We start from the raw sequence: 104,117 nt of genomic DNA on the forward strand, positions 1-104,117 counted from the left end.
TATTGGACTGCTCTATTTAGACTGAATCCTTTGGCATAAAAAAGCCAAATGGTGCATTAATATGACTCTTCTGTGTTATGCAACAAAAAGCAAAATTGATTATCTCAGGTTATTCAAAATTGTATTAAAAATGCTATGTATATGAAAAATACTTGAATACCTTTCTACAATGAACATGTATAGGGAAATCTGTTTAAACTCTGTAAAATGGTTGAAATTCTTAAAAAAAAAAAAAAAAATGTTTGTTATGATGCTTAAAGAAATAAAAAAACAGATTAAAATATTTTGAAAACGTTTTGTCCAGAAAATATTTGTCAGCGTAGTGTTACCAACATGCAAGAAACCATAAGGAGTGACTTCAAAAAAAAAAAAAAAAAAATCATAAAACACAGAAACATTAAGGATTCTTTAGGAAACCTTAGATTCATGAAAATGTTTGAAAACCCTTTGTAGGAAATTGTATAATTAAACAAGCTATAATTAAAGCTAAAATCTATATAAGCAATAATTATATCCAATAATTATTCATGCTCGATGCCATTTCTAATGACAGATTATCCATACTGTAAAAAAAAGTAATTATGACAGATAAAATATCGATGCTGTGTTTCAATATCAATGCAGTGTTGCATGCTAAATTTACCCAATTTCGGATTGTTTGCAAACCGCAGACACACGACCCTCGTGTCGCCTTGAACTTGAACTTGTTCGCTCAGATCCGTAAAAGCAGACGTTTGTGCTGCTGTGCATGTGATCATGCCGAGATGAACTCAAGTAACCCAGTCTTTTCAGACGCTTTTTTTTCTGCGGCGTTAGGAAATCAGCCCATCACTGGCTGCGTCTACAGCCCAGCCTCTTCTCTCATTGGACTGCTCCTCAGAGCCAAACTGTCAGCCCATGTGGCGTGGCCATCGAGGATGTAAGACATTTAAATGAAACTGACACAGGGACTCGGAAGGGCGAGAGTAATTTCTAGGGCTTGGCCAAAGGGGGGGATCACGAAACTCTCCACTCTGTACCGGGAGCCGACAAAGGTTAAGAGGAATATAGAAGTCGACTCTATCCCAAAGGATCACCGCGTTAAACTGTACCCACATCCGGGTAAGAGAGCATATATTATTAATCGTGTCAGTTCTGGATCTGTAGTTTATCCAGATGCAGACTGGCGTAGTAATGGTAGAGTTTTAGACATGCAACGTCGCGATTTTCTGTAACACGCAGGAAAAAAAAAATATATTATTAACGAAATGAATCGTTTTTGTGAGTCGGGTATTTTCAGTGAATCAGCCACAGCTGAATCACAGACTCTTTGAACTGAGAGTCAAAAGCATTTAGAGTGAATCGAGGATTTTACTGATGAGGCAAAATATATTTAAATAGCCGGGCAGCAGAAAAAATACACAGCGTATAGCATTTTATTAAAACAAGCAAAACGTTTTTTAATCCAAGATATGTAAATTAATTTTGTTTGTTATGTTAGTGCATGGCATAAAGATGTTGGGACTATGTGATGACGTGATTACGTCATGACGTAAAAGAATCACATAATCGCGGTTTTGGACCTGTTCAAAAGAATCGATTCACGTAAATGAGTCGAACTGCCCATCACTAATTTCAACCGAGGGATACTGCACACTTGTGAGTAAACGTAACCAACACACTCTTGACCAAACGTGAGTAAACGTTTAGCTGGAAGCTGCAAATTCAGCACAGGATGATTCTCGTGCTATTTCTGTGTGATTAACGTTACTAGGTTTCATCTTTGCCTAAGAGAAATAGAATTATACCTTGAATCTTTCTTTCCGTAAACATAAAAAAAAGAGAATAGATATTATTAAACCTAACAAGAATGTAATATGTTGAGACGTGGGAAAGTATCAGGGCGAAGTATCAGAGAGTCAATGCGGAATTTGCCACTCAGTGAAACCTCCTTGAGTTTTGGTATGTAACTATATCACTGAGAGCAGTCAGACTGGAGATGCTTAAAGGGCTGTTTTTATCAGGCTAACCGTGGTCTAGTTTCTATAACAGGACTCTGTTTACATCAACCTTGGCTTGTCAGGATTAAACATGCAGCCTAATCATCTATTTTTTTTCTTCCCTTATGTTCAGTTGACTGTATTGTTCATATATGGGGTCATGTCTTTCCTAGTTAGTAAAGCCCAATAGGCAGAAATGATCTTCATCTGTCTATCAAATAATTTTTTGCGAATGCACTGTATTTATTTTTGTCTAAGGCAAGAGTGTAGCTGATGTTTTAAGGACTGTCCGACTGTAATAGTGTCATCAGCTAATGACAGCAGCACTGCACCACGGGAGCTTGTCGCGCGGCGAGCGCTCAGCTGCATCACTGCTTTAGATCTGGGTCAGGTAGATTACAGTCGATTCGGAAATCCGTTTATTTTCTCAGTCTGCTTCCGCCAAGCGTAATGTTTTTGTATTTGTAGTTAAATGTTAAGCAATCATAAAATAATTCACTTGTAGCCTGGTTTACACTAAAGTCTAACGTTACATAGCTGCTTAGTGGTGCTAGTAGTTCTGTCTACTCTGTGTTGCGTTCGGTTCATTGACTGCTTTTTGACATGTCTGTATTGTACTGTTGCATTAAATAGTACTTTTAGATGATTCACACGCATGCACGTTCACAGACAATCTGGTGCATATGAGCACCTTCCCGTCGGCAAAGACTCCTTCCGGTCGTCATTATGGCAACATGAGCCCTAATTCCTCCTCTCAGACTTACCTGTCCACTTCTGCTAATTCTGTTTATGCAATTGAAAAGTATTGATTTTCTCTAATTATAACTAAATATAAAACAACAATTGATTTTCATATAAGTTTCATATTGAATCTATTCTCAATGGCTGGTCACCCTGTCAGGTTATTTTAAAGAGCTTTAACATTACTTACTACTGTTTAATCATAAAATATTTAAATACATAGTAGACATTACAACATACATACATGCATACATACATACATGCATACATACATTATATTTATGTGATGGCTCTGTCTACAATACGGCCTGAAATGAAATTAATATTCTCTGAAAATCCTGCTCTTGCTGTCCTTTGCACATTAAGGCATAAAATTTGATGAGTGAATCATATCTTTTCCCTTATAAAACAAGAACCAGAATTTCTTACAAATTTCTCCAGTGTCGAAACAAATGATAAAAAGATGTAAAGTGTTAGTAAAGGCTTCTCCTCTGCTTTTCTTTTATTTGGACAATTGTAATTAAGTTTCTAGATTTATGATGCATAATTTCTGCAAAATGATCTGTCCTACTTTTATAGCTACTGGTCACTAATATCATTTACAGCTCAGTCATGCTGTGAAAGGTTGTTATTTATGACCAGCTGAATAGCTATTATGTGAATGTAAATCATGTTTACTGTTTTACATGCTTCTCAGATTTTTCACATATTTACAAAAAAATGCATTGCGACTGCTGAACTGAATATCTGCATAATAATATTTTCATCTGTAAATGATTCTGTACAAATTAATTTGTACTTATAAAAGTTATTTTTTCTGACTTGTTGAGGTTCATTTTTGGTTGTTGTGCATTTTTTGTAAAGATGGTGAAATATAACAGATGGCATTGCTACATTTGCATGCTGTACAGTCAGATGAGCTGATTTCTCTCTCGGCATATTTAATGAAGTTTCTGTGGTCCACCAAATTAAAATGAACCCTCCTTTGTGTTTCGAGGAAAGTGGAACAGAGGGACACTTTGTACTTGTCTCCTCTTCTTGATTGCATTGAATGAACAGGAATCCCATCCATGCTGTCGCTTTGAGTGCTCTGACCCTGAAACGGGGAACAAAAGTGTCCGGCTTTCCAGGCCACGCCCCCAGAGCACATTCTCCCACCTATCCCCAGTTCTGCACCAACTCGGTGACCCCAACTCACAGACCGCTGATTTAAAATGAATGACACGCTCGCATTCACACAGTTCTTGATAATGCTAATGTAGATCAAGCTGAAACAATCCCTCCATTTTTACATGGTTTTCTATTCACTGACTGACCGCTTCTTTCTTTTATTTTTTCCCCTTAGAATCAAAGAAAATCTAACCAGACATGGAGGATATTGTTATAGCCGGAATTTCAGGTCGCCTTCCTGAGTCTAACAATTTGGAAGAATTTTGGCAGAACCTTTTCAATGGAGTTGATATGGTCACAGAAGATGACAGGCGGTGGAAACCAGGTTTGCTAATATTTGAATGTCTTTATCATTTTAAACTTCAAACTCATTTTTTTATCATAATGCTTTCAACTGCTGGTCTCTTTCCCTACCTGACTGCTGTTCTGTGCTTTTCCTTGTCCGTCTGGCTTTGGGTCTTCTGAAGGGCCGGTCTCTCTTTTCTTTGTTGGCTCTAATACTCTCATTCATGTGCTAAAACACAAGCAGGCTTAGGGCGATGAGTAGAGAGCGCATTTGATTCCTTTTTTTCCCCTTTTTTTAAATTCTAGGTCTGTATGGCCTTCCCGGGAGAAATGGAAAACTAAAAGAAATCGACAGATTTGATGCAGCCTTCTTTGGTGTGCATCCCAAACAGGCACACACCATGGACCCACAGCTGAGGCTTATGCTAGAGATATCGTACGAGGCCATCGTCGATGGAGGTTAGTATCAGCTGCTCTCTTAGATAATATTAATATAAGGTGTTTTGTGGTAGCTAATGCCCTTGAAATATGTATAGCCTGAATGCAATATACGTCACTTTGGATAAAAGCATCTGCCAAATTAATAAATATAAATGATATTTTCAGGCGTGTGCTGCTATATGCTACTATACATTTCATGCCACAGTTTATTTTATTTTATTTTAAATATTTATTTTATATTTTTTGAGACAGTAAGTTTTTTTTATTTATTATTATTAATTTTATTCAGCAAGGATTCATTGAGTTGACAATAAATACATTTCTAATGTTACAAAATATTTATAACATGCTGTAATTTGGAGCTTTCTATCCATCAACGAATCCTGAAAAATGTGGCAAGGTTTCTACAAAAATTTCAGCTGTTTAACATTAATAATAAAAATATTTTTTTCTTGTGGTAATTTTGTTCTTTAAAAGAATGGATTTTTTTATGATGTATCTTTTGTTGAGGACCAAATGTGCATGAGCATATAATTAGAAATGAGAAAGTTATTTTAAATTCTAAATATTTCACAAGCCTGTGTTTTTGATCAATAAATGCAGCCTTGGTGAGCATACAAAACTTCTTTCAAAAAAATTATTATTAGTGTATATGGTCTATATAAGTATTTAAATTATTTATATAAACATTTCTAAGTGACCAAAGTGGTGCCAAATCTCTATGTAGAGCAATTATAGTGTATTTTTGAACTTAGTTGTAATGTATTGTATGTGTAATGTATTATTTTTCAGTGTTCACTGACTGTGAATATAAAACATGTTGATTTTTCCTGTTAGGCATTAACCCAGTGTCCATGCGTGGCAGCAAAACTGGCGTCTACATTGGAGTAAGTGGCTCAGAGGCAGGCGAGGCCTTCAGTAAAGACCCAGAGGAGCTGCTGGGATACAGCATGACAGGATGCCAGCGGGCCATGTTTGCCAACCGCTTGTCTTACTTCTTTGATTTCAATGGTATGCAAACATTACAAGTTTAATTACCGACTCAATGCTCTGAGACTGAGACAAACAGTTGAGATGGATTACTTGAATCACTTTATGCAAGAATTCTTAATGTGATCAGCCATTAACTGTGGTGTTTGATGTACAACCAACATTCAGGTCCCAGTACAGCCATTGACACAGCGTGCTCCTCTAGTCTGCTGGCTCTGGAAAACGCCTTCAATGCTATTCGCAACGGCCAATGTGATGCAGCACTTGTGGGCGGAGTCAACCTGCTGCTCAAGCCCAACACCTCAGTGCAGTTCATGAAACTGGGCATGCTCAGTCCTGAAGGAACATGCAAGTCATTTGATGCCTCAGGTGAGATTGCGTATGTCACTGTAACGTCTAAAGCTTTCTCAGGAATCTGGTTCTATAAGCATCAATTTTTGCATAACAATTATAAGAATATAGTCTTCTAAGTGTTTATACTGAATAATGCATGACAAAAATAGTATTTAAAGTATCATGCTTTATGCAACAATAAATGTTTTCAGCAGAAGTATGCTAATTGCAAAGTTAATTTAGCAATTTTCTGTCCACTTATGATATTAGAGATAAAAACAGTTAGTTAGCGTGTTTTTTAATCCAGTTTCCTTTAAATATGTCTCTACTCTTGTAGTCAAACAAAATAAGTCATCTATTAAAAATGTCAGCTGATCATTTTTCTGTTCAATTTGTCAAAATGGAAATCAATAGTCAAGTTGATTCAGTGTTATTTTAGTATTATTGCCTTACTATTATGAGACTAATATTTTGAATTAGTTTTTACTTTTCTATTTTAGTTTTAGTGGTTTTGTTGTATTTTGGTTTTTTGTTTTTTTTTTTTTTTTTAGTTACTATTATGATTTTGTATTATTTTAGTACTTCAAGTTAAATTGAATTAAATTAATTGATGTACCTGAAAAAAATTAAATATATTATTATTTATTTATTTATTTATTTTAATGGCTTTAGTTTCAGTTAACTCTAATAACCCTGAGTTTCACATTGCATTTTTGAATATAATTCCTGATGATACATGTTTTGCTAAATATTACACATTTTGGCAAAAGTAGCATTCCATAAAATTGTAAAAATGAGTATACTGCCGGAAGTAAACATAAAAAGATTTGTGAGTATATTTCTAATTTTCAATTTTTTTTGTTTAACCCTCTAGGAAATGGCTATTGTCGCTCAGAGGCTGCTGTTGCAGTACTCTTGACAAAGAAGTCAATGGTTATGAGTGTTGGCAATAACACAGACGGCTACAAAGAGCAAGGTAAACTCATCCTTTCTTCCCACAGACGTCAAATCTGCCTCAAATCCTCCAGCATGAGTGAAATCAGCTCAGTTAATACCTTCTTACTTGCTCTGGAAGACTGGCATTACTATAAAAGCTGGCACTACATGTGTCGTAGATGTCGTAGCCTTTCTCCCAGTGCCTCCAGCCACACTTTACTCGCCAGTGCTTTCACACATGACACTTGGCTGAGTGTGAGGGCTCAGGGTATTTGAAATCTCTGGCATACGGCTGTCATCAGACCCCTTTAGTTCCTGTTGTGCATCATGTGCTGCTACATTGAGGACAGAAGAATCCATGCTGTAGCTCACGTGTGCGTTCCAGAAAAGCATATGTCCTTTCTGCTACGTGCAAATCTGCTCATGTTTTGGAATGTGGTATGTCTTCTCTTTGCTCAGGGGTGACATTCCCATCAGGTGAGATGCAGCGGCGCCTGGTCAGTTCCCTTTACCAGGATGCCAACATATCACCTGAGCAGGTGGAGTACATTGAGGCCCACTCGGACAGGTGGAGTACATTGAGGCCCACGGCACTGGTACTAAGGTCCTGTGCCTGTTTCATGCACACCATTTTACATACCTTAAGTAAATAGAAAAGATTTGCTTATTTTGAAAATAAGAATGTCAAATTAAACATTAATAAGTGATTTGATTTGAGATTTGGTTTGGGAATAAGTTTGGTAATGTTTCTATCCATGTTTATAGCATTGTTTACACCATTTTCCAATTAAGGTCTGTATCCGAAATAAAAAAAAGCAAGTAAATAGATGTTATACATAGTGAAAAATGTCAAATTAAAAGCAGGTGTTGTTAAATACGTATATATGTCCCTAAATGTTAAAAGGTGTATGTATATATGTGTGTATATATGTGTGGTATGTATAATATATGTATGTATATGAAGATATGTGTATATATAATATATATTATATGTATATATGTGTAATATATGTCTATATATATATATATATATATATATATATGTATATATATATGTATATAATGTATATATATCTATATATATATATATATATATATATATATATATATATTATATATTATATATATATATCTAATACAATATATATATATATATATATATATATATATATATAATATATAGTTTATATATATATATATAGATATATATATATATATATACATACACATACACACATATACATACACACTTTTTTTTTAGGACTAAGATAACTCTATGCATAATATCCTTGTGTATGTAAATACAGTTATTGAACAATAGAAATTTTAGCTTGTGGTTATGTTTATATTGAAAATAACTCTGCTTTTACAGGTTGGGGATCCTCAGGAAGTGAATGGCATTGTGAGTGTATTCTGTCAGTCACAGAGGGATCCTCTTCTGATTGGCTCAACCAAATCTAACATGGGACACCCAGAGCCTGCATCTGGTTTGGCGGCTCTTGCCAAGGTATGTAAACTCTTTTTGTACAAGTCTTCCTGCTTTAATTAGCTTTAGCTTAATCAGCTGTTTCTTTAAAAATCTGGAAGCTGAATCCCTCTCCTTAAATGTGAAGTAAATCAACTAACTTGTGTTCTATGTGATCAGGTGGTTTTGTCTCTGGAACATGGCGTCTGGGCTCCCAACATCCATTTCCATGATCCAAACCCTGACATTCCTGCTCTGACGGACGGCCGGGTGCATGTGGTGTCGGAGCCCATACCTGTCCGCGGTGGCATCGTTGGCATCAACTCATTTGGCTTCGGAGGCTCAAATGTCCATGTTATCCTGCGTCCACATGGTTCAAAATCACTGGCTCAGGCTGCACAACCTTCAGTCCCCAGACTCCTGCAGGCCTCCGGTCGCACAGAGGAGGCGGTCACTACCCTTCTCAACAATGCCCAGCAGCATAAAGATAACCCAAGCTACCTGTCTCTTCTGAATGATGTGTCTGGAGTTCCAACGACAGCCATGCCGTACAGGGGCTATGCACTGATTGGAGCACAGGGAGAGCTTACAGAAGTTCAACAAGCCCAGCCCACACCCAGACCCCTCTGGTACATTTGCTCAGGTGAGGGGGCATTTATTTTTTATGCTGAACTTTTAAATTGGTGAAAAGTTATTTCCTTCAACATTTTATGTTAAAGGAGCTTGATGTTCTACAGAATACATACTGTAACTTACAGAAACGTCCTGTCCCATCCAAAAAGAGCTTTTATTGGAACCAAGTTGCAAAAGCAATTTTCTGATGTTGTCATTGTGAGTTAAAAACAAGAAAGCTGGTACAATTAGATACCATGAATCCTAAACATAAAAAGAACTAACAATAAAAGTAAAATTTTGCTTATTTTACATGCAGAGAGGACATTTCTTAAAGGCACAGCAGCCAAAAATTAACAGTTTAAAGGGATACTCCACCCCAAAATGAAAATTTTGTCATTAATCACAAACCCCCATGTCGTTCCAAACCCATAAAAGCTCTGTTCGTCTTTGAAGAGTGAATTGAGATTTTTTGTATTTTGGATGGGGGGCTTGTGGCTTTTGACTTTGACTTTGAATTAAATTTAAATTTCAATGTCAAGGTAAGTATGAAGTGTGTTGTCAGAATACTCCATCTGGCATCAGTGGTTCAACCCTAACGCGCTGCACAGATGTGCTGTTTTCGTTCAAATCAAAGCATAAATACATGTAGAAAACGTAACCTTGTGTCGTGGATTTTCAGGTGGAGTAACCTTTTAAAGTAATGGGAAATTTAAATAAAATAAATCTCAACTAATTACAATTTTTATAATAATAAAAAATATTAAATAGTGTATGTATACAGTGTTGCTTGAAAGTTTGTGAACCCTTTAGAATTTTCTATATTTCTGCATAAATATGAGCCAAAACACAAGTCCTAAAAGTAAACAGAGAACCCAATCAAACAAATGAGACGAGAATGTTTTATTTGTCATTTAGTGAGAAAAATCTCTAATGTATCTAATGTTACATACTATATAATCATAATCATCAAGGCTGCATTTATTTGATCAAAAATACTGTAAAAAATAATATTGTGAAATATTATAATTTACAGTAACCAGTTTCTATTGCAATACATTTTAACTGAAGAATTTTCAGTAGTCTCCAGTGACACATGATCCTTCAGAAATCATTCTAAAATACTTCGTATTATTAAGTGGGTTTTTTTTTAATATTTTTGTGGAAATAAATAATACAGTAAAATGTGTGATTATATAACCCTTTTAAGGTTGTGATTCAGAGCGAGTCAGTCACCATAATGGAAAGTCTCTCTACACATAATCACATTGGCTGGATTTCTTATTTCTGTGTCCTGTCTTTGTTTGTATCTGTCTCCTGACAGGTATGGGCACACAGTGGGCTGGAATGGGCCGTAGCCTGATGCAGCTGCCTGAGTTCCGGGAGTCGATCCAGCGTTCGGACGTGGCTCTGAAGGACATTGGGTTGTGTGTGTCTCGCTTGCTCATGGATGCTGATGAGAGCACTTTTGAAGACACTGTCCACGCGTTTGTTGGTCTTGCAGCCATCCAGGTCAGTCTCCCCCAGCTCTAGAGATACCAAGTAAAGTGCCAGTGTGACTGGAACAGGATTGACATCAGCAGAATTTCTCAAAGAAAAATGACCCCTGACAACTTTGGAACTGATATAGGCCTGCCAAATGTTGCAATACAGTGGCACAATCAGTCATGATTTCAACAGTCGCTCCATCTGCAAGACTGTCTCATAAAGAGATCCATTATTTACGCAACCCGCACTTTCAAACCTGTATGGCTTTCTTTCTGCTTAAACAAACTGCTCTTTCCTGTAGAACTGGCACACTTGCATATTCAAACTTTTCACGTCACACTCAGTTATGAGACAAAAGAACTGATATTTTATGATATCATTTATGCCAAACCTAGTAGACTTGCTAGATGTAGTCTTACAATTTTCAGCCCTGACTTTCTTTCACCTACCTGAATGCATTCCTGTCAAATTTCCAGGTTGCCCAGATTGACATGTTGCAGAAGATGGGTCTTCAGCCTGATGGGATTGTGGGCCACTCTGTAGGAGAGCTAGCGTGTGGTTACGCCGATGGCTCCCTGAGCCATAGCGAGGCCATTCTGGCCGCTTACTGGAGAGGACGCTGTATTAAAGAGGCCAACCTGCCCCCGGGGGGCATGGCTGCAGTGGGTTAGTGTGGCAGCAGATGCCTTCACGGGCTTTGCTTCATTAATCGGATGCAAAGCGCAAAGCGTCCCTCCATGGGGGATTTGCCTAGTCTTTTGTTCAGCAATGTATGCTATAAATTTTTTTTAGCAAGCTTACCAATGGTTCCTTTTACCAACCCTCCCATCATCTCCCCCCTCAGGCCTAACGTGGGAAGAATGCAAAGCTCAGTGTCCACAGGGTGTCGTTCCTGCTTGTCACAATGCTGAGGATACAGTGACCATCTCAGGCCCTCAGGTATATACCCTCTAAGAAATAACATCTCCCTAATTTCAGGGAGGGAGGGTGGAAGAATATATATTTTTATGTGTGTGTGTGTGTGTGTATATGTATATGTATATGTGTATATATATGTATATTTATCAAAGGCTACGTTTATTTTATAGATTGTTTTATAAAATACAGTATTAATAACAATATTGTAAAAAAAAAATTTCAAATATTATTACGTGTAAAATAACTGTTCAATTTGAATGTATTATAAAATTTAATTTAGTCCTATGAAAGCAAAGTAGAATTTTCAGTAACCTTTACTCCAGTCTATCCAGCCTTATTTTAAATATATATAAAAAAATGTTTTTAAATACCAAACTAACATTAATTCTATACATGTATAAAATATTCTTAGGGTTTAAGGTTTTGAGAAATTATTGAATTTAAATATATAGAATGAAAGTGTGTATACTAGTACCCAACAGCAAGTGTTTTGTTATGCAGGACTCTGTCAGCAAGTTTGTTGCCCAGCTGAAAGAGAGCGGTGTGTTTGCCAAAGAAGTGCGCAGTGCCGGTGTGGCTTTCCACTCCTATTATATGGCCTCTATTGCTCCAGCCCTTCTGTCTGCACTGCAGAATGTGAGTTGGTGAGGCACTGCAGTTTCACAGTGTCCTCTGCTGGACATTACCATCTTAAAACCTCAGCAGAGATAGACACTGACTTCCTGTGTGTGCTCTTCTAGGTAATAAAAAGCCCAAGGCTTCGTTCAGCACGCTGGATCAGCACGTCCATCCCGCAGAAAGACTGGGAGAGCCCACTGGCGCTCTACTCATCTGCAGAGTACCATGTCAATAACTTGGTCAGCCCTGTGCTCTTTCAGGAGGGACTGAACTTTGTGCCGGATAATGCTGTGGTAGTAGAAATTGCCCCACATGCTTTGCTGCAGGTAAAAGGGAATTAACCTTAATACACGTCTTGAAGATTCAAATGTAGATCTGTTTCTATTATTTACATACTCTTGATAAATCTTCAGGCCATCCTGAAGCGGAGCCTAAAACCCACCTGCTCCATCCTCCCCCTGATGAAAAGAGGGCATGCCAACAATCTGGAGTTCTTCCTCTCTCATGTGGGCAAAATCTACATGAATGGGTTAGTTTTTGTACTCTCAATTTCCTAGCTGTTTTGACCTCAAATTGTCAGTATTTCCGATGTTTGATGATTGATGCGCTCTGTCTTGCATCTGCAGAATTAATGTGGACAGTAATAAATTGTACCCAAGTGTTGAATACCCTGTTCCGACCGGGACCCCACTCATCTCCCCTCACATTCAGTGGGATCACTCCCAGGTCTGGGATGTGCCCAAGGTGGAGGACTTCCCTGCTGGCTCAGGGGGATCCACCTCAGCCACTGTGTACAATATCGGTGGGTGGTTGTGAAGTTGAAATTTGTGTTTCTCTCATCTTTGCTGTCATGTCATGCTTTTTTTCGATTTTTTTGTGCAGACATGAACCCAGAGTCTCCTGATTACTACATGATTGGACATTGCATTGATGGTCGGGTGCTGTACCCAGCCACAGGATACCTGGTTCTGGCCTGGAGGACTCTGATGAGATCTCTGGGTGCAGTCATGGAGCACACACCTGTTATATTTGAAGACGTCACGATCCACAGAGCCACCATCCTACCCAAGACAGGTGAAAGATTTGTTTTCTTTGTAAGTTTCTGGTAGTCAATGATGACAGATTTCTATATGTCTACTATTGCACTCTTATATGGCTTATTCCTTATTCTGCGGTGGAAAAAATTTTAATTATTCCCAAAAATACACTACTGTTTAAAAGTTTGGGGTCGGTAAGATTTTTTTTAAAAGAAATTAAGTAACTACATTTAGAATGTTACAAAAGATATATCATGGTTTCCACAAAAATATTAAGCAGGATAACTGTTTTCAACATTGATAATAATAAGGTCACCAAATCAATATATCAGAATGATTTCTGAAGGACCATTTGACCCTAAAGACTGGAGCAACTGTTAAAATTTAGCTTTGCCATCACAGGTTTAAATTATATTTTAAAATGTATTAAAATGGAAAGCAGTTATTTTAAAATTATAATACTGTTTCACAATTATGCTGTTTTTCTTTATTTTGTACAAATATATGCAACCCTAGTCAGCATAACTTTTTACAAAAAATCTTACTGATCCCAAATTTTTAAACTGTAGTGTACTTTTATATTGTGGACTAAATCTGAGACTAAATAGAACAGATTAGTTGTTAGCTAGTCCTTGTGACTTAGTGTTAACCAGATTGTTTTTGCATCTCAGGGTCTGTCCAGCTGGAGGTGCGACTCATGCCTGCCACTAACCGTTTCGAGGTGTCAGAGAATGGAAATCTGGCCGTCAGTGGTGAGTTGCCAGTCAGCATGAGACACCATTTACAACATACATCATGACGTTTTCGAGTAAAACAAAATATTTGTAAATTGACAAATAAAGTATTTAAGACTCATGATCACACTGGTATCCTTGTGGTCTCAGGTAAGGTGAGTGTCTTGGAGGATGCTGGACTTGATGCTTTCCATGCTGAGTTGAATAAGCCAATGGCTGTAGACAAGGAAGATCCTAAACTGCTTTTGAAAGCCGGGGACATCTACAAAGAGCTGCGTCTGCGTGGATATGACTATGGAAAGACCTTCCAGGGAATCCTGGAGTCTAACAATGCTGGTAATTCCCCTTAAATGCATCTTAAACTGTCAGTGCCTTTAGCCTTGTGGGCAGCGCGCTGACATACAGTGCTGTTGCAATATGGGCGTCCCGAGTTCGAATCCCAACTCGAGGACCTTTCCCGATCCCAATCCTGATTTTCCCCAAACACGATTTGGCCATTTCTGAGCTCTTTGTATTCTGGTTCTTCCAGGTGATTATGGAAAGCTTCACTGGACGGGTAACTGGGTGACATTTTTAGACACCATGCTGCAGATGATCGTAGTGGGGCTGTCTGGTCGCAGCTTGAGACTGCCTACTCGCATCCGCTCTGTGTGTGTAGACCCCAGACTTCATGAGGAGAGGGTAAACGAGTATGCAGATGACCAGAAAGGTATTAGACACGCCATCAACCTGAAGTCTGATGTAACCCTTCCTAAGTTGAAACATATCTGACCAAAATTTCTTGTCCTCAGCTGTGGATGTTCATGTTAACCGCTGCCTGGACAACATAACAGCTGGAGGAGTTCAGATCTGTGGGCTTCATGCTACCGTGGCACCCCGTCGCCAACAGCAGCAGACTCCACCCACTTTAGAGGAGTTTGCCTTTGTTCCCTATGTGGACTCAGATTGCCTGAGAACCAATGAGAAACTTGGAGACCAACTGAGACATTGCAAAGGCATGTTGTGATTTCCATTTCATTGATAAATGCAGCATGGCATTTTGCGTTAACGTGAAAGAAGTCTATTTTGCACACCAAGGCTGATCAAAAATACAGTAAAATTGTGAAATATTATTACAATTCAGAAGAACTGTTTCCTATTTTAATATATAGTGAAATGCGATTTATTCCTGTGATAGCAAGGCTGAATTTTCAGCAGTCTTCAGCCTTCAGAAATCATTATAATGTGCTGATATGGTGTTCAAGAAACATTTATTATTATTATCAGTGTTGTAAACAGTTATTGATACTTTTTTTTTTTTCAAGATTTTTTGATAAATAGAAAGTTCAAATGAACAGCAGAATTTTTAGTTTCATAACATTTATAAATGTCTTTCGCTTTTGATCAATTTAATGTTTTATGTCCATCGTTTTTGTAAAATTAGATGGAGCTAAAATGATTTCATTTTTGTCCCCAGTTTTAATTTTCTGGGGTATTTTCCTTTATTTCAGTGGCACTGTACTTACATTTTCTATGTTGTATTTGCAGGTCTAATACAGCATCTGCAGAGGAAGCTGGCCAATCAGGGAGTGAAGATCTCCATCCCTGGGCTAGAAAGTGCAACAGAGAGCCAGCTGATTGAAGCAGAGGCAGAGAAAGGCCTGTTGCGGTTGCTCTCTGTGCTGTGCAGACTGGAACTGAATGGAAACCTGCGCTCTGAGCTGGAACAGATGGTGGAGAAGGAGAGAGATTGTCTGCTGCAGGACCCCCTGCTCAACGGCCTGCTGGACTCCCAGGCGTTACGTCACTGCTTGGACACAGCCCTTGAGAACAGCACTCCTGGAAAACTCAAAGTTGTGGAGGTGTGGTGTTTATTATTTAGGATGAAAATAGACAGGGGTGGATGACACGGTTGAAGTTCTCAACATGTGTTCTTCTCCTTCAGGCTCTAGCCGCCGACGGTCATGTGTTTTCTCGGGCTGTTGGTCTCCTCAATATCCAGCCAATGATGCGTCTTGACTACACGGCGTCAGATGTCTCCATTGACCAGCTTTCTGCTCACCAGAGCTCCCTGGAAGAGCAGGGCATTTCAACTGCTCAGTGGGACCCTCTTCAGGGCCCAGCAACGGGCGGCCTGGATGGGGCTGACCTGGTTGTGTGTAACTGTGCATCAGGGCACACGGCCAACCCTGCACTTCTGATAGAGAACCTGACTTCAGCTGTCAGGGAAGGCGGTTTTGTTTTGCTTCACACCCTACTGAGAGGTGACACACTGGGAGAGACGGTAGCCTTCCTCACATCTCAAAACAACCAGGAGGGTTTGTTGACACAGGTGTGTGCTTAAAAACTTAAACGTGCTTAATTGAAACATAAATTACATAAATGAAACTTTGATTTTATATGTAATGAAAATTAAATATACATTAAACATAAATGAAAGTGAATAACAAAGTTGTATTTAAGTAACAACGTTAAATAACTTGGCATTGTTTTGTCTGTTCTTTTATTTTGTTTTGTCTGTCTCATTGCAATGTTCTCAGCTTCTAAACAAAATTGTTTTTTTTTTTTCAGACTGAATGGGAGGAGCTCTTCCAAAAGGCCTCTTTAAATGTGGTTATGCTGAGAAAGTCCTTCTACGGCTCGGCTCTCTTCCTCTGCCACAAACACCAACAGTCCTCTCCGGATCAACCTATCCTTATTTTTGTGGACCCTACTGACTATAAATGGGTGGAAACTCTAAAGGTGATTATTAAAATCAGCATAAAATGAAAATTCACAATATCTGTTTAGAAAATACGTGTTATAGATCTTACTGTGAATTATTCATCCATGTATATGATCCTTTTTTTAATGGAAAGAAGTGACCTTGTAATGTTTCATCAAAAATGTCATAACTGTCTTCTGGTGAAAACTTCAGCCTTCTCTCTGGTGGCATATGCAACACTTAGCCAATCATTTAGTCCTCTTACTGCAAGTTTGCATTTATTTTGAGTACAATGCACACATCTCAAAATCCAATCAGGAATTGATAGATAAATGAATCCTAATGCATGCCTCTAACCCTTTCTTTCCCTTTTTTCCTCATTAGAGCACTTTAGCTGAGTCATCTGATATCCCAGTCTGGCTCATTGCCACTAAGGGTCATAATGGAGTGGTGGGAATGGTGAACTGCCTCAGACAAGAGCCTGGAGGCAACCGTATACGGTCCGTCCAGTTCCTGTGCAATTAGTGTTCCACATATGCTACTGTACTTTTATGTTATTATATTTTTGATGTTACAATTATGCAATTGTTAGGTATTGAATGTTTTGTAGTATAGATGTATATGTGGTATTCATGTACATGGTCTTTGTTTCTCCTCTCCAATAGGTGTGCATTTGTTTCTAATCTAAGTAAGGATGCTGATGTCCCCTCACTTGTTCCTACCCAAAAAGAGATGAAGGCATTACTAAAGAAGGATCTGGTCATGAACGTGTACCGCGATGGACAGTGGGGTGTTTTTAGACACCAGTTGTTAACACAAGGTAAAAAAGGAAGTCATATTAGACTTTCAGTGACATGCTGACTGTCCTGTTTTTGATTGGAAAAAGTCTTTTGAGCATGTTGTGATCGTCTTCTGTTCTGTGCATTCATGTTTAGATCTTAGCGAGGAGTTGACAGAGCAGGCCTACGTCAATGTCCTGACTCGCGGTGATCTTTCATCGCTGAGATGGATCGCTTCCCCGCTGCGTCATTTTATCCCATCCAATCCCAACGTGCAGCTCTGCCGTGTTTACTTCTCCTCCCTCAACTTCAGAGACATCATGCTGGCCACTGGCAAACTGCCTCCAGATGCCATCCCTGGTTTGTACCCCATCCTGTTTTAGTGAAATCTCGCACGCTAGCTTACCCTATAAAAAGACTTAGGAAAGAGACTCTTCTCGTTTTGTCCATGCAGGAGACATAGCGCTGCAGCAATGCATGCTGGGAATGGAGTTTTCAGGACGAGACCCCAGTGGGCGACGTGTAATGGGTTTGCTGCCAGCGAAAGGTCTAGCCACCTGTGTGGACGCAGACAAGCACTTCCTTTGGGATGTTCCATCTAGCTGGTGAGAACCTCAGCACCTCTGAATCTGAATGAGACGTCTTCCTCCAAAACTCTCTGCTAAGCGGAGCTGTGTTTATGTACAGGACGCTGGAGCAGGCCGCCTCTGTTCCAGTGGTGTACGCCACCGCATATTATTCCCTAGTGGTGCGAGGGCGTCTTAGGCCTGGAGAAAGTGTGCTGATCCATTCAGGCTCTGGAGGGGTGGGACAGGCCGCTATTGCTATTGCACTTAGTATGCGCTGCAGAGTCTTCACAACTGTCGGTAAATGACACTTGCTTCCTTAAGAATTTAAAAAGATGTGTTTTGTAATTAATGAACACTAGTGAACTTAAGCTCTTTGATAGTAAATAACTCCAAATACAGCTACACAAAAAGATGGAAATGTGTAAAATTAAAACTAAATTTGGTATATCACTAATTGAAAATAGTCTACAATATAGTCAATGAATAACTACAACATAAAGAATGTAAAATTCAACAAAGGGCAATTATACGCATTTAAATTTCATGTTTTAATTAATTTATTTAATCTTTTGTTTTATTGCATGTGATACTTAATTGTCATTTTCGTTGACTACATTAGATGCTATTGTAGTCAGAGTGAAATTGGCTATAATCAATGAATATGGCGCAGTATCGTAAATGATTGTGTACATTTAGTGGAAGTTTTCATCAAAAGATAAAAGCTATGACTAAAACACCTGCTAAAAAAATTAACACTGCTGACATGCATCTCATTTTGATTCACAGGTTCTGGAGAGAAGAAGGCATACCTGCAGGAAAGATTCCCACAGCTTACAGCAGAATCTTTCGCTAATTCTAGGGACGCCTCATTTGAACAGCATGTGATGCTCCAGACTCAAGGCAAAGGTGAATAGACTGCATTACAATGACTCTGAATACACAGCAGCATTGCATCTAAACTGCTGTGGATTGAGGTATTAAACCACCATGTGTATGTGTTTTTTCAGGAGTTGATTTGGTACTAAACTCCCTCGCTGAAGAGAAGCTGCAAGCCAGCTTGCGTTGTTTGGCCAGACATGGGCGTTTCCTGGAGATCGGCAAATATGACCTTTCTAACAACACACCACTAGGTACACATCCAATCAATCAGAAATCATCTTAGATCTATCATTCTCTTACTTTTAAGCTTCCATGCATTAAATGTAATTATCCGATTGCTCTTGATTCAGGTATGGCTCTGTTCCTAAAGAACGTGGCCTTCCACGGCATACTGCTAGATGCTTTGTTTGAGGAGGGGAACAGGGAATGGGAGGAGGTATCTGAGCTTCTGAAGAAGGGAATCGCTAGTGGTGTCGTTCAGCCGTTACGTACCACTGTCTTTGAGAGAAACCAGGTGGAGGATGCTTTCCGCTACATGGCTCAGGGCAAACACATCGGCAAAGTCCTGCTGCAGGTAAAGGCGGGGGTTAATTTTAATAAGCCTGCATAAAAAATGAAATTTTGGATGGTAGATTTCTCATCCTTTACTGTGCTAATTGCTTCACCTCTCAGGTACGTTCAGAGGAGACGAGCAGCACTGTTCCTGCAGCCTCTCCTCTTTATATTCCCGCTATCTGCCGTACCTTCTTCCCTGCCTCTCTCTCTTACATCATCACGGGAGGTCTGGGTGGTTTCGGCTTGGAGTTGGCCCAATGGCTCACTGAGAGAGGTGCTCGTAAACTGGTGCTGACATCACGTTCTGGCATCCGCAATGGTAAATATGCACTAGGATGTGATCAGTTTTCATGTCAGTGTTGTTGTTAACTAAAAAAAAAAAAATTAAATTTAACTGAAGTTATATGTAAATCTTATGTAATATTTATATTTGATTTATTTATATTTGATTTGATTTATTTAGTTTCCTAGGCAATAATATGTATAAATTAAAGCTAAAACAGAAATATTAAAACATAAAAAAGCAAAATCACAAATTACTAAAACAAAAATTACTGAAATTCTTTTTCATTAGTTGAAATGAAACTGAAATAAAACATAAGAATTAGAAAAACTTTAACGTTTTGAAAATTTAAAACAATGCCTTTGCAAATAACTGAAATAAAATAAGTTTGTTGATGTACTACAATTACTAAAAACTGAAATAAGTATATAATAAATAAAACTGAAATGAATAAAAATTAAAACTAAGTAGAAAAATAAAAATAATAAAATTGACAAAAGCACTAAAGTACTAAAAATATTAAAATTATTTTCATTAAATATAAAATCAAATACAGCTAAAATAAAAAAATAAATGATTTTGATTAAATTAAATAAAAAATATTAATAAATACTGTAATAGTATAGAAATAATACTAAAGTAACACTGATGTTGGTCAGGGCAACACACTTAAACGTTTGTTGTCTTGACAGGTTATCAAGCCAAGCGTGTTCGGGAGTGGCAGGCCATGGGCATTCAGGTCCTCGTGTCCACTAGTGATGTCAGCTCAATGGCAGGGACGGAGCGTCTCATCAATGAGGCCTGCCGCTTGGGTCCAGTTGGTGGCATCTTCCACCTTGCCATGGTAATATTCAGTTGTTGCTTTCGGTTCACTTTTTTGTATTCAAATTAAGGACAAATACATAACTGATATTTCTGTCTATCAACTAGGTCCTTAAAGATGGCATGCTGGAGAATCTGACCCCACAGCACTTCACTGACGTCAACAAACCCAAATACGGTGGAACCATCAATCTAGACAGGTAGGCATTGGTTTGACTGAATCTTACCTTTCTTCAGCTGTTCACTTGTGGCTTATTACGAATTTTAAAAAATTATACCTTTTCCACAGCGTGACTAGGCAGAAGTGCCCAGAGCTTCAGCACTTTGTGGTGTTCTCCTCGGTTAGCTGCGGCCGAGGTAACGCTGGCCAGAGCAACTACGGCTTCGCCAACTCCACCATGGAGCGAGTGTGCGAGCAGCGCCGACACGACAACCTGCCGGGCCTGGCCATACAGTGGGGCGCCATTGGAGATGTGGGTGTCGTTCTGGAAACCATGGGTGGCAATGACGCTGTAATTGGTGGCACGTTGCCGCAGCGCATGTCTTCCTGTTTGGAAGTACTGGATAGGTTCCTGTGCCAGCAGCGGCCTGTAATGTCCAGCTTTGTGTTGGCGGAGAAAGTGGTGGTCGCTAAAGGAGAAGGAAGTGGACAGAGGGACCTGGTGGAGGCTGTGGCTCATATTCTGGGTAAAAGCTCAGACCTCAAATGTTTAAAGTCTGATAAGCTGCACTTTTTTTATGCTTTTTAAAGTTACAGTGTCACCCCTTTCTCTCAGGTGTGCGTGACGTGAGCAGTCTGAATGCTGACGCCTCATTGGCTGATCTGGGTCTGGATTCCCTGATGGGTGTTGAGGTTAGGCAGACACTGGAGAGAGACTATGACATTGTAATGGCAATGAGGGAAATCCGACAGCTAACTATTAATAAGCTACGGGAGCTTTCCAACCAATCAGGAGGAAAAGAGGGTGAGTGTGTGATTCGTGTCAATATTGATAGCCTGATGTTGTTGTTTTTTTTTTTACGGAACTTATTTTGTTATCCACAGTATCTTGAATAAGATATTGGGAAGTTGCTAAAAGATTTAATTAATGGATAAATTCAGGAGATGTAATTTCATGTTTTGTAAGATACATTGAATTATTTAGAGAATAATGCATCAATATATAACTTTTTCTCATTCTGTTTCTCTCAGAGTCCCAAGCTGCTCCTGCAAAGCGATCTGGTGCTCAAGCTCTGCTGGAGTCAGATCTGAGCCTGATGCTGGTGAACCCAGACGGCCCCACGGTGGCCCCACTGAATGAGGTCCAGAGTGCCGAAAGGCCCTTATTCCTCATTCACCCCATTGAGGGCTCCATTGCTGCCTTCCGCACTCTCACCAGCAAGCTTAGTGTGCCGTGCTATGGCCTGCAGTGCACCAAAGGTACAAACAAGATCAAGGATCACTTTTCACTGTTACACTTGAAAGGCAGTTTATATATATATATATATATATATATATATATTATATATATATATATATATATATATTACATACATACATACATACATACATATTTAGTTCAATTTCAGTCCTGTTATTTATTTTTCTGTTTTATGTGTTTTGTCCATCTGTAGCTGCTCCTCTAGACAGTATCCAGAATCTCGCTGCTTACTACATGGAGTGCGTGAGGCAGGTGCAGCCAGAGGGGCCGTATCGCATCGCTGGCTACTCGTTCGGTGCTTGTGTGGCCTTTGAGATGTGCTCACAGCTGCAGGCAGCCAAATGCCCTGTGGAATACCTCTTCCTGTTTGACGGCTCACATTCTTACGTGGCAGCTTATACACAGGTGCAGTAAAAGAGCTCAGAAAACACAAAAACAGAAAAATGTGCTATGTTACGTCACATGGTCATCATTCTGTTTTTACTCTCACAGAGTTATAGAGCCAAACTGACCCCTGGCAAAGAGTCCGAGGCAGAGACTGAAGCTCTGTGTGCTTTTATCCAACAGTTCACTGGCATTGAGTACAACAAGGTACATGAACAATGGTTACTTTGTAATTCATTCTTGAAAAGATTTTTGATCCTTTATTCTTTACATTTTTTTTAAATAGTCTTTTCCAACTAGACACTACTTAACTCATTACAGTTCAGTCAGTTAATACTGTGTCTGTATCATTAATCTTTCACACAGCTGTTGGAGACATTGTTACCTCTGTCAGACCTGGAGGCTCGTGTGAACAAGGCTGTTGATCTGATCACATCCAGCCATAAGAATGTCAACCGAGATATGCTCCATTTTGCTGCTTCTACATTTTACCACAAACTGAAGGCCGCCGACCGCTATGTTCCAACTTCCAAGTATCACGGCAATGTCACGCTGCTGAGAGCCAAGGCCAGCAGCGAGTACAGCGACGGTTTAGGATCTGACTACAAACTGCACGAGGTAAAGATATGGACCACAAATATGATACTGTAGTCTTAAGTGTCCCGTGATTTGGTGCTGAGGTTTTATTATTATTATTATCACAGTAGAATTTTATATATATATATATATTGGTGCTTATATTTATATATATATATATATAATATAATATAAAAGATTTTACATATTTCATACATTCAAAATCAAATAAGGTTTGGGGTTTGGGGACATTTTGCGCTGTGATCATTTTTGAGATCTAGCTCTAAACATGGTCTGTGTACGGCAAGCATAATTGCATAGGAAGTGCTTCTGAATCTGGGAAGTAGATCATGCTGAGAGAAAAACTTGTTACTATAATGCATCCCTGCAGCGTTAGTAATTGGATTCTGTTATGTCTGCAGGTGTGTGATGGGAAGGTGTCAGTTCATGTGATCGAGGGAGACCACCGGACCTTCCTAGAGGGCGAGGGTGTGGAGTCCATCTCAGGCATCATCCACAGCTCACTGGCTGAACCCAGAGTCAGCACCAGAGAGGGCTGAACCTTCCCGGCAAACAGCTTTTATGTCTTTTTTCACCCTTACTCTGTTGCTTTCACCTGATAAACCAAAACTGTGTCCCGGCGTATTAAAGCATGCATGCCTGTGATCCGTTCATACCTCTCACTTCTCATTCTCTACAAATCTCAATTGCTTATCACCCTTTACTTCTTTATTCCACGCTGGGAACAAAAACGCATGTCTGTTTATTTGCTTTATCAGTTAAGATTCAATCAGCTGATCATTGTCTTCTATAAATCATTATATGTTACTGTAAAAACTAAAATGTCACTGGTTTCTATCATGAGAGCATAGTGCCATTTACCCTAAGTAGTGCCTAGCTGTAGTGACCACTGACACTGTCTAACCTGCGTAAGTCTGCTAAAGGTTTTGTGAAAACTGCATTCATGTTCATTCATCCAACCTAATGATGCGGACTGCAAGTCAAGGCTTCACTGTAATCAAATCCACACATTAGCTCTTGGGATTCTAGTTACTGAGATTGTTGTTTACCAATTATGAGCGGTTACTGATGCCTTAGCAATACTAGTTAAAATCGCTTGTGTTTACTGTAGCATTGTTGTTCTTTTCTGAATGATATACGCTGGTTCTCTTGTTGTTGCTGAACATCTAAACTTATGCTGAAATAACTGTGCAATTTGATTTTTATTTAAAAGGGAAGATATGTATGAAAAAGAACATTCCTGGATGAGAGGAACCATTAAGAGAGCCATTTAATTGACTTTTTAATGTTTACATTGCAGTTAGAAGTAAAATATTTGTAACTTTAAAAATATAATGCACAAGCTTATATTACACAAAATGCAAATATGACACTGATGTGAAATGCTCGGCAATCCAGAGTGAATCATCTCGGCTCATACTCTAATGATGCTTCGCTGCTTAACTGTTGACCAATAACTTGAGTATTAATATTGTATTGATGTTTCTAATCCTCTTTTTGAGGATAGTACCACCATTCCTTATTCCGGGTGTCTCTCAGATGTATATGTTCTCCCAAAATGCTCTAATTAATTGACTGCTTTAATACTTCAGACGTTAGTTGTAGTAAATTCTTGTGGCCAGGTCCACATTAAACACAAGCTCAGTTCATAGTGCAAATCACATCATATTTTAGTCGAAATCTTGTCGGAATAAAGTGTTGGCTATGTGGCAGTGACGTGATTACTCTCTTTTTGTCACAACAGATGAAAGTCTTCTATTTGAAAGCAAATCACTAAATATTTCTGAGACTAATTGTTTTTTAGTCAGTGACGAATTGTGATTTCTTTCAATGTTTAGAGCAAAGCTGGAAAAGCTAGAGTTCATTTTTCTATTATTGAAATATTTGTTTCTTTTGGTGTAATTTTTCCAGTATTTATTGTACTAGTCCAAATAAAAAGCTATTACTAACATACACCTCCAGAGTCTACTGGTTTGTTTTTCTCCAACCATATTAGATGTTCAGGTTCTACAAATTTAATGATTATAATAACAAGATAAGCTAAAAAGTATGATAATCCAGTTTGAACCAATGTTATCAAATACTTTTATTTTAAACAAAAGTGAAAAGTGTAACAAAGTATACTCCTTAATTAATACAAAGTGGCCATATCAATAAAAAAAAAAAAATCCCCTTTGAAGACAATTGATTTTTAAGCAGCTGCTATGTTTAATATAATTTTTCTTGCTTAAGAGTCTCATAAAGTAAAAAAGAATCCAAAATAATATTTACATATTTACAAAAAAAAAATTAAAATCACAAACCTCCTAAGGGTTTACCATTCAAGCAGTCTATAAAGGCACAGTGTGATCTAAATGGGCATGCATCAGAGCACATGACCACCTGATCTCCGACCAAAGAAAGGGATTCACAAACTGTCAAATTATTTACACACGTAGCAAAGTACACAGAGAAATCTTGCAAGAGTACTGAATGTCATCTGGTAATGCCTCTTTAAAGATGCAAGTGAATATGCAATGCAACAATAAGAGATAATGCTTTGAGATTGTCATCAGGATGTTTGTAAGACTGGAATGTTTGGTTGTTTCATATAAAGACCATTTTCCATCTATCCCTGAGATTTTTTAATGTTCATCTTCATCTTTTGAATCACTGCTATCGCCCAATCCCAGATCTTCAATGTCGTCATCATCAGGATACTCTTCTTCCACCAAACGTCGCTGTAACTCTTCAAGACCCAAGAAGCGCTTCAGAAGTGCAGCAAGTGCCTCAACATCACTGAATATAAGAAAAATGGTAATAATATGCTTAACTGTCAAGAAAATAATGTCACATTGCAAAAAAATAATGGCGTAAAAATACTTTGGTGTGATTCATTTATTAGATTGCTTTTACTGTTTTATCTCTTGTAAAGCATCTTTGAGTACCCTGAAAAGAGCTTATTTTATTATAAAAAAATGATTTTTTTAAATATACAAATATATTTGTTATATTGCTATTTATCGTTACAATTTTAATATATTTTAAATGGTTATTTATTCAGCAGCCAATCCTCCAGTCTTCATTTTAAATAATTTTAATATACTGATTTAGTGTTAAATTTTTAATAATGGTTCTTCTTATTATAATTATTATTATGAATGTTGAGAAATGTCTTTGCTGCTTAATATTTATGTGGACTTCTTTTCTTAATTGAATTATTGTTTATTAATTTTTAATTATTTGCGTGAGCCCAGCGTGGCACTTTGTGTAAGAGGGTGAGAGAAACCTGTCGCTAGACGCAGCACCAACAGGTAACCCTTCCCCAAATACCTCACCCTCTCCTCCTGAACGCTCACGTCCCGCAGGTGTCGCAGATCTAACACCACTGAGCCAGAGAAAACAACACGTCATACAGTGCAAAATAAACAGCAACATATAACACAAAACTCACCTCTCTCGTGTCCTCTTTTCCACATAGTCAATATCATGGTATAGAGACTAAACGTCTTTAATTCTACCTCGTTCTTAGATTTATCAAATACCGCCTCCTAAAGACAAAACAAGACAGATTGTTAGGACAGCTGAGCACATCCAGTACAGATGTGGCGTGTGTGTAAATGTCTCCCACCTCCCATTCCTCCATATTCTGTAGAGCCACAAAAAAGCAGCCTGTCACATAGAACATCTTCCATAATATGCTGTCTACAACAAAAGACAAAAGACAAAGTGAGCGACACAGATCACAAAAATACTTCCTTTTACTGTTTTATTCACTTCCAGGGTTATTAGACATTCAGGAAACATTTCTCACCAGCGCTGTAATAGGCTGCCGCTAGTCCAACTGAAGCAATTCCTGTGAAAAGAGGAAGTAGGAACACATTAAAAGATATTTTATGTTGCACGTGGTACACACTTCTACACACTTCACCAAATTCTCTCTTTACAAATGATCTCATACCAACAAGGAGGGACCAGGATCTGATCCCAGGAGACCTCTTCAGATGCAGAAGATCAGATGTGTGTTTCTCTACGACCATATACCCCATCTGTAAATACATTTCAGATGTTTTGGAACACATAAAATATCTAGCTGGAGGTTTCCAGTAATGTGTGTAGCATCACTGTACTCATCATAACATGCCAGAATACTGGCAGCAGCTTTGAACAAAGGAAAGCTTACCTTTAATACTGCTCACCTTTAAGGTGTTTTATGAACAGAATACTGTATATAATCATATTAAACCTGAGCAGCTTCGTATACTCTTGAAATAGGACAAGGACAACACCCTCATTAATGTGATCACAGATGCCCTGCCATAAACTGACAGCATGTGAAAGCATACTTACCTTAATAAGTCGCGTTCCTCTTTTAAACAATTAAATATAATTCTTTTCAAAATATATCAAATCTAAAAGTTGGAAATTTGCAATAGAAAACTGGAGCAAAACAGATTAAGGAAACAAAATGTGTAGATCGTGCAACACGCATGAACCCGCCTTCGAATGACGTTGACTTCCGCTCAGCGGTTTCCGGTCCTGATTGGGCAGGCGGCCTCCTTTCTGCACGATTGCGAAGTTCAAAAAAAGCTTGAGCCGTGGCTCGCGAATAATCTGACATATCTGCATGAATATAGTAAGCTCGTGATTATTTGAAGACTGCACTAACAGTTATGTAGATTTGAAATGTCTATAAATCCAAAGCGTTTTAGTAAATGATGCAATGCCCGTGTTAAAATGTCATATGATATGGCATAACTAAAATATCTCAAAATATTCTTACATACGACTAAAATGAGTCTTTACAGTAAAGCAAGCGTTGTTGCTGATTCACGCATGCGTGTCCATCCAGGCAAGGAGTCATTCTCGCGAATCGGTTCTTTCAAACAGTTCGGTTCTATGAACCGAATGAACAATTCAGAGGTACCTTTACGTCATTCCGGTGTGGCATATTACATACTGTAAGCACATTTTTTATTATACTGTGTTAACTGTGGATTGGAGATTATTATTGTAAATGTATTATGTCCCAGTTCATTTCGTTGCAGTCATGATTCGAGTCCAGTCGAACGTCAACGTCCGTAATCCGCCTAATCATGAATCATGTCTGAAAGAGTTGGTTCAGTGAGTTGGTGACTCGAGAACGAATCAACGAAATCATGAAAAAGATTCGACTCAAAAGGACGGCTCGTTCACGAATCGGACAGCGTTTAAGGACAATGGAGTCGGATGCACCGGAGTCAAACCGAGCCGAGAGCTTTCTACCGCGAATGTGTCCCATTCGGATTAGTCAGAGTTATGAAACGGAGGCCTGGATGAACATCAGTGTTATATGACCGCAGTGCGCTGTTTTCTGATGACCAGCTCGCGCGCTTTCAAGTGTCATTAGGAGAAGTTCCCTGCTGTAAAGACTGCTGCTTCGTCTCCTGGGCTTCCCCCTGAACAATAAGGGCTTCATGTGATTTTTATGTGAGTTGAGTGGCCTGTTTTTTGTTTGGGTTTAGTTTACGCTTTATTTTAGCACTCAGACACTCGGTAACGTTAGGTAATGGGACAGGTGGTTAAGTAACGTTAAATATCACGGTTATCTAAGAACATCGAAGTCGGAGCTTTTGAGGATATTATTACCCTGTCACGTTGAGAAAATGAATGTAATCCAACCACTTAACCTGTGATTATGTACAAAAGCATGAGAGATCCTCAAAACAGTAATCAGGTGAAACTGAATAGAGTATATCATTATCACATTTCCCTTAAATTTGAGCTTCGGTGAATGTTTGAGGTTAATAACTGGTTTTTAGTAACTGTATTTTAATTTTAAAACCCGCTCTTTAGGTTAAATATTTGTTTTTGGTGTCATATAACATTCAGAATACTCCATAAATACAGAAAGCTGCAGAGAGACGGTTTATTATCTTTTCACAGGGCACTGAACATTTCAGGAGCTCCTCATACAATGTCTGAAGTCAGTATTGGACGGAAAAAAGAAAAGTGTGAGAATTGCACTAAACAGGTAATAAATAAGTTTGATACTGATGTATGTCTTACCTAAATGCAATAGTATACGTGCGAGTTTTGGTTTCTGTCTGAATCAGAGGCTGTTCTCCTTATTTATCTAGTCACTAATCACTGTTTATTTCCAATTCTTAGTGCAACAAGAAACAGAGTGAGGAAGGTATAAACTCTCTGCAGGAGAAAGGTGTTGCCACTGGAGAGGTATTCATGATATGTGTCAGACACACTCATTGAGTTGCACTCATCTGATAAACTGTGGTTTGCATCTGTTGTCTTGCATGTGTTTGGTCTGGGGGAGGATGAATGAACAAATTTGTTTTGATAATCTGATCCATGCTTTTCCTCAGGTGAAAGAGTCTACCTCAGTTCAGCAGGTGTTGTTGAGCGCGTGTCTGTCCTGTGACGGCTGCGTATCAGAGGATGAAGGCCAGAGAATCTCTCAGCAAAATCTGGAAGAGATCAACCGTGTGCTTGCCCTCAATAAGGTAGTGTAGTGTAAGCCTGAAAAATGCCAGACTTTGGAAAGACGGACTGTGTGGATGTATCTCACGTTGTTGTTTTTGTGTGTTTTGCAGAAATGTGACACTTCGAAGCACAAAATTCTTGTGGTGTCTGTGTGTCCCCAGTCGCTGCCATTTTTTGCTATTAAATTTCAGCTGGATGTTCCAGCAGCTGCAAAGAAACTCTGTGGCTTCCTAAAGAGTGTGGGTATGTCTGGACGCCACATTTGCTTTGAAGTCACTGTCACTTTGCCAACATCCTTAATCAAATACTATAGGAAAAATTTGCCATGTGCAATCTGACCAAGCTAAAAACTGTCCTAAATATTTGTACACATCAGTGTTATTCCAGTATCTTTTATATATTACTATAGTTTTTATTATTATTTTGTATTGGGTTTCATTTTAATATTTTACTGTTTACATTTAAGTTTAGTAATTTTATGTGATTTTTTTTTTTTTTTTGTCGTTCAATTTATTTTTTTAATTTCATTTTCATTTCAGTTGTAGTTTATTTATTTACAGCTAGTAATTTTAGTATTTAAAGCTTATTTCAGTTAATCGCCAAGGGAAAAAAGTTTTATTTTTAGTTTCAGTTTTTCCATCTAATGTTTACATTTTTTATTAATTTTAGATATATTTCAATTAACAAATGTTTTTAATAGTTTAAGTTAACAACAGTTACCCTGGTAAATGGTATGTGAGTTCTTTCATGCTGTTTTAAAGCCTCTTTCATCTCTCTGCAGGGGTTCTTTATGTCTTTGACACTACAGTAGCTGCAAGTTTTAGCATTTTGGAAAGCCAGAGAGAGTTTGTTCAGCGTTACCGTCGTAAACATCATGATTCTAATGCCATGCCGATGTTCACATCCTCGTGTCCAGGTAAGACCATCCTGATAACCACCTAAGCTCATTTACATCTCTTAACACACACTGTAAGGTCCCATTCCACCAGAAGGCACTTATACTTCTATAAAGGGATCAAAGTTGCAATGTGAAAGTAAGTCCATACAGAATCTCTCTGCAGATTTTCACCGCATTGCATTTTTATAAAATCTATATTAGGTAATGTAATTATGCTTTCAGCTTTGAATGCAAGCACAGATTGGATCTTCATTTCATTGTAAAACTCGTAAAAAATTATAGGTGACGTGGTTGCCAACTGACGTCGTCTTGCAACACAAATAAGCACCTTTGTGTGAACCTCAAGCCTTTATGTGTTTTTCAAACATTTTGTCTCTAAATGTAGATAAGAGCCAAATGTGGTGCAGTGTGTAAATGTGGGTTGTGTGTGAATGGGTGGGACTGTGCTAGATAGCCATAGCATTCTGCAGCTGTGAGATAGATGAATGTAAGTTGCCTTACACACCCTTCCTGCCCTTTTAACAACTTACTTCCTCACTTTCAGTGGCCATTAATTCATTTTCATCATGGATGATAATTATTTCCTCACTAAGCTGATGTGTTTATCCAATGTGACTTACAGTATGTTTGGTTCAGTGAGTTCTCCTGAAACAACCCAGGGCTATGTGTCTTGCTTAAATGCAACATTATGTTATATAAAAGTTTTTTTTATTCACTTTTATTCCGCTTGGATGCAATGAATTGATTAGTAGTAGTAGTAGCATAAATGGGGACAAGATACAGCAAAGTCCCTTTAAGACAAGTCATGTCACTCGGCGGCAGTCTTTGAAATGCCTCTCGGGCATCCAAGTGCAACTCCTATCTCTTTGAATGGGGAAACATCAAATTCTACAAAACGGTTTACTAGGCTAGCGATTAAATTTCATATATGAAATAACCAAAGAAATCTGATAACAACTGTGTCATAAATGTTGTTTATTTTGCTCAAATAGCGTTATAAAAAGCTTATTATTCAGGCTAGATCAGCCAGTGCGCATGCGCCGTCCAGAGCGCACGTCTCGGAACACTGACTGTTTCTATAGCAACCGGGACGCTTCTAACGGCAGCTGCAGCTGACTTTACCGATCAGCAATTGGCTCCTTCATTCAGAAGGCGGGCCTTCCTGCGATTGAGCATTTTTCCCCATTCAAAACTATACGAGTGACCTGTCTTGGGTATTCTATAGTCTTTGGAGACAGTAATATTGTCATGATTTAATTAGTGCATAGTTATGAGTTATTGTCAGTGCTTGCATTTTGGTCAAATATAAATAGATCTCACACTATGTTTCACCTTCTCATAGCTCTGAATGCTGGTCACTTATTTTTCTCAAAAATAGTAAAATAAAAAATTACATGTAAAAAAAAATATGTACTACAAATAGTATTTTTGGTATGAGAATATCAATTCAGTGTTGTCGGATAAAAAGATTACTATTGTCACAAGTTGCTGTATGTAGTAAACATACGAAGATTAAATGTGTTTTTGTGCAGGATGGATTCGTTATGCAGAGCGTGTTCTTGGTAGCCTGGTCACACCACACATCTGCACCGCCAGATCGCCTCAACAGATCATGGGCTCCTTGGTCAAAGACTTCTTTGCCAGACAACAGGTGAGAGCTTTCTAGGGCTTACTGTTCCATTTCTTATTAGTAGTGACAGAATGAGGCACTGAATCTGTGTTGTCTTTGCAGAAGCTGACCCCAGATCAGATTTTCCATGTGGTGGTGGCTCCCTGCTTTGATAAGAAGCTTGAAGCTGTAAGAGAGGAATTCTACAAAAGCATCCTAGAGATCAGAGATGTTGACTGTGTGCTTACGTCAGGTACGACTGCGAGGAGATACTTCTGTTACCTTTTCAGATCAATTATTAACTAGCAACAGGTTTAGACCAAATTAGATTCATGTCTCCTAATATTATACTTCCCTTGTCTGTCTTTCCTTCTTGGAAATGGTCCACAGGGTCTATTGTATGTTAATGTGTAGAAACAGACTGCACAGGTTTCATGAAGGGTGTTTTTGTGATCTTTGTACTCCTGAAATGACACTAAACGGCTGGTTTTGTTTAGGAGAGATTCTCCACTTAATGGAACAAAGCAAAGTTACTGTAGAGGAAGTGGACTCTGCTCCTTTGGATCATGTGTAAGTTAAATTAACACCATTAACATTGGAATTAGAATAAACAATTCCATAGGTCTTTGCATTTATCCTATTAAAGAAAAGGCAATCTGAGTCTTGCTGAACTGTTATACTGTTGAAAATAAGAGGCAAACAGTCCTGAAATGTGTGTGTTTGTTTTAGATTTGGTGAGACCACTGACCCAGGTATGACCAGACATGAAGGTCGTGGATCCGAAGGCTTCCTGGAGCACATTTTCAAACATGCAGCCAAAGAGCTGTTTGGCCTAGACGTCCAAGAGATTGTGTACAAGACACTCAGGTGAGAAACAGACCAGTCAGTGTTTGATGAGTGTAAATGGATCATCTGTATGGGTTATCTGTATTATGTACAAGTTATGAATATATAGTCAATGCTAAATAATAATCAAAATATTATCCTTCATTGATTTTCTAAACCCCTATCTTGTTTCTGCTAGGAATCGAGACTTCCAGGAGGTGGCGCTAGAGCGTGATGGAGAGACTCTGCTGCAGTTTGCTGCAGTTTATGGTTTCCGGAACATTCAGACTTTAGTGCACAGAATGAGGAAAGGCAAAGTGCCCTACCAGCTAGTAGAAGTGCTTTCCTGCCCTGGAGGTGTGCAATACTTTTTTGAACAGGAAGATTTTTCATGTTTTTCTAAAAGAAGTCTCTTCTGCTCGCCAAGCCTGCATTTATTTGATCCAAAGTACAGCAAGAACAGTAAAATGTTGAAATATTTTGCTATTTAAAATAACTGTTTTTTTTTTTTTATTTGAATATATTTTTAAATGTATTTTTTCCTGTGACTTTAAAGCTGAATTTTTAGCATCATTATTCCAGTCATATGATCATTAGGAAATAATTCTAATATTCTGATTTGCTGCTCAAAAAACATTTATTATTACTATTTTGAAAACAGCTGAAAATATCAGGTTTCTTTGAAGTTCAGAAGAACAGCATTTATCTGAAATAGAAATCTTTTGTAACATTATAAATGTCTTTATCATCACTTTTGATCAATTTAAGGCATCCTTGCTAAATAAAAGTGTTAATTTCTATCATTTCTATTCATAAAAGTATCCTAAAAATAATTACTCAGCTGTTTTAAATATTGACAATGATAATATTATGTATTATTAATAATAAATGTTTCTTGAACAGCAAATCAGAATATTAGAATTATATCTGAAGGATCATGTGACACTGAAGACTGGAGTAATAATGCTAAACATTCAGCTTTGATAATAGGAAAAAATTACATTTTAAAATATATTCAAATAGAAAGCAGTTATTTTAAATGCAAATATTATATATATATATATATATATATATATATTAATTACAGTTTAAAATAACTTCACCATTTGAATATATTTTCTAATGTAATTTGCTGTAATTTATCACATATAAATAATTTATCATACTTTAATGTAAATGTTTTTTCTTGTTTTGCACTACTATTTTAGTGGCTAAATATATATATATTTTTTTTTTTTATGAGCAAAAAATAGCTCAAAACCCATTAGATATGAATACATTTGTGATATTAAATGTAAAATGATATTATAACAAGTTAACGATAAATTTGTAAATTTATAAATGTTTCTTTGACTCTAAAGAAAATGTTTGTAATTCATGAATTATGTAAATTATTGTAAATGTATTGAAATGATACTGTGAATGTTGCCATGAATATAGCCATTGTTGTTGATATGGTGATAAAACATGAATAAATACATTTCTTCTTTGACAGTAAAAGTACACTTCCTTTCCTCATCTCTCCTTCTCTTTGACCTTCAGGCTGTTTAAGTGGGCGAGGACAAGCTGAGGGAGAGGGAGGTCGTCCTGACCGAACGCTGGTCCAGCAAATGGAAGAGCACTATAGCAGCTTGCCTGTCCGTCTGCCTGACACCAACCCAGAGGTCCAGCGCCTCTACCAGGACTGGCTGGACGGCCACGACTCGCCACATGCGCAGCAATGCCTCCACACTCAGTACAAGATCAGCACGCAGCCGCCCTCTCAGATACTAAATTCTGATATTCAGTGGTGATTGGCAGTCATTGATGCGTTCCCACATACCAGGAACCAAGTTTGGCATTAAAAGCACTAATCAGGACTGACTGTTTGATGCCATCTTGGGATCACACGGACTGCAATGTGTCTGCAGTAAAAGAAAAGTTGAACAGAGAACCAAACAGGCCTCCTGTTCTATGCAGTGAATCGGATTCTGCTTTACTAATGAGAAAATGTGCATTCGTTAACTAGTTTTCTGGAACATTCACTCACATTACACCTAAATGATGTCATGCATGGTTGGGCAACCATCCATCACATAAAAAGTGTTATTAAAAGGGCAATAACACAAGGCAAAAAACTCTGGCTATTATTGACATTAATTATTGGACCCTGTTAATATGCACTAAAAGAAATATTAATGGCATTGTGTATGACTATCACTAAGATTCAACTTTAGAAAGTGTAAAACTAATACATACTGGCACAGTGAATTAAAGAATGGGAGTGTCTATTTGCACTAAGTGCAAATAGCCCACCTTTTTGGCTGAGGCTATTTACACAAGCTCCACCCACAAACATGTTATAAGGATAGTCAACACCATAAATTTTTCTCCTTTTTCAAATCTCATTTCACATCGGAAAGACATTTATTTTCAATAAAAATGAAAGAAATAATTGAGAAGTTGAAAATAAAGTATCGGGTAGGTCAGTGGTTTTCAAACCGGTCCTGCAAGCACCCCTAGCACCTCACATTTTGTATGTCTCCCTATATCTGACACACCCATTTCAGGTCTTGCGGTTTCTACTAATGAGCTGATGAGTTGAATCAGGTGTGATAGATAAGGGAGACATCGAAAATGTGCAGTGCTGGGGGTGCTTGCAGGACTGGTTTGAAAACCACTGGGGGTAGGTGTAGTCCCTTTATTGTCCCAATAAGGTGGCATCCATTTAATAATTTGAATAAAAATTATTATTTACTCTCAATACGTTATTACTGCATACTGTTTTATAATGTACTATAATACTGAGGTGCAGATAATTGCCACTATTTGCAATAAGTAGTATACATAGCAGAAAATACTGCTATTTTAACAAAGTAAATAGAATCTATAGTGTAAATAGCATATCACTAAAAATCCTGCTATTTGCACTTAGTGTAAACAGCATCCATCACTATTTGCACTTGGTGTAAATAGCCTCTATCGCTAAGAAAATATGCTATTTTCACTTGATGTAAATAGCATCTATTGCTATTTACACTTAGTACAAATAGCTGCTGCCTTAAAGAATACCACAACCATCAGTTAAAGCTTCCTTTTTTTTTTTCTTCTTTTCTTTTCTTGTTTTTTTTTTTTTAAGTCCATGGAGTCATTTTAACAAACCTGACAGTGATTATGTATTTTTGCTTAGATGCATTAAGAAATTGATTGTTAGAACCATGCTCACACATACTCTACAACCTTAGATTTCTGCAAAATTTGAGTGTGTTTGTACATATCCTGTGATTCCCACTTATTTAATTTAATATATTTTGATTAATTTGATTACACTTTCACTTACCAAAAGAGTAGTATTACAGCACAGAAAATACATCAAATGTGTCCACACATTCCATCTGGGTCTGTTTAGAACCAATTGTGTGTTTGTAAATGTCTTATATTGACATGAACACCAATTTTCTCTGTATCAAGTGGTCAGAGTATTGGTTTTTGTTTTTTGTTGCAGTTTTCTAATGAGACACTAGATGGCAGAATACACCACTACATATGGATTGATAGCTAGCAGTTGGGGCCTCAAATCCCTCACAGTGTGCCCACTGCCAAGTATATATCATTTCAATAACAATAACCTGTTTGTGAGCTGTTATAACTGTGTGAGCTTGTGTTGCAACTGGCTGCTCTGTCACATGTTTCTGTGTCATAAAATTCATCACACTTGCCACCTTATGTGCTGTAGCACCACCATTAATTGCGATAAAAGATGCGGTCTGAGTGGTAAGCTAATTTTGTTATTGATATATTTATATGAGGACTAGTATGATGCTAATGTAGATTTCGTTTGATAAAATACATAAACATTTCTTTTTTTATGAAAGAACGAAAATATAGTATCCCAGAGTAATAAACAAGTAGAAGAAAAAGAGCAGCAACACCAGACGTAAAAGAAGACTGAACCTGAAACTATTAAGAGTAAAAAAAATAATATTAAAAATAAGTAGATAATAATATCAGATTCAATAATATGAATCAGTGAATTCAGACACGTGAGAAGCCAAACACAGTCTCTTGCTGTTCACACAAGAATTTAAAAAGCAAATGATCACACAGTGCTACAGAGATGTTTGACATTTGGGATTAAACAGTAACAATATTTAGGGTGTGATTCTCATAAATCTGCTCAGGTATGTCGACAGGCAGATAATTTCTGCAAGTGTATCAGCAAATCTTTATCTTTTTTATTGCATGGATGAAAGCAAAAGGCTGCCACAGTAACGAGATTTGATTATAGTGTGAGGAGAAATTACTTTAAGTTAAAGCTTTTAGTGTTGGTATAGATATTTCTCATCAATTCAAAAATGGGATTATAATGATGTTGCTTAATGATATGAATGACTGTTAGTCTACACATAAAAGAGGTGTATTAAGAAATTACATGGCAAAATATTACAATTTTTTAATCGTGGAATGCGTAAGTATGCCATGGAATTCCAACTATGTCCTGATGCAATCCTGAATTGATCACAGAACTATTATGGATATTATAGAGAAACAGTTTCCCTATTTAATGTACAAACAGTGTAAAATTCAGGCTAAATAAATGGCCTAGCATAAAAAATGTTAAAAGGTTTAACTGGTTTTAAAAGATAAAACTAAATTACAATTATAAAAATTAAAAGGTACTTCACTTACCTATCTATATTATATGTAAAAAATAATTTTTGCATGAAATAAAAGAAATACTTTTTTTTATCTTATTTTTGTTTGTATTACAAGCCCCCTTTTTAATTGAGTCATTCACATTCAACATTACATTAGCCATGGGGTGAAGACATGAAACGAAAGATACAAAATTACAATTTAAATGCTAAAAAATAAAACTAATTTAAATAAAAACATGGAAATGTTTAATACACTTAACATCTTTCTTGTTTATCAGATTATAAATAGATTTTAGGTATTGTTTAATTTTCTGAAATAATGGTTTATAATCACCGTCCTTACATTTATGTATAATAAACTTTGCCAACAAAAGTAACAAATTAATTAAATAATATTCCTTATGGAATGACATGTCGCAAGTGAAAAATAAAATAAAATATTTTCAAAATGAAGTTGAAAGCTGGACATAATAAGGAATCTAACAAATGAACAGAAATCCAATCAAAAACTGTTTGAATAAGGACAACTCCAAAACAAATGAAAAAAAAAAAAAGTTTCTGTAGACCACAAAATGCACAAAGCATGTCAATATCACAGTTAAATTTGTTTACAAGGAAATAGTTATTCTGGGGTAATATTTATAAATGAGTTTGAAAGAAAGTTCTTCTAATTTTTTATTATATTTATAAATAATTTTTATAAAAAATTAATATATAATAATATAATATTTCCAAATTTTATGCCATAGGTCTATCAAACATCAACACAGCTATTCTAGAAAGCTATAATAGGATGTCTAGAGACAACACAACATCCCTTTTAAAAAGAGTCCGAACCTGTCGATTATTGTGTTTTACAGAGAAAGAAGAATCAACAGGATCCAAAGACTGCAACCCATAGCCCATATGAAACTGCCAGAGAACTCGCGTGACGTTCTTTTGATTGACAAGTGAAAGTTCCAATCAGTGACAGTAACAGACGGAGGCGGGTCCGTGAGGCGCTGACTGTCTACAGTTCAAAGAAAACTACGATTTGACTTACGGTGTTGCAACACAGTGAAGACGCTGAGTGGGCGGCGCGGACTTTTCTCTTCACATAACTACTTTTCGTTGTTGCCTCCAACTTTCAGTTTAACCGGACTGCTGCTTTTGTGTAAGTCTTAAAGTTTCAAAATGTCCAGCGACTTCAGGGCAAAGCTGTGCGTCTTAGAAAAAGGGGACAACGGCTATGGTTTTCATCTCCACGGCGAAAAGAACAAGCCAGGTCAGTTCATCCGGCATGTGGAAGACGACTCTCCTGCCGCCGAGGCGGGTCTGAAGGCCGGGGACAAACTGGCGTTCGTGAACGGGGAGAATGTGGAGGACGAGAAGCATCAACAGGTGGTGTCCCGCATACGAGGCATCACGGGCAAACTAGAGCTCATCGTGGTGGACGCAGAGACCGCAAATCTGATGCAGAAGCACAACTTGAAGTGCAAGAAAGAGTATGTGACTGATGGGATACCGATACCGAGCAGTGCTGAATCGGACCATGAAGAGGAGATGAAGAACGGGACACCAAGGGAGTCCACCCCCGTCCCGGAGACAAATGGGGACATACGCATGGACAGACTGAGCGTGAGCTCCAAGGTGAGTTCAACAGCTTTTATGAGCAAATTTCAATCACTTAAAAAGTTATTTTGGATTTTAAGCTGCAAACAAATTGAGTCTTCTCCACGTGCGTTAAGTTTTAAACAGGTGTCGTCGGTACAGTATACTTCACAATATTCATAGTACATGTGTAGTCCTGTATGTAGGTTAATGTCAAATAAAGATGTTCGAGATCATTAAAAATTACATATCTCTTTTATAAACCTAGTTTAAAATACGTTTTATAAATTATTTGTAGCCTATGTATGCATTCATGTATGTTTCATACATTTTTGAAAACAAAATGTTTGTAGGCCTGAATCTTTTCCACATATATTCCGATTTAGTTATACTCAAAATGTCAAGTGGTGTAACCATTTAACTGAAACACTTTAATTGGGCTTTATATACACTTTTAATCATTAATCATTAATCATTTTCAAGAGTTTCGTCCTTTTTATTAGACTTTTTTATCTCTGGCTGGAAAGTTTGACTTTAAGCCCCACAAAATCTATCAAAGTGACTTCTAATTCAAAAATTAAAAACATGCTCATTATAGAAGAGGTGTATTCAAGTCATGTTTGTATGAATTGCATTTTCTAGTGTACATTTTGAACACCTTAATAGATACTGACAAAAAAATCATTGAATATTATACTAATATTATAGCCTACTAATATTATATTACCAGCAGAGCATAAGAGGAAATGCTGTACACAGAAAAGCTCATTTTTACATTTTCCTGTTTCATTTGCACATTGATTGATGACCAGGCCTCTTGTTGTGGATATGTGCCCATAACAACACAGTGTTTGGTGGGGAAATGAACAGGTGTGGCCCTTCTGAAATGTTTGAGGACATTTACATGTTTCAAATCAGATAATCTTTGCGTTACGTCACAGGTATCACTGGTTTTACATTGCTTCCGGTCTGACCTGTCAGACATAAGGACAGTCATGTTTTCTGCCTTTTCGGGGACGATGCCTGTCATCAGATGCATTAACCAAATTCCAGTCTTGATTACTTCATAAATAATACTAATACTATGCATAGTAAATGACCAATACAGTTTTACTTATTAGACGGTATTGTTAATTGCAAGTAGATGCTATCTGATAATAGGTTTCTGATAAAAGCTCTGTCTATAAGGAAGAAGTGGACAAATTCTCCTCATAGATCAATTACACATCATATCGAGTGTCATAACTGCGCTCTTTGATCATTTGCCACTGTTCAAGTTTTAAGATTACATAACCATGTAGAGTGTATAGGTCATTTGCATGGCTTTCAAGTGATACAACATTTTTATGTAACGCAGTACAAGGTCTGCAAGTGATTTGCACCAATTGTGTAATAAGAATCTAAAAAGCTCTGTCTTCAATCCTGTGATGTTAATCTGAAGGCCTTTCAGTGGGCAGCATTCTCTTTCATGGGACAAATATTTGATCCTGTGATTAACGGGATACTACACCCAAAAGTTACGATTCTGTCACCATTTACTCAAAATTTTGTATTCTGTCACCATTTACTCACCCTTATGTCATTCTTCTTTCTTCTGTTGAATTTATGTATGTTTATATGTAAAATTTGTATTCTTGAAAGTAATGACAGATTCCTTTAAGAGGATGTCCTATTATCCACATTCATTTCATTTTCATTCAGTCAAAGTCATTGGATTCAACATCAAAGTCATTCTATTTTCAACATTTCAATAGAGCTCTATTAGTTTGATGGTAAATAAACTGACCAGTTGTACCAAATATAGGCTACTTAATGGTTTTCTTGAGTTGTAATTATTCGAGTTGAGGACAAAAGCCAGCAGACTAAGCTGACCCCAATAAAGTTTCAATCCCTTGCCTTGGAGATCCTTGAGCATTGAAGGGGGTTTATTGTGGAAAGTTACTCTTTGTTTGGGTGCAGAAGCCTGATTAGAGAGAAAGAAGCCCACAGAGTAGGATTGAGATCTTTTATCCTATGTAAAAGATTCTGATGTGCCATCAGGCTCAGAGAAGTTACAGAAGATCAAACCTAATAAATCAAACAACTCTATTACATGAATGGTTGATCATATAATATGGATTATTTAGAGACATTTGGGACTGAAACATACACCCCGAATAGTGTAGTGTCAGAAAATCTAGTTACAAGTTACTATAGAAGGCAAATCAGTTTCTGAAAGTGCCAGCACAGCAAAAACAAATGTCAAGTGTGCAGTTTTGATGCTAGTTATTCTTTTACATAATGACATACAGGCCAGTGTTTATCAGTCCTTTTTCTGATTATGTGGCATGAGCTAGAAATAACTTTAATCATCATAACCTTTGCGGACAAGAGAAGGCCTCTGCTCAATAACAGTTATTTAGAGTCCCTGGAACAATATGGATTGTAATCACATTTCTTTCCAGCATTTATCAAAGTGTTTTTGAAGCCCTCAGTCAACCATGAATGGCCCCTCTGTTGTGTCGTTTTCCTCTCACCCTCCTGCGTCCCATCCTTCCTCTCTGTGATCATTCAGAATTGAAATGCCACTGGAGGAACATCCTTGGATCGGCTGTCAGTTAAACCCAGACTAAGCTTTGTTCTTGATGGCAGTGCCCTGCGGGATGCTGTTTACTTACTGAGATGAGTTTTCAGAGAGGATTGCACTCAGACAGCTTGCTCACATTGTGTTTGGCAGTAAATGATGGAAAAAGTGGCAGAACAGATGATTTATAAAAAATTGATCAATGTCTGAGTCTGGAATATTTTCTGACTTTGCAAACATCTGAATCATTCTCGGATAGCGGTTCTTTGGCATAATTCTTCAGGAATGCAGGTGTGTTGGGAGGAAAGAAAGGGTTTGTTCAATGTTTGTGTCTTTGGTATTTTCCTCAATATTTTGGTTTGGTTATGTTTTTTTTATTTGGAACAATGCTTGTTATGAGTTTGTTTTTAACTACTTTTTTTTATTGTCATTGGGTTTTTTTGATGTATAGGTAATTTGATTGTGTGATTTATTTGTTTTATTTATTATTTAGATTAGCCTCATTTTAAGTGGACGATGAAAAGATGGAAGTGGCCTACTTCCAAACTTCACCAATGTTAAAAATGCCATTGTTTTAAAGGTAAAGACTGGTGAAAGTGGTCGTAATCATTGTAGAGTCCTTGCTATATCATATGTATTTTAACCTTGATATTCTCCCAGCTAATTTTCTCACTTTTTTTCAATTTAGAGTTAGGGATTTTGAAGATGTATTCAAATTATTATTGAAAATTGTGATTCTAAATGTGTAATTTTCTATTTGTGCTATGGATATGAATGTTTCCTCAAATTGTACAGTTTATTGAGGAGAGGTTTCTTGTTCATTTTAAGGTATTTTTGACTGGTGGTCGATGAAATAGACAGAAAATCACACAAATGTTTACTTTTACCATAAACATAAATCACTGAGGGAACATATGCTGGAATATCATGGGATTTTATTTTATTTTTTTAACTTTGGCTGGTTAGCAACCACTTAGCAATTACCTAGAGCACCATCACAACACCCTAGCAGTGGCCTAGCGACACACCAAAAACCTACTGAATAGCTTAGCAACCGCATAGAATTACCTTGGAAACCACTTCTAACACGCTAGTATCATTGAAAGACACTTTTTATGCGCAAAGCACAAGTTTACATTTTATTCTGTAAAAGAATGTTTTAATCTTTGACAACAATACATTTTAGCAGACACAATACAACATCTTAGGCATGTGTTTGGCAGCCACACGTTCTCTAGATGTTCACCACTAAAAATTTCAAAAGTAAACTCTCAAGCTGAATGTGTAACTCTGCGAGAGAGGGAGGGATGTTCGCACATTTGAATTAACCACTTCCTTGGTTACAAGATCGCAGTTTTTCCGGCTGTGGTCTGTTGCATTTTGAAATGACACGAGCAGTTGTATCAATCCTATCAGCGCTCACCTCACTGCTCTTGTTACCTGGCTGTGTATTTTGCTGTTGGTTGGCAGTTTTCAAATCTCTATAGGTTAATTATTGGCTGTTGAGTTTTGCAAGTGCACATCTTGGATCCAAAGCCTCAGGCCTGTAAATATATTTATGGTTCCTTTGCCAGCTCTGCTCATCTTAACACTCATGCAATCAATGTTGCATCATACTATTAAAAAATGCTTCTTTATTGCGTAAGCTTGCACCAAAATGCCAGTATACCACATGATTTAGGTTTTAAAAAAAGCTTGTTTACTTGGACAACCCAGGTTATGTTTAAGGATAATTATTGTTTTCAATCATCAGTTCATGTTTCACCAACCCTACCCCAGTCCTTTAAGAGTTGAGCAAACCAAGGACAAGATTATGAGTTACTAAAGTGAGCTATAAAGTCATTAACCTTTGTATCATCGATCTGTAGTATCTTTTTAGGGCTGGTGGAGGATTCACTGAGGCCTGCTGTGAGCTGGAGGTGGGTTAGGTTAGGGCCTTTCCACACTCGGCTCATGACAAACAGGTTTACTTAATGGTATGCAACAGTTCCCAAAAATAAAAATTCCATCATTCCTTTTACTCACCCTCAAGTCGTTCCAAACCTGTATGACTTTCTTTCTTCAGTGGAACACAAAAGAAAACTGTCTCAATGCTTTTTTTCTTTAAAGTCACATGAAGTCTAGTCTGTTTTGAACCTTGCTGACCTTGTATTGTTGTAAGTTGGTGATACTTTTATGGAACGTTGCACATTTTTTTTGAAGTTGGAAGCTTCAGTTCACATTTGTAAATGGCTGAAAAAGATGAAGCAGTGCAATATTTGAAAGTTTCTCCTTTTGTGAACTTGCTTAAAATCAAGAACTCTTCTCCATTTAGCTCTCACAGTACATGGGAAGTCAATGATAGATAAGTCTAAAAGTTACTGCGACATTTTCATTTTTCCCTGTAATCATTGATTGATCTCTTTGCCAATACTCTGAAGGCCACAGGTGCCACGGGTTCATGTCGTGTCACGCAGACTCTCAGGAGGACTGATAGTAAATGAAGGTCTTTGTAAGATACTGTAGTTAAAATGAGTCTACCCCACATCTACTGTGGACAGGAGAAAATTATTCCCTCTGCTGACTTTAGCTTCCTATATTAAATAACCCAAAGGCAAAAGGAGGCCCAGAGGGAGACTATCTAGTAAAGAGTACATTTCATCAAGGAACTCTACACTTCCGAAAAGGAACTGTGTGAGTTTCATGCATAATGACAAGAGATCATAGGCTTTCATCACGTACTGTATTATGGCATGCCATAGTTTCATGCTAGTTTATTGTTAGAAACTAGTTCCGTTGTAAGCTTGAATGCTTCATGACATATAAATAATAAGGCTTATTACCTCTCATCTCATTTCAGTTTGTAAAAGCCCTTGCTACGTGTACTGCGTTTAAGCTAACTGAGACTTGTTATAGCACTTGTATATCATTGCTCTTTTGTTGATTTTGATTGCTTCCATTGTCCTCATTTGTAAGTCACTTTGGATAGAAGCGTCTGCTAAATGACTAAATGTAAATGTAAATGTAAAACTGGTCACAAAGCAGATCCTCTCAAATGAAACCCCTGCTCTTATGAGTAATCAGACACAGATCTATATTAAGCCCATATCAAGTGTCTCTTGCCAAATGCCAAATTTTTTTTTTCCCTAATCTAAACTTTATCAAATAAGAACATACATGATTAACAAGCTATTTAATAAAAACATTCCCGTGACACCTTTAAAAATATTTTACATATGAAGGCAAATTAAGAGCATTGCATTGTGATAATGTTTTTTATACATTAAGGTAGTACAACAAGTATTACAATTATGCATTTTTTTATGTTTTGAGAATATGTTTTTAATTATATAATGAGAATTATTATTGTCATAAAAAAATAATGTCACAATGCCAAAGAATTTGTAATTCTAAAAACATTCCATATGCAAATATAATTTCTTTTTACTTTTCTTGGGATTTTGGGATGAAATATGACCCAGACGTGTTCTCGACAGAGTTTGTGACATTCACCTCAATATATCTTAGATCATATATATAATATGTCTCATTTGAGTGTCCTTCTCTTCACGTGGATTTGATAAGATTTCTTTCATAAAATCCCACTGCAGTGTTCCAGGGATCTTATCAAAGCGGATGATGTCATCTTTGCATTGTGAATGTGTGGGCCCCTGCCAAACCCTTCTCAGAGATAGCAGTCCACACCCAAGCCCTTTCCCACACTCCCACAATTCTCCCCTTACTCTCACCCGACACGGCCAAACACTGATATGCCAGAGACATCAGCTCTCCTCATCCGCTGCATTCTTTTGCTTTTGCTTTTCATTGGGTGGCAATGCAGCATGATTTCCATATCACGCTATATCATCTCATCTGCTTAGTTCATACTTTCCAACACAAATTTGCTCACGAAAAGAGCGGCCTTGGGCGGAAGAGTTAGCAGAGGTTACATGGAATTGGTAATGAAGAAACAAGAAGAACCAATACAGTGATAACAGTCTATGGCTTTATCAGGCAGCTTTGTATATCTTATCACAGCAGGGGTGTATCATTTAGTACATGCTGAGTGATCTTCGGTGTCTACTTGTGAGCATAGTATCAGAGGCATTTAAAAACATTGTGGCTGTCACACGTGTTTTACGAAAGACCCACCCAGAGAGCAGATAACATGTTCATGACTGTATGTCCAGTCCTCTCAGGACATTGTGAACCTTCTGTCAAACATAGTCAGAGGTGGCTACAGCACTTTGGCAGGAAAGTTACAGTTTTGCTGGGTGAAATAAGACCTGATGTTAGTCTCTTGCCAGTTTGGTCAGTACTAATAGCCAAGAGCTTGTTTGCTAACCCATCCAGCACAAAAATACCTCAAATTGTTGTGAAGAAAGTTGAAAAGAAAGACGTTTCTGTAGTTTAAAGTGAGCAGCGCGTCACGCCGCACCACAAGCACTCAGGGTTGTTTATAGTGCTATATGCTCTGATTTTATCAAACACGCTTCATTCAAGCCCATTCCGTTCTGTAACTTCTCTCCCCCGCTAAAGACAAAAACCTCTACAAGAGCTACACATGCTGTGGTTATTTTAACAACAGCACCAGAAACACAGTGAGCAGCAAAATAGATTAATACAGTTATTTGTATCTGTCATACATATATGACTATGACTGTTCAAATAAACCATTTAATTATTTGTAGATTTGTAGGCAAGGAAATGCAAAAAGACAGACACACCGTGATTTTTTGCTCCTTAAGAATTGTTTTATAATTTAATAAATTGCAACGTTTCAACCACAAGCGGTCTTCATCAGGTCAAAACATTGAAATTAATTAAATTATTAAAAAATTATTTGCGAGAAAAAATCAAGGTGTGTCCATCTTTTTGCATTTCTTTGCATCCACAAATAATTCTCCCAATGATAACATTGTTTATTATTAAATGCACATTACAATGCTGAATGTAGATGAAAAAAACATCTTGTCACAAACCTGGTTTGTCTGAACAGTCAGACTCATATATGTATCACAGATAAACATAATCATCTATTTTGCTATTTTTAGATTTTTATAATTTTAATAAATTGCAGCGTTTCGACCACAAGCGGTCTTCATCAGGTCAAAACATTGCAATTCATTAAATTATAAAAAAATTATTTGGGAGCAAAAATAACAGTGTGCCGGTCTTTTTGCATTTCATCTAATCACCTGCTTAAGTGAATTTTGGATGAATTTACTTTTTTCAGTTATCATATTTCTTATTTTTGATGGGAAGTAAGTTTTTTTTTGAGGCATGTTTTATTCAAAGTGTATTATTATTAAATTGTTACAGTGTCTGTATGTCTGTCTGGGGTTAAGTGCTTTGATCAAGGCCACAATTGGTAATAGCTCATGGCTCTGATTACCAGGCCTTGCTTTAACCACTTTGCCACACACCGTCCACAAACTATCCCCAAACAGTGCTCTTCAGCTTTGTGTCCAGCAGGAGGGATTAAACTCTTAGCGTAACATATGGCCTCTGCTGGATAAGCCTATGCTAATCAGAGCTCAGATAGGTCTTGTCTTTGCATAGTCACCTGTTAGAAGAGTTCTTCCTTTCATTAGTGGCTACAGTCAGGCACGTTTTCTTTGGGGGACAGCAATGAGGATATCTTTGCCCTTGTCAGCTGTATCTGTGACCTGTGGTTAGCCCCGAGCTAGTGATTTCTAAAGAGTGGGTATTGTTAATCGTGTCGAGCACATTCAGTGACCCTAGTCCTAACCCCTTCACTCCGCAATACTATCCGGTTTCCCAGAAGAGCAGGCCTCCTGGGAAGTATGTAGCCTGTACACTGCAGCTTTGTACTGCTGTCTTGGTATTGCCAGTGTTGGCCTATCATGACCACCTTTGGACAAACTTCACCTGTGTGGTAAATTGTTTTGCAGTTGGTCTGTACTCTGTATCAGAGATCAAGGAACTTGTACATTCATTCAAAAAATTTAATTTGGAAAAATATTTAACGAATTTCATAGGGCCCTACATAAGCCAAAACATTGGCCTGCATCAACTATAACTATGTTACACTGGACTGTAAACCACACAAAAACTATATTATTTTAATATTATTTTATAATAAACTTGAACAAACTTTCTTCTGTATTTGTTTTCATACTTTGCCAGTTCATGTATGTTTTTTGACTCATCCACAGATCAATATGTGCATGTGAACAGCAGGTAGATGTTTGGTTTCTTATCTGTTTGTATAATTTCAGCCATATATTATAGACTGGTTTGCTAAAGAGGGAAGTACACAGATGACAGGTCAGTTTTGTTACTTCTACTTTTCAGTGCTTCGTCTCGGGATGTTGACGTACTGAGTCCTCTTTGAAATGGTATAAAGGTTATTTCTCACATTGCTTTGTAGATTTTGTATATTTCTGTAGTTTTATTTAGAAAGTTTTGCTCAGATTATTGTGGAAGGTTTCAGGAAGCAGGTGACTTGTTCAGCTATTGTTTATCGATTGGGGTGGGTGGCTTTGCTTTTTAGAAGTTCTTTCTTTTGTACATTATGTTGAATACATTTTGTAAAAAAAAAATAATAATAAGTTTGTGTGGTGTGTGGTAAAGGTTTGATTAATTTTAACTATGTAAAAAATGTAATTTTTCTTTTTTTTTGAAAATGTGCTAGAAGTGAAGGGAATTAGGATTGTTGCTTTGTACACAATTCTTAGCTGTAGTTTACATTTGAAAGGTATGTATCTTATCATGATTGACAAAAAAATTGATACGTATTTGATATCTTGAAATGTTCTCATTTATGCGTTCTGCTTTGTCTGTTTAGGATATATCAGTGTATACGCTGTTTTTGTAATTTCCTTAATTTATTGTCTCTTTATAGGAATCAAAGAACGAGCTGCGTCCACGTCTCTGTCACATGAAGAAGGGTGCCACCGGTTATGGCTTTAACCTGCACACAGAGAAGACTAAACCTGGCCAGTACATCAGGGCGGTGGATGAGGACTCCCCAGCAGAGAAATCTGGACTTCGGCCCCAAGATAAAATAGTGGAGGTATAATACACCATATATAATCAGTAATTTAAACAACTGTGTGTGTACTTCAGGAAAGGATGGTAATAAACTTTTGTCTTCAGATGTTCAGATAGTGCCTCTCTCTCTACATGTTTGTATGTATTAATATACATATCACTGTAACACAATATATATAAATATATATAATATATTTTTTTTTTTCAGTGAATTCCACATAAATACTATGTAACATATTTTGATTAATTTCTGAAATGTTGTGTACAGTTTCTGTAATTGTAATAGTATGTATTGGGTTATACATTGTATTATGTATATAGTGACATTATATCAGCCAGCAGCCATCCTTCTTTCTAGATATTGCCATTGGCATCATTCATTAAAAACACTGTTAGTTATAATCTCAATTAAAATTCTTCCACCTTATAATGTAGTTCATTACCTTAACCATAGGCTGTTTATGACTGATGTCAGAACGAGTAAAGATCAAATTTTAGAGCCTGAGTGATATTTTGCATGTTATACTTGCACAGAGTGTTAACTGTAAATGCCTCAGCAGATTGGACGGTGTTTCCAGAGTGTTAATCTCATTATTATCTATCAGTGAAGGAGTGGCCAGTGTAATTACTGTCTCTCTGGGAGTGCTGGGATTACTGAACGCCTGAGGAGAGCTCAGTCACATATCTTTATCAAATCACTGATATAAAGCCAGGCTCAATCCACTTACTATAGAGGTTTTAAGATGGTTCAAAGAAGGCCCCGTTTATGTTATTTCTATGTATAAAAAAATATATATTCAGCATTGTCCTATTTTAAACGGTGTTAATGAGGTCAATGAAATGAAGAAAGTGAGGTTAGACAAATAAATATAAATAAAAGACCAAATTCAGCATTGTCCTATTTTAAACGATGTTAATAAGGTCAATGAAACTAGTGTGAACTGAATTCCTTCCTGAAAAATTCAGCTAATGGCAACAGTGTGTTGTGTACAGAACAGATAGCAGATTAATAAGGTCAATGAAATGAAGAAAGTGAGGTTAGACAAATAAATATAACTGTTTTCCAGTCAAGTGTTATGTTGATATAGATATTATGTCAGTCATCGTCATTTTGGGAGTACCTTTAGGGGAATCACTCTTAGATTTAAATAAGGTTGTCAGTGTGTGTGTGTTTGACTTTAGTAAGTATGTAAATGTTCTGAGGGTAATGGTGAAATGGTTTTGGCTGACTTGTAACTCAATCTGTGGTCATGTGTTTTTCACAGTTTTAAATTTCATTCACAATTTTATTAATTGAAGTAATCATGCTGTTTCACTGGTTGTGTGACTGGTTGACATAGTTGTTCACCCTGAGCACAAATCCGGTCCTCTTCAGCCTGACTAAGAACATTTTTTTTATTTTAAAGCCTTGTCTCAGAATGCCACCGAACCCTTTTCTTTGAACACTGACTTCATTCAGCCGCCGTGTTTTCACACACTCAGGATCCCCGTTCTTAGTTTCACTCCCATTTCCCGCGTTTCATCTCAGATTCCAGAGTGCTGAGACATTTAAATGTCAGGCATCATGTGGAGTCACGTGGCTTTACCTGAACATGACGATAAAAACATGCTATGCCTGTTCACAAACCCAAGTGTGTTTCACACTCACTGAATGATGAATTCTCCTTTTTGCTTCCCTGTTCTGTGAGCATGGCCTCTTGTTGTGTGTGTGTGTGTGTATGTCTAATAGGGCTGTGTTTAAAAGACACATAAGGGGACTGTTGTTTGTCCGCTGTGTTTTAATTGCCTGCAGAACGGGAGAGTGGGATCGGCATTCCTAAGAGCCCACTCCTGCCCTGAATCTCCCACGCAGATTCCTTAGCCTCTGGCATTATGGGATAGACCAACAGAACCTCAGTCTTTTCCCAGGTGCCTCCTCTCTGTGAACCAGAGAAGTCATGGGATTAGACTTTCTATTGACCCATAAGTACTTCAAATGAATAGAGCGTCAGAGAAAGGAGATTTGCTTTGCTTGCTGGTATATATTATGTATAGACAAAAACTCGGTTACACATTTGTACTGCCAAAATATAAGTTTAGCTGCATTGGTATGAATAGTGCCAAATAAGTAATAATGAAGTAAAGAAAGAATAGTGAAAATAATAAATAAAATAGTAATAACTACAAGTAAAATTAGAGTTTATATTTTTATAGTTTTTAAATGTAGTTTATGGTTTAATTTAAAATTGTATTTAAATGTATTTTAATTATATTTTTACATTTAAATTGTTATATTTAAGTTCAATTTAAATGATGTTACACTGAAATTACATTACTTTAAAACAATAAATTAAATAAAAAATTAAGAATTAAAAATACAAATTAATTATTGTATGTTATTCTCCTTTGTTCAATTTGTTGTAATTTAATTTTAAATGATATAATTATATTTTTACATTTACATTGAATTATATTTAAATTATGGTACATTAAAATTAAGTTACCTTAAAGCAATAAATAAAATTTAGTAAAAAATTACTAATCAACAAATAAAAAAAAAAAGATTAAAAAAAATTAATTTTTTTTTTTTTTTTTTTAGATTTTAATGTAATTGTAATTTTTACAGTTAAATTAAATTGCATTGAAATTAAATTACTGTAATGCAATGAATTAAATTGACTAAGAAATGTCCCCCGAAGATCACTGCAGAACCACATGCTTTGAATGATCCAGGGAAACTACTGTTCATTTAAATATCCAGATATATCACAATGAATGGAAACTTTCTGCATTCCCACAACATTTCCTTATCACAATTTAACTCTCTATCTTTGCTTCCAAATGTGTGAATTCATGTCTGTTGTTTCTGCAGGTGAATGGCGTTCCTGTGCACACAATGCATCATTCAGAGGTGGTGGCAGCCATCAAAGCAGGAGGAGATGAGACCAGAATGCTGGTGGTGGATCCTGAGACAGACGCCTACTTCAGAAGCTGTGATGTCCTTCCAACTGAGAATCATCTCACAGGTACAAGCGTAACAAATTAAACAGATATAGCGTGTTTTTTCATGTGCAAAGTGGGTTTCTGTTCATCTCACCCTTGACCGTAAGTGTGGTTTTGCTGATGAAGAACAACTTTGTTCACTTTGTCAAACATTTCACTTTGTCAAACATTTCACATCATGTTACGCACACACTCTCACATAGTAACAGACTGCTGGTTAAACATCAACTCGAGGCCTGCGGTGGCACTGTCTGTACATGAGAGAATTAGCCAAAGTCAACAGCGCACTGCCAGCATGTTGTCTTGGTGATCAGGACCATGGAAACAGCATGAGAAATGGGGGAAGTCAGTCACCCCCACTCTTAATGTGCCAGACAGGCAAAAGACTCATGTTGGCGGCCCAGCCACCCCACTATGACACAAAGAAGCATTACATAATATATGTATTACTTCACTGGAGGCTTTTTCAAGGTAATAGAGCAACAGATGAAATAGTAAAAAGTAAAAAATGTTGATTTCTGAGAAAATGATTGCCAAAACTACATTGTTGGACTTTTTCCATTTCTCACTGAATGGATGTTGACAGCTGCAGCCACACACATCTTTTATTCATTATTTCAACCACAACAGCCATGTTTTCCAATTCACATTCAATTCTGTAAAGGCTTTTTGCCTGTTTCCTGTTTTTTCTTGGAAGGAACTCACTGTTTAGCCATTGTAATGTGACTCAAAACCCTTTGGCAATGGCATTTTGGTTAATAATAGTGATGGACTGTAATCATGAATCTTATAACAATTTTTTCCCAAGTTGCATTTAAACTAACTGAGACCAATATATCTGATCATAAAAATCGAATGAATTGATCTTTGTCTGTCACTGTGTTCTCAGGTCCTCTCCCAGAGCCCGTTTCCAGCCGTGATGAAGAAGATCAGGTGAGGAACATCTATGTTGCTCATTGTTCAAAAGACTAAATGTACTCAGACCGCTTATCTTCATATGTGTTGAGCAAATTAGTACTGATTCCAAATTACATGACAAAAATTGTAGTTAGTAACAATCCATTACATTACACATTTAAGGTAATGTAATCAGACTACTTTTAGCCTCTCTCATTTATCACATTGATTTAAATAGAATAATCTTGTACCACATTGATTAAAAAATACAAATAGTAAGAAAATATATTTCATTAATTGTTATGAACATCATGAAGTGCATTAAACATTATATTATGTCAAGGTTTCCCAAACTTGAGTTTATGAAGGAAGTGCAGGGGATTTAATGAAAAACTAACAATACATTAAATCATAAAAATGTTACATTAAAATCAATCAAACATTTTATTTGTCTACCTGGATGTCATGTAACCGTAACCAATATTAAAATATTTATTTACAATTTCAGGGGTACTTCAAGTAAATACATTAGGAGAAAAAGAGGACCAAAAAACAAAAATGTTTGTGATTTTAATGTGTTTGAAAGACTAAAGCCTTCCAAAGACATAGAAATACATACTGAGTGATAATTCAGATAAAAAATGAATGTGCTCAGTTGATGCAGGGATGTATACTTCTTAAAGGTATAATTAGAGGTGGGCGATATGGCAAAAATATCATATCACAATTTTTTTTAGAAATATCACGATTAACGATTTTATCACGATTCTTTGTCATGTTGGTTTTGCTATTTTGCAAGTTTTCTGAGCATTATAGCCAAAGTAATTTCCCTATTATAAAGGCAAACCTTTCAAGTTAACAAAATATAAAAAAAAGTATGGTGGATATTTAAGCCAAAGTGGGCAAAGATAAAAATCTTTGTCATTATTTTATCTTTGTTATTCAAAAAATGGGTACAAATACACATTACAAATATACAGAATATACAAATGAAACAAATAATGTTTTCTTTTAAGGTACAATAGGTGTATTTAAAAGGAGCATTCAAGAAATTGAATTAACAAATATAAAAATAAAACATTACATACTGTATATATTGATTCCTATTAAAGTAACTGTATTAAAGTTTTTCAGTCAAAAGTAGTGAGTGATATTTCTCTTTGTGTTTTGGTGTTTAAAAATTCTGCTATCTTTCTGTCAATTCGGTCAGTGTTTTATTTTTATACCATCATTTACACACTCAAAAGTTGTTTTAAACCTGGATGAGTTTCTTTCTTCTGCTGAACATAAATGCTATTTTGAAGAATGTGGAAAACCAAACCATTGCTGGTCCACAGTGACTTCCATAGTATTTTTTTTTCTAAATTCAATGTGGACCAGCAACTGTTTGGTTAGGCCTACCCATATTCTTCAAAATATCTCCTTTTGTGTTCAGCACAAGAAAGAAATTAATACAGGTTTGACAACATGTAAGTGAGTAAATAATGACAGAAAATACATTTTTGGGTGAACTATCCCTTTAGTGACAAGCGGCAGTTTAATACTGTCCCTTTAAGACCTGCGTGCATCTTGTGTGGATTCTAATATAGATTTTTATATCAAGTTTTTTATTTTCTTTTTAGTTTTATTTTAGATGTGTATATATTTAGTTTTTGTGTGTTTCTTGTGTGTTTTGACAGTATTAGTGCAAAAAATAACTTAGTTCAGAACTCACGCACTGTTTGACAGGCTTTAGTGCACGCACTTTGGGTCTACACGCTTATATAAAGCGCTCGTAAGAACAGTATGCGAATGAAACATTTAACCAGAAACTTAATAGACTTTAAAGCACATGCAAATAATTAACCTTTGTGACTGCGAATAGGTGGAGTGTAATGTGATTTTGTGACTACGAATAAGGGCAGTATCCCGTGAGAGTAACTCTACAGCTAATGTACTTTTTTTTGTGAGGGTTGGGGCAGTATTGCGTCTGATAGAATGTGTGCTGTAGTACGATTCTACAATATTTCTTCAGAAGCAGATCGTGGAGACATTTTTATCGTCCACGATCAAAAATCATCATATCGAACACCCCAGGTATACTCTCCCCTAAAATCAAAAAGATTTTGTCATTAATCACTTACCCCCTTGTCGTTCCAAACCTGTAAAAGCTTTGTTCGTCTTCGGAACACAATTTAAGATATTTTGGATAAAAACCAGGAGGCTTGTGACTGTCCCATAGACTTTCAAATAAATAACAGTGTCAAGATCCAGAAAAGTATGGAAGACATCTTCAGAATAGTCCATCTGCCATCAGTGGTTCAACTGTAACGTTACGAAGTGACGACAATACTTTTTGTATGCAAATAAATCAAAAATAATGACTTTATTCAACAATTTATCTCCTTTGTGTCTCTTCACATCACTGTAGCGGCGTTTTGGAGAATCTGAGCAGTATGCAGGAAGCTTGCGCTCTTCTGTGTCAGCCGCGCTGCACTGATGCACTGTTTTCTTTCAAATGAAAGCGTAAATAAACGTAAAAAACGTATCCTTGTGGCACAGCAGACACAGAAGAGCTTACGCTGCTTGCATACAGCTCAGATTTGCCAAAATGGCCAAACGGTAATGTGGAGAGACACAGAGGAGACAAATTGTTGAATAAAGTCATTATTTTTGTTTTATTCGTGTACAAAAAGTATTGTCGTCGTTTTATAATGTTGCGGTTGAACCACTGATGGCAGATGAACTGTTCTGATGATGTCTTTCATAGTTTTCTGGACCTTGACAGTTTTATTTACTTGGCAGTATATGGGACAGTCACAAGCCTCCCGGTTTTCTTCCAAAATATGTTAAATTGTGTTCCGAAGATGAACTAAGCTTTTACGGGTTTGGAACAACATGGGGGTAAGAGAATAATGAAAAAGTTTTCATTCTGGGGTGGAGTATCCCTTTAAACCTGAAATACAATAAAATTATGGTATTTGATTATGGAATCCATAGACAGGTAACTGTAGTATTTTAAAATGTAATTTAAGCTAATTACTAATTTTTGGAATCTGATTATGTAATCCAGATTAATCCAGATAAGATCTTACATTTCTCAAAAAGTGGGCATGTGATGTGCTATGTTTAGTTGCACATGCTAAATTTACAGAATCACATTTGATAGGCTGATAAAGTGTAGTCTGAGCGTCAGTGATGGGATTAAACAGGCAGCATTAGGACGAAGGTAAATCCGTGGAGTCTGATAACCAGACTTCAGGCCACTTTTAATGCAGCCTCCTGGTTCCTCTCCAGCAGCTCTTCTCTGTCAGTTTTTCCACTGCTAAATTAGACTAGCTGTGAGAGAATGATAACCTGGTGCAGATAATCGCCAACTTAATGGAAGCTCTCTGCATGTCCAGGTATCTGCTAGTAGATAAAACATCTTGAGGGTGTGCAGAGGAGTTTTTGCTCTTTTTCTTCACACAACACAAACATCTGTGACTTTATCAAACTCTAAAACTGGTATTGCCAGCATTTCTCAGATACTCTTTCACCCTCAGATGTTTGAATGGCTGTGATAAAGGACTCCTGGCTCTTGCTGTAGACAGCACAGAGAGTTAAGTCCTGTAAATCTTTCATTACTTCAGAGATTTGTGGATCATGTGGTTAACATCAGTTGTTTTGAAATGGCAGCTGTAAACCATAAGGGGATGTCAGTCAATTGTATTTCTATTTTCCATCATTTCAAATGAAGTTTAAATTGTAATAACTTTTCACAATATTAGTGGTGAGTATAAGAGCCTTAAATTAAAATATCATTCTAACTGAACATCTCACACTGTAATGGGATACACTTAGCCTCAAATAATGCTCTGAAGTGCAATTAGAGATCGTGTGGATTTAGCTTTGGTATTTATCAGACCTGGGACAGTCTTGTGTGTGTACATCCTGTCACATGCACTTGGCCAAGACATCAGATGTGTCTGTTGGGACAGGCCCATAGTCAGACTGTGACCTCAAAAAGCTCAAGGTCCATCTAGGGGTTTGTTTTTTGTACTGCACTTAAAGGGAAAGTTCACTCAGTTTTGTCAACATTTATTCACCCTCATGTCGTTCCAAACAAACTTTCTTCTGTGGGAGACAAAGAAGATATTTTGAAGAAGGATGCAGGTTTTCATTGGCTTGCATTGTACGGAGCATTCTTCAAAATATGTAATTTTGTGTTCAACAGAAGAAAGAAATGCAGAAATGTTTCCTTTTATGTTTTTAATTGTTTTAATATCAATGTCAATGCTTTTTTGGTAGGTGAATGGAAAAGCAACCCAGGAAGAAAAGCCTAAAGTAGCTATGAGTTTGTCGACCTCCAGCACCTCCTCCAACACCTCCTCTTCTGCAGCTCCGGCCAGCACCTCAGCACCAGAGGTTTGTGTCTGTGCACACAGTCTTGAGTAATCGAAATGAATGTAGAATGTTCGTTTTAATCATGAAACATTTGCAGGAGAAACCAAAGGTGAAGGCCTCGAGTGATGACGCAGGACTATCTCTGAACATATCGCTGCAGCAGGCCAAGGAACGCGCTCACCAGAAACGCTCCAACAAGAAAGCCCCACAGATGGACTGGAGCAAAAGAAACGAGCTCTTCAGCAACCTCTGAGCCTCCTTTGTGCCTCCTCTCTTCCTCTCACCCACTTCTTTTCATCTGTTTTTCTTTACTTCCTTTACAATTGTCTGTCTCATCATGCCTCTCTGCTACTTTGTTCTCTCTTTCGGTACACTTGCACACGATTAGAAACCCTTTCACTTGTATATTTTAAACCAGTGTTATTTTGTCTCTATGATTTCTGAATCTGTTGACTGATCAACTTTTGACTTGATTTACCTCTATTTCACTGATATAAGATGAAATATATGATTTAACATTACTGTATAATATACAGCCTAGAATATATATATATGTTTTTTAAAGAAGAAAGCTTAAATGATATCTGAAACATACCTGTATATTCTCTTACTTTGCTTACATTAATATTGATGCAGTATTGATGGGCCTTTGAGAGTGCTGTATAGTGTCTGATGAGTTTCTTCAGGACTAGTCTTAACTGTAGAGTTTTGAAGTAACTTTTAGAGCGGCAGCAGTCCTTTGATTTTTCTTTCTTCTTTTGGTATGTGTGGTTATGATCAGTTCATAACATTAAGTGTAGAAACTTTCTGCAGCCTTTTAATTTTGTAAATGTGAGCTGTTTATGGTTTGGGACCCATTAACCACTGAAATGATAGCGTTTGACTGAGTTGATACTGTTGGCTGATAAACCTTCTCATTAAAGGTTTTATTTAAAGTGCTTGTTTAGTGGATGTACTGTGCTTTTTATACAGCACATGGTAATAGCAGGAGTGAGTACTGGATGTTTAAGCATGTGTTTACTTGTAAATCTTCACAGTATTTTTCTTTTTTTTTCATAGTAAATGCTCACTTCACTCCATAAGTCTTATTTTTGGTAAATTTTTAATTAAAGTAATGAAATGTACCTGCTTTAAATAGCTGTTAAAGAACCATTTCTTTGTTCTACACCAAAACTTAAAACATTTTGAAAAATGGCCAGTCTATTATGACTATATTTATACATATTGCATGATATTTAGATGCCAGAAGAGCATTGTAATACCTTGCAGTTAAAAACGGTACTATACCTCGACAGCATTTTAATGAGTTGCATCTTTTCAAAGCATTTGGCATATTTGATCTGTACATTAGGTCTTAAAGTGACAGCAGCTTCAGCCTAATAAACCTGCTGCTCTCAATATCGCTCATGATAATCAAACAACAGAAAATGAGAAAATCACTCATTGCTCTTTACTGAATAACTTTAGTATCTTTAGTAAAATCATTGCATATTTAATTCATACAAAGGAGACTATGCTGTGTTTTATTTTATTTTTACGTTTGGTTAATTTCTGTAGTAGTTCATACATGAATGCTACTGTTAAAATAGTCTGTACCTGGAAAAAAAAATAAAGCACAGTTTATTTAATTTCTATTTTGTATTTTTCCTGTTGTTTGTAATTTGCATTTTTGTCCTTATTTTTTAAATTTTTTCAAAATGCTTAGTTTTTTAAACTATGGCTTAATTTCTCAAAACTCTACCCCGGGGTGCCCAATCCTGCTCCTGGCGATCAACTGTCCTGCAAAGTTCAGTTCCAACCCTAATCACACACACCTGAAGCAACCCAATCCTGTATTATGTTTCCCTTTAAAATTAAAGGCAGGTGTGTTTGATTAGAGTTGGAGCTGAACTTTGCAGGACAGTTGATAGCCAGGAGCAGGACTGGGCACCCCTGCTCTACACGCAAAACATGCAAACATCACACACATCTTGCAAACTCAAACACTTCTTTAACTCCTCTAAAAATGGTATTTTTTGCATAGTAACTATGCACACAAAAAAAATAAGCCACATACACAACAAACCACACACAGATGTGAAAAACCTAAAACACTACTCTTGTGTCTTTTGTTTGTTCAGAGTGTAGTGGAGTACAGGAGTTTGTCACAGCACTCACACATACTGTAAACTGCATATGCACATACACTGTACATACAGTATGTATGACATGAATTTTACAGTTATGCAACTGAAATGAATCAATACTGACTTGAGCTGTAGAATGACTTGTTAGAGCAGCTTAACAGCAGAATGTGAATTTGATTCTATTGTGAAGCTGCTGTGAAAATCTATATTGTATATATTTTATATTTCTGAAGTTGGTGTTTATTTGTATATTGTATTGTTTTTTTTTTTTTGAATTTTATTGTATGCATGTTCAGTATGTGTAAGATAGATAGATATCTAGGTATGTAGGTCATCAGTACATGAGCTCGGCATTAAAATAGCAGTTTCCCAAATTAAACACAGAGCTGTTAGTTTCGCATGATGTGTGTCATGTAGAGAACTGTGTTTAGAGTTTTGCAAAGTTTGTTTTACAATATCAAACAGATTGAAAGCATGTAATGTGCTTGTAGTTCTGCAGACTTGGGCTAAAGATTAGGTATATAAGCGAATGGTTCCACTAAGTGGGCCTCAAGTATCCCTTTGCGTTTAAGTAATTAAAAAAAATTGTAATAATAATAAAAATAATAAAAAAAATGTACCAAGAAGTGACAACAACTTCAGCAGATAAATGTTTAGTATCCTTTTTAATTCAGTGTAAAAATTTCTTTTTTTTCTTTTTTTTTTTAATTCAACAGATACATTTTCACAGCCATGCGGAAACAGTTTGAAATGCTTGTAAACAAATTAACATAAAATTCAACCAACAAAAGCTTCCCCCCACAGCTGAACTATATACATATAAGCTATCAAACCCCATATCACAACACACATCATCATCATCATCAGAAATAAAGCAAAGACCAGATACAGACTCTATCAAAAAAAAGTTACAAACCCACCACCCTCACCTCTATGTACTATGAGGGTCAATGTTAGTTCTTTATTTTTTTATTTTTTTCATCGTTATAAACAAATGATTTCGGCTACTTGTATCCAAAATACAGATCTGAAGTTATAATCACCAGCTCTCCAACTTATAATTACAGACTTAATTCTTTTAATAGACCTAACGAATGATTTATCAAATATATATATATATATATATATAGCACCATGATGTGATTACTGAGGACAGAGGGAACGTCACAAAAACCCGTGTTAGTATTGAGACCAGAACAACACTGGCCCTCATAAGATTCTCACATTGCTGCATGCACTGATAATCACTCTACTGGACAACATCTTTTTCTTTATATTTTGTATTCTGCTTCTCTATGTTTGACTCAAATAGCTTTACTTGTGTAGAGAAAAAACATAACCGAGGATAAGGCATCAATTCTGCTGACGATAGAGTTTACTCAAAAAGGTGAAGTTGTGCGTTAGGGCTTAAATTCATTTGAGGGTAGCAGCTAAATTTGCCTCAACAGTCATATTTGAATCGCAAATGATTGAGATTTTGGTCTTGTTATTATAATAATGATACAAAAAAAAAATTAGCTGACAAGCATGGATCGTAACCAGTGTGTACCTAAATCCTGATGCTATGGATGGGGTTTATGAGGAAAATCAATGGCACGGAAAATAATGCAAAGTTTGCATAAAGAATAAGCAATGAAGGAATAAGTATGAAATTGACAATATTGATGTGGTTGCTGATGTAAAATGTAGCCATGAAGTCCCAGTTTGACGTTTACAAATTAAATACACGACAGTGCCTTACATTTGGAAAACTGCACATGCTTACAACACAACAGCTACTGAAGAAACCCAAAAATGACTACAAAAATAAACCAATTTAATACAAACATCTGCTAAAACCCAACAATAGAGAGAGAGAAAAAAGAAAAAAAAAACAACACCTGTTAAAAAAAAAAAATACATTGGATCTTTATACAACAAACCATAATTTAACATGGACCTAACTACAACATGTGGGTGACCATTTACAAAATGTACTCAGCATTTGATGAATGCAAGCAAAGATGAACCAGAGGAAAACAACGACATGGTCACATTTGTCAGGATATTGAAAATATTGGAAACAGAGAAGAATCGGATGATCTTAGAAGCCATAGCCGCAAACTTTCAAATAAAGCAGAAGTCGATGAGATACGTTTCCTGAGAGTTCACCAACAACCTTACTGGTATTGAATAGAGCTTATAGTTATACTAAGATAAACCACTATGCAAATGTTATATTGGTTGATTCTATAGGATGTTATAAAGGTTATTTACACTCAGAACAATCTATAAGAGGGAAAGCTCAAGTCTAGCTCTTAGAAAATTGTCACAGTTTTGTCAATATATTGTAAGAATATTTTGTTTTTAGTCTATAGAATGTTTCTAATCTATATATTTATGAGCTGTTTTCAGAGTAAGACATCATAAAACAACAGACATTATTATTGCATAACTTTCTTTTCCATTTCAAGAACTCTGTTGATAACAGGCTATGATACAAATATAAATGATGTGTAGACTTTTAAAGTGAAATAAGCCATGTGTCCAAGTGTGGATAGTTGCCATTTGCATAAAATATAATGAATATACCCTTTCAAATGGAGCATGAAAACTACCTATTGCAACCTTAGCGAGGCCGAGGAACCACGTGAATCCTCAACCTGCGCATTTCAAAAATCACCCTTTGTTTTAGAGGTAGTAAAAATGGTTTTCTTCTGGAATGAATGCTGTGAGTTCAGAAAAATGCATGGGATGTGATGCGATCTCTCGCAGATGCACGAACAAAGAGGCTGGTAAACAAACAAGCTGGCGCTGTATTGTTCAGAGACTCGCGATACTACTAGAAAGTCTACCTCTGCTGTGCCGTCAACATCAAGGATGACAGGAAGGTAGTGTTCAGGTAGCAGTGATTGCTTACGGTTTAATCGACGGCTCATAAAATACTCTGACCGCCCGTATAAAAATGGCTCTTTAGAACAAATTAAAACCATAAACATTGGCGTCAAATAACTTTTTTTTTTATATCACAATATTCACTTTGACTTGAGCACATCCCACTTCTATAATTATGTTTGTTAATCACATAATACAATAAAGCTGCAAGTTTTTACTATCGTTTTACAGGCCAAAACATTTTTTTATCCCTGTAGTGCAAATGGTGAGTGTTTTCCCTTAGTCTACTCTTCATACCAGTAAGGTTTGATTTCAATACCATCATCCCTCATTTCACTACTATATTTATACGTTTAAATATTTATATATGTGTGTGTTTAATATGAATGTCATACATATATGAATATACTGTCTCGATATAGATTTTTACTACTCTTACCAAATGCACACCCATCCAGAACAAATGAAACAGCGCGAGAAACACACAAGGTACTGAAATCTTACCCCCCAAAACTTTTTTTTTTCTTCTCACCAAAAGGGGATATAAAGACTGAAAAAAAGTGAAGAAAACTTCAAGTACAATGAACACTGAGGAGAAAAAGTCCATTGGAGGAAAATTCAGCACAAAAAAAAAAAAAGAAAGAAAAAAAACAGTATCCCTATTCAATCAAAATCCCCTCGTATACACACCCTTCTCTCTCAGATCAAAGACTGAGAAGTCCTTTCTTCAAGCGTTTCAAACCTGAAAAGGGGAAGGAAAAAAAACAAAAAAAGAGAGAGAGACCTGGTGTGAGGGGAAGCCACTGTGTCTTCTTCCAGGCCTCGTGTGCATCGCTCCGAGTGGGATTTTTCCAGTGCTGTTGGCAGTGAGGTGAGGCTCTGTGATGGCTGATGCTGCTCAGGGCTCCTGTCTGATGTAGTAACTGCCTGAGCCGTTGCTCTCCTGGTCTGAAATTCCCTGCGAGAAGGTGAACTCGTCCATCTCAGGAGTCTCTTCTTTCAACTGCAGTGAGGCCTCTGGAAAACAAAAGTGAGACACAAGAACACCAATCCATAAAATGAAACACACTGGTAAAAGAGGACAACTAAATGCAACAATAAATGGAAAAAAAAAAAATTTCACAACTCAGATATAAAGAAGCGTGCATGGAAAGGAGAAGTATCACTACACTTAAAAATAAAAATGTACTCAAAAAAAGACTTGAAATAACCAACAGAAACCAACCTTTTCCATTTTTACGTTTTCAAAATTAGGTGCCCAAAAGCTGAAGCGTGTTGTAGCATTCACATAATGAAACCGACCAGGCAACGATACGCAAGGTTTAAGTATTTTAGCAGACTCATAAACTTACCTGTAATATTTAAAAATAAAAAATAAAAATGTTGTCATTTACACACCCTCATGTCATCCTGTATGGCTTCAAAAGACTTGAAATATAGAAAATGGTCAAAGCAACCTACAGCTGAAGGATGGATAGCTATATAATAATTTATTGAAGGTTTCTTTTTCTACAAAGTCCCATATTGAATTATTTTTATTTTTAATTAGAACTTTTAGTTTTGGACTGAATACATCAAACAGAAACCCATACGATTAGACTTTAAATGAATGATAAATGATCTGAAATGGAGCATATATCTGGTAACAATTCCATAACCATTGTGCTTGTTGGTGTTTCTTGTTCATGTTTTTCTTGTATAACAAATATAACAGTTTAATCATGACCTCACTGAATCATGACAACATACATACATAAGTGTGTGTATGACCTATTCCTTTTAAATTCCAAAAACGATGAATTCGCACCACCCTAGAGTGAATGAAAAGGTCAGGTGTGGATGAAACTGACCATGAAGACAATTCTTCAAACATAAAACTACCCTTCTTTATCATGCAGCTGTTGTTAATGGTGTATGTGGCACAAATTACTCAGACACCTGATGACGTGCAACTCTTCACGCCGGCCGACCTGAAAAGTTCTACAGGAATGAGGTCTGTGGCGCCCTCTCCCTGAGTGATGGAGAATTGAGTTACCTGAGTTGAGAGAGCGAGCATGCTCTACACCTGAGGTGGGAGGTCGCCCGGACCCAGAGAAGTGGGACAGGTAATGGGGCGGAGTCTGCTCTTCATCGCCCGAGAAGCTCCTCCTCCTCAGAGGCCCACCCAAACCGATCGGCCTCCTCCCAACTGGAATCTTCCTCTCTAAACACCAAGCCAGACTGAGGTTACCGAAGTTACTGAGGTTACCCAGGCTACCGAGCTCCACTCCACAACACTGCGGGCCTTCCTCCGGCTGAGCCCAAATTTCAACTCAGATCTGAACCTTAATTTGATTTCTACATGACAGAAGGGTGATTGTGTTCAGAAACTGAAGCCCTGAGAAAAGACAATGTGGAACCCAACATGATGACTGCAAATCCCTACCAAACATTTGCTCAGATTCTGTCACCCTGAGGGAGCGTGCCACTCTTTCTCACCCTTAAGGTAAGAATAAGGATGATGGCTACAGTTGTCTGTGATTATCCGTGACCCTGCAGAATCGTGACAACTGCCGACTATCAAGCAGAACCAGACCAGACCCAAAGCTGAGGAAAACCCAGAAGAAACGGCTCCTGGACCAGTTGTGCACCCACAAATCTGTGTTCGGTGAGAGGAGAGAGAAGATGACAGATAGAAAAGACTGCACTCACTTTTCTTTTGTCCTTTATACTGTGCAGTCTTCTTTTTCTGTTTCGAGACATTTGGCGGTGCTTCTCTTGTGGCTGAGAATGAAAGGGACAAGCTGTTATTCCATAGAATAGTTCATAAATAGAATAGCTGAAAATTCTGTCATCAAAAATATCTTAACTTGTGTTCCGAAGATGAACAAAGGTCTTACGGGTTTGGAACAACATGAGCGCGAGTAATTAAATGACAGAATGTTCATTTTTGGGTGAACTATCCCTTTAAAACATACAAACACATTACAACTTAAAAAAAAAAAAAAAAAAAAAAAGAACAGCAGGATTTTTATTTGTTCTGAACTAAAAAATAATACATAAAAAAAAAAAAAGTTAACAGATGTTATCTTGTTATTATTCCAAATATTATACTAATCAATATTAAATAATACGCTATAGATATAATCAAAGTTATTAGCCTATTCTTATTTATACTTTGCATAGTACATAAGTCATGGGATTCATGCTATCCTTTACGTGAACTGTTAAAGGACACTTGATTGATTGGATCTGACAAAAAGAAAGGTTTGGTAATGCAGTAATTATAACATTTCACATAACTCCACAACTCAAAAAAAAATAAAAATTATATATATAAAAACAAAAGGACTAATAAGAACTTAAATGTTTAGAAGACTATGAAGACTTAATGGGAGAATAAAGAGTGTTGCTAAGAAACTGTTTGAACCTTCTAGAATCAGAAACTTCTGGGCTGTTCACTCACTCTGCGTGGCAGGCGGCTGCAGCTGATAGCCAGTCAGTTGGCACCAGCCTACAGGGTAGAGATCTGGAGACTCACAGTCCACCCACTGATCGTACTCATCCTCCCAGCCGTCAAAATGAATGCGCAGGAGTCTGTGGACGATCCTGGTTACTGTGGCGACACACACCAGACGCGGCTCCATCAGGTCCACTGCCTCCAGCTTCATCCCTATACGGAAGCCGTGATTCGGTACTTCCTGAGAGTATGAGAGAACATGAGTTAATGCATGCATCCCAATGTGTAATTTAAGACAAAAGAACATGCATATAATATGACAAATAAAAAAAAATCCTCACAATCTATGCACGAAAACTTACTTTGTTAAAGAGCTTCACAGGGGCTGCAATTGAACTCATTTCTCTGAGGTAGTCAAACCATTTGAAAGGGAGTTTGGTGTACCCTGTGGAGCAGTTTCAGATTTATTAGCAAAAATGGCCAAATTTCATACAGTGATGCAGTCAGTACGTGAGGTAGGTGAGAGGAGAGTGATTGGGGGTGTGTGTTGGATGTTGTTGATTTCACAGAACCCGACTGGGAAGATGGAGGGAGAGGTTGAATGGTAGCAGAACCAGTCTGACCCATCAGCAGCCTCAGAACCATCAATCCCGATCATTAGGTACCCATCTGCCAACACCTGAGAGAGATAATCAATTGTAAGTTTTTTGTCCAACTCAATGTTTGAGTCCAACAGAGAAAAATGTCAAAATGGCATTTTACCTTTCTTACAGTAGCAACACATATAGCAGAGAGATTTAGAGGGTCTATTGCCTCTAACTTCATTCCATCTTTAAACCATTCCCCACTCTGATCCACATCCTTAATCTATGGGTTCAAAAGATGACACATGAATGTAACCGTAAACACTCAGTTTAATTTAAAAAAGCAATTACAAACATACCTTAAGAAACAACTGTGAGGGAGCATCCATCTGACCCTCCATTTTCTTTGTCACCTCTGCAGAGGGCAACATTAGACACGTTTAGCTTCATCAAATGTTTTTCTTGCTGAATCAATTTTGAAAAGGTCTATCAAAAACCATTCAGACTCCCACACTAACCAGATCTTTTGAAACGGTGTCCAATGCTACGTGACCAGCCAATGGAGTGGATGAGTGGGCTGTACATGTGACACCAGAAGTCATCAGTGCCGTCCTGGCTCTCCTCATACACCAGGCGCAAACGTCCACCAATCACCTGTTCCACCAGGGCCACGCGAGTTCGACACAGGTGGGTCTTATCCACAACTTCCACACGCATCAGTTTCTTAAATGGGTACTGCATGTTCTCCTGAACCTTCAGTTAAACATTTAAACAAATCGTTTTTACTCACAGATGGAGACACTACCATTCAAAGGCTGGGGTTCCTAACATTTTTAATTTTTTTGATAGAAGCTTCTTATGCTGCATTTAATTGATCAAAATTGCACTAAAAACAGTAATATTGTGGAATATTGTTTCATTTTAAAACTATATTTTAAAAAAAAATTAGACACTTTTTGTAGAAGATTGTTTTGTAGAAACTGATACTTTTTTAAAAAGTTAATAAAAAAATAAACAGCATTTATTTGAAATAAACACATTTTGTAACATTGCGTTTACTATAAATTTTGATCAATTTAATGCATCCCTGCAGAATCAAAGTATTAATTTCTTTTGGGAAAAAAAAAAAAACTGTAATTGAATATTAATTCTATAATTCATTATGCCTTTACATACAAATAAAAGTTATTCTGCGTGCTACTGTCAAAAAGTCACACAACAGGAAAAAAAACGGAAAAAAAATAAAGATGTAAAGAAAAAAACAAGAATATTTACACAAATATATTTATTTATTGCACTTTATCTCAGTGACAGACAATAATGTGCAAGTAAACGTGGTTATCGATGTCTGCTTCCTGTGTTACAATAAATCAGTCTGACACCTGTACGCATTGTGATCTTCATATCAGGAAGATCTTGCTGCACTGGTTTTTTCAGTCTCTCTCTACTGAAGAACAGATTCATGATCACTGCTGGGATAGAGTATCTTACCTTTGTGGCGAAATCTGGTGGAAGTGTTTTGGCTCCAGTGAGTCGTTTCACGAGAAACGCTTTCCAGTTAGAATACTTATGGTGGATGGCTATGAAAACAAATTATATACATAAATAAATATATTTTAAAAATTATAATTACTTCTATTCAGCAATGGCAACTTCACACTACCTTAACTGCAAAGAAACCAGCTTATTACATAGTTTAGAATGGCTTAATGTTTTACATACATTTCGGAGGCACCAGTGGCTTTCCACTAGAAGCACACCATCCAACAGGGTGAACCTCGGGGATACACAGATTACACCAGAAGTCTTTGCTTGAGTCATTATCAAAACCCTCATAGCGCAGGAGACCTTTAAATCCTAAGAAATTATGAAAATAAATAATGTATCACACCTTTTCCAGTTATTATACCTGAAAGATTGTTAACAGAAAAAACCTTGGCAGTCATTAAACTACAACATTACCTGCCAGTTTGACAATCCCTGCTACCCAGTAAACTTTTGTGGAGAGGTTTGTGTCAGAATTGAGGACCTCCACCCTCACTCCCTCTGCTATGTCACCCCAGCACATACCCATGGGCACCTGAAGAGTGATCAGTTTAAAAACAGTCAAAATATTAAACAAAAAACAATGTTCTGCCAATCTCTGCATGTACTCACATGTTTGAAACAGCTGACTGGTGCCCCAACAAGATTATTGCTACAAATGTACTGGCCCCAGTCAAAGCCTTCAACAGGAACCACTACATGAGCAAAAGAACAAATGATGCTGTGGTTAAGTGATGCGACCGCTACAACCGATTATTAATCAATTAGGAATACAATAACATAATGACACTTTAAACCTGGATCTTTACCTGATTTTGATTTAGCTTGGTTCTGTTGATTTGCTTGATACTGTGCATAAGCTGCCAACTTTGCCATTAACGGCTGTTTCTGTAAGACTTTTGCCTTTTTCGTAGGTGGTTTACCCTTGATGGTACACAAGAAGAATACATTTAATGAACAACAATACAGGTAGTGTTGTGATTAGGAGTGCATCTTAAGTCCATGAGTAGTTACCTGAAGTCTTGCCAGTATACTGGCCTTTTTAGAATTGGAGGAATAGCTTCTAGAGCAGGATACACTGCAGAATCTCTTTGTTTTAGAGTAGAAAGCATCTCGTACACCAACCATACCACACATCTCACAGGTTGCTGCATCAAGAAGGAGGGAAAAAAAACAAAAAATTCACACTATTAAACTAATGAAACCGACGGAAACCAGCCTGTTCTGTAGGGCTACATTAATTGTCTGAAACAGTGACGTTTAATTAGCATTTTTCCAATTGCATGTTTTGGTTGTGTGAACCTTTAAAATCAAACAGTCTCAGCTTTCAAATACTTGTGATTTCATCACAAAATCTAAACAATAATTGTGGTTTTAACTCTTCGAGATCATGTAACACATCACTATATGGAACGTATTTATCCTAGATGAAATGCAAACCTTAGCCTAATTCTTTTTTGTTAGGTAGGTTTTGTTTTGTTTTCTTAGGTTGTCAATTTTCCATAATTTTAGAAATCAGAAATTATATTGTAGCCATGAGCGATTTCCATAAACAGAAAGTTGACCTGAAAATATAATACTTTCTATTTATTTCCAGAGTTAAATGAAAAACAAAACCAATTTGGTGTAATCAAAACTTTTGGACCCCACTATGTATGCAAATTACTAACCCATGCCTGCTTTTCCATCAGGATAGGTGTACACCTGGCCGTTGTTTTTGATGATTGGCAGGCTGGCGGGGATGCTGGGGACTTCATCCTCACTGTCCTCTGAGCTGGAGCTGCTACTGCTGTCTTCACTGCAGCTGTCATACCCGTCAAACATCCCGAACGAATCTCTCCTCTTCCGCTCTGAGCGGGGAGTGTGCTCAGCCTACACGACGAGGCGAGGAGTGAAAAGTGTGGAGAAAAAAAAGAGAGTAGAAAAAAACGACAAATTAATGGAAGAGCAAAGACAGACAAGGATTAAAGCTCACTTATATACCACTAATACTTCAATAAATGATTACCTTTGACATAATACAGCCTGATTAATATTATAGTCAGTGATAACCATAATCTTTATATTAGTTCATCAACGCTTTAATGAGCTGGGAATTAGGAAGCAGATCACGTCACATGAATAAAATTAAAGGTTCTCATGGGTCACAAAAAGCAAATATCATGTAAAAAGGGTCAATATCATCAGCACCCAATATCCCCACAGCACATTTCAAGACAGGAGACAGTCAAAGCAAAAGAATCTCATTTAATATTTCCATATGGCATCTGGTGTATTTTCCAATTCTTCATATTTATATTTTTCACAGTTTAAGCACTAGACTGGTGCAACAGACACGGATTTGTCCAAACCACTGTGACCTGATTACAGAATGAATTTCAGACTCTTTTCCTCATCTGAACGCATGCCATTTCCATTACCACCTGCTAAAATAGCATTTTTCTAAAAATCTAAAAATTTTATATCCCCCTAACCCACCAAAAAAAGTTATTTTTAGGTCATATCACAACACAAACATACATATTTGTTGTGCCTCACACCTAGTGAGCTTTCTACATAGACAGAACGTTTCATGAAAACGTGCTTAACGCGTTTATGATCCCCAGAAATACTGTCTACTGACTATGTTTTGAGACACAACCATAAACACAAACATTTACACATGGGCCTGCGGGTATATTTCACCTACACAAAACACACACATGATCAATTGTATTTGCACCATTTAGTGAGACAGCTCGTTTGAATAAGCTATTACATACCATAGAGCGTATTACGAGTGATTTGAATGAGGTAAATTTTGTAGTTTGTGTGACGAGCAGGATCTGTTTCTGACAACCAAAACAAAGAGGACGGCTAACACGGCTAGCCGCTAACTGCGCTAACGTAAATCAAGGAAGCGGGATCAAATAAACTCTTTCTTACCATATCCCTTGGGTTTTCCATTAGCCCTTCATGCAAGTCGGTACCTTATGTACGTTGTGGTATGGTCCAAGAGCCCCCCTGGGGGAAGGGCCGGGCTTGAAATTATTTTACTCTAAAGGAAAAAAATAACTCCAGTTGATTATCAACAATTGTCATGGCTCAAGTGCGCGTGCGCGTGGACCTAGAATGATTGACATGGATATTAGCCAATCACGGTTCACCTGGTCTGCACCTTAACACCATATAAGGTAAAAGGAAATGTTTCAGTGAGAGTGGATAATTACAGATCAAATAAATACCGACTTTGTGGTGCCATAGCAGATTTATTGACTATAACTATTAAATATAATATGTCGACGGTCATATTATATGACAGGATGAAATGATGGATGGGGTGATAAATGTCTGGATGTGTGGCCAGCTTAGCAAATGAGGACAGTCTTGTAAAGTTCAGTGAGGTGTGCTGTTGTAGTCCTATTATAAAAATGTAAATAATAATATATAAAATAAATAAATATATAAATTATAAACCTTATATCATTTTATACCTTTCCAAACCTGTTGTGTTTATCAAAAATACATTTTCACTGTCCTTTTAGTTAGCCTACGTTTGAGTCATGTTGTGGCAAACACACTGTGGCAGAAACATGTTTTTAAATTTTATAAAGTTTTTAGTAGGCTAAATTTAATTCTGACATTTATATAATAATTATTGCTAGAAAATTGTAAAATCAAACAAATAGATTTAAATTGGATTTGAATTCAGACCTTGAGGAGGTTGATGATTAACATTTTCTTAAGGTTAGGCATATCCTTTCTATAATCATTTATTGAAAAGGGATAAATTGGATTTGAATTGGGTTTTTGTTGAGACCTTGAGGAGATAATCATTTATTGAAAAGGGAAAAAAGCGTGTTATCGTATTTTTTATTTTTTTTTACAATAGATCTACAAACAACATTACAGTAATCATATTTTTTTGTTATCCTTACTACATCACGTAACATTAACATACTTTTATTTTACTCAAAAGCAGCATAAACTATTTGAACTTGTCATACACAAAGAACAATCAGTAATTTTGCATATTAAGTTGACTGCTTTATTTATGGATTAAGCATTACATTTTCATTTAATTTTTTGCTGTTTCTCACAGTTGCATTGTTTAGTCTATGCTTTCTAAAAATATAATGGAAGAGATATTATCTATTTCCATTTCCATGTTTTCTGCCATTGCGGTTAGCTCCTGGTTATTTCAATTACATGCACATAACATTTTGCATATTTTAACAACTTTTGAATTATTCTATCATTATTTGTAAAAAAAAAAAAAAAAAAAAAAAAAAAAAAAAAAAAAACGTGCATTCATTACATCCACTTTATCGCAGAACAATGATCCAAAAACCATCATAGGACTGTCTTCACTCAGCTCGTTAAAAAAAACAACAACATTAAAATGGGGTATAATAATATTCTTTATTTGATTGTATACACATATATACTGCAGCATTCAATGTAATAAAACTCAATTCACAACATAAATATTTTTGACAGAAAATGAGAAACAGTTCAAACAGTACAAAAAAAAGTAACCCATCAACATAAACTGAACCATCTTATCACTGACAAACACAAAACAAAGAAGCTTTGGTGCTACACTGCAACAATAATGAGGTTCCTAACTAACTCAATCATGAGTTCCCTGAGCTCTGCTCTTCAACTGTCTTTCATCTGTTCTTCAGATGATCAATGAAATGCAAAGAATGACTGACGTAACCTATTATACGTAAATGAGATGAACACAATGAGAACACAAGCGTAAACATCAAAAAAAATGAACCATCAAATGTCTTCATATGTCCCAAAAAGTTTAGACAAGATATAAACTTCTGAAACCATTCCTTATATGAGAGAACGTATGCAGTAAATAAAGGCGGTCTGAGCAGGTGGCATAGTCAAGTAAGGCTCTTTCTCAGAGACAGGAGGCATGTGCAGAATGCTAAATGAGGATAACGACTGGTCTCTGGGGAGGAGAGGACAACACAGGGAGAGTGACATCATTAAATCAATCATCTGGTCTTAAATGGGACATTATATACAGGAGCATCCAAACAATATATGAGATTAGATTTATGTTTGCTTACCAATATCAAGGCATACATGTCTTTGGTTTTTTGTCAGTTGAATTCCTCATCAATAGTGTCATCCACACTTCCAGAAATTGAGGCAACTTCTGAAAAATGACAAGAAAAAAAAAATAAAATGGCAAAAGGTATATCAAAAAGTACAGAAAACTACATTTAAATGTGCTGCTTACTTTTCTTTTCTTTTTTGCATTTTATGACCTTAAACAGACTAAAAACTAGTTTAAATGTGGTGATTATTAAAGAAATGCTGCTGATAAAAATAATTGTTTGCTAAAATTAATACTACTAAAAATCATTTTCATTAATTGAAAAGCTAAAATAAAAATAAATATTAGATAAAATATAAAAATGAGAAATTTGAAACGAATTAAACTGGAAAATATAACAATTAAAGCTAATTTAAAATACATAATATATTTTATATACACACACTGCAAACACTACCACCAATACATTTTATTTGTATACCATCTTTCATAAAGAAAAATGACATTTTAAATTAATTTGAATTTAAAATAAGTACAAGTAATAAGAAGCAAAAAGCAAAATCAAAGATAAGAGGAAATTAAGAGGGAAAAAACTAAAAGCAATAAAATAACAGCGTTTTTTTTTTTTTTTTTTTTTTTAGATGTGTCTGTTGTGAATGTGTGAAGCTTGTCTAATAGTTAAAAGGTTCCAGAATTTTGGGGAATAATTATATAAATAATTTTCATCACCTTAAATGAGCACCAGTAATAAAATGTAAGCATCTCTCCTTAAAGCTCAAACCCACGTGTAAAGTATAAAGTTGCAGCAAGGTGTATTAAAGCCCTTTAGTGAAAACCAGTCACATCCCACAGTGATCCAATGTGCTCCAATGTGTTAAGTTACAGTATATATGCTACACCTCTTGTTGAACTGTCTTCACCACAGTTGCCTTTTTCCGTTTTGAAATCCATGTTCTTTAGTTCCTTAAGATCTTTTCCTCCTTCTTCAGTTGCACTTCCTGCTTCATTATGCAGCATTTCTTCACTCAAACTTGACTTCTGGCATTTCACATCACTTTTTAGTGGGTGTGGTTCATCTAAATCTCCCACTGTAAAGGACTCATGTTTATACTCTTCTGAAGTCTTACTGAAGTTGCTTTCACAGCTGCTACTGTCACTCAGGGTGATGACCTCTGGATTTGCGTGAGGATGAGTCTGATTAGCTGGTCTGAGTGGCATTCCAGCATCTGACGAATCTGAACTCAGCTCAATCACAGAGGCTGAGGAAGCAGTGGTCTCATCACAAGATTCTGTCACATAAGATGAAGATGCAGTGGACGACTGAGGCATGGTGGTGCTGAGAGACAATTCAGAGGAGTCCCTAGAGGAAGTGAGGTAATAGCACACTTGTCTGATGCCGCCACTGCTGTTGCTGCTCTCAGTATTTTCACTGAAAGATGAGCCCGTATGTTCTGATGCAGATGATGCCATCTTATTCTTCCTGCTGTAACAGTGAGTCCCAAGAAAAACGTCATCATTAAGAGTGAAGGAATCCAGTGTTGATGTCACAGCTTCCACACAGGATGGAGATGGAAACGAAGATGAGATTTCCTGCACTGATGGCTCGTGTAATGGTGATGCAGTGGTTAAGTTATTCAGTTGGATAGGTGGGTCTAGCGCGGAGGAAGACGACTCAAGTATTTGGCTGACCAGATCACTCAGGTTCTGAGATGGAGTGGAGTGGATTAAGGAAGAGGAAGACATGAGTCCAAAACACAGGCTCTGGTCCACGTCGGCTCGCTCCATCTCCAAAGAGCTTGTGAGAGATGAAGACCATTCCAGCTGCTTGCATACCCATGGATATTCTGAACCTCCGAATACATCACCCCGAGGACTGGTTAAACTCTGCTGAACTGAAATACTACTTTTCAAACATTTGGGGTTGGTAAGATTTTTTTTTTTAATGTTTAAAAAAAACTTCCTAAAAGTTAATGAAAAAAAAATATTACAATTCAAATAATTGTTTTCTATTTTATTATATTATGAAATGTCATTTATTTTTTTATAGCACAATTGAATTTTCAGCGCCCATTACTCCATTCTAATATGCTGATTATGGTGAAAATAGTTTCTTTTTTTTTCAAGATTCTATGATGAAAAGTTCCAAAAAAGCATTTATTTGAAAAACAAATCTTTTGTAACAATATAAATGGGTTTTTTTCTTTTATTGTCATTTTAAATCAATTTAATGTAGCCTTGCTAAATAAAATTTAATGTAAAAAAAATATATATATATTTTATTGTCATTTTTATATTATATATATATATATATATATATATATATATATATATATATATATATATATATATATATATATATATATATATATATATATATATATATATCTCTCTCTCTCGTAGCCTTGCTAAATAAAATTTAATGTAAAAAAAAAATAGAAAAAAAATTTATATTATATATATATATGTATTTAAAGGCAATTTAAAAAAAATATATAAATTGCATGAACAATGAAGCTGCCCATGTAAGTTTAAGTGTCTCAATTAATTTCTTCATTTCAGAAAACGTACCTGACAAACTGATGCAGGACATACTGAGCTCTGATGTTGCTCCGGTCATGTCGTCCTGCAAAAATGTAAACAATGATTCTCTTAGTGCTGCTTCCACCTGCAATACACTGTAAACACAATCCATATATATATGTATCTTACCAGCATCTTCTGCAGTGATCTGTTCTCATCCCAGTCTCCCCCCGGCCCAATCCCTTCATCCTCACAGCTCACAGCATGACCGAGACGAATCAACTCTTTACCGAGATCCAGAGCCTGAGACAGACCACAGAGGATTAAAACAAAGTTTCACAATTTCAGAAAGAAATGTAAGTGATGTCTATCAATGCCAACCTAATATAAGATTATAAATAATACCAAAACACGGTATCAGAAGAGGTAACCTATGATTTGTGCATTCCTGTACCTCAAACAGTACAACATGGCACTAGAAACACAAGGTCATGGGTTTGACACCCCAGGAATTAACTGATAAAATGTTCACCTAAATACAAAGATTAAAATGTAATATATTATAATATAAAATACTCTAGTTTGAAGTGCCCGCCAACATCAGAATTTATACCACAGCTGTGATGTTGACCTCTAACCTTTCCCTGGCTGTTGTCATAGAGTTTAACGCTGGGCCAGGAAGAGATCTCAGAATGAGAATAACTGTACAATTTGGCCAGTAAAGGTTTCCATTCAGCACAGTACGTCATGTGCTCAAAGTCATCCAGGGCTGCCTCAGTCCAAACCTCTCCTGAAACAAAGTACGAAAAGATAACTTTTTTTACTTTATTCTGTGGATAACACTTAAACTTCACTGATAAACACCTGAAGATCACTCTTTACCTGCAGGACGAACCCCTGCTAAGCTGCACTCAATGGCTTGAAAGGGCAGGCTCAGGAAGTCACTTCTAAACACCACAAAATAATACACCATCAGAAAGAGTACTGTATACACACCACTCCCAAAATGCATCTGCGTTTATTCATAGAAGGAAAAACACAATAATCAAGAGCCTAATAAGCATATACATAGCTGATTCTGCGTTCTCCATCTCTTATTTACCTCATGCTTCGTAAATGTTCCCGTGGAAGCTCTCCGTTGTCCCCAAAGTCCACGTAATACAAATCCACCAGGCCAGAGCCCAGAATTCCCAAGACTCGAGCACGATTCCACGTGCCATGGTCCCTGTATGGAGCAGCCACTATATCTCCAACAATAATGGTCTCCACTCTGTGCTCCTGTGATAGGAGAAGATAGAATTCACTCATTTATCAGGGTCATGGATCCTACGTCAAGTGGGGTCAAGCAAACTTACTTGTGAGGTATCACCGTTGTAGAAACGGCTCATTTCGGCCGTCAGTTTATCCAGCTGTAGAGATCGGACCCCCAGAATCTGGATCCAAAAGTGCTGAGGATTCTCAGACGCAGACACATACACCTCCAGATGCTCATCAGGCTGGAAGCTCAGGTCTGGACTAGGAACTGGTAAGAAAAGACTAATTATTAGTTATTTGGTCTTCTATAGGGGTCTAAATATGATTCCTCAGTGGGGCTGAACAATTTAGGGGGTAAAAAAATTATAACTGCAATTTTTCAAATAAAAATTCTGAAGATTCTGCAGCAAAAAAAAAAAAAATACATACATACATACATACATACATACATACACACAAAAATATACATATACACACACTCCAGGTTTGTAGGGGCTGCACAATTTGCCCCCCCCAAAAATCATAGTGATTATATCTCAATATGGGTTTTATTATTAAATAAAAATATTAACAAATTACTACTATTTAGTTATATTTGTAATATCAATATAGTAATATACCCATAATTATAAACTAATATAGTAATAATAATCATACTAATTTAGTACTGTTTAATTATACATTGGCATTCAAATAATAATACAACAACAGTACAACTGTAATTATACATTGGCATTCAAATAATACAACTACAGTTTAACTGTTATTTTGTTAGAAAAAAAATAATAAAAAAAATGTAATATTGCAGTTTGTTAGAGAAAAAAAAAACGTTTTTTAAGAAAAGGTAAATGTATTACATTTTTAACAGAAAAAGGTAAAAACGCAACATTAAATTCTAATAATAGCTACAATAGTATCTGAATGATGAAAATGTCATTTTTGGCAATTCCTTTAATTCACTGGCCTTGTGAAGGTGGGATTGACGAATCTTACTTTCAAATTTGGAGATCTCCAAAGGCGATTCTGGAGAGAGAATCTCCTCCTCCTCTGATTTAAGAGAGTTTTCAGCAGTATCACTGTTGTCGGTGAAGCCGTTGACCGTCACAGGCCCCTCTTGTTTAAGCTCAGTCACTGAGGAAGGTAAATCTTTTCCATTAAGCTTTAATAATTCATTCTCCAGTCCTTGAGCCTTGTTTAACTGCTCGGTTTCTGGCAGTTTCCTTTTCTGACGCAGGGCAGAAGCCTGACTTATTCGCTTTCGTACAGTTTCATTCTCTATGACCTTCTCCATGATCATTTCCTGTTGAGCCTTGTTTAACTGCTCGGTTTCAAACACTGGGTCTGACTCACTGTATGTGTGCATAAAACCTGTGTGTGAATGCAGAAACGTTTTCTAAACCACACGTACGCTAAAATCTCACCTTTGCACTTTGAATCTCCTTGCGTGTGCCTGTAATTGTGATCTTGCCCTTCTCCTCCAAGCTGCGTCCACGATCTTTGGAGCAGTTCACCCTGGCCCCAGAGACTCTGTTTATGAACTTCAAAGTCTCACCACCACGACCTGAAGCAAGCAACATTTCAAACATTTTACACAAGATTATATGCTGACAGAATGAAGCGAAGCACAAATGCTCTAAAAATACAACAATAGGCACTTTTACTTAGAGTTAATTGTACGCCAACCTATAATTCGTCCAAAAGCCGTCTGAGGGACGTCTACGACATCGGTGAGGACCTCACAGTCGGTGGCCAGTTTCTCCAGAGCACACTGCGCCACAAGAATCTGCTCCGGTGAGCCCTGAATCAGAAAATTCACCAGGCTCTGCTCTTCAGTGTTCGGCAGCACATTTATCTGGGCACCAGATTTCTGATTCACCTACACAAACGTGAGAGTTACAAATTGTATACCTTTTTCGTCAAATATTTTTTTTGTTTCTCTAGAATTTGTTTTAAACATCATAACTGTTAAATAATGTTTTGTAATCAAATTTTATAGAGATTAGTACACTCAAAAAGAAAATATCCTAACATACTTACAACTATACCTTCAATGCTTGTCCAATACTTTGTTGATTCACAGTCTTGGAAATCACTTAAAATTAGCCAATTCAATTTAAAATATTGACATTTAACATATAATTATAAAATTACATAAACATAAAATCCTTAATACTCATATTAGTAGACACTTATCTAAAGCAACAAATGAGGAACATACTCATAGTAATACACATATATACACCATGTTCAAAAGTTTGGTGTCAATACGATTTTTTTTAAAAGAAATGATTACTTTTATTCAGCAAGAATGCATTAAATTGATCAAAAGTGACAGTGAGACTATTTTAAATAAATGCTTTTCTTTTAAACTTTCTATTCATCAAAGAATCCTGAAAAAGGTTTCCAAATAAATCAAATAACCACACCAAATCAGAATGATTACTAGCTGCTGAGAAATAGCTTTATCATCACAATAATAAATTATATTTTTAAATATATTAAAAAGAAAGCTATTTTAAACAAATAATTTCCCAATATTACAATTGATTAAATAAACGCAGCATTGGTGAGCCTAAGAGATTCTTGCAAAAATATTTTTTTAAAATCCTACAGGCCCCAAACTTTTCAACGGTACATTGCATATACTGTATAGTTCTAGTATCATGCAAAAAGACGGAACAAACACTCACTAGGTCTAGAAAGGTGCTCTGATATCTTGCAATAGATCGGTACACGTCAAGGGGAACAGATATTCTGGACTCCTCTTTGCTTTGGCATTGCACTACAGAATCAAATAATGGAATTAAGAATATCAACACTATACTATAACTTTTATACTTACAAAACAATTTCATTTTGGCCATCCGTGAGTGGAAAATGTATGTCTGCACATGGCAATTGTTCAGAGCGTTAAAAAAAAGCTTGCTAGAGTTCACAACTTACCACTGCTGCTTTGAATGTGACGGTAAACAAGGTATCCCACCGTGGCCCCCACAGAAAGGCCGGCAGCCAAAGCTACTTTCTTCCCAGAGCTCAGGCTCTTCCACGGCCCATCTTTCACCCCGGCCATCACTTGGGTCGGACCAACCGGTAAACTCCACCTAGAGACGCAGAACGAGCTGTAAGGTCCATGAACAGAGCAACACCCGAACTTTAGTCTGCACCATGTACGATTTTACATGGGCTTTCTTATTAGCGCCATGCAACACGAATGAATGGTTGATGACAACGGCAAAGATGGGTCTTCTGGTTGTCTTTCAATCCCAGAACAAAATCTGCAGATCTTTAATCAAAAGTTACTATTGGAGCACTCACTTATTAGTTCTAGCTAACCTTATTTTTGTTACCCAGTTGGCTAAATAAGGAGAATAAAGATCACATGTAACAAACACGACTCTATTACTGGATTTAGGACATTACAGGCTGTGGAAACCTTTCTGAAACACATTAGCTCTTTCAAACATCACAATTAACAACACAGTCTTTGTTTTATTAAACGAGATTTTAAAGTTCAAGCACACAGCAAAGCAGAGGACTGGACAAAGCTGCAATAACGACATGTTTTGTCTTCTAATCTCCCTGACCCAATGAAACCTCTAATCCAATTATTTGCATTTGCATGAGGTATTTCTGCAAAAACTGCATCAGCTGAAGGATAAAGCAGAGCTTCAGCGCAGCATTGATGCATAAAGCGGTGGGCGTCCATCTTGCAGACACACACAGGAGCAACACCATGCAGAATGATTCTCACTGTGAAAACAGGGCAGTGGGGCTGTAGCTCAGAAACACACGGGGTTTAGGGACGTCCACGTCCATCTTGGACCTCAAACCTCCTGTGCTACCTCTCTTCAGCAGGAGGAACAGGCAAAAGAGTGAAATATAAATTAAATACAAACACTAGCTGAAGGCACCATCCCGATTCCTTTTAGCATGTCAGGAGCTCCTCAACTGGGGGAACTAATAAATAACCATAACAAGCACATGCACCATGTAATACACTGCTTCTTTTTATTTTTAAAATATAAAAAAGACAAAAACAACAAATGCATATTGAAGGTCATTTCACATTTCATTTAAAGCCAAATCAATGTTTAATTGTAATATTGCAGTTTGAGAAGCCCTCACAATAAGCCATATTTTTTTACATTTAGAGATTAATAAATGATATGCAACCATTGTTGTTATTGTTAACTAAACCAAAAACAGTGAAAAAACGATTTCAGTAACTAAAATAACACAGAAATAAAAGAAAACTATACTTATTAGAAGAAAAACATACATTTTGAAAAGTTTAGTTGACAACTAACCGAGTGACTAAAATCTAAAGACGACAAAAATATGGAAACATTGACTGAAACCTTAAATGCTACCTGAAAATATAAAATAAAAGGTCATTTAAAATATTAATGAATGCTATATTATTTAAACAATACTAAAATAACACCGCATCCAATCTAAACTGATGTATTTCTGAGGTATTATTTTGCATTTGAAAAGATGCACATCTGCTGCACATGTGGCAGAACAACCAAAAGTGTTGGTCACTAGTCAGGGCCATAGGCCAAACCAGACTTTATTTGAATGTAGTTCTACTTCACTTTACTGCATTCTCTCTGCAAACCTCACTAAGGTTTAGCATGTGCAAATATAAACAAGACGGCATTCACGTGCATCAGTAACATCTACCTTTGCTGGGTTTTCTTTTGCTCATTGAAGCTGTAGTTTGTAACACTGCACCATTATCAGATACATGAACATTAAGATCATGCACGTGAATATGCGTGTGCAATTGTTAATGCAGCGTCTGTTAGCGCGTGATGGATGTCAATTCACAAAGGGTGCGGTGCATTTCTCGCCTTCTCAAACAATCAGTCCCGCGTTTTAAAGCCCTAAATGTTTTAAAAGCCTACGTCTGACATAGGTTTGTTTGGCTGGGTCATGCCTTTTCAACATATAACTTACAGCAGGTCGTTTGGGTTTTCAAATGGCATCTTCCTCGGACCCCTAATGCACAAACACCAGAACCAGATAAAGCACTAAAACAGATATTCCGATATATTTACCTCTAAAACGGTATAAAATGTGAAGAAACCCACGTAGCGAGTCCTTCAAATGATCTTATAACACCCGTCAGCGTGCTGCTGCTGATCCACCGCCGCTGCCGTGCTTCATTCTAGAGTACGCGCAGTTAACCTTTCAACTGTGATTGGCCAACATCCCGCTTGTCAACCACTAGATCCAATCACAACCTCTTTAGGTGCAGACAACGCCCCACTATTGGACGATTATAGCAACACACAGTGGGCGTAATCATTTCTTACAACCTTGATGGCATAATCAAGTCTTGATTTAAGTCAAACCAGGGAATGTGATTTTTAATGTTTATAAAATGGAATAAGTAAATAATAAATTAAATAAACCTTAAAATTGTTGTTAAAGTGTTTGAAAAGCTGAATATTAAAACTCCTGTAATTTTTTTTAGTCAATATTTTATCACTAACGACTTTGAGTTATTACAGTAACAGACTGTGAAATATAAAATATCTGAACTACATTAAAGCACATTAGTTTTGCCCATATCTCTGAAAGAAGTATTATTTTGGATTAACATGGACTCATATTTTGGCCAGAAGGATCAATGTAGTGTTAAAATGCCTTATTAGTGGATTTATTTATTACAAACATGCAGCTTTTCACTTCACAAGACGTTTACTTAAATCGTGTGAATGTATGAATGAATTAATCTTTTTTTTTTTTTTTTTTTGCTATTTAAACTCCTATTCTAATGGCACCCATTCACTCCAGATGATCCATTGGTGAGCAAATGATGTAATGCTAAATTTCTTCTTCAAATCTGATCCAATGAAGCGACAAATTCATTTACATCTTTGATGGCCCAAGAGTACATTTTTGTCAAATGATCATTTTTGTGTAAACTATTCCTTCAAATATTGCAGTATGTAGAACTGCAGACTACAATATCATAAGCGACTTTCATAATGAAAGAGCAAACCTTTTTTAAATGAACATATTTATTAACATAACATTGGTCACAAATAATCTCTGGGGAAGGGGAGAAATCAATGTTAAAGACATCTTAAAAAATACAAACTGTACAACATTTATAAACCTTATGAACATTCATAAATAGCAAATATATTGGGTCAATCAGTGTAGGTTGTAGCCCAGGCATGTATTTTGCAGAGGTTCTGAACAGCTCCATAAAAGGGCCTGATTCACACTCCTGGCTTAAAGATTGTCTGACTGATGGAAAAAGATCAGCAACATTATAATCCATGCATGACTGAGTCAACATATTCAATGTTCAGCAGATGAGTAAATCAAGAAAACCTTGCATTCTTATGGTCTTTATCATGCATACATCAGGAAATAAGGGAAGAGAGAAGATTTCAAAAATAATTACCAAAAATTTACTGTATATAAAAAAAAAAATGCTGCTCCCAAAACATTTTTCCTGTTACTACCATTTGTACATAACAGAAGATCAGTGTTCATTAAAACAAATTCCCCGTTATACTGATATACTATTTTACAATTTTCTTAATTGTACATTTTTTATACCACTGATTTAGCACCAATTAAAAATTAACTACTTCTTAATTTCTCCGCTAAGTCTGTATTTGGGCTGCTTAGTAACACAGCCATGATCTTGAACGAAACCATCAAACCACAACAACAGTTATGTTACGGGGCAGTATAACCTCTAAACACATCATAAGACCCGCCTTCCTGTTGAATGAGCAGGGAAAATAGAAGAAAACACGTAACATGCATTGCAAAAATGTACACTTATGAACATTCAGTGCCTATAACAATCTCTAGATGCATTATGGAAAAGGCTGTTAGGTTGCAATCATTTGCTGTTTAGATGTACAGACGTGTAAATCATTTCAAAATAAATATCAACATTAGATTAGAAATTACAGTATGTATTTGTGGTTTAAACTTGAGCATAACAGTGAGACAGGAACAAAAAGGCAGGAAATCAATAAATTAAGACATCTTGCAGTAGTTCATTACATAGAAAAATGGGATAGATAGTGGATTATTGGAAAGAACGGTTCTTTAGAAAATACTAACTGGGTTCTTGAGTATAGGTTCTATTTTTAAAAATCTACCACTTTATACAGGTCTAGCAGCAATTTAAAGGGACAGTTCACCTAAAAATGAAAAATCAAACTGATTTATTCACCCTCATATCATTCTAAACCTGAATGAACTTCACTATATGGATACAAACAATTAACACACTCTACTAAATATCTCCTTTTATGTTCTGCAGATGAAATAAAGTCTAACAGGTTTGGAACAACATGAGGGTGTGTTGATGACAATTGCCATTTTTGGGTGGACTATCCCTTTAAATTTTCCTTTTATGAAGTCTAGGTTAAGTCAGAGGTTTCAGGTTACATTTTAGTGATTTGCACTATTATTGGAAAAAAAGGAATGCTGGTAATTTGGAGATTAGCTGGTCACTATCAGAAAATAAATTTAAATGTATTTTTTAAATAAGCACATCTGGTGACACTGTAATTGAGCCCCTTATACTCCATAGCTGCAGCCCAACTAGATACATTATAATAATAATAAAACCTATTAAAATCATGACGTTGCCTAAATTATATTAGCAATCAGCTAGAGGTAGAACAGAATAAAAGTTCAATATCCCTCTTTATCAGTAAACACTGAATTCTCTGGATGGGGGTGAAAAAAATAATTACTAATAATTACAAAATAAAAAAATAATAATAATTTAAATAAGCCCACCCCATCCAGAATTAGATAGAATTATTTACGATGTTCTCTAATGAATATCTTGTAAAATGTGCGTTGAGAAACCAGGCAAGTGTTGTCTTGCATGCAAATGTATGCAAAAAAACAAAAAACAAAAAAAGAAATCAGTGCATTCTGGCTTACAATCACATATGTTAAAAAAAAAAAAAAAAAAAACTATAGACAGAATGAGAACAAGTTAGAACATTCTCCCTTCAGCTGGAAAGCTATTGCTTTGCCTGGTTAAAAAGTCTTTGTTTTGACTGAACTTTAAAGTAAAAATAGAGTTTAAAAGAAGACTAAAAAAGATTCCAGCTACTCATGCATTTCATCTGATATTGATTTGTAAGAGAAAATGAAATGTAAAGCCTGACTGATTCTAGGCAAGCTAGTAAATGAGTTTGCACAGTCTCCCACTGACTGCATCTGATTTTGGAAGCTTAGCTTCTCAGCTAAGTTGCTCTAGCTGATAAGTTCTTGTAAATGAGTTAACTTGATCACAAAAGAAAACAGAATGAAATATTTCCCCTCTGAATATGAGGTAAGTTGTGGTGATGACATTCACATTATAACCTGTTAAAACAGGCTTCAACAAGCTCGTATGATGTGCTAAATGAACTGCACGTGTGACAAAATACGAACACAGAGAACCTACAGCTAAAGCTCATCTCATGAGCGGTCAACTGTCTCGTGTTTGAAACAAAGGAAATCAATAAAATCCCCATTTCACAATATCTAATAAAAAAAAAAAAAAAAGCTAAAAAAGTAAGAAGAAAAATCATGCTAATTTAGCCCTCTGTTGTAAATTTTGGTATATATTGTCTATATCGTGCATTACAGTTTCAGGTTTTGAAAGGGATAAAGGAATGGCCTCATTGAAAAACAATCCCTCCATTAAATGACCCTGTCCAAACCAAAGCAGCATGCAGGTGAACATCCCTCAAATAACACAGATGAAACCTTTACTTTGAGTAAAGCCTAAATCAAAAGATAGTTTAGGATCTCACTGATTAAAAACGCAGCCCTCAGTGGCATTCGTGGGAGAAATAGAGTTCCGCCCATTGGAGGTGTTGCAGAAAGCACTCTGCTGGGGAAAAAATCCAAAGTCTTCATCTTCTCCACCACTGAAATGAACATGACACTTAAGTGTCTGGTACAAACACAGGTCAGAAGGGAGAGTTCATCCCAAGCTTAGTCTCAAACTGAAGCTTCTGCCTCTTCTGGTAGCGCACTCGTACCCTGAAATCAGAGCCATATTTTCATAAACCGTTGGTTATATGATTAATGGTTTATATACTGTAGGCTAGATTTAGCCTCATTTAAAATGGAAAGGAATCACATAGGAAATGAAATAGTACATTCTGTCAAAATAGTGAAATAGTGAATATTATAATTTCAAATAACTAAAAAATAACTTTTCTATTTTAATATTTATTTTATAGTTATTTATTCCTGTGCTGACAAAGCTGAATTTTCAGCAGCCATTAACTCATGATCGTTAGATGAATTTTTAGGTCTAATATGCTGATTTGCTGCTCAAGAAACATTTCTTATTATCAATGTTAAAATCAGTTCTAACTGCTTAATATTTTTGTGGAAACAGTGATAATTTTTTTTTTTAGGATTTTTTGAAGAATGATGAAAGTTTAAAACATAATTGTCTTTACTGTCACTTTTAATTAATGTAATGCGTCTTCCTTACTGAATAAAAGTACTATTGTTATTAATATTTTAATCTAACTAAACTCAAACCTTTAAACAACAGTTTACATCGTGGCCTATTCCTTACATAAAGCTATCATACAGCTTCAGATGACTTGGAATATTTTAAATGAGTCCAATGGCCTACTTTCATTTATAAATGAGTTAACTGTATGAAATAAGCAACAGAGAAAGAAAGTCATTTAGGGATGGTAATGGCATGAAAGTGAGTTTTCTTTTGTTCCCTCTACATTAAAGCAATTCATCCTCTTACCTGATTTCATGCAGTTTTACTGCTTCATTGATTAGCACCACAAGTACGATGGACAGAGAGACCAACAGCCAGACCAAGAGGGGAATGTGATGTAGCGTGAAGACCAGCTCTGTACTCCTGTCCTGCCACAACTGATAATCTATCACAGCTTGAACCACCTGTCCCAACAACCTGCAAGAAAAACCATTAGCAAAGTGCTTTTAAATGATCTCAGCCAAGTGAAAATACTTTTAGCATGTGACTTTGATACTATAATAACCATTCTCTACATTAAACACTTACACCACAAGCACTGTGAGACACCACCATGTGTTACTGAAGGGGTTCCTCCTCCACAGGGGTTGTGAACGGTGCACATAGCTCAGAGAGATGACCACTGAAAAAGAGAAAGAGAGATGTTTGTTTCACTCAGATCCATCTCGATAAATTAAATATTCAAATGACAATGTATTTTATTAAAGTCACCTGTGTGCAAAGCCAGAAAACCTGCCATGATCTTCTGAATCAAAAGCAGCCCATTGGACAATTCACCAAACCACTGCGGGCCATCCTGGGAGCTGTATACACTAATTATTGATTAGCGTTCATAACTAATTCATGGCGTCTAAACACAGAGAAAATGACATTCAAGTGTTTGTGTACCTGGATATGAGTATGTGAGAGCAGCTGATGGTGCGGTTATCAATTTTTGTGAGGTTAGCTGCTCTAGAACACACTTCCTGTAGAGAAAACCCAAAGCCGACTAAGTAGGCTAACATTGTCAGACCAAACTTCAACAGGAACCAGCCCAGGAAGTAGTGCTGAGTCTGTAGGTTGGAGTCAAAAATAACACGAGAGCGTGTGAGTTGTGTCAAGCGTGTTTAAATAGTTTGCAGTTTAAACCGAGTGCATTGTGTGGTCTCATGCCTGACCTTGCGTGGTATGGAGTCCAGATTCTTTCCAGTAGCGACTGTCATCACTGAACTGTCAGGAGGTTTTCCCAGGAAGGACACACTGTGAATGGCAAGATTTTTATATATAGCTCGCCGATATGACAGAGTAACCTAGTTTTACTAAAATGAAACATGTAGGCATCTTTTTTGTGTTTTCTTCCCTATTACCTTAGCAGTGGGTAACAGAAGCAGGAAAGCCACAGTATGTCTGTGATATTCATGGGAGGAGGCAGCTGAATAAGGCAGGCCAGGAACTACAAAACCAAAACATCAAGTACAAATATGAATTCTGTTCATTTTACTTCCTGTAAACAACATGCATGTCTATTTTTTCTCACCTGAATGATGACCAGTGTCAGTTGACACTGCAGTAGGAAGAGGAAGCACTTGCGAATGCCGTAAGTGGTGTGTCTCGCCTGAAGATACAGCACTTAGATTTTAAAAAAATTTTTTTTTTTTAAGAAGTTTTTATTAGACAGAGTCAAAATATACAGGAACTTTTGATGGGGGAATGGGATTGGGACTGGTTTCAAGCAAGACCCTACAGCGTGTGTGCATGCCAGAGCTCCCCATACCTGCTCTATGAGTTTGACCATGCTGACACTCTCGCCCTGATGGAAGGACACGGAGCAGGCGAGGCTGTTGAGACGAGCACTAAGCCCCAGTGGAGACAGCTCATCACAGTCTCCATTCAGCCCGCAACCCGCAGCATACCCAAATGTCTCCCATGAGCACCGGGACGGGTACAGAGGATCCAGGGAGATACTAAAACACACAGAGAGAGGGTTTCCAAATTCAAATGAGGCATAGAGTACTCTATAAGAAACTTAATTTCTTAGGCTGATGTACACTATATTTAATTATGTCAGTGACAAAAAAAACTCAAAGCTATCTTTTTAGTTTCTTGAAAATTGCTACTCTTTAGATTGCCGCTTTGCATAAGATTATAGGTCTTATTTAATTCTGGTGTACAGTGACTTGTGTGTTACCGACCTGATGTCACTCTGCAGAAAAAGGCAGCTGTTACGGAAGTTTGCAGAGCTCCCCAAACAGCACGTCACCTCTCTGTTCTCCTGCATGATCTCCATCATTTCACACATTGCTGTCAAACACAAATATTTAGAAGGTTCAACTCAAGTACACTCGCATTTAACACAAAAGCCACAAAACTTTTTTTTAATTCGAGAAGCAGTTTAATTTGGATATCCATCATAACAGAAGAAAAGCTGATCACTACTTTTGCTTCAAGCTGACTTTAAAGCTGGTATTGAGGCTGACTCACTTTCTGGGGTGCAGTCTGTGAACAGGGGCACCAGTAGAGGCACATTGTCCATGTTCTTCAAATGTGGGCGAACCTGATGAATGCCACGAGGCAGTTTGGCCTACAGAACAACAGAGAGAAAAGAGCATCAATCAGTATTAAAGAAAGTCCTAAACATTTCAAACGGCAAACATTTATAACACCTCTGAGCAGAATTAAAAAGTCTATGTAAAGAAACTTTAGGAGGGCTTCTGTGCCACATAAATCTGGCATTACAATTTAATTCTAAAATCTAATTGTACTGCTATTGCTTACTCTGTTGCAGTCTTCTAAGAAACTGGGCACATCACTGTCAGTAGGCTGGAAGCTGGCGAGATCTGATTGGTCCTCAGGCAGTAGTGGGCCCTCTGCATCATCACGAGAATCTAAGAAGAGAGGTTGGATCATTTAAATGTTGTGTAAATCTTGTGTAGGCAGACAGAAAAACACACTTACCATGAAGAAGGTCATCATGTAGAGATCCTGCTTGGCTTGGGCTGGACGGAGCACCATCGCAGTGACCATCTCCGTTTGGGGTCAGAGAGATGTGACAGTTCCAGCCCGTCTCCAAACCCATCTTCTCTGCAAACACCTATAAGCAAAGCCAACATTAAGAGGCGACAAAATATGACACGACAAATGCATCATGTTTTTATTGAGTGTGTTTTCCTATCAGTGTCATACTTTGCTACGCAGCTCGTCCTCCATGGAGAAGTACACAAAGCGGATACAGGCTCCCACCAGGTTCTCAATGAGCCGTACAGTGTCCAGTCGGGCCTGGAACTGGGACGACACCATTCCCATGAAGATCTGACCACTCAGAGCCTGCACACAGTCCTCCTTCTCCAAACCTTCTCCAATACCCTCTGAAACACATACAGTACACAAACATGTTAAGAGTTGGTGAGTTTGATTCAATTCAGTGAATCAGTTTAAACCATCCACTTCTATCTACAAATCGGAATCTATCTATCATTCATCCATCCATCCATGTATTCATCTAACCATCGGTCTATCCATCTATGTTTCTATTCATCCATCCATCCAGCTATGTATCCATCCATTCATCCATCCATCCATCTAAATATCTATCTATCCATCCATCCATCCATCCCTCCATCCCTCCATCCATCCATCCATCCATCCAGGCATGTATCTATGTGTCTATCCATCTGTGTTTTTTATTCATCCATCCATCTACATATCTGTCTATCCATCTATGTTTCTATTCATCCATCCATCCAGCTATGTATCCATCCATCCATCCATCTAAATATCTATCTATCCATCCATCCATCCATCCATCCATCCAGGCATGTATCTATGTGTCTATCCATCTGTGTTTTTTATTCATCCATCCATTTACATATCTGTCTATCCATCTATGTTTCTATTCATCCATCCATCCAGCTCTGTATCTATCCATCTACTTATCTGTCTATACATCTATGCATCTATCCAGGCATGTATCCATTGGTCTATCCGTCTATGTATCTATCATCCATCCATCCATCCATCCATCCAGCCACATATCTATCCTTTCCTCCAGCTATCTACATATCTGTCTATCCATCTATATAATCATCAATCCATCCATCTAGCTTTGTATCTGTCTATCTACGTATTGATCATCCATCCATCCATCCATCCATCCATCCATCTACATATCTGTTTATCCATCTAACCATCTGTCTCTATTCATCCATCCATCCATCCATCCATGCAGCTATGTATCCATCTATCCATCCATCCATCTACATCTGTCTATCCATCTATGTATCTATCCAGGTATGTATCTATCTGTCTATCCATCTATCATCCATCCATTTACATATCTGTTTATCCATCTATTTATCTATCCATCCATCCGTCTAGCTATCTATCCATCTACGTATCTGCCTATCCATTGGTGTATCTATCCATCTATTTGTCTGTCTATTCAGCTACATAAACATCTATCTACCTACAGTATGTATCTATTGGATCAGCTGATCACTAGACAAACATATCAAGATATATATTTTAGCTCTACTGTCCAGACTGTGAACTGAACAGACAATGTCTCTTACCATCAGAGCTCCAGCTGTTCCTGCGGCTGCCGTGTTTGATGGGGGTGGTACTGGGAAGCTCCACCCCAGAAAAGAGCATGGGGCCTGGAGCCAGCTCCACACATTTTCCATTGAGCTGTCCAGACAATGCCACCTGCATAGGCTTATAGGCGAATGCAGAACAATATCCTGACAGACAGGCACGTTGGTAGAAATCTAAAACCTTTTTCCTATGGGGCATAACACCAGTAGTTTAGTACACAAACAAAATTCTCCACTCTGCATATTAAGAAAACAAAACGACTAGTGTTTTTCAAGTAGTGTCTCTGACCTATCCGAGCCAGACAGCGGATAGATGTCCGCCCCATCCCAGAAATCTGTGCAGGCTTCCAGGATGAGGTCGGCCGAGCCGTGGGAGAGCATCTGTACATTATCTGAGTTCAAGAAGGCAAAGGTCAGTGACTAAACAAACCACCAGGGACAAACAGGAAGTGGGATAGTGAAAAAATGGACCATACTGGTAGTGCTGTCCCTGACGAACAGACTGATGAGGTGACTGATGGGGGGCTGGCGTTTGGTGAAGTGATGGACGCGCCGGGGAGCAGATTCTTTGGCATTCTCTCCGGAAGGAAGCTGATACAGAGCCAGATGATTCTCATGCTTAAAGAGTTCCCTCGCTCCTGGAGTGAAACCTGACATACAACAGAACAGGAAAGAACAACCCAGTAATCTTAAGAAAGGATGTTAAGTTTTTTCCAAAATGTTTTTCCATACTGTGTATTTTGTTGTGAGGCCTATATTCACTTGTAGCAATTAAAAGTAATGTCCGACTCCGTACACGGGCGATACTGCTCCTATATATTTTTAATTATAAACAATGCAACATTTAACCAATTAGATCTTTGTCAGGCATCAAACTAATCCGTCGAAACGTTGCAATATGAATCGATCAATAAATAAATAAATAAATATGGGTTTTTGGATGTGCACACCGTTTTGTATTTTCTTATTTAAAAAAATAAAAAAATAATTAAAACAAAAAAATAGAATGAGTCATTTTAAGTGTATATATTGGCCTCAAAACATAATACACAGTATGGCAATTTTTTTGATATTTGCTATGAGTTTTGCTGAAGAATACATTAAATTATTAGTGTTTTTTTTAAGACTAAGTGAGTTTTTAGTTTTATTTTAAATTTCCGTCAACAATACTAATACAGAATTTTCTGTTTAGGGCAGAATTATAATTCTAATACGATAAAAAAGACAATTTTCGATTAATCAGCCAAGAGATTTTAAAATCTAAATATTGAATGTGTTGAATAATGATAAAAAAAAAATGTTGTTCATGTTTGTATAGCCCTGTATTCTGGTTACAGACGGCCTACAGAAGCTACAGGAGTACAAAATTAATAAAAGATTATTGTGCAATATTATAAATCCTGAAAATATATGTTTATTAACATGCTTCACTCATTTACCTATAAGGCGAGATAGTTCACAGAGGCCCCAGGGAACATGAACTGGCAGAACCGCCCCGTGGCATTCCTGCAGCGCCATGTTTGACAAGTGGTCTGAAAATCTGCAGAGCTGCTGGGTGACGGTGGCATTGCACAGGTTCAACAGGATGTTCAAACCCAGAGGCTTCAAAGAGGGCAGGTGATTCTGCCAACCGGAATCATCAAACTGGATGCTGACAGGGTTCTGCTGATCCTGGGACAGACTTAACATCTCCAGATGATAGTCGCACACAAAATCTTCTGCTTCACACAGATCATCAACCACACCGCATGGCTGGAAATAGAGACACACACAAACACATGAACCAAACCGCAGAGCTATAACCTGAACCAGCTCTAGTAGTAATATTTAGATGTAGTCCTACCTGAGCAGCTTCTTCATCACAACCATCGGTGTCATGGCTGAAACTGGTGTTTGGAACGGGTGGTTTGGGGTCCTCGACGCTGCCGCTGGGTATCTGAGGAGCGGGCGGTGTCATGTGACGTCTCGCTGGGTTCCTGCTCAGCCATGTGAAGGGAGGGTTCAAACGCTGGTAAACACAGCAGTGCTTCGCCTTCCTGAGGCTAAACACAGAAAAACACACACACACAGACTGAAGCGCAACAAAGCACAGAGGCTAAAATAATAACTTATTCAAGTCCAACCCTATCAAATACAATTACATACTGCATTTTTGCAGTAACCTAATTCAAATCATCATAATTAAAAGAAATTATGATGCTCCAATCCAGCTATCAGCAGTACCTCGTCTCGTTCCTCCTCGCCCTCTGTCCTGCAGAGGGAGTTGACTGAAAGGTCGTCTCTGAGGTCATCCTGGCTGTCATGAGGAGGTTCTACTCGTCCGCTGAAGAACAGCACGGTCTCTGGACTGGGGTTGGGCCAGGACAGAATGCCCTGCTTATCCACACAGCACAGCACCTATGAGAGGTCAGAAAATATGATGAAACAAGATACTTTCTCAGTTAATAAAGCTTATGCTATTCTTTGAATTTAAAGCAATACTAATGGAATAATTTACAAGCAAATGTCTATTACTTTCACCAAATATTTTTCAAGATTATTGCACAAGATTGCTACAACAATACTGTTAATGCCACCCACGGTATTGATCATAATTAAGTTTTAATTAAAAATTATTTTTGTGTACTGTTGATGAAGAATAGTTAAAAAGCTATATTACAACTACACTTCCCATCTAGCATGAGAACGATAAAGTATACTTAAATCACACAACATATGCAATGTTTATATTATGCTTAGGTTTATATGTTTCTAAATGCATTGCAAACTGATTTTAAATGCATATTTCATATATGATCATGTTTTGGACGTTTAGCTTATTTGCAGTACTGCATTCATGCCCTCTAGTCTTGCATTATGAAGCCTACTTATTTACTGTAAACACCACTTGACATTGTTTATACATACTCAGCATGTGTTGTAATTACTGTTTGTGGTAATTACCATCATGATACAGATGCAGTATCTCAAGGATGTAAACAAATGTTTAAGAATGTGGACAGGACCCAGTTCTTAAAATGGTCCTGCTATTAAACAGGCATACTGATTGACCACTAATCTAAATATCTGAACAGGAAAACTGCCCTCATGAATGTCTACAGCAATTACAGCCCAGCTGTAAATTGATAACTAGGTTGAAAATAAGCCAAAACGGTCCTTTCAAATGTATTCATTTTTAAAGTGAATATGAAATATTTTTCTTTCACCAAACTGCAAGTAATGTGACAACAGTGGGAGCACTTACAGTGACTGAACCCAACGAGTGCAGCAGACTGGAGGTATAACAGAGGGTCTGGGACTCTCCCTTCAACACACTGACCATGTGTCTCCACACACAGCGAATCATTTCCTGTACACAAGCACACACACACACAAATATGGAGTGAGTCTCATCTGCCCTGAGTGAAACTCAAATCCATGTATCAGCAGTTCTGGGTTTCGAATGGCTCTGCAAAAATGTTCAGGATTTATGAAACCTGAAACCTGGATCTGGGTGTCATCCTCAGACAAAACACACACAGACATTCTGACACACACATTCAAAGAGAGGCTCTGTAAGACCAAGCCTAGGATAGTTAGGCAAGAAAAAATGCAACAGTAAGCATGTCCAGTCATAGGTTTATCCTGGTGCATTCAAATATTTAGAGCTGATTCATAACGATAAATGCACCTTGCAGCAGGCAACAGGAAAAGGAAGACAAAATTCGAATAGACTAAACTGAAGATTTGACTGTGAAGCAAACAACTGTGAGGCAACAGCTACAGGAGAGGAAGAACTGAAAACTGTCAGTGGCAGGTGAATGGATCTTTCTGACACACATCAGAGGTCCAAGGATCCACCTTTAAAGTCAACAGGAAATAAAAACTGAACTGATTACTTTCTTAATACATGTTCCTGTTCTTATCTTTGATGATTCATCAGTGCATGTAAAGAAAAACTGATTGCCGTTCATCAAAACATCATTTTAAACCACACATCAACTGACTTTCAGCATATTAATATAATTTCTAAAGGTGACACTGTCATGTGACACTGAAGACTGGAGTAATGACTGCTAAAAATTCAGCTTTGCCATCACATGAACAAATTACACATATAATAAATATAATAAAATAAAGTTATTTATTTTATTATACTATTTCACAGTATTATAGTTAAAAAATTTTTTTTTTAAATGTAAAATATAACAAATACACCCTATCAGTGCATATAATTTGTGACGTATAACACCTCTGCATTGCAGGCGTCTCGAGTACAAATCCTGGCTTGAGTTTTTTAAATGTTTAGGGTTCTCACGATCCCACCCCCTCTCTCTCTCTCTTTTAGATTTATAAATAATAATTATTATTATTATTATATCGTAATATTTTAGATTTATAAATTAATAATTGTTAATTGTATGATCTTTTTATTTTAACAAACTTTTTAATCTTAGTTTATATATAAACTATATCTGTAAATATGTCTGCTGTAAAGATGTCAACTGTAAGGACTATACTAGGACATAGATGACCTTGAATCTATCAGACTCGGAAACTCCACAAAAGTCCAGTTTTGATTTCACTGGGTCTTTAAAGAAACATCATTCAACATATACACACACTCAGACTTTAACTGTGCACAGCTGTTAAATAAAAAACTGAGAAAATTAATGAAGGGCTTCTTAAAACCTCTTTCAATGTGTTTAAAATAAGAAATTAAACAGTGCAACATTTTCAGTCTGCTCATATGCCTGATCTCTCCATGCAGACAAATACCTACCACACTTTGGAAATTTTAAAGGGAAAAAACTTTGTCTTGATCATGCAGAAGTTCTCAAAATGTACATTAACTCAGATAAATGTAGTTCAGACAAGCACCACCACTATAGAGAGAGCGTATACTCTATCATGCAAACCTCAGGCAGACAGAAGGCGGGCAGGCAAAGGCCGAGGGGTCACAGGTCAGCGTGGGGGGGGGGGGGGGGGTGCCAAACTAACCGGCAGCACAAGAAGCAAAAAAGGAGTAAATAAATAAAAAAGACCGCGGGTGTATTGGCTGATTTTGCAAAGTTGCCCGAACGAGGTGAGATGAAGAATAAAAACTGAATAAAAAAATGGTGACGCATAAAAAAATAACAGGCTCTTTTCATACTGATCCTCTGATAAACATGTTGACATGACTAATAATCAGAACAAAAAGGTGAAGAAAAAGATGACGGTTGTGGCAGGGTCCAGAGCAAGGGAGAAGGATCACAAGAAGTGAGTGGTGAACGGGTGGAACAGGAGGAGGAATACAGAGGATATACCTGGGAGGACACCACTTCCGTGTAGCTGCTTAGAGTGTCCTCTGAGAACTTAGCAAGCTGGGACGAGAGAAAAGTCTGATTAAACACCTGAGCAGACGGTCAGCCCTCCGTTTCAACTCTGGCCTAAACGCTCCACCTCGGATCCACAATCCCTCCCTAAGCCTCTCTACTACAAATGTGAGCTGGGCCAATGAGCTTTACTTCCTCATGCAGTGTTAAAGTGGCAAATCAAAGTTACTACACACAGTAATCACAGACAGAGCGAGTTACAGTTTAGCAGCAATATCTGTCGGTGTGGGATTTGGGATGTTATGCATGAGTGTGAATTTTTAATGAATAGCATAAACAAGTGAATGAATGTGTGGTGTTCTGTCTGTCTTACCAGGCCAGTGGGAGAGTTACGGCTGGACTCGGCTAACACGCGGGCCTCTCCGTACGCATTCACCAGAATCCACATCACAGGAAACAGAAGAGGTAAAATGGGCAATACACCCATCATCTATTCATCAGAGAGCGCAAGAGGGAAAGAGAAATATTAATACCACCATTGTTAATATATAAAATGTTGGCATCAAATGTTTAGTGGATAAGGATAATGAGAAGGGTTGAAATAATTTACAATTTACAAATAGAAAAATGTATATTTCACTTTAATAACATCACTTTCCCAGGTCTAGAAATCACACAGAAACCAATTTCAGTGGAAAACCTGGTTCTTCCAAAAAATAAAAAAAAATTAGCAAGAAATATCCTGTTTTGTAAATGTTTTGGCTCATTTTGTGAGCTATGAACTTTTATCAACCTGCAACTGAAGGAAGTTGAAGGGTCCAGGGGTGAGACCAGGAGTGTCACAGAAAAACCGGATCGTGTTAACAGAGAAAAAGGCTACCTATAAATGGAAAAAGATGACCAAAGATCATAATCAGTAAATGGACACATTTTTACATTAATCTTTCTCATTAATTAACTGTTATGCATTATCACACATCTTGCAACTGGGACATGTGTGCATCATGACAGCTTTCACACTGACACTGTTTCACAACATTATTTTAGTTCAACAGGCTCAACAAAGAAAATCTACATACATACTATGCAATGTGAACACAGCAAACTGTTAATACGGGTGTGAAAAAGGATGTTGCTTGCATGTGAATTATGTGTGAAACAACCCCATTTTAAAAACTTGCACAGGTGGTCAGTTTTGTCATACCAATACAGCAGGACAGGCGAATTTGCCAATGATGGACTGCACTGTGAACCGTTCATTATCAAGGGCTGTGACTGGACGGGAGAGAGCCAGGTCAAGACTGTTCCTATTGGCCAGAAAAAGGTGATTAGTTACTATTAGCTGCTGTGAGAACACAAAAATGTTCACATATCACAAAGAAAGAGATGGCATGTATAGTTATCATTTCCTTAATTTAATCAAACCAAACATATTTCAGCATTTATAGCAAGTTAGTTTAGCTTGCATGTATTAACCTGACACTGTCGAGTATAGGTGTGCGCACCACCCTGAAGAGGCGGTACTGCTGGGGACTGTGGGGGCCCCTCCGCTCATTCCCGCGCGGCGAGGGAGGAGGAGAGAACGGCGGAAAAATGTCTCCTGGCTCCAGCACGATGTGTTCGTCGTCCTGGTAACAGAAGTTACAATGATTGAGAAGAACAGACAGAAAGTGCCACAGAACCCAAGAGAAACACTCATTAATAAAGCGTTCTCCAAGCTTTTCTTTTGTATAGTTTCAGATTACAGTGCAGAATACCAATATATAGTTCATAGAGGTATTTCTACTTCAGTAAAATCACAATAGCTTGATAGTGGATCTCTATTTAAAAGTGTACCACAATTTCCTAACCAGCCACAATGAGTGAAAGGTCATTCAAGGTTCTATTTCTAAGGCATTATGCTATGTAGCCACGGCCACTGAAAGCCAATTGGTCCAAAATCCCACTCATCAAATATAAGTGTACATTAAATATCTAACACTTCCTGATTGGCTGTGTTTGGGTCACACCGCTCAAGTAGTAACCGTACATGTAGTTACTGTGTTACTCTGGCAGAAACTATGATTACCGTGCAGTGTTGTTGCGGTAAACTAAAATTAAAACTACTAAACATTGTCTTTCTTCATTGAAATAAAGCTGAAAAAAAAAAAAAAAAAATACAAATATCTGACGTAATAACTTTATAGAATTAAAATGTTGGCAACTAACTGAAATAACTTGAAATACTAAAATAAAAAAAATAAAGCTAATTATAAAAACTAATAAAACGGCAAAAGAACAATGAAAACTGAACTGAAAATATACAAATAACATTTTTAAATATTAATAAATGCTGTAATTTTCTACTAAAATGACACTTGTACCATGGGAACTGTTATGTATATTGAAAAATATCTATATCCTACACACTAAATGAATAAAAAGTAACTCAAATATGTCATTACCTTGATGCCTCTGAGAGATGCAAAGGCTTCCTGGCCTGGTCTAAGAGCGATGACATCACCTTCCACTAGAAGACTGACAGGTAAATTAACCAACTGCTCGTCTCTGAACGTCCAATGCAGTGACCAGGAAGGGGAAGTGGGGGTGTAGCGGTCAGGATACAAAGAGGGGGCCCATCTGATTGGATGTCCTGCACTTCTCTCCAAATAATCTGACAACCCATGGGAAAAACGAGCAAGTCAACATTTACTTGTTAAGACTTGGAACAACAAGTCTAGAAATGACATGGAATGACATGAGAGTGAATAATGACAATTTTAATTTTTGGTTCAACTCTATCATAATACCAGTTACCATGGAAATATAATGCCGATGAATGGATGGATGAGCCACAGCATAACCATAATTATAATTTCCTGAGGCATGACTGATTTCTTTAGACGTTTATACAGTCGCTGTTCTCTCACCGTTTAGCTGTGAGATGATGGACTTGAGCCTCCGCACCATCTCACTCATCCGTAACCTCTGCTGCCGCCCGATGAGGAAGAGGTTTAGCAGCAGCAGGAGGAAGAGTGCACCCGCGTTCACTAACTCTATGCCTTGACTGACACAAAAAAGGAAAGAGACTTACATAAAAAAAAAACAAAAAAATACCTGGTAGCTAAACTCCAATACATGATGTCAAATCAAACTGTCAATCAAATGTTTTTGGCACTTAGCCCTGCCCACCTGCCCGCCGGCTGACTGCCATGACAACACAACAGCCCAACCACCACAACCAGAGTGAGAACAGCTCCTGGCCAATGGAAGCACGAATGCCGGCTGTCATGATGAAGAAAGCTCTTAGCCCACAGCTCCTGTAAAACAAAAAGGAATACCAAAATCAGGAATTCCCACAAAAGTAATAGAACTGTGTTGATAACAAGCAATCCAGAACAGACCTGTATGGTGGATCTACATCGGTTGGATTTCTGGTGTTGTCCCAGTAAGTTGGACAGCTGGTCCCGTAGGGTGCACAGAGCCTGAGCCGTGGACAGTCCCAGTGGAGTCGCCTCCTCATCCTACAGCACAACCAGATTTCACAGTTAGCTGGCCATGTGAATTTTCTATGTTGACCAACAGAAACCTGCTTTGCTTGAAAGTGAATTCTGTGAGAGGTGTGCTTCATCGATACATTATTTTCTATAGACAAAGGACTTTTGCACATAAAATTTGGCCAAAATTTTGCAAACGTGACCATAACTTAAGAATGGTGTCTATATCCGCTTCACAGGTTAGTCAACATTCAACAATATTAAATACAATATAATAATAAACACAAATATTTTATAAACTCAACTTAGCTGCAAGCAGCGATTATTGGGGTTGAAGTGCTTTAAGGCATTTAAGCACAAGTGAAAACAGATATTACATATTATTTAGCAAATGTGTAACAACCTAAATCAACGATTAAATATTTATTAGCCAATAGCAGCCACATTTTTTGAGATACGCAAATGTCCTTAAATGTCCTGCTGATCCTTGGCCATTCTAACAATTACAATAGGGTTTAATCACTATGTGCTTGAACCCCTAATAAAATAGACTAAACAACATACAACTCTTTGAAAGATCCTTTAAATGTACTAATAATAAAACTGTAAGTTTTTTTTGGTCCATCTTAAAAAATAAGTCCTTCAAAGTTTGCCCTAATTAAAAAAATATTATCACATGACATTAAAAATTGGCCAGACCAAAAACATGTTTTATAGACAAGTTTGTGCTACAATACATTAGTGAGTCAGTCTTGTATTACTGGAGTTTTTTCATACTAGTCAGTCAAAATGAAATATTTTGTATACTTGTGGCTATACTAACAACTAAATAAGTGCAATGCACCGCCCCACAGATTGTCCCAATCTGAGAAACAAGCTGCAATAATTTTTGTAGAAATTGACGGCATGTCCAAACGTTGCATTTAATCTGTAACATTTCATCATGACCTTGTTAGAAAATAACTATCCGATGCTTTTTTACTAGCTTTTTCACTTGTTCTGAACTACTGAAGCAAAATATTGAGGGAATGTAGACACAGTAACTCAAACCAATATATTTAGGCAGAAATTTCATTGCTCAACATGCCAGAATGGTCACAAAAGTCTGTCTCCGCTGATGAATTCTGGTTATCCTACCAGTATGCTTCTAGGACGGCTGGGGTCCTATAGTAGCAAACGAGGGCCCCAGCACTATAAATAAACACACAGCTTTCCCACATACAGAGAGACACTAAATCCCTGCACGAGCATCTCTCACACATCAACAAGCAGGGATTTACCAGCTCAGACACATGCAGTCACGCATGCTGGCCTATTACGGGTAAACCACTCAAGACCTTTAAAAATGCATGGAACAATTACGCACAGAGCCGAGAAGAGTGCACATGCACCTGACACGGGACTCTCACCTGTTCACGGTACTCAAGATTAATCACACACACATCAGATTTAAGCCTTTCGATTCGCACACAAGACCAAAATATTGGATGCCAGACAATCGGACTCAGACAGATCACAAACAACCGAGTTTGTTATAGGAAGTGTGCACAGATCCACTCACTTTATTCTTCCAGAACCAGGTCCCATTTTTCAGGATCATGGCTGCAAATGGTCCCACGGCTGCAGACAGACTAATGTGCGACTGGCGGGCGTGTGGGTTGGACAGGATTGTGGCGGGGTGCTACGGAATAATGTATGCTGCTGTTTCAGCACCAGTCGCACCAGTCTGGACAGACAGTCTCTGCATCTGCGCATTCAGAGGCTGTCTTTTGGGCACGTCCCAGCCACCCTGGTGTAGACTGCCAGCTTAAAAAGCTTTGCAAACTAAAACCAATGCAACTGACTAGAGAGGATGAACACACAACCACTCTTTTCAGACAATAACAGTGTGCAGGTCTCCTGAAAATAATTAAGCTTAAGCAGAATGAATAGAAAAGAATGAGATTTTGTGAAGTCTAGTGTTAATTAATCTGAGAGCTCTGCAGTGGCAGCTGCGACACACCGCCTGAAGAGAAACAGGCAAAAAGGGTGTAAAATGGCAATGAAAAGCCGGAGGGAATGAGCAGGTATCAGGGTTGGGGAGCTTTTGAGAAAAAGAACTGGAGTATGACGTGAGGGAGAGGGGCTTGACAGACAAGCAAAAACATGGTGTGCCCTCGCCGCCCTGTCCAGGCATTCATGCATTCCAGCTAACACAGCAATTTATGATCCTAGCAGCGATGGGGTGCGGCAGGACGGAGAGCATCCTCAATGAACCTCACAACCTTACTACAGTAAGGATCAAACAATCATTAAACGATAACAAACACTGTCTGTTTAAATTAGTGAATTATTTTTTTTTAATTGTTTTAAAAAATTGATACACACACTCTTACACTACATACAGTTTTCTTAATTTTTTAAATTATGCTAAATTAAATCTAAATCATAATAAATTATAATTATATTAAATGGTATACATAAACTAAAGTCTATTAAATATGAAATAAAAATGTTAGTGTAAAACACATAATATATACTTCTGCTTGAGTACCTAAATAAGCAACATCATTACTGCAAATTACACATAATGACTTTAATGATGCTGTCCAACACAAGCAATGTTACAAAATAAATTCAGACAAAGGCTAATTTAGACATTCAAGGCCCAGTTTTCAAATGATTATCAACAAAAATAAATATGCCTTTCTACACACATTTGCATATAACATGATAATATGTATTTTTAACATGATAATACATGAAACAAATCTCCTGCTTTCACAAGATACGAGTGAAGTCACAGTACTTCTGCCCAACCTCACTGCTTTTCAGGCACATTGTGAACTACAACACAGAAAGGCACAACATATCAGCCTTTCTTGTCCAAAGTCAAAAAGACTATATGGTTTGCACAACCTCTACAACTTCCATCTCCATTAAAAAGAATCTGGGCATGCTTCAAGCTAATTATTACAGGACTCCTCAGAGCAAAAATACTCATGACCGGAAAATAAGAATGAAATTTTTCTATTTTAGAATTGTGTGCCCTTGACCTTGATTATGCAAACACTTTCATTCCCATTACCTATTTAGCACTTCCTGTACAGAGGTCTAAATATGCCAGAGAACAATAATAAAAAAATAATAATCATAAAAAATAAAAAAAAATCGTGAGTTTTCCCGTCAGTGAGTTTGAGTTCATAGGAGTAATTAATGCATTGTCTTTGGTGGCTGGACTTTGTTTAGAAAATGTGACCATACTATTATATTCTACTACACAATTTTTTTAAACATTATATGATATTAAAATGAGACTAGTTTAATGAAGTTGCCTAATCTTTGTTAACTTATACCTAATCTTTCAACTTGATTTCCTGTCGCTGTTGTTTTACAAACAGAGTGTAAAAATCATTTTCAGTGGTAATCAACAGACTGAGCAAACCCACTCTCATCTATAAGACATTACCTGTTTCTTATCCTGTAGCTCCATGGCAGCCGCCGTCTCTCACCATACTCTGTCGAGATGCCCAGAGCTGGTAGTTACGGGCCACACTTGTCCCGATCCCAGTCCGGCTTGCAGAGGAAGGCAACTGTGGCCCCCAGCTCCAAGACGCTGCACCTGTGGGCACTGCCAGTCTGAGGGACGGATGTCAGGGCTGTAGTCGTGCCCAGGGAACTGGAGTCAATGAGTGGGTGTGGCTTCTCTCTTCTTATATTCAAAGGGACCTGATCAGGCCAGAAAGCATAAGAAAAGGAGTTATTACAAATAATTAAAGACTACAATTAACATCATTATCCAATGCAGGTTTACATTCTGCAGTTATTTGAAAATGTCTGTCACCGGATCTACAGAAGATGGTCAGACTGGTCTTTGCTCACTTATTATTTAATTGACAACGGCACACAAGAGTGCAATAAAGAGTAATAGCATGTCTGTAAATAAGGGTAGTTAACACACTAGTTAAGGCAAAGTGTAATGGTCCAGCAGGCACAAATATCCCATATAATCTCTCAATTAAAAAAAGAAAAACCTGCAATAATTCTAGGAAAAACTATAAAAGACTTAGCTAAACTTAGTTTAAAATGCTAAAGAAGAAGAATTAAAATATTCAATTACACCTTATTTTATATAATGTGATGTCACTGTAAACATGACCAATTACTGTAGGTAATGATAGTCTAAAATGAAACAAGAGGAATTATATGAGAGTGCCAGCGATCTGCAAAAACAGCTTTTAGATACAACCTCAAACAATGCAGATCATTTAATCATTTAATCTGTGGCTTTTTAAGTAAGAAGCTATATTTGACAAACAAATCACTGAGCGTTTGGCTTATTCTTTAGAGAGAAAACTCACCACTGATTCTGAATATCCAAACTGGCTCACAAAACTGTAATTAACCATCACTGGAGCATACATACATAAATATCACTTACATAATCAATCCAAAATATTGTGAGAGAAGAAGTGCTGACCTGATTTATAAGGTAACAGCATTACACAAATACTTAGTGTTTATGCTACTAGAGGCTTTAATATTTGACTACATGGAGTGAAATGACAACACAGGACTACTATAGTCTTTTTGAATAGATTGAGTTTATTGATTACACATGATTAATTTTTTTTTTGTTTTGTTTTTATGTTTGTTTTTTGGAGTATTTTATTTAGTGTTATGTGTAGCTCCCATTTGGCATGTTGATCGTTTGATCAAGACTAGAGACTGATGGAAACAAGCCTGCTGTATCTCACTGTTGAAATGAGCTGTCAAAGTTACAGTCTTTTATATATAAATATAATTTAACCATTTGGAAATCATCTAAACAGCTGGCTCGTGTTAACTGAGCTGGCCTAGGGGTTAAATGCTACTGGCTACATGTTCAAATCACGCTAAATCGACGCAGACTTACGTTATAGAGCTGCAACATCAACGACCCGCAAGTGGCATCGTCAATCATCAAGAGTGTTTACGCAGAATCAAATAATATTCGTCTCAAAATCCTTGGACTCTCTCCCTGGTGACGGCCATGTTAGTAACTAGAAGGGCGTGGTGTGTTTGTGCAGTGACGATGTAGTGGAATCTGATTGGTCAGTGTTACCTGAAGGGCGGGATTTGCTTTGTTTTGTACTTTGTGATTGGTTAGTACTACAGGGCGGGTAATCGGCTTGCTTTTGTCTGGCTCATAGGGCGGAGCCTCTGTTTGGCGTAGTTGCCCTGCACATCAAAGTGAAACATTTACCCCCGGTTTCACAGACGAGGCTTTAACCTAGTCCTAGTCTATGTATGTCTGAGCTGTTTCAGCTGAAATAAACTTGCACTGACTGATC

General features: G+C 37.1%; 7 protein-coding genes across 11 annotated transcripts; 3 read left to right on the top strand and 4 right to left on the bottom strand.

Moving 5' to 3' along the window:
- The first annotated feature begins 824 nt into the window (after nt 1–824).
- LOC109053232 (fatty acid synthase-like) lies at nt 825–24,672 on the top strand. Its single transcript, XM_042735828.1, is given in 43 exon segments — nt 825–1,101; nt 4,066–4,215; nt 4,482–4,634; nt 5,454–5,627; nt 5,775–5,975; nt 6,814–6,915; nt 7,335–7,408; nt 7,411–7,479; nt 8,248–8,382; nt 8,521–8,983; nt 10,277–10,464; nt 10,917–11,106; nt 11,285–11,379; nt 11,860–11,994; nt 12,099–12,302; nt 12,390–12,505; nt 12,603–12,778; nt 12,859–13,050; nt 13,685–13,765; nt 13,898–14,083; nt 14,277–14,456; nt 14,539–14,742; nt 15,275–15,588; nt 15,672–16,058; nt 16,298–16,468; nt 16,815–16,930; nt 17,096–17,250; nt 17,366–17,569; nt 17,664–17,814; nt 17,897–18,075; nt 18,565–18,684; nt 18,786–18,908; nt 19,008–19,231; nt 19,330–19,531; nt 20,188–20,339; nt 20,426–20,517; nt 20,607–21,004; nt 21,094–21,282; nt 21,510–21,737; nt 21,932–22,143; nt 22,231–22,329; nt 22,489–22,740; nt 23,121–24,672. Coding segments are annotated over 42 exon segments (7,551 nt in total). The 5' UTR covers nt 825–1,101; nt 4,066–4,088; the 3' UTR covers nt 23,259–24,672.
- A 115-nt stretch (nt 24,673–24,787) lies between these two features.
- On the bottom strand, nt 24,788–27,221 carry LOC109053167 (cytochrome b-245 chaperone 1 homolog). Its single transcript, XM_042735836.1, has 7 exons — nt 27,049–27,221; nt 26,660–26,747; nt 26,513–26,554; nt 26,330–26,403; nt 26,153–26,249; nt 25,945–26,086; nt 24,788–25,500 (listed from the first exon to the last, which is right to left on the bottom strand). Exons 2-7 carry the CDS (start codon nt 26,745–26,747, stop codon nt 25,344–25,346), a joined length of 600 nt encoding a protein of 199 aa, XP_042591770.1. The 5' UTR covers nt 27,049–27,221; the 3' UTR covers nt 24,788–25,343.
- A 508-nt stretch (nt 27,222–27,729) lies between these two features.
- On the top strand, nt 27,730–34,756 carry LOC109053166 (nuclear prelamin A recognition factor). The gene is made up of 12 exons (XM_019070585.2): nt 27,730–28,167; nt 28,624–28,711; nt 28,849–28,914; nt 29,061–29,198; nt 29,289–29,421; nt 29,960–30,094; nt 31,609–31,727; nt 31,809–31,938; nt 32,183–32,255; nt 32,415–32,552; nt 32,710–32,867; nt 34,053–34,756. Coding segments are annotated over exons 1-12 (1,431 nt in total). The 5' UTR covers nt 27,730–28,165; the 3' UTR covers nt 34,304–34,756.
- Nucleotides 34,757–38,116: 3,360 nt separating this feature from the next.
- slc9a3r1a (SLC9A3 regulator 1a) lies at nt 38,117–58,168 on the top strand. Its single transcript, XM_019070584.2, has 6 exons — nt 38,117–38,776; nt 48,148–48,318; nt 51,148–51,301; nt 52,168–52,211; nt 56,445–56,561; nt 56,638–58,168. The coding sequence occupies exons 1-6, from the start codon at nt 38,321–38,323 to the stop codon at nt 56,791–56,793; spliced, it is 1,098 nt and encodes a 365-aa protein (XP_018926129.1). The 5' UTR covers nt 38,117–38,320; the 3' UTR covers nt 56,794–58,168.
- Nucleotides 58,169–59,312: 1,144 nt separating this feature from the next.
- On the bottom strand, nt 59,313–70,206 carry LOC109053164 (MBT domain-containing protein 1-like). The gene is made up of 16 exons (XM_042735842.1): nt 70,034–70,206; nt 68,779–68,980; nt 68,123–68,256; nt 67,918–68,032; nt 67,721–67,803; nt 67,526–67,643; nt 67,286–67,420; nt 67,055–67,143; nt 66,082–66,316; nt 65,923–65,978; nt 65,742–65,846; nt 65,517–65,658; nt 65,342–65,430; nt 64,986–65,220; nt 64,232–64,303; nt 59,313–62,557 (listed from the first exon to the last, which is right to left on the bottom strand). Exons 1-16 carry the CDS (start codon nt 70,052–70,054, stop codon nt 62,439–62,441), a joined length of 1,950 nt encoding a protein of 649 aa, XP_042591776.1. The 5' UTR covers nt 70,055–70,206; the 3' UTR covers nt 59,313–62,438.
- A 1,285-nt stretch (nt 70,207–71,491) lies between these two features.
- On the bottom strand, nt 71,492–81,160 carry LOC109084668 (tudor and KH domain-containing protein-like). Of its 5 annotated transcripts, XM_042735837.1 has the most exons (16): nt 81,005–81,147; nt 79,693–79,787; nt 78,885–79,042; nt 78,632–78,723; nt 77,625–77,817; nt 77,363–77,502; nt 76,935–77,241; nt 76,043–76,209; nt 75,790–75,965; nt 75,570–75,634; nt 75,326–75,477; nt 74,877–74,990; nt 74,736–74,790; nt 73,067–74,059; nt 72,178–72,266; nt 71,492–72,056 (listed from the first exon to the last, which is right to left on the bottom strand). In XM_042735837.1, the coding sequence occupies exons 2-15, from the start codon at nt 79,755–79,757 to the stop codon at nt 72,211–72,213; spliced, it is 2,733 nt and encodes a 910-aa protein (XP_042591771.1). In that variant the 5' UTR covers nt 79,758–79,787; nt 81,005–81,147; the 3' UTR covers nt 71,492–72,056; nt 72,178–72,210. The 5 variants fall into 5 exon arrangements, with proteins under 5 accessions (XP_042591771.1, XP_042591773.1, XP_042591772.1 ...); XM_042735839.1 differs by lacking the exon at nt 79,693–79,787 and having other exon boundaries at nt 81,005–81,160; XM_042735838.1 differs by lacking the exon at nt 79,693–79,787 and having other exon boundaries at nt 80,904–81,146.
- A 1,189-nt stretch (nt 81,161–82,349) lies between these two features.
- Nucleotides 82,350–103,856, bottom strand: LOC109084712 (transmembrane protein 94). The gene is given in 33 exon segments (XM_042735843.1): nt 82,350–84,974; nt 85,711–85,881; nt 85,993–86,086; nt 86,176–86,267; nt 86,353–86,516; nt 86,622–86,703; nt 86,811–86,896; nt 86,981–87,058; nt 87,218–87,407; nt 87,636–87,744; nt 87,925–88,024; nt 88,219–88,328; nt 88,399–88,534; nt 88,627–88,808; nt 90,012–90,220; nt 90,322–90,424; nt 90,509–90,682; nt 91,472–91,784; nt 91,876–91,921; nt 91,923–92,074; nt 92,256–92,429; nt 93,277–93,381; nt 95,321–95,377; nt 95,703–95,819; nt 96,123–96,209; nt 96,534–96,636; nt 96,806–96,957; nt 97,774–97,982; nt 98,239–98,375; nt 98,501–98,628; nt 98,713–98,832; nt 102,254–102,513; nt 103,700–103,856. Coding segments are annotated over 32 exon segments (4,077 nt in total). The 5' UTR covers nt 102,278–102,513; nt 103,700–103,856; the 3' UTR covers nt 82,350–84,901.
- Between the last annotated feature and the right edge of the window lie 261 nt (nt 103,857–104,117).

This window comes from Cyprinus carpio, chromosome B12 (assembly GCF_018340385.1).
Source record: "Cyprinus carpio isolate SPL01 chromosome B12, ASM1834038v1, whole genome shotgun sequence".
NCBI lineage: Eukaryota > Metazoa > Chordata > Actinopteri > Cypriniformes > Cyprinidae > Cyprinus > Cyprinus carpio.

Excerpts from the sequence above, each read along its gene's own strand:
- LOC109053167 (XM_042735836.1), bottom strand. The coding sequence starts at position 26,747 with ATGGGGTATATGGTCGTAGAGAAACACACATCTGATCTTCTGCATCTG. Across the intron at positions 26,555-26,659 it reads ATCCTGGTCCCTCCTTGTTG|GAATTGCTTCAGTTGGACTA; the intron begins GTATGAGATCAT and ends CTCTTTTCACAG. Across the intron at positions 25,501-25,944 it reads AGTGCCACGCTGGGCTCACG|CAGTGATGTTGAGGCACTTG; the intron begins CAAATAATTAAA and ends TTTTCTTATATT.
- LOC109053166 (XM_019070585.2), top strand. Across the intron at positions 31,728-31,808 it reads ACTTCTTTGCCAGACAACAG|AAGCTGACCCCAGATCAGAT; the intron begins GTGAGAGCTTTC and ends TTGTCTTTGCAG. Across the intron at positions 31,939-32,182 it reads TGACTGTGTGCTTACGTCAG|GAGAGATTCTCCACTTAATG; the intron begins GTACGACTGCGA and ends GGTTTTGTTTAG.
- slc9a3r1a (XM_019070584.2), top strand. The coding sequence starts at position 38,321 with ATGTCCAGCGACTTCAGGGCAAAGCTGTGCGTCTTAGAAAAAGGGGAC. Across the intron at positions 48,319-51,147 it reads CCCAAGATAAAATAGTGGAG|GTGAATGGCGTTCCTGTGCA; the intron begins GTATAATACACC and ends TTGTTTCTGCAG. Across the intron at positions 56,562-56,637 it reads CCAGCACCTCAGCACCAGAG|GAGAAACCAAAGGTGAAGGC; the intron begins GTTTGTGTCTGT and ends AAACATTTGCAG.
- LOC109053164 (XM_042735842.1), bottom strand. The coding sequence starts at position 70,054 with ATGGAAAACCCAAGGGATATG. Across the intron at positions 68,981-70,033 it reads TGGAAAACCCAAGGGATATG|GCTGAGCACACTCCCCGCTC; the intron begins GTAAGAAAGAGT and ends CTCGTCGTGTAG. Across the intron at positions 67,804-67,917 it reads CCAAGCTAAATCAAAATCAG|TGGTTCCTGTTGAAGGCTTT; the intron begins GTAAAGATCCAG and ends TTGCTCATGTAG.
- LOC109084668 (XM_042735837.1), bottom strand. The coding sequence starts at position 79,757 with ATGGACGTGGACGTCCCTAAACCCCGTGTGTTTCTGAGCTACAGCCCC. Across the intron at positions 79,043-79,692 it reads CCCACTGCCCTGTTTTCACA|GTGGAGTTTACCGGTTGGTC; the intron begins GTGAGAATCATT and ends CTGCGTCTCTAG. Across the intron at positions 78,724-78,884 it reads TCACATTCAAAGCAGCAGTG|TGCAATGCCAAAGCAAAGAG; the intron begins GTAAGTTGTGAA and ends TTGATTCTGTAG.